Source organism: Mytilus galloprovincialis, chromosome 4 (genome assembly GCF_965363235.1).
Source record: "Mytilus galloprovincialis chromosome 4, xbMytGall1.hap1.1, whole genome shotgun sequence".
In the NCBI taxonomy this organism is placed as follows: Eukaryota; Metazoa; Mollusca; class Bivalvia; order Mytilida; family Mytilidae; genus Mytilus; species Mytilus galloprovincialis.
This window is the reverse complement of record NC_134841.1, coordinates 2,748,456-2,892,634: the sequence shown is the minus strand read 5'-3', so window position 1 is coordinate 2,892,634 and position 144,179 is coordinate 2,748,456. Positions and strand designations below refer to the sequence as shown.

At 32.1% G+C, this 144,179-nt stretch overlaps 5 protein-coding genes and 1 long non-coding RNA gene across 14 annotated transcripts in view; 3 read left to right on the top strand and 3 right to left on the bottom strand.

Moving 5' to 3' along the window:
- The window catches only part of LOC143071126 (uncharacterized), a 6,669-nt gene extending 1,200 nt beyond the window's left edge, over nucleotides 1–5,469 (top strand). Inside the window, exons 2-3 of the long non-coding RNA XR_012976800.1 lie at nucleotides 4,510–4,572; nucleotides 5,305–5,469. This is a non-coding gene — a long non-coding RNA (uncharacterized LOC143071126). The remainder of the gene's footprint in view (nucleotides 1–4,509; nucleotides 4,573–5,304) is intronic.
- The window catches only part of LOC143071133 (phosphatidylinositol 3-kinase catalytic subunit type 3-like), a 64,048-nt gene extending 55,071 nt beyond the window's left edge, over nucleotides 1–8,977 (bottom strand). Inside the window, exon 1 of the mRNA XM_076245263.1 lies at nucleotides 8,866–8,977. Coding sequence (XP_076101378.1) covers nucleotides 8,866–8,936 — 71 coding nt within the window. The 5' untranslated portion in view covers nucleotides 8,937–8,977. The remainder of the gene's footprint in view (nucleotides 1–8,865) is intronic.
- A 214-nt stretch (nucleotides 8,978–9,191) lies between these two features.
- Nucleotides 9,192–22,371, top strand: LOC143071134 (F-box/WD repeat-containing protein 5-like). Its single transcript, XM_076245264.1, has 8 exons — nucleotides 9,192–9,348; nucleotides 11,762–11,894; nucleotides 12,745–12,990; nucleotides 13,997–14,180; nucleotides 15,057–15,196; nucleotides 16,237–16,904; nucleotides 19,084–19,296; nucleotides 20,159–22,371. The coding sequence occupies exons 1-8, from the start codon at nucleotides 9,320–9,322 to the stop codon at nucleotides 20,355–20,357; spliced, it is 1,812 nt and encodes a 603-aa protein (XP_076101379.1). The 5' UTR covers nucleotides 9,192–9,319; the 3' UTR covers nucleotides 20,358–22,371.
- A 2,313-nt stretch (nucleotides 22,372–24,684) lies between these two features.
- On the bottom strand, nucleotides 24,685–84,711 carry LOC143071131 (leucine-rich repeat serine/threonine-protein kinase 1-like). Of its 7 annotated transcripts, none has more exons than XM_076245260.1 (31): nucleotides 84,423–84,711; nucleotides 71,176–71,420; nucleotides 66,413–66,620; nucleotides 62,880–62,909; nucleotides 58,819–58,995; nucleotides 57,959–58,113; nucleotides 56,054–56,271; nucleotides 54,312–54,472; nucleotides 53,494–53,660; nucleotides 52,621–52,756; nucleotides 51,762–51,891; nucleotides 49,889–49,921; nucleotides 43,078–43,257; nucleotides 42,563–42,678; nucleotides 42,044–42,144; nucleotides 41,533–41,658; nucleotides 40,451–40,624; nucleotides 39,849–40,047; nucleotides 38,901–39,149; nucleotides 38,495–38,622; nucleotides 38,085–38,239; nucleotides 37,111–37,362; nucleotides 36,326–36,549; nucleotides 35,296–35,792; nucleotides 34,550–34,807; nucleotides 33,701–33,925; nucleotides 32,520–32,648; nucleotides 31,793–31,999; nucleotides 31,226–31,405; nucleotides 28,964–29,086; nucleotides 24,685–28,380 (listed from the first exon to the last, which is right to left on the bottom strand). In XM_076245260.1, the coding sequence occupies exons 2-31, from the start codon at nucleotides 71,416–71,418 to the stop codon at nucleotides 27,073–27,075; spliced, it is 6,489 nt and encodes a 2,162-aa protein (XP_076101375.1). In that variant the 5' UTR covers nucleotides 71,419–71,420; nucleotides 84,423–84,711; the 3' UTR covers nucleotides 24,685–27,072. The 7 variants fall into 7 exon arrangements, with proteins under 7 accessions (XP_076101375.1, XP_076101370.1, XP_076101371.1 ...); XM_076245255.1 differs by lacking the exon at nucleotides 84,423–84,711 and adding an exon at nucleotides 73,577–74,540; XM_076245256.1 differs by lacking the exon at nucleotides 84,423–84,711 and adding an exon at nucleotides 73,577–74,540 and having other exon boundaries at nucleotides 66,440–66,620.
- An 8,452-nt stretch (nucleotides 84,712–93,163) lies between these two features.
- LOC143071124 (U3 small nucleolar ribonucleoprotein MPP10-like) lies at nucleotides 93,164–107,592 on the bottom strand. Its single transcript, XM_076245247.1, has 11 exons — nucleotides 107,444–107,592; nucleotides 103,495–104,224; nucleotides 103,120–103,205; nucleotides 102,090–102,285; nucleotides 101,477–101,618; nucleotides 99,797–99,864; nucleotides 99,211–99,348; nucleotides 98,203–98,313; nucleotides 95,584–95,691; nucleotides 94,640–94,870; nucleotides 93,164–93,330 (listed from the first exon to the last, which is right to left on the bottom strand). The coding sequence occupies exons 1-11, from the start codon at nucleotides 107,515–107,517 to the stop codon at nucleotides 93,172–93,174; spliced, it is 2,043 nt and encodes a 680-aa protein (XP_076101362.1). The 5' UTR covers nucleotides 107,518–107,592; the 3' UTR covers nucleotides 93,164–93,171.
- Nucleotides 107,593–107,599: 7 nt separating this feature from the next.
- Nucleotides 107,600–126,350, top strand: LOC143071125 (glucose dehydrogenase [FAD, quinone]-like). 3 transcript variants are annotated; one of them, XM_076245248.1, is made up of 12 exons: nucleotides 107,600–107,636; nucleotides 108,816–108,983; nucleotides 109,999–110,207; nucleotides 113,734–113,923; nucleotides 115,501–115,629; nucleotides 115,979–116,100; nucleotides 117,184–117,351; nucleotides 118,780–118,930; nucleotides 119,799–119,953; nucleotides 121,751–121,925; nucleotides 122,838–123,066; nucleotides 124,205–126,350. In XM_076245248.1, the coding sequence occupies exons 2-12, from the start codon at nucleotides 108,857–108,859 to the stop codon at nucleotides 124,368–124,370; spliced, it is 1,821 nt and encodes a 606-aa protein (XP_076101363.1). In that variant the 5' UTR covers nucleotides 107,600–107,636; nucleotides 108,816–108,856; the 3' UTR covers nucleotides 124,371–126,350. The 3 variants fall into 3 exon arrangements, with proteins under 3 accessions (XP_076101363.1, XP_076101364.1, XP_076101365.1); XM_076245249.1 differs by lacking the exon at nucleotides 107,600–107,636 and having other exon boundaries at nucleotides 108,752–108,983; XM_076245250.1 differs by lacking the exons at nucleotides 107,600–107,636; nucleotides 108,816–108,983; nucleotides 109,999–110,207 and adding an exon at nucleotides 111,286–111,312.
- Nucleotides 126,351–144,179: the final 17,829 nt, after the last annotated feature.

Sequence of the window (144,179 nt, the reverse complement as noted above, 5' to 3'; positions counted from 1 at the left end):
ATTGGTATTGCTTTTTTTAACATATATATTTGCCTTATCCAATTTTGCTTGTATTTTAGTTTCTTTAAAATGGTTGTTTCAGTGATATTGCCCTGTTCATCAATTACATCATTTATATTGATAATGTCACTTTTTATCCAATCATCAAAGTTTAAACATTTTCCATTAAACCGGATATTATCATTTCCCCACAAAACTTGTTTTCTAATTTCAAGAAAATTTTTAGGATATTTTGTATTACCTCCCTTTACACTTATCCAATCTTTAAGTAGTTGTTTATAGAATTCCGGTAAATACTGTAACTTACTTTTATCAATGTCGTTTATATTCTTTAAATTCATTTTAAATACAAGAAGATTTTTTCCTAATTTGTTGAAGTAAAATTTGGGAATTATTGTCCAGTTGTCATTTTTATTTTCACTTAATTTAAGAATCCAGTTGATATGTAATGATTTTATATAAGCATCAATGTCTGTCATTTTAAGTCCACCTTCTAAAAAATCGTTTGAAAGTGTTGATCTTTTTATTCTATCTCTTTTGCCTTTCCAAATAAAATTGTATATTAAAGTTTTAAAGTCTTGCAACATTTCCTTAGGAATAATAGTGTTTGATGCAACATATGTTAGGTTTGGTAAAACTAAAGATTTGATGACAACTATTTTTCCTATGATAGTAAGGTTTCTTTTATTCCAATCAGATATTATTTTTTTACTTTTTAACAGTTGTTTTTCAAAGTTAAGTTTTTGACATTCTTGTTTATTGTAACCAAAGTAAATTCCGAGGCTTTTGATTGGTGCAGTACACCAATTTATATTTTCAAATTTTTCCCGACTGTGTTTTAATTGACCAAGCCATATTCCTTCAGTTTTTGTTTTATTTAATTTCAAACCGGAGAGAGTACCAAATGTTTCTATTAGATTAATTGCTAGAGATACATCTTTTTTTGATTGAAGAAATAGAGTAGTGTCGTCAGCTAATTGGCAGATTTTCAGTGTGTTACTCTTACCATCTAATTTTATTTCTATGCCTTTTAAGTTTTTATTTTCCCTTATCTTTATCGCCATAACTTCTACAGCTAGAACAAATAGTAACGATGATAACGGACATCCTTGTCGGATCCCGCGAGATGCCCTAAAGCGGGAGGAAACCCATCCATTATTAATAATGCATCCTTTAATATCAGAGTACATTGTCTGAACCCACCTAATAAAATTATCTTTAAATCCAAATTTTTTTAAAGTCTCAAACATGAAGTCCCATTCTAATGAGTCGAATGCTTTTGTAAAATCCAGAAATAAAATTGCCCCATCTATACTATTAAACGAGAAGACCTCATTTTGGGTGTCGCTTCTCCTCCTTCCACAATAAATTAATCATCATGCCTCTGTGTCCTATAGGTAACATATATAGTCGCATTTGTCATCCATTCTTATGATCATTCAGTTGGGGTTATTCTGGGATAAAAACGAAAAAGAATGCGTCCGGATATTTTCCCGTCATTGGACAAAACTTTAAGTCAGATTAGACTTCCGGTTTGTGTTTTTTCTGTACTTTGAACATACAAAGACTATGAATAAAGTATATAAATTTTATTTCTGCTGTCATTTTGAGTTCTAGCATGTATCATCCTTGCTTAACGTGTTTCAGTTTGGGTTATTTTGGGAGGAAAACGAAAATGAATAATATTTGCTATTTACTATCAATTAGTTTACAGTGGATCCAGAACTTTTCATAAGGGAGGGGGCACTGACTGACCTAAAAGGGGGGGGGGGGCGTTCCTCTCATGCTTCAGTGATTCCCCATATATATAATCAACAAATTTTTTTCAACGAAATGGGGGCAGGGCCTCCAGCTAACCCCCCCCCCCACCCCCCCCTGGGATCCGCCTATGGTTTATAATCAACGGCGGTCACTGCGGATATATTTCTGTACATACTTACATGTATACATTTACTATGAATAACTGTATTTGTTATAATTTACTATAAATTCCCTTTCTGTACCTTGAACATACAAAGACTATGAATAAAGTATATAAATTTGCTATCTGCTATCATTTTGAGTTAGCATTCATCATACTTGCTTAACGTGTTTCATTTTTGGTTATTTTGGGAGGAAAACGAAAATGAATAATATTGGCTATTTACTATCAATTAGTTTACAGTGGCGGATCCAGAACTTTTCATTAGGAGGGGGGGACTGACTTACCTAAACGGGGGGGGGGGGGGGGGGGGGGCGTTCCTCTCATGCTCCAGTGATTCCCCATATAATCAACAACATTTTTATTATTCATGGCGTTCACTGATGTATATATATATATATATATATATATATATATATATATATATATATGTATATATATATGTAAGTACCTTTGACTTTGATACCCTTCCTGAAATTCTCTGTATAGTAATTTAATTAAAGTATATATGCATGTTCATAGAGTACAGAAAAACAGAAGGTATAAAAATCGGTATTTGGAAAATAGGGGGAGGGCAATAAATGGGCCCAGTCCCTAAGTACCTTTGACTTTTGACACCTCTCCTGAGATTCTCTGTATAGTAATTAAAGTATATATGCATGTTCATAGAGTACAGAAAAACAGAAGGTATAAAAATCGGTATTTGGAAAATAGGGGGAGGGCAAAAAATGTGCCCAGTCCCTAAGTACCTTTGACTTTTGATATCGCTCCTGAAATTCTCCAGTCAGTTTATTTTTTTTTACAGTTTACATACGCTCTATTTCCCCGCGATTTCGCGGGTGTGTTCTAGTCAATTTTGAAAGTTTCAGAATAGTCTATGACATCTTGTATTTGTCTAATGTTGAAACCAATATATCTATTTTTGACATATCCTTTTTGATCAGTATTTATTATCTTTGGTAGCAGGGGTTTTAATCTTTGTGCTAAGGCATAAGCAAGTAATTTAGCATCATAGTTTAAAAGAGTAATAGGTCTATAATTGTCAAGTGAAAAGGGGTCATTCTTTTTATAAATTAGAGATATTAAGCCAACTTTCTGAGTGTTAGATAGTTCTCTTTTTTCGTAGCAGTAATTGAAAGTGGAGACTATAAAAGATTTAAGTTCATCCCAGAATGTTCTATAAAATTCCACATTAAGTCCGTCAAGCCCAGGCGCTTTATTAAGTTTCATTTTAAAAATTGCATCAGTACATTCATCAACAGTTATTTCCCCTTCGCAAGAATTACTTTCACAATCATTTAATTTTTTATATTCCTTGAGAGAATCTAAATACTTTTTAGTTGCTTCTATTTCAGGGTTTTTTGTAGAATATAAATTTTTATAATAATTTGCTTCTAATTGTAATATTTTGTCTTGATCTCTTGTAATTTGACCTTTATCATCATATAATTGGGTTATTGTTTTTCTACTCTGTCTTGATTTTTCCATCCCTAGAAAATATGCGGAATTTTGTTCTCCTTCTTCAACCCATTTTACCCTTGCTCTTATTTGATTCCCTTTTATTTTTTCATTATAGAGTTTTCCTATTTCATTTTCTATACTATCTATTTCTTTTAATATATTATTATTGTTTTTATTGTTACATGTATCAATAATATCATTTAATTCTGTTAAATTTTTTTCCAATTTGCTAATTAGGTTTTTTTTATTCTTAGCTTTTGTTTTGCAATAGCTTATTGTCTGGTCTCTAACTTTTATTTTGAAATTGTCCCACAGCATGTCAAGATCTGTTCTTGTTTTAGCTTTGTTTTTAAATTTTTTAATTAATTTCCTAATTATTTCAGTAAAGTCTTCATTTTGAAGTACACTGCTGTTTAATTTCCAGTATCCTTTTCCTTTTTGGCCTCTGTTAAGATTTATTTTTAAAGAAACACAGTTGTGGTCTGTGTATTGTAATACTATTGGTCTAATGTCACATGAAACACAGTTTTTGAATACTTCTGGAGTTATTAAAAAATAATCTATTCTTGTTGACTCTGACCTATCTTTTCTGCTCCATGTAAATTGAACTTTATTTGGATTTTTTGTTCTCCACACATCATTGAGTTTTAATGACTTTATAAGTTTATTTAAATTGTGAACTTTTTTCCTATTTTTTTGTTGTTTAGTTTTACTTTTTGAATCAATTTGTGATAAAATTTCATTATGATCTCCTCCTAGAATAAGTTGACCTAAACTTTTTTCTTCTATTAATGTATGGACAGTTTTGAAAAAAGTATTTCTGCTTTTTGGATTGTTTGGTGCATAAATATTAACTATTGTTATTATAGTATCATTTATTTCAATATTAACAAGTAAAAGTCTTCCTTCATTATCTTTAAAGTCATCAATTATTTTAAAGTTTAAATTTTTATTCAGCCATATGGCAATACCTCTTGAATTGCTAGAACCATTACTCAGTAAAAGTTTACCTTCAAATTCAGTATTTAAATTATTTATTAAATTATCTGTAAAGTGTGTTTCTTGCATTAGAAGAATGTCACATTTTTGGGATTTAGACCATTCAATTAATCTTTTTCTTTTATCAGATTGTTGCAGACCTTTACAATTAACTGTACAGATATGAAGATGTTTGTTAAATACCATGGTTGGTGAGTAGTTAATTTTATTTGTAGTCTCTTACGGTGTTATGTGTATTTTAAAAATTAACATAGGTAAATTCCCGTTTAGTGATACAATTGGGTCACTCTGAAGTTGACTTTCACAGAGCACGAGACTATAAATAGACATCTTTTCAGTTGTTTTATTTTTATCACTTTTGTCTGTTCTAGGACGTTTATCTACGATTTGTCTTATGAATAAGCATAAGCTACTGTTTTTTCTTCTACATTTGAAACTTAAATTGTTTATTTTAAAGTTTATACAATTTTTACTTTTGACAATGTTATGATTGTCATGATTGTTATCTTTGTAAATAATGTTTATAAATAGGGTAAAATTTTTACCTGTATTTGTCTTTACAATCCTTTTGCAAAAAGGAAGAAAAGCGTATTTCATTTGAATGTTTTTACATGTATTCACAAGTAAAGTATTAACACAATTTGTTTCTATTAAAAACATACAACAAGTTACATTCGTAAATAAATACAATCTATTGTTTTCTTTTACGTTTACCCCATGGGTCATTATTTGGGTCATCCATGTGACTTCAAAAACAGACATTGACATGTGCCTCTTAATTTTAGCACACTCAATGTTTGTTAAACAAATACGAGTGCAATTATTTATGTGTTTCATATTGAAATACATATGCAAATCAATTTTAAAAAAAAGAACAATTTTTATATACATACATGGTAAAAAATATTTATTTTTATTTGTAGGATAAGAAGACCTCTCTGACTGAATTTGAATGAAGAAACATGAACAGATTAATAAAAATTGGATTTTTTCCAATGTAGCATTACTGGAAACATTTAACAGTGTGTTTGATAATAATGATTGTAAAAAATAAGTAGTTTGATACCAATTAAATATTTTGTATTTTACAGTTTCTTTACTTTTTAATCTGTGGTAGGTATCACTTGCCAAAATCAGAAAATTAGAATACAGCGGACTACATTCTAAATATATACCAATAATGAGAAAAGAGAAAGTGAAAAGTGTTATATACAGTGACATTTTTTTATATTTTTTTTTTATATGATAAAAATTACATATATCAACTAAATTGAAATAGATTAAGTGTTAATTTCAATGTTCAATATAATGATAACTCTAGGTTTTTGTTGTTTTCGATTTTTTACTTTTGTTGTTACTGGCACCATCATGTAGTTTCTCTGTGGGCGTCACTGGAGACTTCTCTAAACCACTTCTGTTTGAAGTTTTGACCGGGGTATCTTGATGTTGGTTTCTACGTGTAGACTGGTTTGGACCGTTAATAAAACTGGTGATTTGTGATTGACCACGGGAATTTCTGCTGGTAGCCTCACTGGATGTATGTGAGGGTTTGTTCGTTTCCCTTCTACCTGGTTTTATTTTCGGTCTTGCTGACGGAGGTTGATTTTGTTGATCACATATAGGACTAGAGATCTGGTCATCAGAGAAGGTTGATTGTGATCTTATAAAATCATCGTGAGTGTTTGTATCTGAGGCAGAATCATTTTCTGCATGAGCTTCATGTTCAGTTGGTTGCATATCATCAATGTTTTCATTGTTGTTTGTTGGTTGTTGTGTGTTCACGTCACTAGGGTCATAATGATTTTCATGATGTGCGCTCGTTGCACCTTTTTGCTCTTGCTCAGAAGGCATTTCACTGGTGCATTCATTTTGCCTGTGGCCTGATTCACCACAGATTCTACACTTCCAATCATTTTCACAATTTTTGGTTGTGTGTCCGAGCTCCATGCACTTGTTGCATTTAATGTTGTCATTTTGTTGACCTCTGTATATAACCGTTGCTCTATATTTCCCAATTGGAATAGACTTTGGAATAGCAGAGATTAATGGACCTTCACATGAATAAACTATTCTGTCACCAGTTTTACAGTTTGTTATCATATCATTGTAACGTAACCTTTCTCTTAAGTGCTTCAAAATTACACAATTGTACCCCTCTAAGGCTCTCAAAATCTGTCCATCGTCAGCCGAGAGTGGTACATCTTTAATGCGAATTTTCACATCTGTTGAATTTTCTTGTATGCGAACTCTAGGATTGATAGAGTATATAGAGATAGATTTGCCTCGAATTTCAAGACCTTCTGAAAGGAGAAATTCTTTTCCTTTTAATGTGTCGAGATATATCCTCCACAGACCTTTAATTCTCTGAAGGCCCATAACTGATCTGTCTGGCACGACTGCACCTACAGCCTTGTACATTTCAGATATGGTTAAAAATAAGCCTCTAGTGGCTTCTTTGGGGATATGACTAAAGACGTCTGATTCTTCCACAAACACTGGTTTAACAGAGGACAGAGAGTCAGTTGTTTCTGATTTAGGACCTCTTTTAAATGCTTCGGCATACGACCCCATATTGGATTCTTCTTGCGTGTTTGATTTGGTCATGTTCACTGAAATATCTTGGTAGTTTTAAATTGCAAATGCAATTTTAAAAGTGAATGTTTATCATTACTTGTATTCTTTACGATTTTAAATAATCTGCATTCGATATTCACCGAGAATTGATACTAAAAGTCTATTTTTTGCAGAGCTACTCACAGACCCGTTACCTTAGTCAGGGGCCGCAAATCATAACATTCTTCCCTAATTTCTAAACAGTGTGAGCCATAACCCCCAACAGACAATCCTAACCATCCCTTTGTGATATGGAAACTTGTATAATTCCAGAGAGATCCATACACTGTTCCACAAGCATGACAAGTTATACAACTTATCGCTATTTGGAAATCTGTCCAGGCTGACCCTAGAATCTGTCCCACTTGAACTATTGATATCATACAACAATCACTATTCCATAGCGGCATCCCATATTTTGTATTATGACGTCAAAATTTTATAGGAACCTGTGTGAAGTCCAGTAATGGCGAACAAATAGCAATAAGGTGTATAGTCTGGATACTTAAGAAAAATGCTTATAAGGGCCCTTTTTTGGCCCCTCATTTCTCAACTGTTTGGACCATAACCTCAAAAACAATCCTAATCTTCCTTTTGTGGTTATAAACCTTGTGTTTAAATTCCATAGATTTCTTTTTACTTTCAAAATGTCTTATATATATGACTATGTTATTGTCCAGAAACCAAATGTCAGATGACGCTGGCGCTGATGATGACGACATGATATGGGGACGAAGTCCCCAATTACGGTAGAAAAATCAATAAAAAAAAAAAAAAAAAAAATCGGGAAAATTTCCCGAATTTTTCATTCTACTAATGAACTCAAAATCGTTAACTTTTTTTTTCAGATCTACTTCCTGTTCCGGTTTTCCCCTCTTTTACGCAGATATCTGTCTTGTTTGCATGAGACTTTGAAAAAATTTATATTTATCAGTCTAGTAAAATATATGATTGGATCTCAATACAAATTCAATTTTAATAATTGTTTGATTTGAAAAAACATTACCTGATGAAAGCGTTTCTTTTGTTTACATCGAATATGACGTCATAACTTAAAGAACGCCCTAACAACAGAATCAAAATCGGGAACGTTACGTACGGTATTTCGGTTTCTTTTATCAACGTGATTGAATTAAAAAAATAACATGGGGACGAAGTCCCCAATTACAGTAGAAAAATCAATAAAAAAAAAAAAAAAAAAAAAAAAATCGGGAAAATTTCCCGAATTTTTCATTCTACTAATGAACTCAAAATCGTTAACTTTTTTTTTCAGATCTAGTTCCTGTTCCGGTTTTCCTCGCATTTGCGCAGAAATCTGTCTTGTTTGCATGAGACTTTGAAAAGAAAATTATATGTATCAGTCTAGTAAAATATAAGATTGGAACTCAATACAATTTCATTTTTAATAATTGTTTGATTTGAAAAAAACGTTACCTGATGGAAGCGTTTCTTTTGTTTACATTATGACGTCATAACTTAAACAACGTCACAGCTAAATCCCTAACCACAGAACCGAAATCGGGAACGTTACGGTATTTCCGTTTCCTTTATTAACATGTTAGAGGTAAAAAAAAAAAATAATACATACAGACTTCGTCCCCATTTCACAGGTTATGCCTGCCTCATATTACATACAGACTTCGTCCCCATTCATAGGTTATGCCTGCCTCATAGTAACATGTTAAGACTGCAGAATTTTTTGCAGTCATATAAAATACTGAATGTAGTTCCTGCACCCCATGTATTCTGTATAATGAATGTTAACCAAAACAACCCAAACAAACCTTCACTTCAGAGAAACCCTTGAAATATAAGATTTCCTTAATAATTGTGTGATTTTTTGTTAAAATAAAGTATGAGTTATATTATACATTTTGATTTGAACGTTGACATCAAGATCACAACTGTAAACATAATTAAATCTGTCTGTTAGCTCTGTCATCCCACTTTCTGTCAAATGCAGGGGAAGTAATTTACTGATTAAAGCGGTGATGGCACAGACATCTAAAAAATCTTACATTTGTAATCAAAGGGATAATCAAGCTAAAAAGGCAAATGAATGAAAAGTATAGAGGATAAACAAGTTAAAAAGTTTAGTGAATGAAAATTATCAATTTTCCCACACAAATAAACAGATTTATTGATTTTGTAAATAGAGTTTTTTAAATGTAAAAAGTTTCCCTGACACCGTTTTTGACTTTAAGCGTTTCAATGACCCAGACCATTTTAAGTTCATAATGAAAAATCAACATGTTCTCAAACATTTTAAGGATTTCATGTTTGTCAACTATGGGAGAGCTGTCTGAGAATTTTTGACATCAAATTATGCCTCTTCACTGTGTTGAAGATAGAAGGTACTTTGAACTTATTCATACTGTCAATGAATATGTTTACCACAGCTTAATATGAGGCAGGTGTTACCTGTGAAGGAGGACAAAATCCGTATAAAATTATACAACATAATACACAAGTTGGCACAAGCAGAGACAGTTGACATCAATACACCTTATCGCTATTTGTCCGCCATTGCTGGAAATCACACAGGTTCCCGTAAAATTTTGACGTCATAAAACAAAATATCTGACGCCACAATGGAAAAGTGATTGTTGTTGACGTCAAAAGTTCAAGCGGCCGGGTCAGCCGGGATTAGCGATAAGGTGTATAATTTGACAGCTAGTGCCCCTTTATTTAAGGAACATGTACACACACCAAAATATACGATCATTCACATTGCGAATAAGTGAACACCTGTTGAAACTAAATCATTGTTGAATTGTGTCTTAATTGATTTAGGTAGTGTACCATGTCAGCACGTTCCTGCATGCGGGTAGTCCAAATAATTATGACGTCTTGAAAGGCTATTATAATTTTTTTCTTTGACACCTTACATCGACGTCATAATGCTGAAGCCGCCATTTTCGGTTGGACTTTGAGAGCGTATTTTGCTCTCAATTTTGAGACCCAATTTAGCCATCAAATTTTCAAAGAAGGCTAAAACAAAATGCATATATAAAAATTCTTACCTTTTATGTGCTTGTTTTACGAAAATATTTCCAATTAATCCCTACAGAAATAATAATTTAAGTAAAAATTCCATCCGAGGCGGGAACATGTCGACTGCATTTTTTAAAACGTTTGTCGGATTTCTTTTTAGGAGATTATAAAATCATTTTTACACCAAACTCGGTAAAACCCGAATTTCCGGAACCATTGTTTTACATTATCCGGAAATTCAGGTTGGTCAAAATGTACCGAGTTTGGTTCAAAAATATATTTTATACACCTTAAATGAAGCATCTTGAGGAGAAATCAGCTAAACGTTTTTATAAAGTAGTAAATTCCCTATCAAAGTCCAACTGAATATATGAGTTTGGCGTTATGACGTTGATGTAAGGCGTCAAAGAAAAAAATTGTAATAGCCTTTCAAGACGTCATAATTATTTGGACTAGCATGCGGGGAAAAGTGGCTTTTGACTTTGTAGGCTACGCATACATGTACCTGTATCAGATTTTATAATAAACTGTCATATAATCGGGAATGAAACAAAAAAGATACACAAAAATTATCAGTTATTTCCTGATTTTGTTAAGGTTCATCATAACAAACGGACACATATGGCTGCATTTACATGCCAAAAATTACTCTGAGTACAGACTTACCTGTGAAGTTGGAAAAGTTTTAATGCCTGGCATCCACTAGATATAATAAAGTTACATGCATTTTGTGTTTCAGAAAGATAAAATCTCTTTTGGATTTTGATGGGCATTTTTTTTCCTTCATGCAAAAGGTGTGAAAATTAACTAAGTTGTGGTACAACTATGAGATGCTCCCTCAGGTAAAAAAACCGGTTTGTATTGTTTTAATTGTCCTTAATTGACATGGACAAGAGTTATCTTCACAACTATAGGTGAGTTAAAGAGTTTATCTGAGTCAGTGAGTGGACAGTATCAAAGTAATTCAGGTGTTTGTTTATTTTTACACCTTCTGCAGAAAGGAAAAAAAATGCCCATCAAAAACTAAAAAAGATTTTATCTTTCTTAAACACAAAATGAATTTAACTTTTATATATTTAGTGGATGCTAGGCATTAAAACTTTCCAAACAGCACAGGCAAGTCTGTACACAGAGTAGTATTTGGGGTGAAAATACGGCCATATTTGTCCATTTGTTATGATGAACCTTAATCTGGGAACAGTCAATATGTTCCTGTGTGAATTCAGTGTAGAGAATGGTGAATAATGTTTTTTAATTTGTATTTAATGTTTATTAGTTAGAAAAACTTGAAATTAATTGTAAAGCACATTAAAAGAATAAAATTATACTGAATTTGAAAAAAAATATTTGTTACTAAAACTTGAGTGTGAAAGTTATTTTCTAATAAAATTTGAAACAGAAACAAAAGTTTTAAAATATCGAAAATTAAAGTTTGAGTATTATACACAATTTAAGTAATAAGATAAAATTCCTTATGTCTAAAACAAGATGCATCTGATAATTATATATCCATTCAGAACTCCAGATTTATCATTTGCTACTTCTACAGCTGTTGCACCTGAAATATGATCATGTATGATAAAATATGAAATTAATAAATATGAACTTATGATTCAGTTTTGTTTACATCTCTTTTTTTTTAAAATAATTGTATATCACGTAATCATGATAATATGTCATTATTTTTAAAACCTACTTAATTGAAGAGACAGTGACATATCCTAGGCCAGTATTTCATACTAAAGGAAATATTTATTATTTTTGTTTTTACAGAAGTCCTACAGAAATTGAAGAGGATGAGGATTCCTGTCCAAGTATTTGGCAACAATGTCCTGATTCTATTCTGCTTCATATATTCTCATTCTTAGAAGCAAAACATTTGACAGCCTCATCACAAACCTGCAAGGTAAAATATGACCATTGGTTCATGATAAGTAAGAGCATTGTATGTACCAATTTTATTCTCATCAACTAATGACATAGTTATAGAGACAATAAGTATATACATTTCAACAATATAATATACAGTGCATGTGTGAAACAATGATATACATTAACATGGATGTATGAGAAGAAACCAATATTGACTCAGCTGTCACATATTTTACTTTTTCTTGTCAGTTTATATTTTGACTAACTAGTGTTGAAATATGAACACCAGCTTTGATGACAAATGATTGTAAAAAATGATTATCCAAATAAAGTTATGAAGTTGTCATACATGTACATTGTAGAAAACATTCATAATTTGTTAACATTTGAACATGTTTTACATGAAAAGATATGAAATAACCAAAATAAAATTATGGGTTGTCTTATACATTATTAAGACATTTTTTTTGGTATAACTCAACAAAACATTAACATAATTTCACAAAAAAGACATAAAAAAAAGGAGATGAGGTATGATTGCCAATTAGACAACTATCTACCAAAGGTCACCATAAGATTTTCTATCATACATTGTAGATAGGTTTTTAAAATATGAAGAAAAAAAAAATTTTACAGGATGTAAATCAAGAGTGCATGGTGTTCAAACTATTGTACTACTTACTTCAAATATTATCAATATCCTTTGTTTATAACCTTTATTGTTCTTGATGCAGAGACAATTACATTGTATTACAGATAACTTTTGATCAATGGTTTTTGCGTGCAATATAAATTTAGCATGCATTTGCCTGTCTTTCAATCATGTTATATTTAATATCCTTCATACCATATTGTGTCATTAAAACATTTTCTACTTGATATAGGATTGGAACAGAGTTACCAATGATGAAAGTTTATGGAAATATCTGTTAGATGTTAAATGGGGAGTTAAAAATCAAAAGTTGCCCCCCTCAAAAGAAAGCTGGAGGAGTGAATACAAACGTTTGGATTTTCACACACCCATCCATCTGAGTGAGACGTTGACAGACCATGATGACGAAGTACTTCATGTCAGCTTTTCTCATGACGGCAAGTTATTCTGTACCACATCAAAAGATGCTACTATCAAAGTTAGTATTCTCATCAGAGTGCTAGATTTTTTGCTACATTGATTGAAGACATATTGATGGCTTTAGGCTGTTTTCTGTTTTAGTTCAGATTGTTATTTCTTTGACACATTCTCTGTTTCCATTACTGTAAATTCAGAAATTATTGCGTGTATTTATTATTGCCATTTTGTCAGTTTGTACTTAAATGTGATTTTAATTTCTGCGATATTGTAAAAATCCTATTTAATTCATATAAAATAATTCAAAATCATTTAAAATGTGAGTTTAAATTATTGTGATTATAACATTAATATAAAAAAGAAGATGTGGTATGATTGCCAATGAGACAATTCTCCACAACAGACCAAATGACACAAAAATTAACAACAATAGGTCAAAGCACAGCCTTCAACATGAGCAAAGCCTGTCACATTTTTCGCAATAATATCTGAATTTACAGTATATTTTCTATTGTTTTCCTGTTAATGAAATATGCATATAAAGGTACCACTGAAAGAATATCAGTATAATCATGTTTGAAAAAAGAAATGGTAACACTTTGGTATTTTGAAAAAGCAATTTGCAAAGAGATAAAAAAAAAAGTTAAGTTAAAGGAGTCATTAAATGAATACTTACAATTAAGGTGTTTATACAGTACAATCACTACAATGTACCTCAAGATTTGTCAAAACCCTGTTTCACTGTGTTTGTGCTGCAGCAGTGAATATTACTATTAAAGTTAAGACACCAGAAATCTGTATAAACCACTTTTTATCAATTGTTAAAAATTTCATAACTTCTGGACGATCTATTGAAAGATTTATTTTAATATTATTTTATTAGATCCAAATATCCATAATATTTGTAAGGATAATTTTGTTAATGCAGTTATATAACAACCTTGGAGTGCATAGAAATCTATTTCATGGCCTTTTTCTACAATGTTCTACACATTTTGTACATGCAGAGTAAATTGTACAGGAAAAGGGTATTTATGTTGAGCTTTTTTATTTTTGCTTCTTTATAGGTTTGGAATGTCAGTGATCCAACAACTATCAAACACACTAAAAATTTCCGTGATTTGTTGTCGTGGGACTTCACACAGTTTTCCTGTTTTAATCAGATTGACACATTATTGCTTGTTTCCAGTGTAAAAACAACAGATTTTATGGACAGGAGAGGATATGTGGCTATTATTTCTCTTCCACATGGTAGGTAAACATATCTTTTATATTTCGTCTAATTTTAAACTTTTTAACCATATTATGTTTTAAAGTCCTAAGGTGAATTTAAAACATAAATGGCCATGCACATTCGTTTAAGTGTGTTTAATTTCATACTTTTATCTAATCATTACACCAAAATGAAAAGATATAGTACATTTAGACCCTGTATTACTGAAACTGGCTGCATTTCTGACAGTGGAATAAAAAAATTGTTAAATTTTGGATAAACCTATAAATTATCAAACATGAATAAAAGGATATCTTGTCAAAGAAACAGCAGAGATGTTGAAAAATAATAAAATACTGGAGCAAATGTTTGTTGGGCCTAGTAGAAAGTATATTTGTCCAACCTAGATGAATATTTTTCAAGTTATTTACCCTCTTGGCTTTGGCCAAACACAACTTGGAACGAAGTTAAAAAAAAATGATGTGGTACGATTGACAATGAGGCAACCCTCCTTTTACAGAACAGAAGATTTAGAAATGAACAACTATAGGTCACCTTACAGCTTTCAACAATGAGCAAAACCCATACTACATAGTAAGCTATAAAAGCCCCCAAAATGAAAAATGCCAAAAACTAACAGCCTGATTTACGTTCAAACAATATGCAATAAAACAAAAATGATTAACAGCAACAAACAATCAACACTGAATTACATATTCCTAACTGTGGACTGGCACATACATTATGTAGGGGAGTGGGGATGTGAACATGTATGCTGACACCAAACTGAGACAGTGGTGTAACAGTACAACATAAGAACAAATATTCTGAAACGAAGCGAAATTTTTAATTATTTATTTTCTTTTAAATTATTATATTTGTAATCTTATATTATTTCAACATTTCCCTATTAGATTTCCGTATTATCCGTGTTGTATCAATGGACCCGTCACAGTTATTTGGATCTTGGTTGGACAATAGCACATTCCTTGGAGGCTGTTTGGAGATCAGTCTAGATAGATTTACTACTACTGTACAGATTGAATCATTTGATGTAAGTCTGCACTACTTGAGTTTGAATAGATGGCTAAATGTCTAGATAGGATGACTTGTTTCCATATAGACTGTTACCATGTGAGTCATGTGAGTTAAAGGGTTCATTTTTCGCCTCATCATCTAAGTCAAATATGACATGTACATAGCAGGTTTCATGTTTATATCTCATTAAGATGTTATCTGTCTGAATATGTATGTAAAATTACTACAAGACGTTAAGCATCCATACATCATTCATTTAAAGTCAATGTGATTTCTTACCAAAATCCTTATATGATCCTTTAAAACCAAAAAATGTTTGTCTATGTTTATCAGTAGACAGAACATTGGGATTACTTACCAAATGGTTATATGAATAAAACATCAAAAACTTACCTGTGAACAACTAATTAAAAGTGAAAGCCAGTCTTCACCATTAACCACAAGTTTTATACCCCAGACTACTAAAATTCTATTCAGACTGGTAAGTAATTGAAAAACTCTGTTTGGACACGAAAGAAAAAAGTTGAAATATTGGTGTTCAGACCAGAAGCTGGAAATTTAAAAGATTTTGTTGTAGAAGAGTTCCTTCAAACAAACAAAAACATACAAGCAATAGTCTATTCAAATCATGGTTTTATAGATATAAGAAAATGTGGTATGAGTGCCAATGAGACAATTTTCCATCCAAGTCACAATTTGTAAAAGAAAAACCATGCTACATGTTATAGGTCAAAGTATGGTCTTCAACACGGAGCCTTTGCACACACCGAACAGCAAGCAAAAAGGGCACCAAAAAAAGACTAGTGTAAAACCATTCTAATATGAAACAAACTAATCTATATAAAAAAGGAAAAACACTTATGAACCACCTCAACAAATAACTACTGAATATCAGGTTACTGACTTAGGACAGGTGCCAACAATTGCAGCCGGTTTAAAACATTTTAATAGTTACCAACCTTCACCCTTACCTAACAATAGTGTAACATCTCAACATAGAAATACACACTATAAAACATCAATTGTAATGGTTTTAAGTATAATTTCTTGTCTAAGGTTCCAGATGGTTCTGTGGAGATAAAAGGTGAAGAAAGTGAAAATCTCCCTGAAGTGGAAGAAGGAACAGGGAGAAATCTGTTTACATTTTGTAGTGAAACTGCTAGTTTAATTAAATTTTTGACAGTAGCTCATATTCCTGTTAATGGTGACAAGGGGCCACAACTCTACTGTGATAAATGTGCTAGTCAAGAAAGAGACTCAAATCCAAGAAAAATTCCTAAACGAGACCAAACACTCTTTACTTCAGACATAGAAACTCATTCTGTTCAATCACCAAGTGTTTTAGATGGGAATGAATGGGATAAAAACGAGAGTGCTTCATGTTCATACAGTTCAGGTAGTGCTTTAAAGGAGAACAATTCCCTGTATCATATATCATTGTGTAAAGATTGTCAAAATGGAAATGTTAATCGGAACTTAATTTTTGTAACGGGAGAATTCGCTGTGGCTTTACATCAATTAGGATTTAAGAATGTTTCTCCTGCAGTATTAGATCTACCCATGAGTCCGTCAGATGAATCAGTACAGGAAGGTGAAAGTCACATGGTGGTTAATTTTAGTAACAATGATATAACACTACGGCCTATTAGAATATCAGACAAACCAGACAACTTATTAGATTTATTTGGACATGTTACAGGTCTTACTTTGTCAAATGATCACAGGTATTATTAATTTGGACATTGCATTGTGAAACTTATTGTTTGAGCAATTTCACATTATTCATGTTATTTGGCTTATATCTCGAAAAACAAAAACAGGTCTATATAGAGCATATCTCACACAATAAAAATTATCAGTAGATCCAGGTCTATTTACATGAAATTTTAAGAAAAATGAGCAAGTGTAGAGTTATTGCCCCTGAAATGCAAATCTTTAGCAAATTAGTAAGTTTTTCATGGTTATAGCATTTTTAAAACAAAACTAGAATATAAGGGAGAAGTTTTTTAAAACAGGTAAAAATGACCAGAACCATATGATCTGTTTGGACATTATGACTGAAATGATAAATTGTATTACAATTACAGTCCCTGGACTCGAATTCCAAGAATTCTTATTTTGACAGAATCCTGCACTATCTAAATATGCAATGTTAATAAACATGTATATACATGTACTGAAATGAATTTTTCAAGACATTTGCATGTTCATGTTTAATGCAAAACACAAAATTTCAAAAACTTTAACTTTCAAACAGAAACAGAAATTTTCACCCGTTTATTTTTAGCAACGTGTTACTGAATTTATAGGCCGTTAACTACATGTAAAGTATCTGAAATGAAGACACAATGTATTTTAATTTTTATGAAATCATACAGTTACCTTGTTAACCAGAGACAATTTTCTTGCCAATACAAGATAAAATTGAGAATGGAAATGGGGAATGTGCCAAAGAGACAACAACCCGACCATACAAAAAAAAACCAGCAGAAGGTCACCAACAGGTCTTCAATGTAGCGAGAAATTCCCGCACCCGGAGGCGTCCTTCAACTGGCCCCTAAACAAATATATACTAGTTCAGTGATAATGAACGCCATACTAATTTCCAAATTGTACACAAGAAACTAAAATTAAAATAATACAAGACTAACAAAGGCCAGAGGCTCCTGACTTGGGACACACGCAAAAATGCGGCGGGGTTAAACATGTTTGTGAGATCTCAACCCTCCCCCTATACCTCTAGCCAATGTAGAAAAGTAAACGCATAACAATACGCACATTTAAGATTCAGTTCAAGAGAAGTCCGAGTCCGATGTCAGAAGATGTAACCAAAGAAAATAAACAAAATGACAATAATACATAAATAACAACAGACTACTAGCAGTTAACTGACATGCCAGCTCCAGACTTCAATTAAACTGACTGAAAGATTATGATTTCATCATATGAACATCAGGCACAATCCTATGTATATAATAGATAATCTGTTTATTGCTATTTTACCTATGACGACGTCAATTTCATGTCAATTTCGTTAGCAACGCCACATGTCTGCTTAGTTTCTACCGATAATTTTCCATCTCAAGCGAGTAGCATGATATGAAAAATTATCACAAAAAAAGATCAAAGGAAAAATGCACAAAATAGCGATATGTGATAGCGCTGCCAGTAAACAGGTATTTGCAACCATCAAATCACCAATTGATGCATTTAGTTTAATTGAGGTCTGGAGCTGGCATGTCAGTTAACTGCTAGTAGTCTGTTGTTATTTATGTCTTATTGTCATTTTATTTATTTTCTTTTGTTACATCTTCTGACATCGGACTCGGACTTCTCTTGAACTGAATTTTAATGTGTGTATTGTTATGCGCTTACTTTTCTACATTGGCTAGAGGTATAGGGGGAGGGTTGAGATCTCATAACCATGTTTAACCCTGCCGCAATTTTGTGCCTGTCCCAAGTCAGGAGCCTCTGGCTTTTGTAAGTCTTGTATGACTTTTAATTTTAGTTTCTTGTGTATAATTTGGAGTTTAGTATGACGTACATTATCACTGTACTAGTATACATATTTTTTAAGGGGCCAGCTGAAGGACGCCTACAGGTGCGGGAGTTTCTTGCTACATTGAAGACCCATTGGTGGCCTTCAGCTATTGTCTGCTCTATGGTTGGGTTGTTGTCGCTTTCCTTTCTCAATTTTATTCAGAGCTTAAAATAAATTTGTTATCCCCATTCTAATGAAACAGACAAAAAAACAACTTCAAATCAAACAATTAGAATATGTCATATGTCACTGGTCAGCGAATTGATGTGATGAAAATTAGTGACATTATCCAATTAAAATGAGGGTACTATATACATGTATTATGTTGCATTAGAATGTTCAATTTACTTCTTTTGTTGTAGGTATTTGTTCCTGAATTGTAGACCATGGATTGGTAAGGTTGATAGAACTGACCCCTGGGCAACCCCTGACCTGTCACCTTCAATAGAAATCAGAGTTATTGACCTTTGTACACTGCAGGACACTGGCAGACGATATCAAGGTCATAAAGGATTCTCCCCATCAACAATGTGCTGTTTTGTTTTTCTTGACGTTAGTCCAGATTATGTTGGAAGGTAGGTCTTCTTCTTTTAAATGTCTGGTTTCTAAAGCTTGCTTGGACTAGGATTTATTCAGTATCTACATGAACTTATATGTGGTGTTTTTTGAAAGTAGTAACCCAAAAGGTTTAAATATTCTTTCTTTTTTTCTTTTCTTTTTTTTTGGGGGGGGGGGGGGGTATGTTACTTCAGTGTCTAGCTGGCTGCTTGTTTTTATTTTGATTATTTGTAAAATCTTTGCATTGAATATGATAAAGGAGAGGAGATGCCAAAACAACCAAGAGACGTAGAAGGCAATATTCAGTTCTTCACAAATGTCAAATATCTATCAGTACAATAGTTTGTAGGTACATATTTGGATTCTTTTATGCAAGTAGGATATAAATTTTTGATAGATTTAGAGAGTAAGGGGAGACAAATTTGAATTTCAAATGTTTAGTTACTTTATTAGGAGCAAATTATGATACCACAAAATTATTTACCATTAAAATATAATATTTTTTTATTCAACCACAAAAACTGATACTCATGAAATAAATTGGAGCTAAATTCCAAATGCTTGTAGAGTAAGACTTTAGTTGGCTTGCTTGCTTTGTTTGTATAAACGTATAGCTCAAGCATTGTAATTCAGATTGACATCTGCAAACAATATCAATATCGCAAAAATAAAAATCGCATTTTAGCCCAAAATTACAAAATCGCAATAATTTCTGAATTTACAGCATCTAAATTTGAATTAATGTTATCCCAATTATTATTTTACAATATACAAAAAAAGCAAGCAAGCTGCCCAAAGTCTTACTCTACATGCAGTAGGAAATTAGCTTTAATTGATAGTAGTAATTAGAAATTGAACATACTATTTTGTATTTTTCAGTGGAAGTGAGGATGCTAAAGGATACTTATGGGACAAACATTATTGTGTAAATCTTGCTACATTTGAACATTCATTTGGTGTTGTCAATGCTGTAGGCTTTAACCCTGCAAACCAAGAATATCTAGTAACTGTAAGTGATGATTGTACTATCAAAATCTGGAGGTCCAAAGCTTTGATGAAAGACTTTGGGCGAGTCTGAAAAATGGATATAAAGCTTGAAAGATATTGATCGATTTGAGAAATGAAGTACAAAGCCCTGTCAGATAAAAAGTGTGCTGAGTCTGATTAAATTAAACAATATTCTAGCTTTAAAGAAAGACCCTGTTTTACTGTTATAGTGCTACAAATCAGTGTAAGAAGTCAGTTTTAAAATGACAAGAAAATTGCAAACATGTGAATGTATAGAAGAGTAACAACAAAACAAGGTCAGCAACAATATCAGCCCTGAGACTAAATGTGACCAAGAAACATACTTGAGTTTGAAAGACCATTGATAATCTGTTTACATGTTTTTAATATAATTTTTTTTTTACCCTTAAATACATAATGATGCCATAAAAACAAAAGTAAAATCATGCTGAAAAAATTATTTAAGGTGGTACCTTTGAGATAACTGTGTAAAAATCAGCTAAACTTTTTGATCACGTTGTTTTGTTAAGAAATATTAAGCTTTTCAATGATCAAAATTAGTGTTTGTCAAACTGCTGTATAACCAACGAAATTTTTCTGATAAAGTGGTTTGTTCAAATTATTTGAAATATTTATATTTTTGTCAAAGGGTCAAAGTGAACATTTTGTCAAAATTTTATAAAAAATTAAACGAGCCAAATTGATATTAGTCAAGGTGTTTGGTACCACATTAAATGCTTGTTTTGTATGAAATTGATGGCCTGAATATTGTCACCATTATCCTTAATCTTAAAATACAATCAAGACTTTTGATGAAGGGATCAAAATCTAAAAGATTAAATCTGCTTCATTTTTAATTAAATCCGAAATAACTATACTGTTTCATTTAGAGATAACTTGTTTTTCATTCTTCTAAACCCTCATAAGCAAGTTTTTTTTCTGAACACCTTACAATTGTAGATGTAAAATGACAAGAATTTTTCAAAGAATTTTTCAAAGAATTTTTCTTTGTGCCAGGTTTATACACCTTTTCGCTATTTGTCCGCCATTACTGGATATCACACAGGTTCCCGTAAAATTTTGACGTCATAAAGCAAAATATCTGACGCCACAATGGAAAAGTGATTGTTGTTGACGTCAAAAGTTCAAGCAGCCGGGTCAGCCAGGATTATCGATAAGGTTTATTCAAATAGGGGGATTCTGAAGTTAGAAACATATTAACAATGCAACTACTTGTACAGACAGTTAGGTTGGTATTAAAGGCTCTTGATTTCTGTGTTGACTTATAAATAACTTTTATTAATATTTGAAAATTATTTTTTGATGATTGTTATGAGATATAAATAGACCATGCATACGTAGGTTACTGTTATTTAAATGGCAATGTACATGTTTTAATTGTTAAACTTAAAGAATCATGTATGGGAAAACAAATACATTTTGTTTTGTTTGTATTGACAAAGTATATTGTAAAAACTTGTAATGAAAACATACTGCATGTTATATTTAAATTGTTTATATACAAATTAAACTGTGATAATGAAATGTTATTTTGCATTTTAAATGCAATCAATTGTTACATGTAAATTTCAATCCAATCAAAATACAGATCATGTGTCTCTTGGCTTACAAGGATCATACAACACTCTGATGTACTATTAATAAACATTCACAATTTTAGCTTTTGACTAAATGATACACACTTTCAAAAATTTGAATTTCATTGTAATTATTATCAATGCAGAAAGTAGATCACTGTGGTATCAGATCTTTGTTGGCAAATCTTGTACACAGCAGTCTTCATGCTTTAATAACTACAGGCCTATATATTAGGCTTGTAAAATTGCTTTTGAGCTTGTAAAAATCTTTACAGGTTATATTTTTAAGATATTATTAATATATGTCTGTTAAGTCCAATAGTTAAGTTAAGTATAAGATTGATGACTTCTAAGACGCCTTAATTAAAATGTGTTTTTAAAAGTGTACGTATCATTATTATAAAATGATATTTGTCTGAGTTAGTATGGATTATGAATCTACAATTGTACCAAAGTAATAAATGGAATAAATTAAAAAAAAATGAATTGTATTGTATTGTTATCATTATTACAAATTTACCAGAAAACGGTCTTTATAGGAAGGACCATAGACATTCATTTAAAATGTTTATAGGTCACTGAATGTAATAAAAATAACACATAGCTGAGAGGGTGATCGATCAAATTGTTACCCTGAGAAAACATTGTAAACCGTTGCCAAGCCAAGTCTCCATCTGTTGTATGTCATTTGTACTTGACCCGTTTTCATGGTTCAATGACTACTTGAAGGAAAAGTTGATATTTTTTTAATCTTAATTCCTCTTATTATGAGTAATAGCCTAAATATATTTAGTATGCACTCATGCCCTTCAGAGGGTTTATATCCGACCTCAACCTCATTTCATGGATCAGTGAACAAGGTTAAGTTTTCATTATCAAGTCCATATATCAGACACTAAAAGTAATAGGTCAACTACATTTGTTTGATGAATGGAATGATTGCAAGATGTACATGTTCAACTGGCTGGTGTCATCTGACCTGGACCTCATTTTCATGGTTTAATAGTTAAAGTTAGGTTTTTGTGTTTTTGTGTTTTTTTCTAAAACTATATATGCATTAGGTCAATTATATTTAGTGTACAGAAATATTTTACAATGTACAAAAAACCAATGAAACCGAGTTACAATCATCTTTTTATAAAAACAAGTCAAAGTTACGATCATCTATGGACAAAGTTATGATCATCATCTTGATTTTTTTTATCTCGATTTTCGTTCTTCTGGTTGTTTTTCTATAATTTATGAAAAACACATTCAATGGCAATGCTTATAAAGATTTTTCTTGATATAAAACAAATCTGAAAATAAGCTGTTAAAGTGGAGAAATCAGCCTTCTAAAATATCTTTATATTTGTGTCCGCCATATTGGGATTATCGTAATTGCAGTTACGATCATCACGTTGACGCCAGTGGTACATGTACATGTCAGTATGGCAAGTTTTATATTAAGGTTCATTGCTCAGTGTTATCTTTTTGTTGAGCCTGTGACCTTTTGTTGCAGAAAGCTCAACATATGGATAGTGATCTGATGGTGGCGGCAGGTGTATATTACACTGATTAGATCTGGATGCTTCATACTTTGTATATAGATGCCTCATGTTACGAAGTTTCAGTCTGTCACTTGTCCATGGTCCCTGACCTCATTTTCACTGTTCAGCGACAACTTGGAAAAAAAGGTAGATTTTTCTTATGTTAATTTCTCTCTTATTATGAGTAAAAGGATAACTATATTTGGTATGTGCGTACCTTGCAAGGTCCTTATGCCTGTCAGACAGTTTTCACTTGACCTCAACCTCATTTCATGGATCAGTGGACAAGGTTAAGTCCATATCTCAGATACTATAAGCAATAGGTCTAGTATAATCGGTGTATGGAAGGACTGTAAGGTATACATGTCCAACTGGCAGGTTTCATCTTACATTGATCTCATTTTAATGGTTCACTGGTTATAGTTCAGTTTTTTAGTTTTTTGTCTGTTTTTCTTTAACTGTGTGCAATAGATCTATTTGTTCTATATTTGGTGTATGGAATGAATGTAAAGTGTAAATGTCTAGCTGGCTGGTGTTATCTGACTGTGACCTCATTTTCATGGTTCAGTGGTCAAAGTTTATTTTTTGAGTTTTGGTCTTTTTTTCTAATACTATATTCAATAGGTCAACTATATTTTTTTTGGTGTATAGAAATATTTGATGATGTGCATGTCAGTCTTGCAAGGTCTATTTGACCTTAACCTCATTTTCAGTGGGTTTTTTTGCTCAGTGTTAAGTTTTGTGTTTTGGTCTGTTTTTCTTATACTATAAGCAATCGGTCAAATATATGTGTTGTATGGAAGAATTGTAAGCTGTACATGTCTGCCTGGCATGGTTCTTCTGACCTTGACCTTATTTTCATGGTTCATTGGTCAAAGTTTAGGTTTAATGGTTAAGTCTAGATGTTTCTTAGAAACTATAAGCAATAGGTCAACTATATTTAGTGTATTGAATGATTGTGAGGTGTACATGTATTTCTTGTTTGGTTTATATGACCTGATGATATGCAAGCAGGGGCATCACATGTGTCCTATGGATACATCCCCCCTTTATTTTCTCAATACCATGTGTCATGCAGAAGAAGCAGCAAATGCCAATTTTAAAGTCTAAGGTTTGACCTGAACATGTTCAGTATCTACCACCTCAATTAATCATAGTTCATTGGAACATACTTGCTAGAACATATTTCTTCTTCATATTCTACAATATATGTCGCAATCTTTGCAAACATTTGATGATTTTCTAGCTGATAGTCTCTGTAACACTTAAGTTTGATCTAACAATGTTTATTTTAAACAAATAACAGTTTATTATTACATAAATGATAATAACAGTGCAATACATTAATTGTCAACAATATCTGGATTGGTAACTAATAAATATTTAATCAAACTATATTTTATAACAAACAATCAAAATGTTTTATAAGAAATAAGAATATAAAAATTGTTAGCACCGAATGATTTCAGCAAGCTGCATATGAAAAGTGTCATTATGATTTCAATTGATAAAAAATATGTATTTTTACTATACATGTATGAAAGAGTCATAGAAATATATGTTTTTTTAATATTATCTAGACTGGTTTATGAAATTGCAACAATGAATAGAATTCTAAAGAATATGGGGAGGGACAATGGATTTTGAAATACATTCCAATTACTCTAGGAATAAAAATCATTTCACTAAACAGAGGGACTCACTCAGAGGAGTACATGACTTTCTTAACTTCAGTGATTGTCATTTGTTGCTGTGTTATAACGTAAGTTTATGATAAAAAAGAAGTTAGGGCAATGAAAACAATATGACATGTACTCCTATAGAACTGGACACATGAAATATATACAAGATATACACGACATATAGTTATAATTAATGGTGCTATTTATGAAAATTAAAAAAATGAATGCTATAAAAAAAGCTATGTGAACAGATGAACATACAAAAATGTAGCTATAAATAAATAAAAAGCTCACAATCTAATTGCTTTTAATTTACAGCATGGATTTCAAGTGATTATAAATAATTACAACAATAATATAGATTTTAATTCCGTAGTTTTGGTATTTTATCTAAATTTACTAAATATAATGTGCAATCAAACTTCTTAAACTATATAAATCTTGATTAAAAAATATTGATATGATTATATGATTACTTTAAAATGAGACAACTATCCATTATAAATATAAAGGAAAAAGATGTGATTAATAACAGGTCAATTTCAGGCCTTCAATATTGAACAAGACAAATAGCAAGCTCTAATTATGTAGTGGAAGTTGGATGTCGAAAAAAATTTACGCAAAAAAGCATTCATTTTAACTGAGAGTGACATAAAAAGAAAGAAAAAGAAGCTTTTCTGTAGGATGTATAAAGTGTAGAGGTTAGTCAGTGCACTCTTTCATTTGACAGTTGGAGAGAGTCAATTGTCCCCCTTGTACCCCAACCAAATCTCACCAAGCTTCAATGTCAGCCACATCTTTGCAATCGGAAACCCGAAAAAGAACAAAAGAATCGAAGTTCTTTGTTAGAGAAGGCGAGAAATGTTTACTGTAATGTTTACTATAGTGACAAAAATTAAAAAGTTAATAGAAACAAACAAAATTACAATTTTCTTCTCAATTACTAAGTGTTTTATTCTAAGAACACTATTTGCATAAGTTTTCAATTTATTTAGTACATAGTTAACAATTAGATATCAAGATGACGAAATTGTTATCTTTCAAGTTGGATGTAGAAAATGCATAACCTCCGATTTAAAAAAATAAAATACCAAGGACGGAAAACATATCAATCCATTAGTTCAATAATTTTCGTGTCTGCCCTTCCATTTTGTGATTCAAGAAAAAATAAAAAAAATGGGTAACAATTGTATCGAAAAGATAAAATCGAGTGCACCTTTTTATGTTAGGGCGTGTTTGAGTTGAATATTTTGTTTTGATATCATACAAAGCAAGAATATTTCATACATCATCTCACTTCAGATTCTATCATTTTTATATATCAAAGCTACAGGTTGACTTTATAACATAAAAAATTCACAGTACTAAAAGATGAAATATATGGGTCAAGTGAAATACCTATCTAATGAATCACAAAAACAAAGGAGGTGTGTTCGAATAGCTATTTTTTTCCTGAAAGTACTTGACGACAGTCTTTCAAGTTGGTTGATGAAAATGATCTTCGAAAAATTATAATTTTTTGTGTGTGATAACTAGGGTTTATAATCTTCAACCACTAAAAAAATCTAGTCTGTGGATAAATTTATCGGTTTCCAAGAGCAAAATCCAATGGCTTCCATTTCTACCATTGTGAAAATGAACTGGCGTAATGGGGAGATAATTTTGACGAAGTAGAATCTTGACTGTTTGTAACTAGTCAGAACAATTTTTGATGATATAGTGAAGGTTTCCCCACTCAAAAATTCTACATGATAGTTTCTATCAACACTTTCTGCAGTGAATGTTAATAAGATCTAGGTCTAATTTATAAACAAATTTAAAAAAAAGGGATTTCAAATTGCTACCTTTTTACCCCATTTTTCAAAAAGAGGAGACCCTTAACACACTACATTTCTGCTAGGCCTCAAAAATTTCTAATCTCAAGTTTTATTTTTGAAAAGAGAATAACTTAAAAACATATACTTTTTTGCATGACCTTAAAATTTTCCAATGTCTTTAATTTCAGTTTCTTGTGATACATCTTTAGAATTCCTTTTCATCGACCAATAGTTTTGAATTCTTTTGATGTCGGTGCTGTTATATGGTTCCCAGGAAATGACTTCTCCCTTTTTGCTGTCACCAATTTTACTTAATGATATCACAGAACTTCCGGTAGATAACAATACCTCAACGTCATTTCCCATGTGAGCTGAAGGCGTCACTTTTAAAACTGTGATCACCTCACCATACTGATATGAGTTTCTCTGACCTATATTTACAATTAAGATATCACCATAGTTACGACCAACCCACAAAGTGTCACCAACGTTTACAATAGAGCATACTTTTATGGACTCTTCTTTCTGACTACCACCAGACACAGAAGACGATACTCTAATCTTAGGTCTGACATCAGTCTTTGGCAAACTACTACAGCTTGATGATCGAGACCCTGGTCTTGGACTTCGTGGTGGGATGATAGGTGGTTTACGATGTGGTCGCAGTGGCACTGGTGGAGGTGTTTCACCCAGTTTAACAGGGGCAGTTTTGATTGTTGGCGTTCTTTTTGGTACTGGTGGTGGTTCACTTTTGTCTGCTTTATCGTCAGATACAATCCATGTGCACTCATTAAGGTCACTATCATTTTCAAAGTCTCCTGATTCCATGACTTGATCACTATTATCTTCATCCTGAACATCATTAAAGTTTGCATTTATATTGAAGTAGCCTGCATTAGGTCTCTTACTTCCACAAATATCTACTGACTTTAATACTGATGATACCATATCTATAGACTCAGAACTACCTGACAAGCTTATGCCAGATATATATTCAGAAACTACAAATCCAGTAGGTGAATAATCGTCCATTACCAAAATGTATGTTGGTAATCTCAAGTCTACGTCAAATTCAATTACAATAGCACTATCGTTTATTAAGCACCATACTCTATCATCATAATAGACAAGTGATTTAACCATTCTGGTCGTATGTAATTCTGTATTTTTAACCAGTCTTTGGACAGGCACATGGTCCTCCACCATACAAGTGGAATTACTAACAACACATATACTGCCACCACAACCAATCCATATTTCATTTCTGGACTGTCCACTTGGTGGAATGTTAGCCATACATGTAGCTGGAGAATTACCAATTGTCAATGTTTTTGTTGTTCTCCATCCACACAGAGCCTCACTTGTGTGTGTTTGTCCACGAAGATTTCGTATTGTAACAGTCTTATTAACTGGTTCAAATACCATTACTTTTCCTGTATCAAGGGTCACATATACTTTTCTGTCCTCCTGAAAAAAATATTTAATAATGTTTACACCTCTAAAAGCTACTACAGACTTCAAGAGTATCCTTAACTACTGTTTTTTTGCTTGTATTTTTATTATGGATTTATTCAATCTGATTAATTAACCACTGTCCCTAAATTGTAGACCAAAGTGAAAATAATGTTTCAATATCCACATAAATCCAATTATTTCTTTTATTTGTTTTTGATCACCTTGTTTTTTTATTTGCCTTTGTTTATATACATAAGGTATCTGTAATATTGTGTATGCTTGGTTTGACTTGTATGATGATGAAAATGTTTGTATATAAAAGCAGACAACTTCATAAGTTGGTAAAAATTGTGTCTGATTTTACATTGTCTCTCTGAGTAATGAAATAGTAAACTAAAATATTACTTCATTGATTCAACTTCCATTGTAAGAACACCATAAACCAACAATTTGCATTGGTGTACAATTTTAAGCTTCATGTCTGGAATACAAAAGATTCTGAAATGGCAAATTTAGTGTAACAGTTGGACTAATTATACTAGAACTGTAATTTTGATGTCATGGCAACAAAATGGAGAATCAAATATAAAGTCACCTGTGATTCTTGTTTTATAAACTGAATACTTGTTGCTATGGCATAAGGTGTTGCAAAAGTACATAAAGGTTTCTTCTCCTTCTTGACAAAGCACTGATGACTGTATGTCTCAATCTTATAGCCCTGAATAATAAGCCAAAATATGCATAATATAGATAAGAGTTAAACACTCAAGATTGTAGTTAACTCCTGCCTCCAACAATATACATTTCAACAATAAAGATTTACAATAAAGTTTTCTTATGTGTTTTCCAAAATTGCTTCCATCCTAAATTTCCAACTCTCAATTCAGATGGGGTATGAGATATGTAGTAAACAAGCATTTTCATCTATATCAAGGGAATATTGAATGAATATAAATTGCATTATCTCTTTGAAATATTAGCCTTCCTTAGCAACAATGTGGCAATTAAGCCATTAAATGGAAATAAAAAAAAAACATAAAAAGATTAGCTATCGCTCACACACCATCTGCAGCAATTAAATATAAAAGATCATAATAGTGTAATATGTGTACCAAATTACAGATTCCTGTAACGTAAAAACTTTCACCTAATGTGAGGGGGGGCGGAGGGGTTCTGATCCAGAAATCCAGCGCTTAAAAACATGAAATGCAGAGGTCCCGAAAATAAGAAACAAGAGTGCACACGCTGAAATGTCTCGCCTTCTATACTAATCATTGATATTATGTTGATAGTCCTAAGTATAAAGCTTTATTACAACTGTCTCATAAACTTAACATTAACCAAGATAACTAAACAAAGACCAATGAACCATGAAAATGAGGTCAAGGTCAGATGAACCATGCCAGGCAGACATGTACAGCTAACAATGCTTCTATACAACATATATAGTTGACCTATTACTTATAGTTTAAGAAAAATAGACCAAAACACAAAAACTTAACACTGTACAATGAACCGTGAAAATGAGGTCACGGTCAAAAGAAACCTGCGCTACTGACATAAAGATCATAAAATATTTCCATACACCAAATATAGTTGACCTATGGCATATAGTATTAGATAAAAAGACCAAAACTCAAAAACTTAACTTTGACCACTGAACCATGAAAATGAGGTCAAGGTCAGATGACATCTGCCCGCTAGACATGTACACCTTACAATCATTCCATACAACAAATATAGTAGACCTATTGCATATAGTATGAAAAAACCAGACCAAAACACAAAAATTTAACTATAACCACTGAACCATGAAAATGAGGTCAAGGTCACATGACATCTGCCCGCTTGACATGTACACCTTACAATCATTCCATACAACAAATATAGTAGACCTATTGCAAATAGTATGAAAAAAACAGACCAAAACACAAAAATTTAACTATAACCACTGAACCATGAAAATGAGGTCAAGGTCAGATGACACCTGCCAGTTGGACATGTACACCTTACAGTCCTTCCATACACCGAATATACTAGCCCTATTGCTTACAGTATCTGAAATATGGACTTGACCACCAAAACTTAACCTTGTTCACTGATCCATGAAATGAGGTTGAGGTCAAGTGAAAACTGTCTGACAGACATGAGGACCTTGCAAGGTACGCACATACCAAATATAGTTATCCTATTACTTATAATAAGAGAGAATTCAACATTACAAAAAATCTGAACTTTTTTTTCAAGTGGTCACTGAACCATGAAAATGAGGTCAAGGACATTGGACATGTGACTGAAGGAAACTTCGTAACATGAGGCATCTATATACAAAGTATGAAGCATCCAGGTCTTCCACCTTCTAAAATATAAAGCTTTTAAGAAGTTAGCTAATGCCGCCGCCGCCAGATCACTATCCCTATGTCAAGTTTCTGCAACAACAGTTGCAGGCTCGACAAAAATTAAGTTCTGACATCCTGAAATTTGAGAAAAAAAATCCCAGATCCCAAAAAGGATCAATCCCTAAATCCCAAGCTTAAAAACACCCGATGACTTCCCTTAAAGGTCCTGCCCCCACTCTAAAGTGGAAAGAACAAACAGACCTAAAAACACAAAGCCTCAATCCCACTTTAATATCAGATTCACAAAGTGAGGTACAACCAAATTTCAGCCTACTGGGAATTATCTTATTGAGGACATTGACCTTTGATCTCTAAAATTGAATTTCAGTATCATTTTTTTCATACATATAAACCATGTTAACTTTATACCTTTATATCCAACCAGATAACTCTTTCTCTAACTGCCAGATTAATTGTCAACAGGCAGATCACATGATCTTGTTACCTTAGATACCTACCTCAGTACCTATCCAGATATCTTTGTCCACCTGACACATACAGGTCACCCTGCTGCCAGGTAAAGTATCACCAGATGGAACACAACCATTATTATCTTTAGTAGTATATTTATCAAGTGTAGTATACTTTCTACCATCTTCAGATCCTTCCCACAACCATATAGTTTCTGCTTTTCTAGACTGTAATTTTAAAAAGTTTATAAATTATAGAAGATATATTAGAATTTCCAAAATTCATCCATGAAATTAAGTTCTTTAAATTAGTTTCAATATTTTTTGAGATTTCTCAATCAAAACTTAAGTAAAGGTTCATGTTATTTTGTTCCTACAGAATTATAAAATAGTATGTGCATATTTGAGAAACAGTAAGTACTTTTTACGTCTACATTTGACCCTGAGCTTGAAAATAACCCATAGGAAATCTAAGCAATACCTATAAACGTTAACTTTTTACATTGTGGCTTAGATGGAGAGTTGTACCATTGGCACTCATACCACATCTTCTTATTCATATAAGCATGCTTCCACAATATAACTCAGATATTTTGTCAGAGGAATTATACATACATCAGAAGTGAATGATATACAGTCAATTGGTCCATCTTTCAATAAACATGGTAACTTAAAAGTCTTCTTTAATGATATAAACTGAATTGATCTCATCCACAAATCTGAAACAATATCTTCAGCAGACGGCCTCTTGTCAGCTGACCTGGCCCAACAATCCCTCATTAACTGTTCTACAGAGGGGAATCCTGGGTCAACGTTGTAATCCTGTAGAAAAAAGATATAAGAGGTTGAGAAAATATGATATCATATACTGTTACATTAATTAAACATACTGCTTTGAATTCACCTTATTGTCATTTGTCCGCCATTACTGGATATCAAACGTGATCCCGTAAAATTTTTACGAAATAATACAAAATATCTGACACCACAAAGGAAAAGTTATTGTTGTATGCACCAATAGTTCAAGCTGGACAGATTCTCTTGCCAGCCGGGAATAGCCATAAGGAGTACAAGTGTCCTGGTAGATTTAACTGCACTAAAATAAACACATAAATTCAGCCAAAATTTTATCAAAACTAGCCTATTTTTGCTTAAAATCTGCAAAATAATGATTTGATACCATTTTCATTTTCCTATTATTTACAGGACCTAACAAGACCTTCTGCTTTTTTTTTTAATGACCTGACATTAAGTACATTCTATTCTTAATCTTATCTTAATTTGAAATCAGTTTTTCTATTATTTGAAAGTGTAATTGTTTGCATTTGTGTACCAAATTTACCTGTAGACATGGTCTTTTTGACTGAGTTTTCATTGCTGTAGAAATTTGTGCAAAATTTTTATATTCTTCAAAAGGTCTCCTTCCCGACAGCACCTCATAAATCACCATGGAGAAGGAAAATATGTCCACCTGTTAATGACAAATAAAATAAATAGTTTGTCTGCTGATAACTGATTGATTAATGGCTGTTTAACATCAATAAAAAATTACAAGATACCTGATACATGTTCTGGATGACACTATATTAATGCCACATGTTTTACAAGAGGTAGCCATTAAAAGTAAGATAAACAGTGCTGGCTCACAAGGTAACATTACATTATACTGGGGATTCAGTTATTTTCGTGGGGACCAATTTTCGTGGATTAAGGAAAACTTACATGTTGGTGAATATCTTATTTCATGGTTTTGCCATAGTGTGTATACAAGTGGAAAGGAAATTTGTAATTCATTGAATATTTAAGTACTTGGTTTGTCTGTACCCACAAAATCCATGAAAAATTGGTATCCAACGAATAATAATGAATTGTACAGTACAGTAAGATTTATCCCCATGATCACCCACACAAGTTTGGCATATCACCTTTCCCAGACACATTATAATGACAGGGAGTCTTGGCTCTTATTCATATATAAAACATCCTTGCTGAATATATTTAATGCAGCCAATATTAATTTCAAGTCCTTAGTTTGATCCATACCAGGACAAATCATATGATCTCACACACTTGAGGGGAACATGTTATTGTGAGTTCATTGAAGTGATTCACTTTCATAGTAAAGTAGATGAAAATTAATGCCCCTTATAGAAGTGAAATATTTTTTTTAATTGAGGACATAGCTGTATTTCCTCCTAATCATAATTTCCATAAACATATATACATTGTATTACAAATGTATTATAAATATGGAAAAATATCAGATTTCTTTTTCCCCTTTATATTTATTGAATGAATTGATAAAGACATTAAAGGCATTAAAGATACACTACAGGACTACATTTTTAAAACAATCTTCCAGAAAAAAACTGCTTTAGATTAAAAGAAAAATAAAACCAGTAAAGTAAAACTTCATTGCCTAGCATAGATAAAGATATTTCATTAATATCTTGATTCTATACTTAATGTTTTATTAATTTAGTCATAGCCCTGGCCTTATGTACTTTAAAAAGTTGTATGTACCTTTTCATCATAAGATTGCCCCTCAATTATTTCTGGTGCCTGATACCCTGGTGTTCCTACTAGTCCAACTGTACCTCCAGAAGAACAAAATCTAGATATACCATAGTCAGACAGTTTGACATTGACAGGAGAATTCAATTCAAGGGAGAAAACTAATATATTGTCTGATTTTAAATCTCTGTATATAATTCCATTTTTGTGAAGATAACCAAGGCCACTTGCAATCTGAAATGAGAGTAAATGAGGTATGTTAATATCGCAAAAAGCATTTTTCATGTAGAGGTTATAAAAAAATAACTATCAAAACAAGTGAAACTGTGAGCTACTGTTCATGGTTATACCCCTGCCCAAATACTTGACCGTAAACAGGAAGTTGTTGAGTGATGAATCTTAAAACACATCATAAGGTACAGCTGACTTATATAAACCCTAAAACCAAATTTCAGAAATCCTTGTAATGTAGTTCATGAGAAAATTGCGACAAAAAATATTCATGGTACGGACGGATGTACAGATGTATGGATGGATGGACAGAGGGAAAACAGTATACCTCCACTTTTTGGAAGAGGGGGTATAACAATTACTCACAATAAAATGATGCATCCTTTTGTTTTGTCTCTATATTCACTGGTTAGTCTATCATTTGTTTTTTGTTGTTTTTTTTTTCTCCCCTCAAATATGACATTAACACAAACTTTGATAGTTTGAAATTTATTAACTACTTTCAAGATTCCTCAGTTAAAGTATGCTATTGCCTTTTAGTTAATTCCATAAATCATTCCACAGTCCATTTGTGCATCGGTATTAAAGTTAAGACACAAAGTCAATTTATATCATTGAGAAATATACCTGAAACAACATTTTATAAGTAACTTCTTTCTCAAACACAGCAGGGAAGATTTTATCCTTGTCTCTGTATTTGTTGAATGGTTCCCTGTTTACTATAGCCTTATCAATACTGGTCCTAAAGTTCCCAAGGGGAGCAAACTCTAGACACATCAACAGGCTTGGTCTGATTGATATACCAAGGAAGGAAACAATGTAGGGATAGTTTAGTTTACTGGTTACCAGGACTTCTTGTCTCATCTCCATAAAAGCTCTCCATGCCTGAAAATAGTAATTATTGTAAATTAAGAAAAATGCAAATTCAGGAAAATCTTAATACAGATATATTCATATCATGTCAGAATGTACATTCTTATTATTGTGATACTAAACTCAGCATTATTTCCAGTAATAAAAATCTCACAGTAATTTCAGATTAAGAGTTTAATATTCTTGATGTAAACAATCCTGCATGTATGGTTCCTAATACTCATGTTTGCCTTCACAGTAAGTAAGAAAAGATTCCATTTAATGTGTACCAATGCAGCAGAGTGAACATGCTGTTGAAGCCTTTACCTATAGTTCACATCTTAGTGATTTGTTTCCTGTGAAAAGTTGTTGCAATCCTATCACATCTTTTAATTTTCATAACCTAGATATGCAGTTATTCTAATTTTTCCACCCTGTTAGATGTTCTTGATGTAACAAATAATTGTTAACCAAATCACAGTCATATATATGTTATTCCCATGCATATTTAGTTGACTTACTTTGATACTATTAGTTTCATCAACATCAATGGTATAAGCGGAGTAGTTTTTGTAAATATCATCTTGTTCTTCGTTATCTTCAGCTTTTTCTCCCCCTGTGTGGTAACTACTGTCTAGACTACTCAGTTGGAAGCCAGCATACGGTGCTCCGTGATATAACTTCACAGCCACATCAATGTCACCATAATGTCCTTTAAGAACTTTACCTGCGACACCAACACCTAGCAGATTGTCCTCTTCAACCGACAGTTTTGTAATGTCTATAATAAACTTTTTAGGAATTTCATGCATGAGTAATTCTGGGACTAATTGCACCAGAGGTATTTTTAGATTTTTTGGACATGTGATGGTATCAGATGACATGATGAGCCTAGCACAGTGCTCTACTGAGAAATGGTCAAGACCCTTAGGTAATGAATGGATCGTGTCATAACAATCTGGACACATGGCATATCTCTGGACTCTAGGCTGACCATATTCATCCCACTCCATTAAACCTAACAAAAATATAAGTTATAACTCTATCAATACTAAAATAAACTGTAATTTCCCTGAAGATGAACATTTTTTTTTAATTAATAGATAAAATAAATAAATATCCTTCAAATCTGTGACTAGAACACACATATATATATATATATATATATATATATGATAACAAAAAAAATTGAAAATATTAACTATAATGACCCCTTTCAAGGATCCTTGTCATATAACTCATTGAACGTTTCTCTTCTTTATATTGTGTGGATAATGTGGAAAGTTTCAAATATTTGAGGGGAACACCCCTTTTTGAGTTTATTTAGTGATAGCATAACTATTCTCATATATCTACTACTTCATTTTTCCTCTTAATCTGAGGATCTGTGAATAAACTACACAGAGAACAATAGCTTTTGTATATATACAATGCGACAAGTAAACTAACAGAAGTTGAAATACCTTGACCAAGAGATTGTGATTCTGTGGAAGGTTTCATTACTTTTGCAATAAATGGTATAAATTAATGTTTATCAAGTGTTATACAAACCTGGGTAATGATCATTGAGCAAGTCATCGATCTCATCTACAACAATCCCCATGATGGAGTAATCTCCCTTTGTTGATTGTACTGTTATCAAAACACCTCTGTGTGGAGCCATGCCATGACCTTGTGGAACAATGGTGGCCTCCACAAGTAAACACCCAGAGTCATGTCCTAGATACAAACCATCTTCCCAATAAATCATATCTTTCTTTACGATTTGTAATCCACTGTGAAATAAAATAATACAAATCAATAAAAGTAAAGCTACAATTAAATAAAATCATCTTTAACTGTAGGGAAAAACTCTCCTTGCTATAAATTTATAGAGACCTTTGGTGAAGGTGACAGAGTTTGTTGTTTTTCTTTATGAACAACAAATGTCATGAAAATATTTATTTGGTACTTGCATTTTTTTTTTGTATACATTTTAATGTTTTTAATGTTTGTGTGTTGTTGGTCTTTTTTGTTTAGTTTTAAGATTTTAAGATTCATCCATTGATGTTTGTTGTAATGTAACACTGACTTGTTATATGATCTATAAGTAATGTTGCTCATCTTGAATTTTAAAGTTTCTAAAATTGTTCTTTTTGAAGGTGAACTTATTTAAAAGAAAAACAGTTTTTTTTTTATATCAATGCCTTCTGTCTTTGTGAAAAAATTAATAATTTGATTAATTCTCGGCTTGTTTTTTTTTTTTGACCTTTCAATACAAATGTATGGAACACAATAATTTACTTTCTACATGCACAACACATTTTATGTAAATATTTAAAGAATCAAATACATACCTGGATGCTGAGCTCTGTCTTTCCAACATTTTATGGAACTTTGCAGGTGTTACAGATGAAGTCAGCGATTTACTTAGAATCCAGTCTGATGTTAGTAGTTCTATTCTATACATCAACCGTGACAAAAGACGACTCCAGAATCCAGAGGGAATGAATGCCATCTTGTAAAGTCGGATAACCTTTAACCCTAATTCATCAGATCGGTTCAGATCAATGGCTGGGTACTTGGATAACTGGGAGGGTATAAATAATCTAAAAAAAGAACCATTTGCCGATGAATGATTAATAAAAATTCAATGGAATAATTACTCTGAATTTAAAAAAAAACAAGAATGTGTCCAAAGTACACGGATGCCCCACTCGCACTATCATTTTCCATGTTCAATGGACCGTGAAAATGGATTAAAAATATAATTAGGCATTAAAATTAGAAAGATCATATCATAGGGAACATTTGTACTAAGTTTCAAGTTGATTGGACTTCAACTTCATCAAAAACTACCTTGACCAAAAACTAACCTGAAACTCGCACTTTCATTTTCTATGTTCAGTGGGCCGTGAAATTGGGGTCAAAAGTTTAATTTGTCTTTAAAATTAGAAAGATCATATCATAAGGAACATATGTACTAAGTTTCAAGTTGATTGGACTTCAGCTTCATCAAAAACTACCTTGACCAAAAACTTTAACCTGAAGAGGGACAGACGGACGAACGAACGGACGAACGGACGTACAGACCAGAAAACATAACGCCCCTCTACTATCATAGGTGGGGCATAAAAATATGTATAACTCAGCTGAAAAAGAGTGAGTTTCTCTTTTAGTCTTGTTATTTTATCACTCAATGAAGGTCATAACATGCTTTTCCACTTTTGGAGGTTGACATGTATGATGTACTGAACAGGAAACAGTTTTCTAAGTAATGGAAAAATAATTCTTCATTAATTCAATAACATATTATTTCTTTAAAACTTACTTCCCACCAAAATCCACACTAAGAGCAATTTCAAATCGTTCCATTAACTGTATATACTGGTCTACGTAATCATCGGGGAATCGTGTATCCTCACTGAATATCCTCCTTACTTCAACCTTACTTATTTTCCCTCCTCTCACATTAGGATCATGTACCTATATAATAGCAAAAGATAAAGTCATATTAGCAGGTGATTTTAAAATAATAAAATTGACTCACAATTTTTCTTCAGGATGTTAAGAATCCAAAATCTGGAATATTTCATTTTATTTCAATAAAAGTAATCAACTCTATTCATTTAGATTTGAAAGTGGGTCATTTTATTCTGAGATTCTTTCAACATCTGACAGTAATGTATAATTAATTCATGCAAACTTTGATCCATGTAAAATAATTTTTAAATTACTTACTACATGTAGGAGGACTTTGGACAGGACATCACACAGCCATGTTGGATCCAGAAAGTACAAATTATTTAATCCTTTCAGTTGATCATTAAAATGCAGGATTGTCCCATTCTCTGTTAAAAACTTTGTTACTGGAATAAATAAATAAAAAAATTATCTAAATAACACATAATATATCTATTTTTTTCGGTTAATAGTGTGTGTATTGTTCATAGATTTTCTATTAACAGAAAATTTCAATAAAAGCTGAAGTTGCAGATATAAAATGAGTTGCCTCATCATCATTTTTCAAACTTTTTCTTATATTCAACATAATATACGTTACCAGTTACACATATAAAAAATTTGCCAGTATCAGAAATACATCACTTTCTTTACACATAAATCTTAATCTCTAAGGTAAACCCACCTTGACGAATTTCTTCAGCTGAATCGAGATCATTGTTTGGTACTTTGTTTATAATCTCAAGGAACTCATCATGTTCTAAAAATGGTTGTCTTTTTTCATCCAATTTATTTTTCAAACTTTCCTGCATGGCCGTCTCTAAATGAAGGTAACTCTTTGGAATACTCCTACCCAGTAGTTTGTTTGGTCTGTTGTTAGGATCTGGTACCCTTGTGGCAAGGTCATACAACTTTTCTTTAAGTTCCGATATACCTGGGAGAGAAACAAAAATCAAAAATATTCTATTTTCAAATGTATTCACAATTATTTTATACTGGAAAATGTTCTTAAAGACCTACAATAAAATTGAGAATGAAAATGGGTTTCTATGGATTCATTTATTTTCGTGGGTACTAATTTTCGTTGGTTGAGGAAAACTTGCATACTCATGAAAATTCAATTCCGAGGTTTTGACAAAATCAGCATACATATTCCTGTAGACAATTTGTAATTCATTGAACATTTATATTTGTGGTTCCCCTGAACCCATGAAATCCAGGAAAATTAGTATCCAATGAATATTAATGAATCCACAGTATATATCACGGAGAAAACCACCTGACCAAAGAGCAGATAGCAGCCAAAGGCCACCAAGTCTTTTGATTTGTTTTGGTAGTACTAGTTACATTGCTGTCTCATTAAGTTATTGCCCAGATCTCCTTTTATCTATAAAACAATTTTTCAAACATATTTGACATTTTTTTTCTTCAATAAGCTATATAGCAGATATTCCTGTCAACTTTTAGAATTAAGTTGAAAATAAACAAGTAAAAAGACAGATCCATTAGACACATTGCAGCTCATTAATTTGAAAACATACTGATGAACAGACAGCTGAACAAACAGATGGATGGAAAAAGTAATTGCAATAAACCCCAAATTTAAGAGAGGGGTATAACAAAAGAAACATACCTTCTTTTGTTGTACAAGACACTGGTATAAAACTGTCAGTATCTAGTCTAGATGATAAACCACTGGCCCGGTCTCCTTCTGGTCCATAACGGTCCAGTAATAACTGTTTTATCCTCAAGACATCTTGTTGTTTGGTTGGTAAGGTGTTTCTGTCTAAGAATGTGGCAACTAACAAGATACTGGCATTGGGCATTCTTGCCTAATAATACAATAAAGAAACAAGTGAAAGGAAATATATTTTATCTAATAAATAAGTACAAAATGGATGATATTTTTACTGTTAAGTCTTAAAATCACCATGACAACTCCACTCATTACAAATAATAAGTGCTGTCCAAATGACTGAATGCTGGAATTTTAAAACCGTCACTGCTTCTTACATCAGGCATATTAGGTTTGGATAATAGCAGAATGCATACATATCTATGTCATCTCTAGATCTTATACATGCAAGTGTTTCTTATATCTGAATACTTTAATGTCTTTACATGTATTAACATAAACACAATCTTCTAAGTTAGTCACTCTTGGACAGTTGTCTCATTGGCAATCAAACCACATCTTATTTTCTTTTCTCAATGAAATTTCACACCATTAATTACCTGAATACTGTAAAGATACTGGCCGATTTTGTCCAGTTCCTTCTCTAAGGACCATAAATCCCACACTAACATGTAAAGTGAGTTTGGTGTGTAGAAACAATGATGGGTAGCTGCCACTGTAGGATCACCGCTCATATCCCAGAGAGAAAACTTTATGGTTGGATAGTCCTGGTGCTATAAATAAACAACATTATTTACTTTTCCTTTGCCTTGTTATGTATATACCGATAAACTGTATTGTTTAAGGTAAATAAAGAATAGAATGTTTTAAAACAATAGGGAAGAATAAAGACAATTGAATTAAATTACCAAACACACTTAAAAGATTAGCTCTAAGTTTCTTAAGATCTAATTGATTGAATATGATTTTTTGGCATATTAATTATCTTCTTTTTGAAAATTAAAAAGAAATAGTTATTCATACATTTTCTTTCAGTTGCAACTTTTTGAAAATCAATTGTTCAGTATTGATTAAATAGTCCACCTCTTAGCAGACAAACATCCCATCTTTCATTTTGTTTTTAGGGGTAAATTGTGATTATTGACTCATGACGCAACAGAAAAAGTGAATGTTACTAAAACTTTGTAAAATAACATAGAAGCTTTTTAATTATGAAGATCGAGCCACCTTCCAATTGGCTAAAATAAACAAAAACATAATTATGAAAACAGAGTCTATGGGAAAATGGTAAATCCTTGGTACTTTCATGAATTAAACAATATATTTTGACTGGTCATTTACTGTAATCTGATTTATTGACTTTAAACTAAAACTGCCATGCCTCAAGCAAATTTCCTTATACCGGTACATTTTTTTGGCATTCCAAACCTTGGTTCTTGAGCATACCTGATGAAGATTATTGCAGAAACAGGTATAGTGATTAAGGAAATCATATCATATGTTATTTTTTTATCTGATAATTTTAGAGTAAAAGTATTTTGAGAAAAATATTTTTGATAGCATACAGATGACAGCTGTATTTCATTTTATTTCATTTTATAATTTTTCTTAACACACTAAGTTGTGTTGGTGAGAAATAGGAAATAAACAATATTTATTTCAAGCCTAGTATATATGCTACCTTGAAGAGTTTTAATAGAGTTCCCTTTGGTGGAAGTTCAATGTCATGTCTTTGTACACCTAGTAAATGGTGACTACCCAATGGCTGTCCTTTCAACAATCCAGCAAGAGTTGTCTTTCCTTTGTCCTTAAAAAATAGATAAGATTGTAATACGTTTGTTAAGAGCTTTTCTTTCAAAACATGCATGGTATACAGGAAAGGCAATTTCATTTTTTCTGAACCAGACCACCACCAATAGTTTCAAATTGCATTCCCATGGTTCTCTGTTATTAAATGATATATGAAAATTGAAGGATAAATTACATAATTTATTTGTATCTTTGTTAAACATAAAATGTTTTGCCTTTTTATTATTTGTTTCTGTGTGAATAATTCTCTCACAGTGATCATTTAAAAAAAAAGTAAAACCTTTCTTTCATTTCATGTAGTAAGGGTACTCACTTGGTTATCAAACTAGCCAAAACTACAGAAACTGTCAACCTAAAATTATACTATTTTCATTATTTTTTACCTTTTTTCCCAGAATGACAAGCTTCATTTTATAATACTTCTCAGATTGCCTCAGATCGTTCCTCAAACTTAATATTATTTGTTTTGATCTCTGTTGCTGATCTGTAAAATAAAAATAAAATAAGTGTCACAAATCTAAATTGTATGAAAAGAGTGGGATAATAGAAACCTAGCAGCAACCCCATCAATTAAGTATTGAAATGCCCCACCCTTTCCCCCACCCTCGGGTTTTTGGGGCCCTATATAGCTTGCTATTCTGTGTGAGCCAAGGCTCTGTGTTGAAGACCATACTTTGACCTATAAAAACTAATTGTTTTTCCTTTACAAATTGAGACTTGGATGGAGAATTGCCTCATTGGAACTCATATCACATGTTTTTAAATCTATATAACATTCTTATTAGACAGTATTCCTGGATTGAATAGAACCATGTTTGACTGAGGTCATGACCTTATTTTTGTACTTGGATCGTTTTAGAGACTGCATGGTCTGTAATGATATGCATGACTTAAAATCTTACCACAATCCATGTCAATCAGTTTCTTCATATCAGTAATGTTGACACCATCCATTTTAATTATACAGGTGACCTTCAATTTACCCAATTCCTTTGGTAATGACTTAATGGCAGGATTACTGTAAATAACATTATTGTAAAGTGTTCAGAAATAAATGGAGAATGTGTACATGAGAAAATGATAATGTGTATGCATATAACGTTATAAAGGGACATAACTAGAGATCCGTACAAGTGACACAACCCAAACTCGACCTTGATCTGTGTTCTATGTTAATAAGCTGTTTCTAGACCCCTTTAACATAAAATTGTCCATATTTTGAGTTACAGCTAATATAGTTTTCTCTAATTTTGATATAATTTGTCCAAAAAGAAGTATACCACACTGTTAAAATACTATCGAGAAAGCGCCAGTGCAATTTTTTTAATTTCCTTTATTGTCTAAAACAATGCACTATAAAATGACTATGTTCTCTGACTGTATAAATCACTTTCTTCACATTCATTAATCTACTTACTGTGATATGTCTAAATGATGTAATGATACTAGATGTGAAACACTCGAATGAACTTGATTCAGGTTGTTATGGCTAAGGTCAAGGTCATGTAAACAATTTCCTAAGAAGGGTGGAAAAGAATAGTGATCTTCCTCTATATGTCTATCTTCTTTCTTTTTGTTTAATACCGCTGAAATTCTTCTACAAATATAATAAGCATATTTTGAGTCAAAATTTATAAGTTTTAAATTTCCATATAGAATGCCATTGCAGGAGAATATGTGATTTAAAAATGTCCTAGGCCTACAATCTCCTCAGTGCAATTTATTCAGAAAGTCAACTTTAGTAGACATGACTTCTGCTGGTTACACTTTTAACCATTTCAACACGAAAACAATTCTGTCATTGGTGGCACTTGATATTTTTATGAACATGAATTGATAACACGTTTGAGTGCCAAAGTATAACTCATCTTAGCACAATATATCTATACCGTTTAAAGAAAAAATAATACTGTAACTGTCAAGTATAGCCACATTAAGTAATCCATATTTTCATTCTTAAAAACACACAAATACATGTATTAACTAATAATTTTTAATATCAATTACACACAATATAAAAATGCCACATCAAGATCCCTTGCATAACTAGTGAAATTATTAAGCTATATAGCTCACATACAGTTTCTTTCATGAAATTGTAAATAAGCAATGCTTAAAAAAAAGTCTCAAAGTGGATTTAATGAATCAATTTTAAAAATACGATATCAGATACATTGTTTAAAGCTTGAAATGCATTTTACTTTTGATTTTTTCCTATTTTGCATGAGGAAGATAAAACATTCCTTTCTTTTCATAGCAATAACTTATATTGTCCACATCACCAATTTGTCTATAAAATTGAAGTCTATGTATGAGAGCTTTTCAAGGAGATGTAAATTTGTTGATTAAAGACATTTTGAGTATGACACAATTCTGTAACTCATGCAAAAATTTTAATATACAACAATGAAAACACAAACAACAGTACCCTGTTAACTTAAACAAATAATTTCTAGAGGAAACAAATTCTCCAACAATTTGGGTTTATATACATCCTTGACTTTCAGATTTGAGCGTTCATAATAAAGGTGAATCCGAAAGAAGTGCTATGGACCTGGGTAATTTAGATTTGAGCGTTCCAAATAAAGGTGAATCCCAAAGAAGTGCTATGGACCTGGGTAATTCAGATTTGAGCATTCCAAATAAAGGTGAATCCCAAAGAAGTGCTCTGGACCTGGGTAATTCAGATTTGAGCGTTCCAAATAAAGGTGAATCCCAAAGAAGTGCTCTGGACCTGGGTAATTCAGATTTGAGCGTTCCAAATAAAGGTGAATCCCAAAGAAGTGCTCTGGACCTGGGTAATTCAGATTTGAGCGTTCCAAATAAAGGTGAATCCCAAAGAAGTGCTCTGGACCTGGGTAATTCAGATTTGAGCGTCCAAATAAAGGTGAATCCCAAAGAAGTGCTCTGGACCTGGGTAATTCAGATTTGAGCGTTCCAAATAAAGGTGAATCCCAAAGAAGTGCTCTGGACCTGGGTAATTCAGATTTGAGCGTTCTAAATAAAGGTGAATCCCAAAGAAGTGCTCTGGACCTGGGTAATTCAGATTTGAGCGCTCTAAATAAAGGTGAATCCCAAAGAAGTGCTCTGGACCTGGGTAATTCAGATTTGAGCGTTCTAAATAAAGGTGAATCCCAAAGAAGTGCTCTGGACCTGGGTAATTCAGATTTGAGCGTTCAAAATAAAGGTGAATCCCAAAGAAGTGCTCTGGACCTGGGTAATTCAGATTTGAGCGTTCCAAATAAAGGTGAATCCCGAAGAAGTGCTCTGGACCTGGGTAATTCAGATTTGAGCGTTCCAAATAAAGGTGAATCCCAAAGAAGTGCTCTGGACCTGGGTAATTCAGATTTGAGCGTTCCAAATAAAGGTGAATCCCAAAGAAGTGCTCTGGACCTGGGTAATTCAGATTTGAGCGCTCTAAATAAAGGTGAATCCCAAAGAAGTGCTCTGGACCTGGGTAATTCAGATTTGAGCGTTCCAAATAAAGGTGAATCCCAAAGAAGTGCTCTGGACCTGGGTAATTCAGATTTGAGCGTTCCAAATAAAGGTGAATCCCAAAGAAGTGCTCTGGACCTGGGTAATTCAGATTTGAGCGTTCCAAATAAAGGTGAATCCCAAAGAAGTGCTCTGGACCTGGGTAATTCAGATTTGAGCGTTCCAAATAAAGGTGAATCCCAAAGAAGTGCTCTGGACCTGGGTAATTCAGATTTGAGCGTTCCAAATAAAGGTGAATCCCAAAGAAGTGCTCTGGACCTGGGTAATTCAGATTTGAGCGTTCCAAATAAAGGTGAATCCCAAAGAAGTGCTCTGGACCAGGGTAATTCAGATTTGAGCGCTCTAAATAAAGGTGAATCCCAAAGAAGTGCTCTTGACCTGGGTAATTCAGATTTGAGCGTTCTAAATAAAGGTGAATCCCAAAGAAGTGCTCTGGACCTGGGTAATTCAGATTTGAGCGTTCCAAATAAAGGTGAATCCCAAAGAAGTGCTCTGGACCTGGGTAATTCAGATTTGAGCGTTCCAAATAAAGGTGAATCCCAAAGAAGTGCTCTGGACCTGGGTAATTCAGATTTGAGCGTTCCAAATAAAGGTGAATCCCAAAGAAGTGCTCTGGACCTGGGTAATTCAGATTTGAGCGTTCTAAATAAAGGTGAATCCCAAAGAAGTGCTCTGGACCTGGGTAATTCAGATTTGAGCGCTCTAAATAAAGGTGAATCCCAAAGAAGTGCTCTGGACCTGGGTAATTCAGATTTGAGCGTTCGAAATAAAGGTGAATCCCAAAGAAGTGCTCTGGACCTGGGTAATTCAGATTTGAGCGTTCCAAATAAAGGTGAATCCCAAAGAAGTGCTCTGGACCTGGGTAATTCAGATTTGAGCGTTCCAAATAAAGGTGAATCCCAAAGAAGTGCTCTGGACCTGGGTAATTCAGATTTGAGCGTTCCAAATAAAGGTGAATCCCAAAGAAGTGCTCTGGACCTGGGTAATTCAGATTTGAGCGTTCCAAATAAAGGTGAATCCCAAAGAAGTGCTCTGGACCTGGGTAATTCAGATTTGAGCGTTCCAAATAAAGGTGAATCCCAAAGAAGTGCTCTGGACCTGGGTAATTCAGATTTGAGCGTTCCAAATAAAGGTGAATCCCAAAGAAGTGCTCTGGACCAGGGTAATTCAGATTTGAGCGCTCTAAATAAAGGTGAATCCCAAAGAAGTGCTCTTGACCTGGGTAATTCAGATTTGAGCGTTCTAAATAAAGGTGAATCCCAAAGAAGTGCTCTGGACCTGGGTAATTCAGATTTGAGCGTTCCAAATAAAGGTGAATCCCAAAGAAGTGCTCTGGACCTGGGTAATTCAGATTTGAGCGTTCCAAATAAAGGTGAATCCCAAAGAAGTGCTCTGGACCTGGGTAATTCAGATTTGAGCGTTCCAAATAAAGGTGAATCCCAAAGAAGTGCTCTGGACCTGGGTAATTCAGATTTGAGCGTTCCAAATAAAGGTAAATCCCAAAGAAGTGCTCTGGACCTGGGTAATTCAGATTAGAGCGTTCCAAATAAAGGTAAATCCCAAAGAAGTGCTCTGGACCTGGGTAATTCAGATTTGAGCGTTCCAAATAAAGGTGTATACCAAAGAAAGTGCTCTGGACCTGGGTAATTCAGATTAGAGCGTTCCAAATAAAGGTAAATCCCAAAGAAGTGCTCTGGACCTGGGTAATTCAGATTTGAGCGTTCCAAATAAAGGTGTATACCAAAGAAAGTGCTCTGGACCTGGGTAATTCAGATTTGAGCGTTCCAAATAAAGGTGAATCCCAAAGAAGTGCTCTGGACCTGGGTAATTCAGATTTGAGCGTTCCAAATAAAGGTGAATCCCAAAGAAGTGCTCTGGACCTGGGTAATTCAGATTTGAGCGTTCCAAAGAAAGGTGAATCCCAAAGAAGTGCTCTGGACTTGGGTAATTCAGATTTGAGCGTTCCAAATAAAGGTGAATCCCAAAGAAGTGCTCTGGACCTGGGAAATTCAGATTTGAGCGTTCTAAATAAAGGTGAATCCCAAAGAAGTGCTCTGGACCTGGGTAATTCAGATTTGAGCGTTCTAAATAAAGGTGAATCCCAAAGAAGTGCTCTGGACCTGGGTAATTCAGATTTGAGCGTTCTAAATAAAGGTGAATCCCAAAGAAGTGCTCTGGACCTGGGTAATTCAGATTTGAGCGTTCCAAATAAAGGTTAATCCCAAAGAAGTGCTCTGGACCTGGGTAATTCAGATTTGAGCGTTCTAAATAAAGGTGAATCCCAAAGAAGTGCTCTGGACCTGGGAAATTCAGATTTGAGCGTTCCAAATAAAGGTTGATCCCAAAGAAGTGCTCTAGACCTGGGCAAATTCAGATTTGAGCGTTCCAAATAAAGGTGAATCCCAAAGAAGTGCTCTAGACCTGGGCAAATTCAGATTTGAGTGTTCTAAATAAAGGTGAATCCCAAAGAAGTGCTCTAGACCTGGGTAATTCAGATTTGAGCGTTCTAAATAAAGGTGAACCCCAAAGAAGTGCTCTGGACCTGGGTAATTTATAAAGTGTTGTATTCATTTGTATGCAAGGAAATGAAGATGCAGTTCAAGTGAAATTTTACTACACTACCTGTCCCCAAACTTTTAAAGGAATGATTAAGCTCTCAAATGGTTTCAAAAGTTCTGGTTTATCAACCCTAGTTTAAAATAATTTGTGTTATTTTATCCTAGAATTGGTAATTATTATCAGCATGCTTGGTTACAAAACATGCTTTTACCAACTATTAGCATAAACAAAAAGAATGTTTGTCATTTATGATTGAATTTACATTAAGTCATGCAAAATTTTATACAAAAACTAATTCAATTAAAAAAAAATACCAACTAATGCTCTCTCTTTTAAAGTGATAGAAAAAGAAAGACTTGTTTCAATTTATAATGTTTCAATCAACAAAAATTAAAAAAACAATAAAATGTAACCATAGAAACAGAAATGAAAACCATGCTTATGAACACTAACACAAAAATTGTTATTTGCACTTTCTGTTGTTATCAATCCAAGTATACCTGATACCCAAAGTTTGGTTTATAAAAATAAATAAGAAACAACATTTTTTGTACTAGCCTTTTCAATCACTTCCAATTTTTGAACCTTGTAATAAAATTCAGATATAATATAAAATTATATGTTAAAATGTCACATGGAAATTTGATTTAGCTTTTACTACTTGTTTTTAAAATTCCAATAGGGAACATACTTTACATTATTGTATACAATAAACCAATTTTTGAGACGTTTCAGCCATTTTCTTCACAACAACATGGCTGACATAATTTGCTTTTAAGCTTTAACTTTCAACTTGGCAAAACAAAAATGGGAAAAATATGATTACCAGTAAAATAATTTTTTCGTTTGTAGATTTTTAAGAAGAAAAGGTTTAAATTTCAATCTAACAGAGCTTAAACTAAAAATAAGGTAAAACAGAAAGTCAATCAATAAAATCATGCAAGTCAATGTTAATGTTCTCAGGTCATTTTTTCCAAAGACATATAAGCTGCACAAATTGTATGCTCTTACAGCTAATTTCCTTATGCTTGCAGAGTAAAACTTTTGCTGGCTTGCTTGCTTTGTTTGTATAAACATTAGCTCAAGCATTGTAATTAATATGGACATCTGCAAACAATATAAACAGGCATTATTAAACAAGTATATATTATATTTGAATTTGATTGAAAGTTATAACAATTACAATTGTCAATATACAAACAAAGCAAGCTAACCAAAGTTGGGCTGATAATGGTTCTACTGTTTTACCTTAAACATCATTCAATTAAAGTTGGGTTGATAATGGTTCTACTGTTTTACCTTAAAGATCATTCAATTAAAGTTGGGTTGAAATTGGTTTAGTGGATTGATGTGGAGAAGTTTTTTGTAGAAGTTTACAATGATGCAAGTCAACAAAACCAACACCTATTGATGGCAATAAGGCCTAAAATAAAATATTGTTTGTTTCCCCAATCCCGACCTACCCTGCCAAAACGGTGCTACTCATAAAATTTTATTGTCACAGCTAAGTCAAATATTATTTTATTCATTTCCAATTTTTCATGTTTGCCAGATCAACAGTTTAGTGTTACAACTTTTTGGAAAAAATAAAAATATTTCCCTACCTACCTACCCACACCTGGCTTGGCAGGGTCGGGATTGGGGAAACAAACAATATATTAATTTAGGCCTGACTCAGATGAGATAGGAGGCAAAATCAAATATTATTATCACTGAAAGCAAGATGTCTTAAGATATCTGTCCTACAAGAAGAATGTGTCCATAAGAAATGAAGCCCCACTCACACTATCCTTTTCTATTTCAGTGGACCATGAAATTGGGGTGAAAACTTAATTCATCAAAATCTATCTTGACCATACTCTAATCAAAAACTTTAACCTGAAGCAGGACAGACGGATGGATGGACAGACGTATGGATGGACAGACAGATGAACAAACCAAAGGAAGAAAGAACAGACACACAGACCGAAAAACATAATACCCCTATGTGTAGCATAAAAACATAAAACCATGTAAAGTTTCATAAGTTACAGAAAAAAATATTTTTTTACGATAGATTTACAACTGAAGAAATGTATAGCTTGACTACTGGGTTATGATATTAAGCACATAATGCATTATTTTGACCTGAGAACTTTTGTTTTAAATAATAAAAATAGAAAGGTGTGACTTACTCATTATTAAACAGAAAGTGTTTCAAAGTCAAACTGCAATATAACATACTTACTCATAAAACATACTAGAAAACAAATGCTTTTAAAATACATAGCTTCTATGAAAATATGGACTGAATTAATACCCATATCCAAAAAGGCATGCATTGCTTGTGAAATAATTCTATAATGAACACAATGCCTTGTTTCACTACCAACATTCAATGGCCATCTAAATTTAGCCTTGTAAATGAATATGATAAAATTAAATGGTCCAATTAATTATAACAATGAAAATGACTGAAGTCAAGATGAGACAATGAGACTGGTCAATAAGTGAGGTATAAAAAAGACCTGGACTATAAAAAACAAGGTCCAGTGTATAAACAACTCTAATCTGATATAAATTTTATGGGCAATAACAAATTACAAAATTATTTACAAATGTTCATAGATTTTGTACCATTGAAAGTATGCCATGAGATTCGTTAAAAATTATACAGTGAAACCTGGGTAAACCGAACCCTGATAAAACCGAATTTCAGTTTAAACCGAACAATTTTCAAAGTCCCACAAAATTTCCCTATCAATTAACGTTAATCTAACCTGAAAAAACCGAACCCTGTCAACACCGAAGTCCGAACGCTTTTTGAAGGCTCGTTAGTAAATTTGTATCTAAAAATTACCTGTCAAAATCGATCAATACCAATCAAAACAATAAAACGTAATTAATTATTTGCATGATTTAATTAAACAAACACAGGATGGCAGAGTATCCCCGAAGGTATTTTAGGTTTAATGAACTTGTGAGTTGTTATTACAAACTAATTAGCATGTCTGTGTCCATGTATAAAGTGATTTTTTTGTAAAGAAACGTTAAACTGGTCAGTTACCTCCCATCACCGATAATGACAAGAAAGGAACTTTCCCTCAGATCAATTAAATGCACCTTACTCAAATAATTACGGCCACAAAATCGAAACTGCCATTCTGTAGCTAAACTGTTTAATTAAATAATAGTTTTAAAGCCTTTCACCGGATTAAGAAGTCGTGCAACACAACAAGGTCAATGGAATTTTCGATTGCTGGATTCCCTTTAGAGGCCCTATATATTTGATTTGAATGCTCCCGAAGACTTCCGTTAGCTATTTAGCAACGATAAAGTCTGAGAATAAACTGGACCCCTGCTGTTGTTTTACTGTTATCGTGTGCCGAAGTATCAATCAGCGGGTGACCAGTTTAGTCCGAGAACTCGTGTGTACAATGACATTCCCGATTCAACTACGGAATCGTCATATGACAGTGACTCTGAATCTGAATTGGTCAATGAATTAACGGATGAGAAAATAATTATAAAAAGCACAATCGCTCCACGTCGGACATCTCCCAACGACGAGTGTGATTGACGGAGTGGCGTTTGAGTTATAAACAAAAATGTAGCAAAACGTCTATCTTTTATCTTCTTTTATTTTTACATTTACATCTAAATCAACACAAACATAAACTGTCGGCTGTTGTGTCACCTATTATTCCTGCCAAAATTATTTTGTTGTCGACTTCCGTCTACCTCTACAATCCGAACACCTGTGAAAACCGAACAAAACGCAAAGTCCCGTGGGTGTTCGGTTTGGACAGGTTTCACTGTATACATGTAATTAAAAAAGAGATAGTTTCAATCTAATTAAAATTAGTTCTACCCACTTTCTGATGGTTGGTTATATGTCACACCCACAAAGCAACATATAAACATTATAACGCAATATATGGGGAGAAGGTGTGGAAAACTAATTTATGATTTGGATACTTTTTACAATGTTCAGCTATTGTTTCTAAATAATTGTGATAAATCCAGTAAAATAGACAAATTTAAAAAATACCATGGAATAGTAATTACCTATTAGTAGGTTTTGGACCTAAACAATTATGTGCTAATTCCATTAAATATAGTTGTGAGCACTCCCAATGGTCTGGATCTGGTAGTCTGGATATCTTATTGTAGCTAGCATAAAGCTCAACTAAACAACCTGTAAAAATAAACAATACCTTCAGAAATTAGAGCCGCTCTCTCTAAAATCATTTGTTCTGTCTTTTCTATTAAACACTTATTAAACAAATACCATGTTAGGTTTTTTTATCTAAACATTTTTAAAGGCTATAAAATTGTTCAAGTGACAGTCTGAGCTAGAATTTCAAATATTTGTCAAAATGGCTGGTGTGGCTAAATGTTCTATTTTTTTAAACTTCTGCAAAAGATTTCTGAGTTAAATAGCAAACAATTTAGATCTTTTTTTTTTTCTTTAAAATATATCGAAATTAAGAAAATCACAAATTGGTTAAAATTAAGTGATTCTTATACTTCTGAAATATCAAAGGAAAATTGGGGGTCTTTGACCTTATTTTCAGGAAAAATCTCCAAACCACAAATTGTCCTATTAAATTCAGAATAATTATCTCCCCTTGATTCTAAATATATAATTTACACTTAGTGACACTTAGTTTTTTCATAGTTAATTTTAAAGTTTTAGATGATTGGATGAAATTATTGGATGATACATGGAAAACTATTTTTTCGCCATAAAAACTATTTTTACAACATGTTCAGAAAAGATTTTTATAAAACGACACCCTTCTTTGATGGATCTATGATTACAAAGGTTTACTTAGATTTACAAATTCATTGCCTTGACAATCTGTTGACGGAGTTATATATTTTTCACATTTTAATACATTCTGTAACATATAATTAGCATTACCTAATTTGACAACACTTTCGTTAATTTCCTCGAGTTTGTTATTATTCAAGCGTAACGTTCTCAATGTGCCACACCAATACTGTTCCAAACTGACAGGACATCTATCTAACTCATTATGGGAAAGATTTAACATAGCCTGTAAATCAATTGAATTACACATTAATATTATTTTGTAAACTCAGTTACATATGTACAGACACTTATTTAACAAGAATGTGTCCCAAGTACACAGATGCCCCATCCGCACTATCATTGTCTATGTTCAGTGGACCGTGAGAATGGGATAAAAACTTGGCATTTAAATTAGAAAGATCATATCATAGGGAACATATTTACTAAGTTTCAAATTGATTGGACTTCAACTTCATCAAAAACTACCTTGACCAAAAACTTTAACCTGAAGTGGGACAGATGAACGAACGAACGAACGAACTGACAGACAAACAAACAGAGGAACGAACGAACGAACGATAGGACTGATGAACGGACGAACAGACCAGAAAACATATTGCCCATCAATGTGGCATAAAAATATAAAGAAATAATTTTTTTTTTTTTTTCTTTAATTCTTTGTGTATAATGTCTCTTATACTTTTTTTAATATGACAATTATTTTTTTTCCTAGAAAAAATATCAAACATAATGTCTGAATTTTAAGCCATTAACATCATAATTAAGAAGTGTGTTGGTTCAGATTTTTGTTTTTGTGTATATCTTTGTTGACCTCAGTAGAGGAAAGATACTTTCACATTTTTAGGTTGATTCCTTCTATAAAATTTCAGTATGCCTTTTGGAAAATTCAAATATTATGTCCAACTTTTTAAATAACATGGGGGTACCAGTCTACTGTGTTTTATACTAGTTTTGACTTACCATATTACAGTCCCAAGCATTAGGAAAGGATACCAGTCTATTATGACTCACATCAAGGGTAGATAATCCAGAACATTTCCTGATATACTCGTGTGGTAACATTTCTAACTTGTTCTGGGATACATTCAGGTAGTGTAAATTTGGACACTGAACAAAACTTGAACCATCTAAAGTGAGAAAAAAAAACATATTTATAAGTCTAATATTCATATAAAAAGCAAATATATAGATATATTCTGCATATATATCGTCCTGAATATGCATGAAATATCTGCCACTGGACGTTAAGCAACCATAAATCAATCAATCTGCAAGTAATTATTAGCCGATGAATACCTTGTCAACTTTGAGGTCTTCATTTTTTGTTTGGGTTCTGGAATCTTCTCATCCATGGTCATTTTCTGTGTGACCAAAAAGAATTTCACACTATATTGTGGATATCTTTTTTTTCATAGGTACCTGTAAATTACGTAGATTGAAGGAAAATCATAATTTCGTGGAACATTGTTTTCATGGATTTGGCAAATTTTCCATAGAAGTGTACGGAAATCTATACCTTGTTGAACAATCCAATTTCAAATATGTGATATGAGACTCTATGTCTTTTGTCAGGTAATAATGATAGTAAACAAACATTTTCCAATGTTAAGTTTTCTTCACTATATATCTAAAGTTTTAATGAGAGATGTGCTACATGTGCCTTTTAGGAATAAAGTTTTTAAATTTGCAAATATTTTAGTCTGGAGCATTACTAAATAGACATTTATTGTTGAAATGCAAATCTGGTGCATTAAAATGTGTACTGTTAATGTTATTACCTGTAGTCTGTGAGGTTACAACTGGGTACTGTGAATGAAGAGTCTTTAGTAGATATTTCAGATTATTATTAGAAAGATTTAAAGTGACTAGAGATTGCAGCTGAAATACTTCATGGCAAATGTCTTCTAACTTGTTATCTCCAAGCTGGATTTCTGATAAACTGAAAATATAACCTGATAAGTAATGGAAACTGAAAATACAGAAAGTATAGAGAATTAGCATAGAGAACCAAGCACATTGTCTTTTTTACTAGGAAATCACTGAACTCACATTACTCTGTTGGAAGTTTTACAAGGCAGGTATCCTAGTCCCAGTCAGGTTGTTCATAGCCAACATTGCTATCTTAGGAAAAATTAAATTAGAGGCATGTGGCATTGTCAATGAAACTGACATGAAATTGATAATGTCCTCATAGGTAAAATAGCGATAAACAGATTTTCATTGGTCATCTCAACTCATTTGCTTTTCTCATTTTCGCTGTACGAGCTGAAGCAAGTAAATCAGACTGTTGAGATGATCAACGATAATCTATAAATGTTGCTGATACATACAGTGTAAGAAGTTTGAATGGAATGAGACTAGTCCAGAATTAGGATACATACAGTGTAAGAAGTTTGGATGGAATGAGACTAGTTCAGAATTAGGATACAAACAGTGTAAGAAGTTTGAATGGAATGAGACTAGTCCAGATTTAGCATTTTCTTCATAATTCTGTAACATTGCTATCTCAAAGATTAAATGAAGGCACATTTTTTCTATACTTTTTTCATACTGCTTATCTAATCAGTGTAAGAAGTTCTGACACATAATGAGATAAGTACAGAACTATGGTTTCCACATAATTTTCTAACATTAAAGGCATTATAAGTGCTACCAAAAATAAAAGATAAATTTGTTGAGTATGTTTTCCTTGTTTTTACTATATCCAACACAGATTTTAAACAAATGTGATGATAAATTGAGTTCACACAACATATACAGGTAACAACTGACCGGGGGAAATTTGTGTCAATAAACTAAACCAGATGTAAACTTTGAAATGACAATAGTAATGTCAAGAGGGGTAAAGTTATTTTTTTAAATTCAAGTGGATAAATTTCCTCTTCAAATAAGGAACTGATAAATGTAGGAGTTATAAAAAAAACATGCAACATGAATTGGACTTGCACAAGGTCAAACATTTCCCAGTCTGCTTATGATTTTATTTACACTCAATTCATTACTGATTAGAGGTGGACTGATTGATTTTAAATTCTTTGAAAACATGGTTTATCCATTAGTTGAAAATGGGCCTCTTTCATACCATTATCTCAATTCAGTGACTGGAAAAATGATTAACCACACAATAACATGATCAGGTACCCAAATTGCATCTATTTTGACAGCTTTTTCACCTACATTTTTTTATGATCCAGACAAAAGAATATCTACGTAGAGTGTACCTCGCAGAAGCAGCAATCAAACAACAGGAGACAAGACCAACAGATGACACCCTTTCATTATTGGTAAATAAAAAGCTGAGATTTTTCATATTTTACACCTTCTTTTTTTAAATTCTATGTATAACAATAAGAAGATAAGAAGATGCGGTATGATTAGTTGAGACAAATACTCTCCACAAGAGACCAAATAACACAAAATTAAATACTCTACGTCACCGCACTGCCTTCAACAATGAGTAAAACCCATACAGTATAGTCTGGTATAAAAAGTATGTCTATAAACTTCTATATAAACCTACCTATCACATTGTACCTGACCCTCAGGGGAAGATAATTTGACTAGTTTGTTATGGGCAAGATTCAGATGAACTAAGTTAGGCAAGCACCATGGTATTTCTGGAGGTAATGTTGACAAATTGTTCTCATTAAGGTCCAGCTCAACAATTGTATTATGTACACCAGCCACCCAATCATAATTAAAACCACCTAGACTTAAGTGTCTATATTTGGCAATGTGCTGAAACAAATAAAACAGGATCATTATAAACATGTGCATATAACATTTGTTTCTTGAAAATGTTTCGTATGAAAAAGAAAATTATGCACAATAAAAAGAAACTAGAATTCCTATTTTGCTAGGAAGTTTAATGCATATAGATAACATATCATGTAAATAAAACAAAGACACAAAAAAATGTTACACCAGTATTTATAAAGACTTGCATCTTCATTTTGATATTATAAATTCTCAGAATATTTTCTTGTAATGTGTGGGACTGTTTTCCAGGATAGGACTTTAATTCTAATGTGGTTCATGTATTTGCCTTAAAGTCCTGTAAATTGGTAATAACTAATTTTGTGATATTCAAATTTTATAATTTCTAGTTTTCTCCATACTGTTTTTTTTTCTTCCCGATTATAGTCCACTTATTTAAAAAAAAAACTAAATTTCTTCATCTCTAAGTTAGAAAAAATAGAAGAAATATAAAAAATTGTAAAATGATATTCATGCTGATTATGTTTTCAACTTAAAATGACTTTATACAGTTAAAAACTACATATCATTTTACGCACTTATACGATTTTGAAAACCGAGTTTTTATTTTTTTATCACAAATTACATAATATTGAAGATAAAAAATAAGTACATAGTACATTTGGTTTGACATTGACCTTGTTGACACAAATAAATTAAATCTACATTATTTTTATCAAAAAGGAAGTCTTGTGATTAAAATATGAAAATTCAATTTTATAACATTTTCTTTTACTTGCAACTAGTGTGGGTAAACAATCAGTTTATTCCCATACAATATTATCTAAATGGAAAAAAATATTTACAAAAAACAAATTTGAATAGAATTAGCTTAAATTACTTTATACATTATCATATACAATTGTATACTTATAGATTATCGTTGATCCTCTCAACAAGATTGATTTACTTGCTTGAGCCAGTACGGTGAAAGCGAGAAAAGCATTCGAGTTGAGATGACCAATAATAATCTATTTATGGCTATTCTACCTATGACGACGTTGTCAATTTCATGTCAATTTCATTAGCAACGGCACATGCTTCCTTAGTTTCTAGCAAAAATTTTCCATCTCAAGCGAGTAGCATGATATGAAAAATTATCACAAAAAAAGATCAAAGGCAAAATGCACAAAACAGCGATAATATGTAGTATCAACTATATTATAAACTTTCAAGAAATCCAATCCTTATATATACTATGTATCTCTAAAAAAATAAAAAGTAAAAATATTTCCAAAAATTTTGACAGAATTAACTTTACTTTACATATATTTTAATGAAATCATAGTATATTTTTTTCAAGAAACCATCCCATCTGCTTTCATTATGTACTTTACTTGGATGGATAGTTGACTCATTGGCACTCATATCACATCTTCCTATATCTATGTTCAGGACAACTATGTGGTAGGACATTCTGGTACTTGGTCAGGAGAGAGCAACTAAAATTTGTGCAATTAGGGGGGAAATTAACTTTTTTATGTTTTCAATTCACAACAATATAATCAGAAAACAGTTATTTTGCATTTAAATTGCACCATTTGTAAGCATGATTTTACTATTTTTAGTTGCTCTTAATTGACCAAATATCATACCATAGAAAAATAATGTAATCCAGCGTCAAAAGTTGGTAACATATAAACAGTCTATTATAATGACTTGATCATACCCCTGCCTCCTGATCTTCGTCACAGAAGTCTTCGTCCCTGAAACTGATACAACACTCCAGAATCCCACCAGCTATCTTGGGGAATTCTCTACATATTTTGTCGGTCAAGCTTGCTCCCATGTCATAGAGAAATTTGGCCACTTCAAAATGACCACCTAAAAAATATACTACATAAACTTAGTCACCATATAATGACCACCAAAAGTTAAAGATACATTTCAAGCTTTATATAAACGTTCAGAAGAAAGGATTAAAAATAATAAACTGTTGACATAGAGATATGCCTTGCCTGTAGGCATAAAATTAAGAAAAAAAATCTAATGGACAGGAACATTGCTTATTAATTCAATTGCTGGATCAAGTGGGCCGAGCATGAAAATAGTTAACAAACTGAGATGTACAGACAGTAATGTAACTTTATATAAAGTATTTCTATCTATTGTATATCAATCTTACTTAAGCAGAAAATTTAACATTTAGAATTGATAATCAATTCAAATTCACAAGAATATGGCCTAGGGAGCAGGGCCTCAAAATAGACTTCAAACTTATATTTACTGATAGTAATGCAACTTCATACAAATTATCATTGAGCTATCACTAGTAGATCCTACCAAACTAACTTCAGAAGAAACTTAACATTGAAAATTGCTTATTAATTCAAAGTCACTAGACCGTGTTCTAAGAGGTAGGACCTCAAAATAGTGTTAAACTGGTATGTGCTAATAATTATGCAACTCTCTTATTATCATTAATTTATCACACATACTTCTTATCGAATTAATAGTTTGTCTTTGGTGCAGAGTTGTCTCATTGGCAATCATACAACTTGTATTTCTTATATATTATAGATAACCAACCTGAACATGCAGCATACAGGGGTGTACCATTTTCACAATCTTCTAGTGAACTAACAAATAGCTTTGGATGGTTGATATCCATGGAAGGACTCAGCCACATTTTTACAATCTCCAGATTACCTCCCCTACAAGCCGCAAACAACAAGCAACTCCTTACACCATCATCTTTCACCATTTCTGAAAGTTAAAATATAATATTTGCATATATTTGCATATGTAAATGTTTACTTGCTTCACTATATGAAGCTTTATTTCAGTAAATTATTATTCTGATGAATTTAGTATTGAATTTCATATGACGATCTTAGAATGTCATTTAAAAAACATTACACTCATTTTCAAAATACAATGATTTAGCTATACAATTTTCCATTCCTCAGCATAGCATCTGACAAAAAATTGCATCCCAGACACTGCTAAGTTTGGACCAATATGTTTCATTATATATAAAAATTGTATAATTGATCTCTCTATTCCCAGAATGTTTAACAGCTAGGAAGACATATGTATATTTTTTTTTATCAGAAACAAGTCTATCATTTAATAGTTAGAAAAACATATATCTAAAAACATGAATGTGTCCCAAGTACACGGATGCCCACTCCGCACTATCATTTTCTATGTTCAGTGGACCGTGAAAATGGGATAAAATCTCTAATTTGGCATTAAATTAGAAAGATCATATCATAGGGAACATGTTTACTAAGTTTCAAGTTGATTGGACTTCAACTTCATCAAAAACTACCTCGACAAAAAACTTAAACCTGAATCGGGACAGACAGACGGACGAACGAACGAACAAACAGATGCACAGACCAGAAAACATAATGCCCATAAATAGGGCATAAAAAAAAATATCAGAAACTATCATTTAAGACGATGTTAGCAACAAAGTCTACACAAACTGAGGACAAGTTACTGTCAATAAGAATTTATTGTTATGCGGAGTGCTCACAGTGCAGTAACAGATATGCTGCCATATAAGGTAATCAAGCTGTTCAGAAATAGTGTTACAAACCCTTTTCTAGGTTTGACTTGTTCTGTTCATGCTCCTTTTTGGTTTTATCAGCTATATAACTTTTATATTAGGTTTTAGATATAGGAAGATGTGGTGTGAGTGCCAATGAGACAACTCTCCATCCAAATAACAATTTAAAAAAAGTAAACCATTATAGGTCAATGTACGGCCTTCAACACAGAGCCTTGGCTCACACCGAACAACAAGCTATAAAGGGCCCCAAAATTACTGGTGTTAAACCATTCAAAGGGAATATTAGGTTTTGCACATTCAAATATTTTGGCCTCAATTTAGCGTCACTTTACAGAAATAAGTATAAATGCACATACTGGTGCAGTAAAATTGGTTCCCTTCATGTTATTACTTATTTCAAAATAAAATATTTACTAATCCTCAAATATAATATGTAGTGTTGAGTTCAAGTGGCGTAAAGTCTTGATTTCAGATTAAGAGAAGGGAGAAGAGCCACTGAATTTACAATGAGAATTGTGGGGGGGGGGAGGGGGGGGGCTCAGTGGCAGAGTGGTCTAAGAAGTTACTACTGTAACCACTAGCCATCTCAAAAATGAAGTTTTCAGTTCAAACCCACACATGTGGGTGCACTGGACTCAAATCTAATTAAGTAGGATTTCAAAGGTCAGTGGTTTCTCCGGCCACCACAGATTCCTCCACCAATAAAAACTGGCCACCACAAAATAGACCAAAAGTGACATTAAAAGATTAAAAGTCAATAAAATACTATCAGAATGTTAATGAATTCAGTTTATTTGTAATATCTTTATTTGGTAAAATTAAGTGAAAGTCTTTTACATTTGACAAATCATTTGATGAAAAGATTTGTAAGTGTTTTACCCATAAAATATTCCACTAGTGACAGACCATTTTTCCTGCTTACTGAGAGCCTGACTGTTAAAACAAATTTGTGTTAACTCCCAGTTTTTGGTGTGGTTTTGTGTTGTTCAGTCTTTCATTTTCTATGTTTTGTGTACCAATGTTTGTATGTTGGTCTTTTTCTTTTTGAGCCATGGCTTTGTCAGTTTATTTTTCGACTTATCAGTTTGAAATTCCCTTTTGTATCATTCGCCTCTCTTTAAAAAGAACTTTTTCAAATGGAGTCATTCAAAAGACATTTGAGAAAACTGAATTTTTGACGAAAATTAATAATATACGAGAGATAGTATGAAGAAATTATATATTAGAAAGTTAATAATGTGTTACATATGGTATATTTCTTGTACAGCTAACTATAAGGCAAGAAACAGGTAATAAAAGTAGCCAAAGAATTTTTCAACTTTAGTTTCATGCAAAAACGTTTTTATTTTATTGAAATCATTAAAAAAAAAGTTTGTAAATAGTACATATCTCAGTAACGGCGTTCAATTATTTGTTTTTATCTTTAATTTAACACAAAGAAAATAAATTATATCATCAGCAATTATATTTTATTTTAGCTTAAAGGAAACTAGCAAATTTGCATGTTTTGAACTAGAAAACATTATTTTAGTATTATTTAATCACTAATAATATTTGAAGCTTTAATATCTGTAATTTTAGAAAAACTCAGTGATGTTATATTGCAAGCTGACAGTGCCAATTTAAAATATATATGTACAATAGAGTTCCCAAGCTAGTAGTCAAATATGACTTTATCTTGAGTCAGATCATACTCAGATACTATTCTGCCATATAAATCAAATCAAAAGTAGTAACAAATATTGATATCCTTACATATAAAATAAAAAAATAAATAAAACTGAAAATTAATTACACTTAAAATTTAGATTTTTTCCATTTTTTTACTCCCGTTTTAAAAGTAACAACTTCAAATCTTATATAAACCCTACAAATTTTGTATAAAATATCCCAGTACCCAGTTCTTCTGACTTTATCTCTTGGTTAAACATAACATGTGTTCGTTATAAACCTTTGTAAAATCTTTTACCAGAGGTTAACATAACCAAGGGCTAAAATTCTGCTGTTCAACGTCTTTTAATCCCTAGGTAACTATCTCACGATTAAAAAATTTCAATGACTGTTAATTTTTATCAAAAAAGGAATTATCCGCAATTTTCGTAGGTTCTAGAAAAACTGTTTGGTCAATAAAATATGATTACTTGTTAAAAACAATAAGCTTTCATTGCTCAAGTTCATTAAATAGTACAAAAACAACAACAACGTGACAGAGAGCACCTTTTGTTTGAAAAAAAGCTTTATACATAATCATTGAATTATACTTGATGAAATGAGCATGATCAGATAACCAAATTATTTAAGTTATTTTTAATTTTGATGCGTAAATTTGATTGTTGACATTACAGATAAAGGATAAAAAATTCATCTATTTTATTATCTCTCTTAGGTAAAAATATGAACATAAACCTTGATGCAAAAAGTGGGACAGTCTGTAAAACTAAATAATCTCTTTTTTAATACTAATTGTCATAGAAAATGATGAGTATGTTTTATCTAACTTTTAGTTAAATTTTAAGTACAATTTTATCCAAGAAATGAATGACCAGGTCCATGTGAGAAATTTGTTGACAAAGCATTGCATTTTTCCTCTATGTGTTATTCTTGATTCTTAAAACAAAAATTTCACATGGATAGTGAGCATATTTTAATTAATTTCCTTAAATTTTAATTTCTTGTTTACTGTGGATTCATTTATTTTCAGATACCATTTGTTCTGGATTGAGGAAAACATGTATTTTCACAGTTATCTGATTTCTTAGTTTTGGATTTGTCAAAGTCTGCATATAAATACTATGGAAAATTTCTGCTATATTCATTTTATTCCTATACTAACAAAATACATAAAAATTTGTATCCCTACAATAACATAGGCTTCAGTTCAAATTAGAACAAGGATTTAGATAAAAATTCTAAACTGACTGACAGACATACTAATAACATCTATTTATTAGGTATTAACCAGAAATACAAGATTTTGTTTCCTTGCTTCATTTCAATAGAAACTGTGAAACTGAAAAAAGTACTTGGAAAATAGAAGTTAATTGAACCATATCATTGACAAAAAATTTACCTTGTATAGTTTCCTTACCTTTATAATAACCTAAAATTTCAAATAATATAGTTAACTTTTAAATTCTTTAAAAGACAAAAATACCATCCATGAAGATTAGTATAGCGCAGAACACACTAAAGTGTTATATATATGTGCAAAGCTAAAATTGTTCAATGCTGTTTTCAATACATGTACAGCTAGTGGACAAAAGTGAGTTTCCACTTAAAAAAGTCCTATCATTTCAACTAAAATTGATATTTTTCAAAAAAAATATTACCAAGTAACTAACTACATGACCAATTTTTATCAAATAAATACCATAGGATGTAAAAATGTCTTTTTGTCTATTTGGCCATAATTTTCGAGAGGACCCTTTCCATTGTCTGATGGCTTGAACACAAATGCTAATTTTTACTATTTTATTTTGATTAGAACACATAGCAAACTTTTCCAGAAATACCAATTTTTATCAAATAAATACCATAAGATGTAAAAATGTCTGAAGTTTTGTTGTTTATTTGGCCATAATTTTAGTGAGGACCCTTTCCATTTTCTGATGGTTTGAACATAAATGCTAATTTTTACTATTTTATTTTGATTAGAACGCATAGCAAACTATTGTTTTTTTGTTCACCTCATCAGAAAATAATAGTGAGCTTGATCAATATCATGGACACGTCAAAAAATAAATTCTAAACATTTCTACATCTAATTTTATTCATTTTATAAAAATCGCTCATAAAGTTACTTGGTAATATTTTTTTGAAAAATATAAACTTTAGTTGAATTGATAGGATATTTTTTGAGTGGGAACTCACTAGCTGTACGTTTGTTCTACATATGATTAAGGAACCTTGTGTCTTACCTGCTATGTCTGCTGTAAGTGTAAAAGTGTAAGGTTTAATGTAGACTGTCAAAAACTCAATACATTTATCAGTAAAATACAGAAATTTATTTTGCTCAGCATGTTTTTTATCTCCTGATTTTCAGAACTTCAGAAGCTATAAACTGTTAAAGTTTTGTAAAATTTTGTGGAGCTATCCATATTCAATTCTTGTTTAGATCATTGTAGCAATAAATCATTTTTTTTTTTTTCAGAAGTTTTCTGCCATTGATAATTTTTTTGTTATCCTAATGTAACCTAAAGTTTCATGATATTACACATGTCACTAACACAATCATTTAGAGGAACATCCTTAAAGCAATATGACCCCTCTCCATAGAGCAGGAGTATAAATATCTACAAAGATCACATATACACCACTGGAAAATGTAGTCTTTATTCATAGTTCCATGAGCAGGCACAAAAAGTAACAAAAATAATTGTTTATATACAGGTTCATAGAAAATGCACCATGAACATGATAAAGCATGAACCCCCTAAGCAGTGATGTAACAATTTCTATCAGTAAAAGAGTCTCTAGAAGTGTGCTGCAATTAAGCAAAGAAAGATCAAGATACTTTTACATAAATTATCCATCTTTTCAAATATACGGGAAAACTATTCTTGATAGCTAATAAGAGTGAACATTTAAATGTCTTATGTAGATATAAGAAGATGTGGTATGAGTGCCAATGAGACAACTCTCCATCCAAGTCACAATTAGTAAAAGTAAACCTGCCTGCTTCAATAACCACAATTGATTTTATATTAGTTTTATTATGAGTATCATATATACTAAACATTACCAATGGGGGTCTGTTAAACCTTGCCAGACAGATATTTTTTACCTTATAATCATTCCAAACATCAAGTATAGTTTATATATTTCTTATATTATCTTAGTAACAGACTGAACCAGGAAAACTTATCAGTGACCAATGTACCAAGAAAATTAGGTCAAGGTCAGAAGAACAATACCAGACAGACATGTTAACCTTACATTAATTCTATACACCAAATATAGATTTTATATTGCACATATTTCATATTATGTATTATATTTTCTTTCATGCACACCTCAATATTTATATATGTTATGTAACTCTTTTAAAAATTCTTATATTGGTGCATGTAAAATTATTATTAGTATGTGAATGTATCCTATAAGCTGTATTGCTTTTAGAGTAAAGTATTATTTTATAGTATTTTAGTAACATACAGTAGTATTGTTGTTTATGTCTGTGTCATTTGGTCTCTTGTGGAGAGTTGTCTCATTGGCAATCATACCACATCTTCTTTGTCATATGAGCCAGGAAAACTTAGCATTGACCAATGAACCAAGAAAATTATATAAGGGCAATACCTTTTTGTGTTAACCTGTTTTGGCCTTTTTCAAGGTGTTGTTTACTATTATCCGAGATCAATTTAAACTGTTAACTGTTTTTAACCAACTTCGTTAACTGTTATCAGCATTTTTGCATTTATGTTAACTGTTTTTGCCAAAATTGAAGTGTTGTTAACATGTTAACCGACCCCCTATTGCGCCCCCTCATAAATGAGGTAAGATTAAACCGGCCAAACTGAAATGTTCACGTAACAATCAGACAGTACACCACATATAGTTGACCTACTGCTTTGCTGAGTAGCTGAGAATCCCTTATCACATAACTTAAACCTCAATCCATGGCCCATGAGGGTCAAGGTCATGTGAACCCTTGTTTAAGCATGGACCTCCAAGACAATAGTATAGTGGTAAGGTTTTTGTTGGTAACCTCTTCCATGGAAAGGAAATTTGTGTTGGATTCTAATTGGAATAATACTAAACATTAGTTGCATCGTATTGTGAACCAACACCTGGACTGTTTGAAATGGATGACAAACCTACGTGGGATGTTGTTCTGTTCATGCTTGGCACAGTCAGACAATGTCTGATCAATTTAAATTAGTTCAGCAAATATGACCGTTTTGGAAGCCTTAACCTGGAGGTGTGATTATGTGCCGTAAGGAAAGAAACAATTGGATACATATCGGTATTCAAAGTTGTCTTTAAAAAAGTAAGAAACAAACTTTTAGAGTAACACTCGTATGATATTTCTGAAATGGCTGAAAGCAAACAGTATGTTAGATGTTAATTCATGCAAAAGATATTATATAAAAACTTATGAAAACATTCAGTGACTTTGAAAAAGCCGTAATTTATTACAATAATTAATCATCTACAAAGTCACTGTGGATTCATAACTATTGTGGAGTATCATTTTTTTGTGGATTTTGTTGGTATAAGTAAATTTAAAGAATCAAGGAAATTCAAATTTCCTATAGGCGTGATACTTTGAGAGGCTTGTGCATGCAAAAATGGTCGAAACCACAAAATATAATTTTCCTCAATTCATTAAAATATTGGTACCCATGAAAATGAATGAATCCAAGTAACTTCATATATTTCAATTTGAACAATTGTTGTGGATTATTTTTTGTCCAGATGTATACATAAATAAAAAGTGAAAAATTCAAACATTTTTTATTTATAATTCTGAAATACATCTGGCTGCAAATAAAGGTCAAAATAATACTACAAATAACTAGTGTTTTTTTTTAAATTTTGTTTTGTCAGTGAATATTGTCCATAAGATGTATTTGGAGTTAAAAAGGTTAGTTTTATGCTCACCCTGAGAGAAATTAAAAGTTGACGTACTTGGCTGATAGCTCAACAATCTTCTAACAACATCAGTATGTCCATACAGTGACGCCAGGTAAAAGGGGGAGTTCTCAGAGAATATCGGATCATCTTCCGTCTCCAGGATAGCTCCATTCTCTAACAGAATATTTATCAACTGGTAATTACCATTTCTAGAAATAATTTGTAAGGGAGTGCCCTGGAACATAAAACATTTCTTAGTATTTTTGTAATGATTAGACTATAAATTCAGAAAGTAAAATATAAGTCTTATATCTACACTGTGACAGACAGAAATAGCAGTTATAAAAATTTGCATTGCAATTTTCAACCAGTAATATTCTAATACAATAAAAAAGAGTTAGGAATAACATAAGTTTCTCTCAAAACTTCTTTTTTTGTACAGATTCTGAATAACAAACTGCATGCTTTTATTTTGTTTAGTATCATGCCATTTGTGATCTTCATTCAATAACTATAAACTGTCATCAAAGAATATTGATTTTAACAGTTACTCATTAGAATTTGATAAAGTACTACATATGGATCTGACTTGATGTTTTGGCGTATCACAAGCTTAAACGTCAAGACTGCATGACTACCATGAAATACTATTATTAGACTTGATATTTAGATGTATCATAAGCCAAAGATCAAAACTACATGACTACTAGGAAGTACTATTTCAAGACTTGATATTTTGATGTATATCAAGACTTAATGATTACCATGTACTTCTTAAATTATTAAAACACCCTTTATACACAATGCTAAAGCCCAAATATGGTTATATCCTCAGGTCACATGTTTACCGTATAATGTCAAAATGTTTACCGTAACATGTCAAAAAGTTTACTGTAACATGTACATTAGCTAAATATAGATAACTGTAACCATGGAAAATCCCACTGGGATTTTTCACTGAAAGGATAATTGAACCTGTTTAGCTATCAACCAGATACATATTCATCCACTCAACTGCCGGTTTACTCAACCGCCAGTTAACTCAACTGCCGGTTTACTCAACCGCCGGTTACCATATATAGGTAAAAATAGGGTGCAAACATTAATCCACCATTCTGCCTCTGATGAAGGTCCGGTCAGACTATGAAACATCACCAGGCGCTGTTAATTATGTGTATTGGTATATATACTATATTCATATACTACATATGGATCTGCTTAGCCTTTCCAAAATGTCCAAAGCACCTGAGATCCTCCCTAGTTTTTGGTGGGTTTCGTGTTGCTCAGATTATAGTTTTGTATTTAGTGTTTTGTGTACTATGGTTTGTCTAATTATTGCTAATGGTCTCATTCTTTTTTAGCCATGGCATTGCTGCTTATTTTTCGATTTGTGAGTTTGAATGTCACTTTGGTATATTTTGAATTAAGTGAATGCAAACTCTCACTGAGTCCAGCTTAAGTTTTACTCTATTGGTATTATCTCCCTTTGAAAAAGAGTTCCTTAACAAAATTATCAAATCTTTCCTTAGTTTCAGGGTTTGATATAAATATTTCATTTTCCAAATTATTCCTTTAAAAGTTTGTTTATTTGTCAATCAAATCATAAAAATATTTCAAAAAATCTACATTTTAAATAAGGAAATATTTATTTCATCACGTTTATGTACTATAATCTCAAGTTTGAGGTCAAAAAGAATGATGAGTTATTTCCTCTTGTTACAATTACATCCTAATAACGTCATCTGTGATATAAATAGCTACTATAAATATATATTTTCTGTAAAACAGATAAATGTATAGGGTTTTGAAAGTTTATATACAAGAATAGACCTGTGTATTTAAATGTTGTGTATGTATAACATCAATTTGTAGGTCAATAAACCCAGAAACTAAGACCAATTTTAGATACCCATGTACTGTATGTACTCCTTTTGCAATTAAACATTTAAGTACAAAATATTGTTGACATTATGTTTATAGCATAAATAAGACAGTATATTTGACATCAAGGGATGTTGATTTATTGGTGATCATTTTTGCTGATTACAGTTTCTCTCTATATAATAGTTTCAAGAAAATTCCGTAAAATCCCAGAAAAGGTCCAAGTTATTAACATTTAAAAGGGGATATATCAGGATAAACAAGGGCAATTACTCCTATGGGAAGTCAATAGACAATTTATTAAGATCATAACTTTGTTTCCTCTATCATAGTGATTTGGTGTACCGGTACATTAAATATAAAAATTTGTAAGGGTTCCGCGGATTCCAATGTCTCGCCTACTTTTGCTGTAAATTGCAGGATCAACAAAAATGAGGGAAAAAATCAATAAAAATATTCCGCTTGATACCATGTTTGGATTGTAGGAAGCTTCTGTCCAAGTTTGGTAAAAAATCCTGGATAGTTTATGAATCTAATAAATGTTTTAAAAACTTTAACTGCAGACTGGATGTAATGTTAACTGGAAGAAAAACTCAGTCTATCTATAAGTAAAATACAGATACACATGTACAAAATATTAACTAAATTTCCTTCTCGATACTAGCTTTTGATCATAAACAAGCTTCTGTCTTAGTTTGGTACAAATAAAAAATAGTATAAGAAAGTTATCAAAATTTTTAAAAATTTAACCACAGAGTGAATGTGTTGTTTTCTGGCAAAAAAAAAGTCCATTTAAAGTAAAATATGGAAAAAATGGATTTGCCATTTTACAAAATTTACTTCTGGATACTATCTTATGATCATAAACAAGTTTTGATATAATTTACTGTTTGCAATAGCATTAATTGTTCTAAATAATTATGATGTTCTTATCCCAAACATACAAACTTAGCCGTATTTGACACAACCTTTTTCAACTTTTGTTCTTCAGTGCTGTACAACTTTGTACCCTTTTTTTTCGCTTTCGATCTTTTATATCTGGGCGTCACTGGTGAGTCTTGTGTGGACGAGGCGCGTTTTTGGCGTATTAAATTTTAAACCTGATGCTTTTTGTTATTCATTAATCATGTGTTTCTTTGTCTAATACGTTTTCCTATTTATTTGTATTGTAGTCCTGTAATATTATGTTGTCATTTCTATGTTATATTTAACATTGCCATTAAAGTGCGAGGTTTGGCATGCCACAAAACCAGGTTCAACCCACCATTTTTTCCTTTAAAAATGTCCTGTACCAAGTCAGGAATATGGCCATTGTTATATTATAGTTCGTTTCTGTGTGTGTTACAATTAACGTTGCGTCGTTTGTTTTCTCTTATTTTTGAGTGTAAATTGACATTGCGATAAGACGTGTCACGGTACTTGTCTATCCCAAATTCATGTATTTGGTTTTGATGTTATATTTGTTATTCTCGTGGGATTTTGTCTGATGCTTGGTCCGTTTCTGTGTGTGTTAGTTACATTGTAGTGTTGTGTCGTTGTTCTCCTCTTATATTTATGCGTTTCTGTCAGTTTTAGTTTGTTACCCCGATTTTGTTTTTTGTCCATGGATTTATGAGTTTGAACAGCGGTATACTACTGTTGCCTTTATTTTTCTGTCCAAGTTTGGTACAAACCAAGGATAGTTTAAGAAAGTTATTAAAATTTTTAAAACTACAACCACAGAGTGATGTAATGTTTTCCAGCAGAAAAACTAAGTGCATTTATAAGTAAAATACGCAAAAAATGGAATTTTATTTTCACAAAAGGAGTAGGTCCGGTAAGGACCGATTTCAGCCTCAAATTTCAGGTTCATCTTACGAAAGATTTTGACAACTTTTTAAACACTTAAGTGTCTATTTCATTTGAATCAATTAGTGTATGTGAAAGATTTTAACTTCTTTAGTCATTAAAAACGACCCGATTCAAGCTAAAATATGAAAAATCTACCAAATATGCCGAAAAATGTCACTTTTCAGTTGGTTTTTGTCAAAAATGAAAGTGGCCGCATCCGTGTTCATCCTCAGCCTTTATATATGTTTCATTTTTGACAAAAATCATCTGAAAAGTGACGATTTTTGGCATATTTGATAGATTGTTCCTATTTAAGCTTGAATCGGGGCGTTTTAAATGACTTATTAAGTTAATATCTTCCCCATTAACTAATTGAATCAATTGAAATAGACACTTAAGTGTTTAGAAAGTGTCTAAAATCTTTCGTTAGATGAACTTGAAAATTGAGGCTGAAATCGGCCCTTACCGGACCTACTCCTTTCATAGAGATCCATTCACTGAAACTTAAGTTATTGTCTGGAAACCAAATGTCTTCGGAAGAGACGTTGCTGGCACAGACGACAACGTGATACCATAATACAACTTTAAAAATTAATTGGGGTCATATATAAAGGACACATGCCATGCAGGATATTCATGAGCATATAATTAATAGAAAAATGAGAGATTTAATTTAATTATTATATAATTCTTTTGAAAACCAGTTATAACTGATTCGTTAGGAAGTGAATCTAAGTACTTCTTCTTTTGTTTCAGGTCAAACATTCTGATACCAAACTAATCAAAACCAGTCTGATTTGATCAAACTCTGCCTAATTAGTCATCAGATGCCAAGATTTCTTTTTTCAGAAGAATATATACTGTTAATAAAGATGTTGACATTGCAACCATTAGCTTTTAAACAAATTATCTTAATTACCTAAACCAAAATGTTTACTTACTTTAAATAAAAACTTAAACCCCATACAGGACAGATCGATTAAGGGAGGGACAACAGGAAGAGAGATGGAAAGAACTATAGTCAAGAACACATAAATGCCCCTCTACTATGGTGGGAGGGGCATAATAAAATACATTACCTCTATAGAAGGCAAGTTTACATCACAACCATTAGATATAAGCACAATCACAATATCAACACAAATATCTTCCACTGTACAAGCATAATTCAGTAATGGTAAATCCTCAAATAACGGTACTGTTAGGATATCACGGTCATCTCCACTATCCTCCCATTCGTCCAGTACACTGACCAGTCCATTTTCCAAGGTTTCAGCATTGCCAGAGTTGATCAACCTTATAATATTTGTTACATTCACCATATCTATAAATGAAATGTTTGTTCTATTACTTTTGATAATTGATGATATATAATTTATTAAAATTAACAAACTAATAAATACTGTGGCTTTATTATACTCCGTTTAATACAAATCTCTTGTAGAGTTTTGGGTATACAGGTGAACCAAAATTGAATTTAAATGTTCAATGAATTAAGGTTGTTAACAGACTTTGGAAAACAACGAAAGTAAATATCCATGAAAACACAATTTTTCGTCAAAAAGAGATACTCATGAAAACAAACGAATCTACTGTAGCTCGTCAAAAAGAGATACTCATGAAAACAAACGAATCTACTGTAGCTCGTCAAAAAGAGATACTCATGAAAACAAACGAAAACTATAGTAGATCTATGTGTTATTACATACACTAAAAGTGTTTCAGCACAGAACCATAGAGATTAATATCAAGTATGAAACAATAACCATAATAGTTTTCACATAGCATTCTATCACCAACTTTATTTGAGATTCACAATTCATCATTTCAGAATCTAATGTGTTCTGTAAAATATTCTAACCTCTTTTGATTCCTTAACCTCATACCAAAAGACTTGACTTTCAGGAAATGCATTCTGACCTTGACCAATATCTAATCATGCTAATGTATGGTGTGGTTATTTTAAATATGATTATTTGAAGTGGCCATACTAAAAGATTTGACTTTCAGGAAATGCATTCTGACCTTGACCAATATCTAATCATGCTAATGTGTGGTACTGTGGTTATTTAAAATATGATTATTAGAAGTGCATGGTCATACTAAAAGATTTGACTTTGACTAATATCTAATGTGTGGTGTGGTTATAATTTTACAAATGATTATTTGAAGTGGCCAGTACGTGTCCTTTAACTGATTACAAATGAAAGCCAGGAACAAGTATCTAAGATAATATGCCAGGCTCTTTGAATCATATGTATGACCTTTCCTCAAAATTTTCAACTGGATTTACATAAATATTATGTTGTAAAAACATTCAAACCTGAGACTCAAACAGAAAATTATGCTAAAGTTTGATTCTTTAAATGTCCATTCACTCGGAGGCTAAATTTGTATAGTTGTTTAAAAGTTGATTATATCATGGATGAAAAATCTTTCTTTCTTTATTTCCATATGATTTTAAAGGGGAAGTAAAGTATGATCATAGAATTCATCTATGGTATGATGTACTTAACCAAAAATATAAATTTATTACTTAATCATGTTAATTATAGGGAAAATAATTCTCATATTTCGAAAACACTTAAAATAATGCATCTAGTGTCATTCAGGTTATAAGTAGGACTGTGGTGCAATTTACTCATATTTTATAAGTTTTCTCAGGATAAAAAAACATAAATATGTAAAAATGAAAATAAGAAAAAGAAAAGAGGATGACAGAATTTAAAATTTTTATTATATATATATATATGAAGTATCTTTAACACTAAATTATAACTTTCAGGAAATGAAAATGTCAATTCAAATGAGGTCATTATTGTGGTTTTCTAAGATTCATAACAAATCGAATCAATTTACATTTTACTTAAAAAATGAATCAAAACTTACTAACACACCTGACATAGTTTAAACATCTTAAATTTACAGAAAATTAAAATATCAACATTTCAATGGCAAAATCATGTGTTGCTTATTTCTTTTCAAATCATTCCTGTTATAAAAAATACAAATTAACCAAGAGGACATTCAAATGCATAAGTCAAAGAGAAAATGATGAAATCAGGGGGGAGGGGGAAGTCAAGAAAAAACAACAAAACACTAGATAGAAAACTGCAGACTGCATGCAACATGAACCCTATCGAAAACTGTGGTAACATACCATGTAAACTTATTTGCTTAATGCGTACTCAATATATTAAGCATGGTTTGTGTTGCATTATAAATCTGGTTATAATCTACATTTTATAGATCAATACAGGTTAACCCCAATGTCATTGTGTATATTTACTTTCATACTTCTTAAATTTTTTAAGAGTACATCAAAGGTTTCCAAAACAGTTTGATGTCTTCAAAAGAAAGTCAAATTGTTTTATAGTATATATTATATATAGACATCATAGTAGTTAAGACAATGTTTTTTGTTATCTATTTTAAAAACAAACAAAGTATATACCACTCTCAGATAATAACTGAACATACCATAGATCCACTGACTTGCTCTTTTAGTAAATTCTGAATATCTGGCCATTTTCCTTTGGGTAATTCAGTTAGAATATTCATAAAAATTTACAACTTTAGAGAATTTTCTGACTTCAACTAAAGTTTTGATAATGGTACATCTGAGAAAGTTTATAATTGACTTCATGCAATTAATAATCTATATTAATGAGTATATTCCTGCATGCCAATGTTATTCAAACCTGTAAGTTATTAAAGATGAATCTACTTTCCTTTTAACACACCACCCAATGGCAGATCACATTTTATGTCTTGTTAACATTTTATCAAATATCAAATATCATAAAATATTATCGTTGATGTTTATGTCAACTGATTATACACATATATATCCCAGTCATATCTTAAGACAAATTAAAAGTTCACATTGTCAGTCCAAGTCTTTGTAGATAAGGTCAAACTTTGACACTTCATTAGTAATTGTGGTACTATGTATAAAACGGAGAAGAAGTCTTTCAATACAACATCTTTCTGCTTTAATACACATGTATCTATCACATTTCATTATAATCTTTATAACTATAATTTCCAATTGTCTGTACCAGTATATATAACTTGATCAATAAAAAAACTTCTTCTCAAACAATATAAAACTGCTTATATAATTCCTTGATTGCTTTTAAATTCCAAAGTCTGAACAGAGCTGTTAATTTGAGATACTATCCTAAAGAAACTAAATCCATGCATCTGCAATCAAAACTTGAAAACTGAGTCTATATAAATAAACACATGTTCCTACTTCCTAGATGTTAATATGATGTTGATTCACATGTATAAAAATATGTAGTCCTCTGCAATTAAGTGTAAAAAGTATACAGCAATACATACGGCTGTCATTTATAATTCTTTATATGTAATATTGTAACAACCACATTGCATGCACAGGTTTCAAAGTTTAAAAATTTATAACCTAAGCATTAACACAAATATCTGTCATTTGTGTGTACACATTATAGGAAGACAGATATACTTCCTGAATGAGTTAAATACACATATATCTAACAGTTGAAGTACTTTATTCAAAGATTGAGATTTAAATCCATTCACCCACATTAAACGGGGGTTTTAGTTTGTAAAGACTCAAGTTTCACAGGAAAAAAATGCATTGTGCATGTCCCAATTATTCAAACCCATAATGAGTTTACTAATTATTTTATGTGCCAGATATTTAGGCATCAGTTAAATCAAGCTAAAAGTGTACTATTTTTTTTTTTTTTCAATTCAGTAAATTTAGTTTTAATGGTTTTTATACGACCGCAAAAATTTTAATTTTTTCGTTTTCGTAGTAAAAGTGAAGAAATCTATGAAATTTGAACACAAGGTTTATGACCACAAAAGGAAGGTTGGGATTGATTTTGGGAGTTTTGATCCCAACATTTTAGGAATTAGTGGCCAAAAAGGGCCCAAATAAGCATTTTCTTGGTTTTCGCACAATAACTTAAGTTTAAGTAAATAGAAATCTATGAAATTTTGACACAAGGTTTATGACCACAAAGGAAGGTTGGGGTTGATTTTGGGAGTTTTGGTTCTAACAGTTTAGGAATTAGGGGCCAAAAAAGGGCCCAAATAAGCATTATTCTTGGTTTTCGCACAAAAACTTTAGTTTAAGTAAATAGAAATCAATGAAATTTAAACACAAGGTTTATGACCACAAAAGGAAGGTTGGTATTGATTTTGGGAGTTGAGGTCTGAACAGTTTAGGAATTAGGGGCCAAAAAGGGGCCCAAGTAAGCATTATTCTTGGTTTTTGCACCATAACTTTAGTTTAAGTAAATAGAAATCTATGAAATTTAAACACAAGGTTTATGACCACTAAAGGAATGTTGGGTTTGATTTTGGGTGTTTTGGTCCTAACAGTTTAGGAATAAGGGGCCCAAAGGGTCCAACATTGAACTTAGTTTGATTTCATCAAAAATTGAATAATTGGGGTTCTTTGATATGCCGAATCTAACTGTGTATGAAGATTCTTAATTTTTGGTCCCGTTTTCAAATTGGTCTACATTAAGGTCCAAAGGGTCCAAAATTAAAATTAGTTTGATTTTGACAAAAATTGAATCCTTGAGGTTCTTTGATATGCTGGATCTAAAAATGTACTTAGATTTTTTATTATTGGCCCAGTTTTCAAGTTGGTCCATTAAATCGGATCCAAATTAAACTTCGTTTGATTTCATCAAAAATTGAATAATTGGGGTTCTTTGATATGCCAAATCTTACTGTGTATGTAGATTCTTAACTTTTAGTCCCGTTTTCAAATTGGTCTACATTAAAGTCCAAAGGGTCCAAAATTAAAGTAAGTTTGATTTTAACAAAAATTGAATTCTTGAGCTTTTTTGATATGCTGAATCTAAACATATACTTAGATTTTTTATTATGGGCCCAGTTTTCAAGTTGGTTCAAATCAGGATCCAAAATTATTATATTAAGTATTGTGCAATAGCAAGAAATCTTCAATTGCATAGTATTGTGCAATAGCAAATATTTTCAATTGCACAGTATTGCGCAATAGCAAGAAATATCTATTTGCACAATATTATGCAATAGCAAGAAATTTTCAATTGATTGGAGTTATCTTTCTTTGTCCAGAATAGTAGTTGAATAAACTTAAATCATTGTTTTATACAATATACAATGTAATTCACTTTTACTACCAACTGATAAATTAAAACAATCTTTACCATTCAGTGATAACAAGCACCTTTTGTTACATTTTAATATTTTATGATGTATTTAAATGAGTAGTTATTGTTGCAAACTCCATAAGAAATTTGAATTGAGATCAGTTTTGGAAAAAGGGAAAGGGGGATGTGAAAAAAAAATGGGGGGGGGGGTAAATTTTTCTCATTTCAGATTTCATAAATAAAAAGAAAATTTCTTCAAACATTTTTTTGAGAGGATTAATATTCAACAGCATAGTGAATTGCTCAAAGGAAAAAAAAAGTATTTTAAGTTCATTAGACCACATTCATTCTGTGTCAGAAACCTATGCTGTGTCAACTATTTAATCACAATCCAAATTTAGAGCTGAATCCAGATTGAATGTTGTGTCCATACTTGCCCCAACCGTTCAGGGTTCAACCTCTGCGGTCGTATAAAGCTGCACCCTGTGGAGCATCTGGTTTTTATCATTAAACTAGTATACTCTCCTGTATAATTATAGTGTGGTCCTAACATTTTCCACAAACATGTGGAAAACCAAGATATATCAATAAATATATATCAAATGTCTACAAATTATATAAAAATTATTCTAATGTAAGAAACTATTAATCCTTTGTTAATTATTATGAGCTAGAATAATATATAACAGCTCTATATAATATAATATTGTGAAGCACTCTGAAATATTTTTAACCTATTTGCCACAACTGCATGCAATAAAATAATATATATAAATCAAAGAGCTGATAGCTCTGAGGTGGAAGAAGGTGAATAAAAGGTAACTTGAATTACCATAAAAGCAGCCCCACTAACCCAGCCTGCTTTGGATTTTTTTCTTCAAACAAGAATGTGTCATAAGTACATGGATTTCCCAACTGTACAATCGTTTTCTATGTTCAGTGGACTGTGAAAATTCAGTAAAATCATTAATTTGGCAGCAAAATTAGAGAGATCATATCATAAGGAACACATGTCTTCTAAGTTTCAAGTTGATTGGATTTCAACTTCATCAAAAACTACCTCGGCAATAAACCTTAACCTGAAGCAGGACAGACGGACAGACCAAAACATAATGCCCATAAATGGGGCATAAAAATAGTAAGACTTGTTACATGCCTGCCAACTTTTGAAAGTTCCCATCAGGGTTTTTAGTGCGCGACAACAATTTTAAAGGTTACAATTTTTAGCTAGGTATTTTGCACGATCTGGATTGTCTAGAAAAAGTGTCATATTTGTATGATGAACTTACATGCCTTTTTCTTAAGTCTGTTTGCATGATTCTAGTTATTAAATCGTTAGAAAAGATGAACATGTAGCCAGCAGACCAGGGTTTATTTTCTTGTGTAAGAATATTAGATGCTTGTTGAAATTTCCAATTTTGAATTATGCACAAAGATGGAACTTTAACAGGTTGGGAACAACACTCCAAATGAGGGGTAACCCTCATTGGAAGTACATTACAACCCACTGTAAAAAATGAGCACCTTTATATTCATATTATTTGATGAAACTTTTCCCTAAGAACTATGCATCTATCAAGTATTAAATGGTCAAAACATGTCAAAAGAATTTTGTGATGTTTCTATAAACTTACATCCTTTTTATTAATTTGAACCCTCATTTCGAAAAGTTGTTCCAAATACAATGAATTTTCCCACTTTTGAGTTAAAAATCTTAAAAATGTTCTTTCTTATTTTTTTCAACAGTAAAACGGCACCTTGTTTTAGGGACAGTCCCTCATTTAAAGGACACCACTCATAATGGGGGGGGGGGGGCTGTCCCAACCTGTTTGTTTGTCTTCGTGAAAAAAAAATAGTATATTGTCCTTTAAATGATTTAATTGAATACAAAAATAAAATATGTTACAACAAGTATTATGTCAAAAAATTAGTGTAAAAAATACTATTTATCATCTTTATGGTAGTAATGCATCATTGAATTTTGTCAATCAGCCATGCTTTTATCCTTCAGCTGTGTAAGAACCTGCTTGCAGATGAAAATTCACATGCAATTTTCACGATTTTACAAATAGATGAAAACTAAACTCCATACAGCGTTATCGTTCGGGTCATACTTCCCTTTCTCTACAAACAATGTAAAGAAGCTTAGTTAGATGTCACCACTGTTTCGGAGTTTGGATGAAATCAAAACAACACAAGTTCAAAATCTAGCATGTGAGAATAATCTTCAGAGAAAACGTTTTTGATTGGCTTATTAATTGATCGTGAGTAATTGATCGTGAGTAACACAGAACTTGATTGGCTGAACACGATTGTCTTACAAGGAACACGTTTTTTAGAGTTTTTTTTAACGATACCCTTAATATTAATATTTTTTAATAGATGTAACGAATTATTATAAACGTCCTTGATAAGAGTAAAGAGAATGAACACAGGGCTGTACGGGCGAAAGAACTCAGGACGAACAGACCAAGGGCAAACATGTAAACAGGGCGAGTTGTCCCCGATACCCGATTCACGCATGTGTACTACAAATATCTACAGTAAAAACATCCGGTTACAAGTAAACAAATGATGTTCATGTAGATGGGATGAAATCTTAATAATTTACATAAATAAAAGGGTACATATTTATGATAGTGATTGTCTTTCAATCCTAATTTACAAATTAAATGATTCAGATGCTTAATTATGTTAAATCGGTGTCAGGAACCGAAAGTTGTCATGAAATTGTAATATACAGAAACGAATGCGGCATACGGAGAATCAATGATTTTAAGTCGGCACCATTGGCCTTCAGAAGACTTAGTCTTCTTCCACCAAAAATATTCCGGTAAAGCATGTTTGTTGAATTGAAAAAATTTTAACTTATATATGTGTAAAAAATATTTTCCTGCATCAGTTTTTTGTAGTGTCATATTTTGAAATACAACTTAGTATACATTTTTTGTTCTTAAGGGGGCACTAGCTGTCAAATTTGTGTTTACTGATTTGACTCAAATTCTCATATTTGATTTAAAATCATGTGAAAAGGCTAAAATAAACAACTTACAGGGCATGGACTCAATTATATGTAGCTTTGTTTATGTGTATTTTAGTCTATAAGCCATATAATTAACTATCTAGTTGACCTCCGATAAGCGATATACACATGAATATAGTTATAAATAGATATCGAAATCATGCAATTGGATTTTACTTAGTCTGTTTAATTTAATTTTATAGATTAAAAATTAATGTTAATCATTGTCTTTATCTGTACGAATGATTTTTTATGGATCGAATCAGTCAATCAAATAATTTAACTTTGTTTCACTTTCAATGTTGACATTCTTTTCCTTTAACTTACTTTACATGCACAGTTCATTTTTATCCATTTCTATCTAAAGGGGTTAAATTGAAGTGATATGAATAAAGATTCAATGAAATTGAATTGTTCACTTGCAAGTGAATAATTCATCATCAATATTTCTTAGCTTATTTTGACAAAATTAAACCAGACTTGCTGCTTAAAGCGAATTATAATTTCACTTTTTCACTTTCCTTAATGATTGAACAAAAAAAAATCATATTTTAAATTTTATATATATCTGGTAGCTAGTACCGTTTTAATCATAATTCCTATACATGTATAAATGATTAATTCCACGAGAGTTAATTCTTTGTTGGAAAATTATTTTTTTGTAAGAAAGTAATCGATGTTCTTAATAAATTATTTTTCATTGAGATTTTAGTTTGCTTTTACAATATTTATTTTAAGAGGTCACAATATACAGAGCAGTTGAAAAGCTATGAATCTGAAGAAGCACCAAACAATAGAAAGTCCCTACTGAAAGCCTGATACCAAGTTTCAGGAATCTTTGTTTTCAAGTTCCTGAGATAAAAGTGACAAAATTGAACTGGACCTATATGTTTTAAGTAAACCCATAAAACATTCCAAAATTATAGACGATTTGGTGAAAATTAGATTCTAAAATACAATTTCAAGCAATTTTCTGTTTTATCAAGGGGCATAATTCTCAAAAGAAAAAAGTAAACTCAGTCAAATTCAAAAAGATTCTGTGGTTGACAAATTTCAATAGATTTGGTAAATTAAAGCTTACTTTAAGTTTCATACTTAAATAAATACTTCATAAACAAAAAAAAGGTTATTTCCCATTTTATCAACTATGATTTCTCTGAAATTCTCTGAAATCATAAAAAGTGAATGAATATAAACTGGATCTACATTATGAACCAAAAATAATCTTTGTCCTGCTAGTTCAATTAAGGGGAATACCTAATGAAAATCAAATGTGAAATTGGTCAAATTCAAAAACAAAATTTCAAATGTGAAATGTGAAATGATATAGTAGATGCCGTCTTAAGTTTATGTCTGGAAACCAATAAAATATGGTAAGCTATTTTCTGTTTTATAAAGGGACATAATTCTGAAACTAGAGGCTCTCAAGAGCCTGTGTTGCTCACCTGTTACTGTATTTACTGATGTCGGCCATCTTGGTTGGTAGGCGGGGGTCATTAGACACTTTTTTAAAATAGATACCCTAGTAATGATTGTGGCCAAGTTTGGTTAAATTTGGCCCATAGTTTTAGAAAAGAAAATTTTTGTACAAGTTACAAAAATGACGAAAAGTTGTTCAATATTGACTATAAAGGACAATAACTCCTTAAGGGGTTCTTTGACAATGTTGGGCATGTTGACTTATTTGTAGATCTTACTTTGCTGAACATTATTGCTGTTTACAGTTTATCTCTATCTATAATAGTATTCAAGATAATAACCAAAAACTGCAAAATTTACTTAAAATTACCAATTTTAGGGCAGCAACCCAACAATGGGTTGTAGGATTCATCTGAAATTTGTGAGGGGATAGATCTTATTCTGATGGACATTTAAATCTTGAAAGATTTGCCCTAAATGTCTTAGTTTCAAAGATATATAGCAAAAACTGCATTTTACCACTATGTTCTAATTTTAGCCATGTCAGCCATTTTGTTTGGTAGCTGGGGTCATCGGACACATTTTTTTAAACTATATACCACAATTATGATTGTGGCCAAGTAAGTTTAAATTTGGCCCAGTAGTTTCAGAGAAGAAGATTTTTGTACAAGTTACAAAAAATGACGAAAAAGTTGTTAAAATGGACTATAAAGGGCAATAACTCCTTAAGGGGTTGACTGATAATTTTAGTCATGTTGACTTATTTGTAGGTCTTATTTGCTGAACATTAATGCTGTTTACAGTTTATCTCTATCTATAATAGTTTTCAAGATAACCAAAAACTGCAAAATTTCCTTAAAATAACCAATTCATGGGCAGCAACCCAACAACAGGTTGTCCGATTCGTCTGAAAATTTTAGGGCAGATAGATTTTGACCTAATCAACAATTTTACGCCATGTCAGATTTGCTCTAAATGCTTTGGTGTTAGATATAAGCCAAAATATACATTTTAACCCTGTGTTATATTTTTAGCCATGGCGGCCATCTTGGTTTGATGGCCACGTCATCAGACACATTTTTTAAACTATATACCTCAAGGATGATTGTGGCCAAGTTTGGTTAAATTTGGCCGATTAGTTTCAGAGGAGAAGATTTTTGTAAAAGTTTACGGACGACGGATGCCAGACGACAGACGCCAAGTGATGAGAAAAGCTCACTTGACCTTTCAGGTCAGGTGAGCTAAAAATGAAATACCTTCAAATTTAAATTAGGTCTCTGCTTTGAATACTTATAATATTTACTATTTACAGTAGATTTGATGGAGGCTTGTTACTGGAAACCAAAATACTTTCAAATTGATATTTCTATAATCAAGGGGCATAACTCTGGAAAAATATTTAATAAATTTTGTTAGCTAAATTAAAACTGGATCTGATATAAAATGAAGAAACCAAATGGATGTTTCGGATATAATTTGGTGGACAAAATCATCTGGCCCACAGTGCAATTAAATATAAACGCCTAAAGATCAATTCAGTTCAGTTTCGTTTGTTTTCCTCAATAAATACTTTGCGGTAATTAACTCACATGATATGGAAACTGAGACTATAATGTATACTTGTTTCAATAAAAAAAACACCCACCAAATGCATGCCAACAGAAAGTGCCTAAATAAACATTTAGTTCAAGGAAAAAGATTGGAAAACTTCCCATAGGTAATAATTGGAGTGAACTATATTTATTGGCATGGACAATACTAGATCCCCGACAATAATTGGAGATTTAAACTGGGTCACTGAGTCAGTGGACAATTATCAAGTGAAACTCAACTGTTTGTTAAATTTGTCATCTACTGCTGAGACTAAAAGTGCACAGCAAAATCCAGTTTAGTTACATAAAATACACAGGTTTTGTCTGTACTAGATTAAATTTTGAGTTATAAAAAACGACATTTTAGTTAAAGGGTTCAAATGAGATCACATGGACCTATAAGCTAGCTCTTACAAAAAAAATCTATTTATCTCTTAGATGTAAAGCTTGAGTTACTTCTGAAGGAAATAAGTATTTTGTGTTTTAGTCCAAACTATGCATTTATGTAACAAAAATTGTGTGAATATTGTGATGTCTGGAAAATGAAAGTTAATGTAGAAAAAACAAAAATTGTAATTTTTAGTAATGGAAGACAACCCAAAAATCTCAGTTTTACATATGATAACTCTGTTATAGATATCGTTCAAGAATTCAACTATCTTGGGATCTATTTTTCACGAAATGGGACATTTAAACACTGTAGAAAACACTTAGCAGAAAAAGCTACAAAGGCAATGTATGAGGTAATCAAAAAGGGGAGAAAACAGGGGTTATCTATTAGTTGTCAATTAGATTTATTTGACAAGTTAGTGAAACCGGTCTTATTGTACGGTTGTGAAATTTGGGGGTTTGGGAAAAACGACATTTTGGAGAAAGTTCAATTAAAATTCTGTAAGCTTCTTCTGCACCTAAAGTCTTCTACCCCAAATTGCGTAATATATGGTGAACTTGCCATCAATTTAGATATTAAAGTCCGTATGGTATCATTTTGGGTGAAATTAGTATGTGGTAAACCGACTAAATTATCAGCGACCATTTATAAACTACTGTATAAGCTGTCAAATGAAAATGATGTAAATTTTAGATGGTTAAACCATGTTGAATCTATTTTTAATGAAACGGGATTATCTTTTGTGTGGTTGTCTCAAACATGTATTAGTGACATTTGGCTAAGAATACAATCAGAACATCACTCCAAGATCAGTTTCAACAAACATGGTTTTCAAATGTGCAAGCATGCTCGAAGACATTAAATTATCGAATTTTTAAGGATACTTTTGGGTTTGAGAACTATTTTGATATTTTAGAAATACGTGATATTTATACGTTATGCAAATTTAGAACCATCAACCATAAATTACCCATCGAGATAGGGAAATGGACAAATATTCAGAGAGATAGACAAATTTGTAAATTATGTAACTCTAAAGATCTTGGAGATGAGTATCATTATATTATGATGTGCACAGAGATGTCAGTAAAAAGAAACGAATGTATTGATAAAAAATATGTAAATCGTCCAAATATAATTATGTTTAAGAAAATTATGAATTTAAATATAAAATCTAAATTGAGAAAGCTGTGTACTTTCATTAGATTTATAAATTCCCATGTGTGCCCTCCTAGCTAAATACTATCAGTATAATTGTAAATAGTGTACATATTTTGCTCCGTGTAATCATGTATTTATGTCTGTATTATTGATGTCATGTAGTGTCTGTATACCATTGTAATTGCAAAGGTTTGACAGAATAAAGATATATATATATAACAAATTTCATAAATATTAATTAACAATGTTTTGATAATGATAGATTAGTGCTTTCTGAGACATAATAATAGAATTATATAATACAAAGGAATTGTACATTTAAATATACAATTCCTTTATAATTCACATATATATTTAAAGTCTCTTTAAATACACTAAAATGAATTAAAACACATGTTTAATGTTTTAAAGTAGATGACTGGATTTCAATTAAAATTATGTTGATTGATTGTTGGTTATTTAATGTCCAGTGGCAAATATTTCATGTCGCTGTTCAGGACGAAATTAAAATTATAAAGTGTATACAACTGTACAAAAAGTATAAACAATATAAACAACCTATTCAATATATATAATATAATATAAAGTCTGATAAAAATCCTACCAGTTTCAATGTTCACTTTAGAACAAACGACTCCAAGTATTAGAAAACCATCAACTTCATGATAACCGATGAGTTATCAAGGCATTTAATAAAACTGATATCTTTATCTAGTTCGATCTACTGGCTAATACTGTGTTTACATTGTTATAAAAACAAGACCCGGAAGAACTCAGTTTCAGTTTATCCACGAGATTTAATTTACACAGACTGAGAGGGGGTTTCCCTCAAGTCTAAATTTTAACCAAATTATTCATAGTGGTTGGTTTTCCTGAGAGGGTGTTTCTTTTGTCAGTCTGGTGGGAATTCAGCATGGTAAATTTAGAAGAAATAATGTCATTTCCCGCCATTTGTTTCTATCTCTATACCACAAATTTAACTATTTATAGTAACGCACCAAAATGTACAAAGTGGACACCGTATATATTTCTGATAAATTTGTTAATTTGCTATTATTTTGTATACAAAGATGGTGTTTATAAGGCCCATAAATAATTTTTGATACGATACATGTAAAGTAATGAATACATTTATTCTTATATATAGATGTCATCAGTATAAACAGAGACATGGGCGTTTTTCAATAGAAACATATGGTGGCCGGATGCGGCCATTTCGCCTTTTCGCGTTTTCACGTTTTCTCCTTTCACTTTCACGCGAAATCGAGAAATCGAGAAATCGGGAAATCAGGAAATCGAGAAATCGAGAAATCGAGAAATCGAGAAATCGGGAAATCGAGAAATCGAGAAAGCGAAAACGCGAAATCGAGAAAGCAAGAAAGCAAAAACGCGAAAGCGAAAACGCGAAAACGGGAAATGAAATAGATTTCTCGATTTCGCTTTCTCGATTTCTCGATTTCGCGTTTTCGCTTTCTCGATTTCTCGATTTCGCGTTTTCGCTTTCTCGATTTCTCGATTTCCCGATTTCACGATTTCACGATTTCTCGATTTCGCGTGAATGTGAAAGGAGAAAACGCGAAAAGGCGAAATGGCCGCATCCGGCCACCATAGAAACATGAATTCTTGTCCCAGCCACTTTAAAAAAAAAATGTGTTTTATCTTTGCAAGTATTTTTTTGTGCAGTCAGTACATTGAATTAGATTTAACATTTTTAATGAAGAAACAGTTTATTTTTAGAGAATCATATATATACAGTTATGAGAACTTATTTTCTCTTATTCTATTGCAATTTAACCCTTTCCGAACCCATTGTCATAAAATTAATCAATTTGTGGTTGCCAGTGATCTCAGAAGGATGAGTTTAAAAGTGTATAACCTTTATCATATCATTAGATGAATCAAAATATGCTATTTATGAAATTGACAACTTTGTGGAATGTGGAAGACACTCGAAGGAGATTTTCGTTTAACATAAAATGGACTTATTTAATTTTTAAATTTAGAGAAACAAATTCTTACAAAGTTACTCGGGGATTATGGCATTTATCCAATCTAGATAGTTAAATGATAAATTTTAAAGTCATCGCCGAGAATCGGACTTTAAGATTGATAATAACACTATATATCTTCCCCTATGGATGATCTTCAACACCAAAAATAAACAAAACAATGAAAGTTTACAATCTTAACATAACAACATTATAAAAACTATTCACATCAGGAACTTCAAAGTTTGTATGACTATCTTGATTGGATTAATCCGATACTGCTCACATATTTTGATATGCGTTTCTCAGACTGTTCATGAAGTCTTTACACTAAATCCGTTGGATGCGTACTGAATAATAACTTATTCTGGGAGAACATGATTTATTTATTAGTTGTAATTGGCCGTTTGAACTAACTTTCAATAACTGCGAGTACTGTTATTTGGGAGCTTTATTTCTATGTTTTTGTTTTTTTTTTGCCTCGTATCCATCTTATAAGTTAAGCCAATTACTACTGACTATTCAGTGCTGTTGGTTCCGTTTTGTTTTACTGTAACACCTCGGTCTCAGATTAGGATTAGGAGAGGACTAAGCGCCTCGGCACAAACACATATATATCAACGTGAAGACATCTTATACGTGCATGTATTTCACATTCAATTTTGTGTTGGTAGTATTTTATACAGAGCACAAATAGGTCGTCATTCGCCTCAAAAGCTAACAAAACCCTTGAACAAACTTATTCAGAGGGGATATAGTTACGATACTGTTGTCAGATTATTAAAGATGGCATTTTCTGGAATCGGTATTGATTCACTCATAGGGTATTCTCATCAGAAATAAACACCTTTTATTCCAAAATCAGTTGTTTGCATGATATGGGTTTTATTCTTCTGGTATATTTTATGATGGTATGATTATGCCCTTAACGGCAGGAATTGTGCTTGATTTTCATATGACGAAGACATACTATTTCAATCCGTTAAATTGAGGTCTGTAGACGGCATGTCAGTGACTGCTAGTAGTCCTTTGTTTATTTATGTTATCTGAATTATCATTGTCATTTTTCCTAAGTTTCTTATGTTACCTGTTCTAACATCGGACTCGGACTTCTTTTATACTGAGTTTTACTGTGCGTAATATTGGTGTATGTTTGATTATTCTACATTGGCTAGAGGCCGTGTAGGGAAGGGTTGAATTATTTTCGTTTCGGGGCTAACTGAAGCCAGCCTCCAGTTTTGGGTTTTTGTCCCTATATTGAAGACCAATTTGTGGCCTTGGGCTGATTTCTGTTCTTTAGTCGATTACAGTATAACGAAATCAGAGATATTTTAATTAGATTGTTAAATAACAGGACAAAAACATATATATTATATTTATATATACGAGTTCGTCCCGTTTCTAAAGCTTGTACAAATAAATTTTATATTTCCCAATAATGTACATATTTTGTCTTGCTGTTTCTATAATATAAAAAAAGAAGATGTGGTATGATTGCAAATGAGACAACTCTCCACAAGAGACCAAAATGACCCACACAGTAACAACTATAGGTCACCATACGGCCTTCAACAATGAACAAAGCCCATACCTTATAGTCAGCTATAAAAGGCCCCGAAATGGCGGTAAAACAATTCAAACGAGAAAACTAACGGCCTAATTTATGTCGTTTGTGTTATGTTTTTATCGTGGGTTACACATGTTACAGTGATGGCTATTTCATTAGAGTATACATGTTTATTAAAGTACAATCTACACACACTGACTATGATTACATTTGCAATACATCAGTTTATATAAAACAAAGAGTAGTGTAATGACATGGGAAAGTTACGCCCATAAAACCTCACAGAATACTGCAGCTGTGAACTAAGAGAAGAGGTGAGATGAGATAATAATCTATTGACAGAAACATCCGCTAATCTGATGATTATAAATTCCTAACTGTCAGTATTAATTATAAGCCAATTAAACTATTAAAGTGATAATGTATCATGTAAACATAACAGTCTGTTTCATTTTGTCACTGGCGTCGATTACAGATCTGTTTGGTACGTTACTGTTTAAAAATTCACAACCTTTTAAACTAGACTAGCTAAAAAACAACCGAGTTTAGAGCCAACTGGTGCAAAATTGTGACATATATATATGCAGATACTTCTCTATTGTAAGCCTTGTAATCAGATCCGATTTTGATTTACTAATAGTATATATTAAATGAAAATACAAATTACTTGCCAGTTTCCATAGTTTTTGTCGAGTCTGCGACTTCTGTCACATAATGCTAGACAAAGGGATATTGATCTGGCGGCGTTAAACTTCTTTTAAAAAAAGCTTCATATTTTAGAAGGTGGAAGACTGGGTTTTTCATACTTTGTATATATATGCCTTATATTATATAGAGTTGCTATATGTCATAATGTATTCGTGCCTGTAAAGACTGTTTTCATCTGATCACCACCTCATTTAATGATCCGCGAACAAGGGTTTTAAAGTCCATATCTCAGATACCATAAGCAATATGTCTTTTATGTTTGGTGTATGAAATGATTGTATGGTGTACATGTCCAGCCGGCATGTGTCATCTGACCATGCCCTTATTTTAATGGTTCAGTGGTTAAATTAAAAAAAATTGTGTTTTGGTATTTTTCTTATTCTATATGCAAGGTCAGCTATATTTGGTGTATGGAAATATTTTACGACCTACATGTCAGTCCAGCAGGTTTTATTTTATCTTGGCCTCATTTTTGTCGACCCTGCGACTTTTTTTTCGCAGAAAGGTCGACATAGGGATATTGATCCGGTGGCGGCGGTGTTAACTAACTTCTTAAAAAGCTTTATGTTTTAGAAGGTGGAAGACCTGGATGCTTTATACTTTGTACATAGATGCCTCATGTTATGAAGTTTCTGTTTTTCATATGTCCATTGTCATTGACCTCGTTTTCATGGTTCAGTGACTATTATGAGTAATAGGATAACTATATTTAGTATGTGTATACGTTGCAAGGTTCTCGTGCCTGTCAGACAGTTTTCACTTGACCTCGACCTAATTTCATGGATCAGTGAACAAGAATAAGTTTTGATGGTCAAGTCCATATCTCAGATACTATAAGCAATAGGTCAAGTATATTTGGTGTATGGAAGGAAGGATTGTAAGGTGTACATGTCCAACTGACAGATGTCATCTGACATTGACTTCATTTTCATGTTCTGTGATCGAAGTAAAGTTTTTGTGTTTTGTCGTTTAATACTAAATGCAATAGGTCAACTATAGTTGGTGTATGGAAATGTTTTATGATGTACATGTCAGTCTCGCAGGTTTTATTTTACCTCGACCTTATTTTCATGGTTCATTGCTCAGTGTTAAGTTTATGTATTTTGGTCTGTTCTCTAACACTACGATAAGCCATAGGTCAACTATATTTGTTGTATGGAAGGATTAAAATTTATACATGTCTGACTGGCATGGTTCATCTGACCTTGACCTCTTTTTCATAGTTCATTGGTCAATGTTTAGTTTTCTTGGTTAAGTCTGTTTCTTAGAAACTATCAGCAATTATAGGTCAACTATATTTAGTGTATTGAATGATTGTAACCTGTACATTTATTTTTCGTTTGGTTTATATGACCTTGACCTCATTTTCTTGGATCATGTTAAGATTTTGTGATAGTTGATATTTAGGACTTTTAACATAATATGAATGGTAAGTCAAGAAGGCAAGACATTTAGTTTGTTACAGTTCATTGCTCAGTGTTAAGTTTTTATGTTTTTGTTCAGTGGTTCAAGTTAATGTGTTTTGTGTTTTTCTTAAACTATAAACAATAGGTCAACTATATTTGATGTATGGCATGGATAACGTGTATTTGTCTGTCTGGCATTGTCATTTGACCTTGACCTCATTTTTATGGTTGATTGGTTAATATTTAGTTTTCATGGTTAAGTTCATTTCTAAGAAACTTTTATCCAATAAGTCAACTATTTTTGGTGTATGGAATAATTGTAAGGTGCTTATGTATTTCTGGTTTGGTTTATTTGGCCTCGACCTCATTTACTTGGAACATTTTATGTTTATGTGATACTTGTAGTAAAGCTTTATATCTAGAACTAATATAAAATCAATGGTCAGTCAGGTGAGTCATTTCAGTGTGTATATTCTTTGGTTACTTTTAATTTCAGTGAGCTCAAATGGCTGCAAATACGTATACACAGTCAATTGTTTGAAATATTTTTCCCCTTTATACTGATTTTTTTTTCGGAGACAGGGACCAATGCCCAAATAACATGTAACACATATTACAATTTTTTTTCACCAGCATTATTAAGATTAATCTGTTTACACTGGATCAACTGTGTAGTGTGAAGCTGCATATTATTTTAATATGCTTTGAAAATTTGTAACCTTGCACAAGATTTACTCCTAATTTTTTTAGTGGAATCGTTGCAAGATTTATAAAAATATTTGTTTATGCCCCACCTAAGATAGTAGAGGGGCATTATGTTTTCTGATCTGTGCATCCGTCTGTTCGTTCGTTCGTCTGTCTTGCTGCAGGTTAAAGTTTTTGGTCAAGGTAGTTTTTGATGAAGTTGCAGTCCAATCAACTTGAAACCTAGTACACATGTTCCTTATGATATGATCTTTCTCATTTTAAAGCCAAAATAGACTTTTGACCCCAATCTCACGGTCCACTGAACATAAAAAATGGAAGTGCCAGTTTCAGGTTAAAGTTTTTGGTCAAGGTAGTTTTTGATGAAGTTGAAGTCCAATCAACTTGAAACATTGAACACATGTTCCCTATGGTATGATCTTTATAATTTTAATGCCAAATTAGATTTTTTATCCAATTTCACGGTCCATTGAACATGGAAAATGATAGTGCAAGTGGGGCATCCGTGTACTTTGGACATTCTTGTTTCATTATATGTCTGGCTGAATGCTCACCCTAAAAATATTTGGTTTTCCTGTATTATTTTTATCAGCAACAGGTTCCAAAAGGGATATCAATGCATGTGGGCTGTAGTTATGTATGCCATTCCAGGCAGTCTTTTTATACAGTCACATAATCAAAATCCTCTTTCCACTGACAGAGCTACTGATTTCCTTTTTGAAATCAGAAGGAAACATTGGTCAATATTGGCACAAATACCATGCGACATAATTATCTTGGAACCTCTAGCTTTATGTAGTACTACTGTCTTAGACTTTTATTCATAAATTATATACTGGAATCATTATGAACATGTGAACTAGGCTTCCAGTTATTGTGACCTTAACCTCTGGTAAGCTACCCCTAATTAAAGACTTTAACATGATCCAGGACAAATGAACAGAACAACAGATGGAATCATACCAGAAAACATAAGATCTCCTGCTAATGTAGACAGTAAACATGAAGAAAGCAATGTGCAGTACTTGGTGTAGGATCCTTCAGAAGTTATGTATCAACAAACATAAGTTCCAAAACTATTTTTTTTTTAAAACTGTTGAATAGTTGTCTCATTGGCAATCGTACCACATCTTCATATTATTTTTTTTAGAGAAAATATCAGCCTATTCAACACTATGAAATGACATAATTCTACCAGCAAAGTCATATACAGTTGATACATGTACATGTATTTAGGGACTTCTATCCGCCTTTTCTCATCATATCTATATTTGTATGCATTTGGAAACACAGTTTGGTTTCCTGGTTGTAACTACAATCCACTTCCCTTTTCACCACGAATATGACCTACCGAATTAAACTATTTACCAAGTTTGTTATAACATGAGCAACACGACTGGTGCCATATGTGGGGCAGGATCTGCTTACCCTTCCAGAGCATCTGAGATCACCCCCAGTTTTTGGTGGGGTTTCGTGCATTGCTTCTTTAGTTTTCTATGTTGTGTCATGTGTACTATTGTTTGTCCGTTTGTCTTTTTATTTCTAGGCCATGGAGTTTTCAGATTATTTTCAATCTATGAGTTTGACTGTCCTCTGGTATCTTTCACGCCTCTTTTTTGGACTTACATTTAATCATAAATATGTCATTATGATGTATACAATGGTTGAAATCATTGCAACAGATTGTACAAACAATTGTAGTGTCAACCGTGTTACAGCTCATTTTGCTTAAATGAGAATAGCTTTTTGTGTCATACTGATATGTTTTCTTCTTGAGTATGGTTAAAAGATCATTATGGAACATAGCTCATTCACTGTTTCAGAACCTTATGCATCTTGGGTAATATTTGCTAAAGCAAATATCTTTGCATCGGAACTAAACACATTTATTCTAAAAACAGTTGTTGGCATGACACGGGTTATGTTCTTCTCATATATGTTATGATGGTATGATACTAAACCCCTAACGGGAAGGATTGTGCCTGATGTTCATATGATGAAATCATAATCTTTCAGTCAGTTCAGTTGAAGTCTGGAGCCGGCATGTCAGTTAACTGCTAGTAGTCTGTTGTTATTTATGTATTATTGTCATTTTGTTTATTTTCTTTGGTTACATCTTCTGACATCAGACTCGGATTTCTCTTGAACTGAATTTTAATGTGCGTATTGTTATGCGTTTACTTTACTACATTGGTTAGAGGTATAGGGGGAGGGTTGAGATCTCACAAACATGTTTAACCCCGCCGCATTTTTGCGCCTGTCCCAAGTCAGGAGCCTCTGGCCTTTGTTAGTCTTGTATTATTTTAATTTTAGTTTCTTGTGTACAATTTGGAAATTAGTATGGCGTTCATTATCACTGGACTAGTATATATTTGTTTAGGGGCCAGCTGAAGGACGCCTCCGGGTGAGGGAATTTCTCGCTACATTGAAGACCTGTTGGTGACCCTCTGCTGTTGTTTTTTATTTGGGCGGGTTGTTGTCTCTTTGACACATTCCCCATTTCCATTCTCAATTTTATTTACAACAAGAATGTGTCCCCAGTACATGGATGCCCCACTCGTACTATCATTTTCTATGTTCAGTGGACCGTGAAACTGGGGTAAAATCTCCAATCTAGCATTAAAATTAGAAAGATCATATCATAGAGAACATGTGTACTAAGTTTCAAGTTAATTGGACTTCAACTTCTTCAAAAACTACCTTGACCAAAAACTTTAACCTGAAGTGGGACAGAAGGACGAACAAACTGACGCACAGACCAGAAAACATAATGGCCCTCTACTATCGTAGGTGGGGCATAAAAACATTATGATTGGTTGATAACATTCTAAACAAACAATATTCAACAAATGACATAACTCTATTTTCATATTGTTGAATGAACATTGAAATTACCCACAATGCATTAGATTTTGATACAGCTAATTACCCATTTTTTTACTATCAAATAAGAAAAAGAGACACCCTGATATAAAATGTCTACAATTTTAATTTTTTAGATGCTATAGTGCCAGAATTTTCATTCCTTCTCTTTTCTGCCTTTTTAGATTTAATCTGTGTAGTAACTTCCTCCTGTAGTTGGGTAAAGAAAGACTTGGATGAGGTCAGTGATGACTTCTTTTTACCTTTATCATGGTTCTGAAAGAAGAATTAATAACATTTTAATTTTTTTCAGTTTTTAATTAGTTTGGTATATTTACGATACAAAATGACATTATTTGTCATACAATTAATTTGAGGTTAAGGATAAATTGTAATCTTTTTTAGTCAACAATAATAATGCTGTTAGTTTTTTGAGTTTGAACTGTTTTACATTTGTGATCTCAGGGCCTTCTATAGCTAACTATACAGTATGGGCTTTGCTCATTGTTGAAGGATGTATATTGACCTATAGCTAACTATACAGTATGGGATTTGCTCATTGTTGAAGGATGTATAGTGACCTATAGCTGACTATACAGTATGGGCTTTGCTCATTGTTGAAGGATGTATAGTGACCTATAGATGACTATAGTTGTCTTATTGGCAATCATACAGCATCTTCTTTTTATATTGTTAAAAAAGAAACTAAAATCCATCATGAAACATATCAAGAGGAACATTTTTGAATGATGTTAATCATGCTAATAGACTTCGACTCCTGATTTTAACTAATAAATGGCAATAATTTATTTTGAATTTATTGAACCATAAAATTAATTTTTGACTCTTCACATTTTACATTATCCGGGGAATAAATAATTGCCATTCATTATAAATAAATTTCTATCAATAATAAGGCTCAAAGAACTTTTTATATTATTTCTATTAACAATAACAGTACACACATGTTGGCTTATGAATACACAACGTCAGAGTGGGTGTGTCGCCATAAAAATTGACAACATTGAAATTAAAGTAATACTTTTAACCAATCAAAAGACAGTACTGAGTAACTACACTAAATTTATTTAATTCTTAATAAAAATAAAAACCTTTTTTCATATATTTTTATCCTTTCAATTAAAGGATTATCACTTTCATTCACAAATGCAATTTTGTTTTTTCATTCTTTAAGGCATACGATACATTTACAGGGAAGGTAATGACGTTGTTAACATTAAAAAGTTATTTACACGACATCAAACAGTGACATAATGGGAAAAGATGTATTTTTCAACTGTTTTTTTATGATTTAAACTGATTTAATATATTTTAAATTAGGGCTATTCCAGAAAAAAAATGTATGGGGTGGTTGGAAGGCAGTTTTTATCAGCACCCACCACCCAGACAATTGTAATTGAGAATTATAGTGCATTATAGTGTGAAAAGTTGCTCTGATACCCATCACCCATGTATTATCAATATAATGTGCCTTCCAACCCCCCCCCCCCCCCCCCCTACATTTTTTTCTGGAATAGCCCTTAAAGGAATTATCTGAAAATTAATATAACAAACATTAACTTACCTTAATCATAGTAACACCTTTCCCAGATTTGCTTTGTTTTTCCAATTCTTTCTGAGCTTTTTCTTTGCTATATTTATTTCCAAGACCTGGATTTAGTTTCTCTATCAGTTTTTCCCTTTGATTTCTCTCTTTTCGTTTCTTTTTTTTCATGTTTTTCTTTGTCCTTCTTTCTCTCTTTTTGTCTGTATCTGATTTTTCTGTTGTAGCTTTCAATTCTCCCTTCATCTTTTCCTTAAATTATTATGCAAATATAATTATACTTTAAAAATCCTTTAATTTCATTGCGCCCATTAATCTATGTAGCTAGAATTTGGTAAACATATTGATCAAAGGTAACCATAGTTATTATACTAGACTTCTCAATTCAACATGTACGTTGGTCAAAAGAGGTTGTAAACAGAAAGAGAACCATTTTTTCAATATTGTTTGGTAAAACTGTATAAGGGGTTATTTTGGTAAGTGTAAAATTTCCCTATTTCATTGAAGAGGGTATGCAAAATATTTTGGTGTTAATTATTTTGGTGGATTCAAAATTTTTCTACAATACCATAGCAATTGCACTTCTAAATAAATGAAAATTTACACCCTGGGTAAAAAACAACTATAAGTTATTTGATTGAATCCTTTTTGTTGTCACACAGATAATCTTCTATTAACAATATATATATATATGAGATGTGACGGATAGAAATCGACCTTATGCAAGTTCACCTATACATGTACATGTAGAGGACTTTCATTGATTTTAGAAAATTCCAACACGATATTAAAGATGAATTTGGTCTGATTTGTAGGGTTCTTATAGCAACATCAATTTTCAAATACTAATCAATTTTGCATAGATATTTTTTTAATCCGAGAATGGTTTACAGATTTGTTGATAAGGATGATTTCTATCAGATGCAGCTTATCTGTAAATGTTATCTCATGTAGGAGTTATCTACCTTGATTTCCTCTGGAGCTAATATAACATTCTCGCTGACACTAACTGGAGCGACCTCTTCCATAGAAATGGTCGGCATATTGGATACTATCTTTATTTCAGGTGCTGCCTACAATAACATTGGAAAGAATAGTAGAATGAGGTTATAAATAAATTTATCATGGATATCAGGAGAAAAAAATTATATTTGCGCCAGACGCACATTTCGTCTACAAAAAGACTCATCAGTGACGCTCGAATCAAAAAAGTTAAAAAGGTCAAATAAGTACGAGATGAAGAGCATTGTGGACCAAAAATTGCTTTATTCTGCTATCAGAATTTTCATTATGCCTCATATTACTAACTGTTAAAATCTCTAGTTTATAAGCTTGTTAGTATAAATTTGGTTCAATATTTGCAATTGACAACAACAATAAATTTCATCAAACTGTTTTAAATTTTTTTAAATCTTTTACCAAATAAAGGTAAAGAAACTACTTAGGTCTTACAAAATGAAAATATATTTTCTTGTAGGATCATCCATGCTAGTGTTCTCCCCAGGATTTTTGGATAGCGCTGTGGTAATCGCGTAATTTTCGACAATGCTCAGTAACTTTATCGTGGCGCACGGTTTGTTTGTAATTGTTTGTAATTGTTTTGTTATATATTTTTCTTATATTATGCTGTTGATGTTTCCTCTTGTTATGATGTCCTCATCATGCTCATGGAAGTTACAGTGTACCCCTTAATGAGGCTTTGTTTGTAAATGTTATTGTCTGGATAAAGAAGAAGAGTATTTTTAATTTTAATTTTAGTTTCTTGTGTACAATTTGGAAATTAGTATGGCGTTCATTATCACTGGACTAGTATATATTTGTTTAGGGGCCAGCTGAAGGACGCCTCCGGGTGCGGGTATTTCTCGCTACATTGAAGACCTGTTGGTGACCCTCTGCTGTTGTTTTTTATTTGGTCGGGTTGTTGTCTCTTTGACACATTCCCCATTTCCATTCTCAATTTTATTTTTTTCTCCATTGTAAATTCATATATTAAATCCTCATACTATCTATGTATAAAACAGGAGGAGAAGTCTTTTTCCATGATGGGTCTACACCAGACATGCCTGTGTGAAGATTTCTTAGCACTAGCAGGTAATGTTGCAGAACATGTAAGGACCAACAATAAAGTCATTGTCAGCTTCTGTTTCAGTGTTTGGTTTTGTAACCAACTGTAGCAGTGTACTGTTAACCTTACGACGTTTGACAGGAATTAACATTTTTTTGCAATAAGATTTTTTATTTTTATGACCTTTTTTTATAATATTTAAATGGCCTCATCCAAGCTGAACACCGAGACAGTAAAATTTCTCAAGTCGTATCAGCTTGGGTTTGTTTTCTAATCATATGCTATCAAATTGCTATCAAATGGTAGAATTTCTGACTAAACAATTATAAGTTCGAATAGGGGATAATGAATACTTAAAAGACTTGCGCATTTTCGGGGTTCGTATGGATAGTAAACCCGGCAAATAATTTGTAACAGACTCCTGTGTTTGATCGTTTTTAATATCGTTTGTTCAAAGTTCGTAAAACAAGTTTGTGAGTGACGTCGGGAAATGCGGTCAATTCATTTCATCTCATTTCATTCATATATGCCTCTATATATTCTTTAAATTAAAAAAATAGATGTCAATGTTGAAATCTTTGTTTATTTTGATCTTTCAAAAAACGCCATTTTGTAAAATTTATTAGACTGGTTCTGGGGAGTTACTTTAATACAACGGAAATAATTCTTTCAAAAATCGTAAACCAGTCGATCACGTGATCCGAAGTGAAAAATAAGCGGGAAATTTGAAAAAAATAGCGACGCGTTTGCGTGGGATAGCGCTGCGGTCAGTGCAATAGGACAGCGGGGAATTGGAATAGCGCTGTGCTAAAACAGCCTGGGGAGAACACTGCATGTGACTATACCTAATAACATTTTTGACTTGATTTTAAGATTACAAAAGAATGAATTTCAATGAAACGCATTTAGTTAATTTTTACAAATAATATGTATTACATTAATACCAAAGTTTAAAAGGAAATCACAATTGATACAAATACTTATTTTCTAAACAAGTTATCAAATGACAGCAACTTAGGATTTTGAACTTAAACTAGACAACAGTTTCGTGTATAATTTTTACAAAAATAAATGATTTAGAGACTTACCTAAGGAGTCTTATCACTGCTATGTAAAAAGACATTATAATTTGATGCATACATTTGAGATAACCATGATAACAAGTCAGAATTTATAAAAGTTGTCCATTTGAACAACTATGATAATTTCCCTCTTATGCATAAAGTATAATGTAAGATAAATGTCAAGTTCCAGACTAGATCAAGCCTCATTATCTACTACTGTGGATGCATTATTATTCGTTAGATACCAATTTTTTAGGGTTTTGTGGGTTACCGTTGAACCATGAATTTAACATGAACCATGAATTCAAATGTTGAACGAATAACTATTTTTTTAGAGGGTTTGCATGGAAAGACTGACAAAACCATGTAATCAAATATCCATGAAAAAGTAAGATTCCTTAATCCATGAAAATTGATACCACAGAAAATAAATGAATCCTCAGTATTATACATACAGGTTTAGGTGTGTAGTGGAAGTTTGACAAGGCATCCAGTTTGATAAATAAAGACTGCATCATCTTTTTTATTTCCTCATGATCCTTGTCTGTTTTTTCTTCTTCTTCTTTCTATTATATAACATTAAGCAGATGAAAAGATTAATCATTTATTTTTTGTTCATAAAAAATGTCTTGTTTCTTATGACATTAAACAATTGCTTACACCGAAAAATCAGATTATTTTGTTTATTTTGTATTATAATGCTAATCCTTTGTACATGTGTAAAAAATTATTTTATCTTGCTTCTGAATGAAATTCAACTAATCACACCAAAAATCATAAATGTTTGAAGACATGGAATGTTCCTCCTCTTGTCCACATTCAAAATGTTCTTCCTCTTGTCTACATTCAAAATGTTCTTCATTGTTTTGTTAATTCATACTGTTAAAACTCAGTAGTTTAATCATTTTCAGTTTTGATTTACCAAGTTAAGTTACAAGTAGTGGTTTTTAACTTGTCTTGTTTGCTTCTGCTCCCATCAGTTTAAAACTATTCTGTTTAATACAGATTTGATGAATTGTTCTCTTTGCTACCACTTTGTTGAGGTTATAATCTAGTACTTGATGACCAAAAAGACCATTTAGCATTCTGTTTGTGGCATTGTGTAAAGTTTGTATCTAAAATTTCTGGTTTCAATTTGATGTTTGTCGTTTTAATTCTTTATGACATTTAATTAATTAATTGTTCCATCTGATTAAAATACAGAACCTATGTCAAATCTTTGCCTACAAAGATCTGAAAACACTTCATTTTACTTTCTATTCTGATCAATATTGCATCAGCCAATAAAATTTCAGCTTTCAAACTTTCAAGGTGTGAACTGTATTACTATGACAAAACCAGAGGATCCCAAAAGTTCTTTCAAACAGAAAGTAGAAAGGATGTTTTCTGGATCCTTGTAAGCCTACTGGACACAGGAACTGTTTTTCAATGATTGTTTTCATTATTGTTGTTTGCCTTATTACCTGTTGTTGCTTTAGATATTCCTGTTCATAAATCTCTCCCAGACTTTGTTTACTTTTTTCTTGGTCCAATGTTATCCTTTTCTTGTATTCAAATGGATTCTCTTTAGGTTTTATTTTCCTTTCAACATCATCCCATGCCTATATCATATTCATAAAAAAAGTAAGTTATTTGTAAAGGATAATAATATGCATAGTACAAATAGTTGATAACTTATTTATTTAGAAAAGAATAAACCTTCCTTGTATTTCTGCCAGAATCCTTAATCAAAAATAAGAAAAATTATAGATCAGAATTAAAATTAAAATAATGAAGTGCTCAAAACAAGCGTATCCCTTTGTTGGTTATCCTGAAAACAAGCACAACCCTTTGTTGGTTATCCTGAAAAAAATCTTTTGAGATGAACAACAAAATATATCTTTTCTGAATTCATGGTTTCATTTGTCATGTTTATACATGTCTCTCTAAAACATTCATTAAAATGACATATATTTGCCCATGAATGATAAAAATACAGTAATTCTGATATCTTGATTCTCCGATATAGCTGGTCTAAATACTTTTTAAAACATAGAATTATAATCTAACCTTGTCCTTTATTCTCCTTTTTATCAAACTTTCCAATGTTTCTGTAATTTCTTCTGTGATTACTTTAGCTGAAATTAAAACACATATAAATGAATAGATTTAATGACTATTGCTTGCTAAGTGATCTGTGTCTTTCTAACAGGACACATACAGTTATTTACCATCAGATAGGTTCTTGATGTTTGGATGCCAATGGAGAGTGATGTTTTGGGACGAGGGTCACACAGGTACCAATCTGTTATTGCAAGAGTTCTTTTATGTGAAGGGAATGTTGTAACTGTCCATCTCAAAGTATTGGATTTAACATCCCCTTTCTGACGAAAAGTGAATGCTAACTATATATAATGCGTCTTACTGTCCAAGTTACCTCATTTCAATGCCACAGTCAACTTTTTAGGGAAATTTCAGGAGATTCACTCATCATGCTGATAACACTACTTTTCAATTGTATCAGATATACATGTACTGTGTAAAATATGTAGAAAGCATTAACATTTGGTGCACACACATCAAAGTCTTTAATTTTTGAAAGATCTTAAATAAATGGGGAATGTATGTGTCCATTGGACACAGAGGATGCACCTGCTTGCATGTAACATTATAAAGGAACTCAATAACTGTAAAAGTGATGCTACCGTCCCAAATTTGTACTTGATCTGAGTTTTGGTAATAAACATTGTGTATAGGTTTCATAACATTAGGTTTAGGCAACCTAAAGTAAGAGGACAGAACGAAAAATTCAGCAATTCCATTTATTAAGGGGCGTAACTTTTGAACAGTAAAAGTGACACCACCAAAATTCAAGCTTGATTCATGTTTTGTGGTAATTAGTATTGTGTATAAGTTTCATGACATCTGGTTGAGTCAAACTAAAATTAAAGAACAGAAGAAAAAAAATCAGCAATTTTTCCTTTTATAAAGGGGCATAACTTTAGAACGGTAAAAATGGCACCACCAAAATTCAAATTTGATTCATATTTTGTGGTAATAGGCATTGTGTATAAGTTTTATAACATTTCATTGAGGCAAACTAAAGTTAGAGAACAGAAACCAATTTTGTACGTACAGATAGACAAGACTAAAACTTATTATTTCTTATGCAGCAAAAATACTGCAATCTGATTGGTTGACTACCCCGGTGTAAATAACACCCCACCCTTGTTCAACCGGTTATAAATAAAATTTTGGCAAAATTTAAAAAAAAATGAAATTTTGCCCAAATTTTTTGAAAAATAAAATTTAAAAAAAAAAAATAAGAAGAAAATTTAAAAACTTATAAATTTTTTGTTGTTTTTTGTTTTTTAAACTCAAAAGAACACAACCATTTTCTTAATTTATGCTGGAAATTTTTCATTACCACTTTTACAATTTTACATCCTGGTTTCAAAATGAGTAAAGGAATTGTTCATAAGAAATAAATTTGTTATCTTGGTGTAATCAGGAGTGTACGGAATTTTACACCGTTGTTGAAAATTCATACACCCATTCGGCTGCGTCTCAGGGTGTATGAATTTTCAACAACGGTGTAAAATTCTGTACACCCCTGATTACTAATAATGCCCCCTCTGGCACAGCAGGGGCATAAAAAGCAAAGAATAATTTATCTATTACCATATTAAAATATTTAGACAATTCACTTTTGTTTCTAAGATTCCTTATTAAATGTCAGAGACAACTTACGTATTTTTGCTATATGATCAAACATCAAGTGTTCCTCTAACAGACTGTTTTCTGGTCGTGCAGTACCAGTAGTCTCCCCTTTCAGCTGCCATGTTTTATCTCCTAAACTGGCTTCCTCCATCTTCTTTATCTTTTCCTTCAGCTGGAAGAACATTGTTATTAAATAACATTTTTCACTTCAACAAATACATAACACAAAGATATGGGAAAAATGGAAATATTGCTTACACCAACTCTGAGTGGTTTATCAGTCAAAAGCAAAAGTACTGTCCTCTAACATGTCTAAATCAAAGGAATCATACGAAATGCATTGAATCAACAAATAAAAAATTCTCATTAGCAACCCTAGCAGCAGAACTTATGAACAATGGCTCCTTTTTCTTGATTCTGAATATCAATATTTAACACAGGTCTACAATTTAATCTAAAAGTAGTAATTGTCCTATAACATGTATAATCTGATAATATTTATCTTTTCCTAGGTTCCTGATATTAGTCAAAATGGTATGGTTTTTCTACTTCCAGTGTAAGGAGAAAGAATACTAATTGTTCTCAATCCATGAAAATTGGTATGAATCCCCAGTATAACATTTTTTCTATAAATAATACCGACCTTTTCTTGTCGTTTCTCGTAAGATGATTTATCTTGTGGTTTGGCTCTACCTAACACATCATTGACATCCTCCCCTTCACTATCACTGTCAAACAATCCAAATTTATGTGTCGTCTGCTCACCATCCTCATCACTGTTTTCATCACTTTCTTCTTCTTCTTCATCTCCCTCATCATTTTCATCGTCTGGATTTTTGCTATAACAGAAAGTATACTAAGTTAGTAGGAACCTTACAATGGCACAATACATGTTATATTTTTATTAGAAACTAAGCTTGATTGAATCATATATAAGTCATCATCTATGTAACGCTAAATAGAGAAATAATTTTTATTAGATAAACATACAAACATGATAAAGGTATGAAAGGTGTATTCAAATCAGTCAACAAATCCATTTGTCTTCTTATAAATTAGAAGGGGAAACAATATTTATCTAAATTTCTTAATTCTATCCTTGGAGCCGTTTGACCTTCCTACAAAAAAATAAAACCAAATGTCAACCTGCAATTATTCTGTTTTGTATATTTGGCATGGTAACTACAAATAGACCAAGGTTTCTTCTTTCTCTAGTTATTCCCTACATGTATATCAATCTCCTTCAAAGGTCAAAAGCAGGCAATTTAAACATGTTCAAACCATTTTGTATGCAAGTTTTGTAAAGAATAAATATCTGCAAACTTTTCTTGTAGTCTAGTTGTAAATATTCTGATAAATCCATCTGTCTATCCTTCAAGTACCCTACCTTTTAATGTTCTTGACTCTCTATCCTTCAAGTACCCCTACCTTTTAATGTTCTTGACTCTCTATCCTTAAGTACCCCTACCTTTTAATGTTCTTGACTCTCTATCCTTCAAGTACCCCTACCTTTTGATGTTCTTGACTCTCTATCCTTCAAGTACCCCTACCTTTTGATGTTCTTGACTCTCTATCCTTCAAGTACCCCTACCTTTTAATGTTCTTGACTCTCTATCCTTCAAGTACCCCTACCTTTTAATGTTCTTGACTCTCTATCCTTCAAGTACCCCTACCTTTTAATGTTCTGGAATTTGACCTTTTTCTCTGATTTTACACCATCTGGTGGATCAAAAAAGTCCTTGTATTTAACTTCTTCCTCCTGAAAAATGTAATAATAGAAATACCTTAGCAAATGTAAAATGTCATTTGGGTCTTTATTGTGTTGTAGGGTTGATGTGTCATTCTCTAGATCTCCATTTATTGTCGTTCAACTTAATCATAACTACATATCTGCAGTATTTTAAAAAAATATAGAGCTCAAGTCTATAATAAACAATAAGTAATGTTGAATTATAACAAGGGTTTGAGCCTATAGTTTTAAAGGTTATATCTCACCTGATTGAATTATAACAAGGGTTTGAGTCTATAGTTTTAAGTTTATATCTCACCTGATCATCTGAAGATAGATTGGCAAACATGTCAATGTCTTCATCTTCTGATGAATTGTCCTCGTCCTTATCATCTCCCTTTTCCTCTCTTTTCTGTCGTCTAATTTCCTTTGCATCTTCTTGTTCCAGGAACTCCTCCATTTCTGCCAACTTGAAAAATTGATCATCGACAATACTCCCTTTACCAGATTTTTTACCAAAACTTTTCTTTTTCTTCTTTTTATCGCTATCAGAGTCTGTGTCAATATGTGTATCTTTTTCATCAACACTTTCATCATCTTCATCATTTTGAAGAGGGTTAATGGCATCAAAATCAAAATCCTCATCTGATTCATCGCCCTCATCTACTTCATCGTCAGAATCTTCTAATCTGGATTTTATTTTACCGATTTCTTCATCTGTATCATCAGCCTCATCTTCATCAACATCATTCACTAAACTTTTGTCTTTTTTTTTAGTCTTTTCATTTTCTTTTCTGACTTCATTATCTTTTGTCAGAAAGTTGACTGACTGTGTCCCTGTCAAAAGTCCAGCTACACTACCTAACAGATTGTCAACTAAGGAACTATTCTGTAACTCAAGCTCTTGCCAAATCTGTTCATTGTCAAAATGTTTGATAATCAATTCTGGTAAAGCTAAGTCTTGTAAACGATTATTTTCACAATTCTTACAAAAATCATAGATAAGTTTTGTTGAAGTCTTAAATCTGTCATGACTCTTATTATTGCAACTGAAAAAAAAATGTACAATTTAAATGTGTAAACTAGTTTGTGCATGCTTTCATCAAATATGGAAAGCGAAATCAATATATTGTAAATATATAACAAGGGTAAAAGAGATTAACAAGAACATACATGTAGGATAACGTAGAAACTGTGATTGTAGACTCCTTGAGTGTACACATCTATTGATCATGCACAGTCACCTGATGCACTGTCCCTTTCTACTTATCTGTATAATTAGGAAGTGACTACAAGACCAGTCAACATTTTATTGAAACTCAAATAGGTACATGTAGTCAGAGATTGCTCTGACGTTCAATGGCTGTTTTACCAGACAAGCCCAGCATGTCTGGCAAAACAGCTGTTGGACGTCAGTGTTCTCCCCAGGATTTTTTTAAGGCGCAAAATTCAAGGGCACATAACTCTTTTTTTTAGAGTGAACTTTTGTGATCTGAAGCAATCAGTCATTAATCCATGACATGCAATATGAATTATAATGCAGAGTATTTAATAATGAATTACAAGAATATATATATATATATGAAATAAATTGATTGAGTTATTTATAAGTCAAAATACAAATATTCATCTCTGTACTCTCTGCTACTTCTAGGGATAATGTTTCAAGATAGTGTTATTTTGTTGGACAGTCTGTTCCTCAATTTTGTCTTTATCCTCTTTAGTGTTGAAAACCCCCTCTCACAATAACTTTTGCTTATACCCCCTTTAACATTTGTAAGCCATGAAAACTCAGTCAGCCACTTGTCATTGAAACCAGAAACATGGTGCTTGCTGTTATCACTTGCTAAAACTTTAGCTAGGTTGAGATTAGGAGAAGCAATGACATCTGCTTATACTGACAGTGAAGAGGAAGGTGTATTCCCCTTTTCATTAGAAGTCATTGGGCTAAAAAAAAAAACAACTTCTACTTCCATCATCTGCCTTTTGCTAGAAGTCACCCTTTTGTTATTTGCAGAGAACATGTTCATTCAGAATTAATAAAATCGAATTTGATCATATTTGGTATACAACTTTTTAAAACAAAAACATGTTAATGAACAGCTGACAAGTTTCCGTAGTTTTACATTACGCTTCCGTGTGTATTATTGTTAAAACCTATCTCTGGCAGGTAGATATAAACTGAGATATAAACGAAACTTTGCAAGTTTTTTAAAGTTAAGACCATTGAAATTATCAACTAGTGACATAATATAGAAGCTGCAGCAATTCCGCACCCGTGTTGATTGTCACATATTTCCCGACGAACGGAATTTTACGATCGATGTTCAATGATCATTTTATTTCTAAAAACACGACAGTTTGAGACAATTTACCTTGCAAGTAACATTTTTTCACTTTATATTAAAATAAATCACTTCTCTTTATCTTCAATCAAAGTTTATTTTTATTTTTTTCAATTACAAATACTCTCATTCATAATTTTCATCGTAAATATCTTTAGCAATGTGTATTCAAATTTATCACGTGTATTCATCACGTTCATTGGTCGTGTTAAAATAGATTCTTCTTCTCGACCAATGAAAAAATTCGTTATTTAAATGGTCAAGTGATCACACACACAATGCGTAAATACAATGTATTTGTGATCTATTTCTTCAATTTCTGCACTGAAGTTTTTATTTTCTTCTACAAATATCTATCTTCTTGATGATCATGTACGCTTTTACATGATAACATAGTCCGATAAGGCTGAGATAAGCGTGGCTCAGGTAAAACTAATTATCAGTTATTGCGTAACACTGACCGACCTCTCAGCAGTGATCAGCAACTTGACAATTTTAACAAACATTTATAATGAAAATGTGAAAATTAACACGCTGCGGGATCAAGTATTAAGGGACAGCGGACAATTAAGACGCTGCGGGATCTTCGAAAATATTATGAAGGCGCTGCGGTACCGCAGCATCATATAGGCCTGGGGAGAAGACTGCGTCAGAGCAATATAAATTATCAAATACGACTCTAAAAAAAATTTTATCAGACCTAACAGATTTGAATTGGTTACTGAATATCATGAATATAGGACCTGACATGATAGCCATTTCACTTGGACCTCACAATTTTTGGTTTTCGGCAGTTTCGGGTCCGACGATTTTATACAGCTTTGAAAATAGATATCTGATAATATTTTTATTGGGTTGAGTTTAAAAAACTGTACGTTGATCAAATAATGTCAATAAACATTCCCCTGTTAGTTTAAACAATATTCATTCAGATAAGTCAACATTAAACGATATTGTACAATGAAATAATAGTAAGGATTCAGAAACAAGCAAGTTGCTTTTACAAATCTGTCTGCTCTTTGGTCAGGTTGTTGCCTCTTTGACACATTCCCCATTTACATTCTCAATTTTATGATGTAGTCAATCCTTAAAGTCATAATATAGCATTTATTTATAATTTTAAATACACATAATGGTTGTCAGATTGGTGTTTTTAAAAGGCAATTTCAACAAAATCATGACTTGTGCTATTTCTTCAATCTTGGTGGTTGGTTTTTTAATATCAGTGGAGGTAGACGCCCAGAGAGAAGGACTAACCTGCCGTACATTAGGGAAAACTGACAATTAAATAGTCAATAAAGATTTGAGTCAAGTGCACCTGCCACTGAAAGGATTTTATCTCACAAAGTCAAGAGTTGACACATTGACAGGCAAAAAATGGATTCTAGTCAAATCGGCAGCTGAAATAGTCAAACAGGCTGCTAGTCAAATAGGCACCTGGTTAAATCGTAACTGATGAAGTCATTTTGACACCCATGGTAAATGTGCTGAATATACATGTATATATATGTATTTTTCCACATTTTCAATAGTGTATTCAAGGTATTACTATTTGTTTCATATGCTTTTTTTAAGCAGTTGAGTACTTTGCAAGATTGTGGATTTAATGCTGTTAAAAGTTTAACTTGGGAAATTTCTCAAGATTAAACAACAGCTTGGGTAATTGACATCAGAGTAGTTTGGACTACTAAATCATGTAGTCCAAATAATTATGACGTCTTGAAAGGCTATTATATTTTTTTTTCTTTGACGTAAGACGTCAAAGAAAAAAAAATATGATAGCCTTTCAAGACGTCATAATAATTTATTTGGACTACTAAATCATGGTGTTTTCATTTTCATTTCGTCCTCTTTCACAGGTCGCACATGCCCCATGTTAATTTAACAGAATAATTTAAATATTGAAGAACCCGAGAATATTACCTTAAAAAGTCCTCGGGTTTTGAAGTCAATGATGAAAACTCTTTCAATGCAGTGGTCAAACTTCTGTGATCCATGCTGCCTTTGCATTCGGAACTCGATACTTCCGAATGTACACAAATTATCTCCCCTTTTGCGAAAAAACCGAGGTCAAAATCTAGACCGAAGCCGAAGCCTTGATCAAAGGTTGTAAATTGTACGTTAATAAGGTACCGATTTTCCATTTTCTAAGTTCACCTGGTCCATAAAACTGTGTAAGACATTGACATAACTTGGCGTCCGTCGTCTTTTGGTGTTGCCAGTGTTGGTTAACACAACATTTTCATTTTATGGTAGAGCTGTTTAAGGTTCATCATAAGGAATTGAAAAATATGGCCGTGTTTACACCTCCAAAATTACTATGAGTAGAGACAAACTGGTACATCCAGGAAAGTTTTAAGGCATGGCAGGAACTAGATATATAAAAGTTATATGAAGTCTACGTTTCAGAAAACAGTTACACAGTTTAAACCTGTTAAATCACCTATTGTTTACAGGTGTCTATTGTCCATCTATTGTCCATTTAAATCAATACTACTCACAACATTGATTATATGAGGGGAGCTTGTCAATCGTTTTCACTACTTAGTTAATTTTTGCACCTTCTGCAGGAACGAAAAAAAATGGATAGCAAAATCTAGAAAAGTTTATAATTTTCTGAAACATAAAATGCATTTAAAATTTATATATCTAGTTCCTGCCATCCCTTAAAACTGTTGCAGGTGTATAGGTTAGTCTGTACTCAGAGTAAAATTTGGGGTGTAAATACGGCCATTTTAGCCAAAAGGTTATGATGAACCTTAAATTTATGACAGAATTAGCAATAACATGAAACACTGGCTCCGGTTACATGAAAATGTAACAATAAAAAAAAAAAATATAGTACGTTAGAGACTAATTGCTGGAATATAGGGTTTGGTAAGGATCCGATCAATTACGAATTTTAACAATAATATTTGTGTCTACGGTTACATTATGTTATACACCTTATCGCTAATCCCGGCTGACCTGGCCGCTTGAACTTTTTTTTTTGCCAATGCAGTATATAAAAAAATTATACAGTCAAGCAAAAACTCCATATACCTGATTATAATCAAATTCCTGAGGGCAGGATGGAAACAAAGAACATCGATAGAATTAAACAATTATATCATGCTTACAAGGGGAATTTGCCAAAATAGCAATGGCTACATCAATCAGAAAATATTGCACATCTTTATAACTTTTTTATTCTTAATTGTAGGAACAAAACATAACCTTTGCCAGGTTATTGAACCTTAAATGCTACCATTGCAACTGCCAATGAACATGATGAAACACTTCTCTTCTATTGTAGATATATCCACCTAAGTGTATTTCAGAGAGGCAGTGCTCAACATGTGTTTTTCATGGATGCCTATAGCTGTGTTGGCTATAGCTGTCATTGCCGGTTATTTCTACTTCAACAAGCCATCAGATATCTACCTCAGTCGACCTCTCAACTCAACATATGACTATATTGTTGGTGAGTTCTTTTATCATACATATAAGAAGATGTGGTATGAGTGCCAATGAGACAACTCCCCATCACAGTCATAATTTATAAAAGTAAACCATTATAGGTCAAAGAAAAGTCATCAACACAGGCCTTAGATCACACCGAACAGCAAACTATAAGGGCCCTTAAAAATTACTAGTGTAAAACCATTCAAGCAGGAAAACCAACGGTATATTCTATATAAAACCAACGGTCTATTCTATATGAAACCAACGGTCTATTCTATATGAAACCAACGGTCTATTCTATATAAAACCAACGGTCTATTCTATATGAAACCAACGGTCTATTCTATATAAAACCAACGGTCTATTCTATATGAAACCAACGGTCTATTCTATATAAAACCAACGGTCTATTCTATATGAAACCAACGGTCTATTCTATATAAAACCAAAGGTCTATTCTATATGAAAAAAATATGAAATGGGGAACACTTATGAACCACATAATTGTATAGCAAAACAAAAGCAAACAAACTAAATGTGTATATAGGTTAATTAACTTATTTCTGTGGTCTACTCCTTAATTATCGAGATGGGTTGACATTGCCTTTTTTCTTATTGTTCATGTACCCCAGTAAAAATAAACCAGTTCTAACCAGTTGGCTAAATATTTGTTAAATCACAGGTTTACATAATTTGTATGTTTTATTTCTTGTAGCTTAATTGTCTGTTTGGAATATTTTTTCTAGGATATTTTCATAAAATATTTTGAAAAACAGATTCTACCACTTGACCTTATTATTTGAGTAAATTTTACCCTCTCCAATAACTTGAACAATCATGAATAAATACACATTATCAACAAGAAATTGTTCCAATAAAATCTAGAATTGTTTAGATAAGTGTATGAGCTTACTCGTCTTATATAATGTACATTGTTTAGGAGTATGATTTGGTATGGATAGGAGAGGGCAAGATTGTGACCCTTTGCCAGTGATTGTTGTGTTTTCCTTAATTTCATGATCATTTTGTTTCAGTTGGAGCAGGTTCTGCAGGAGCAGTGGTAGCCAATCGCCTGTCAGAAGACAAAGATAAATCGGTTCTAATAATAGAAGCAGGTGGTTCTGAATTAGGAATTCTAGAGTTTGAAATCCCAGCAGGATTTGTTGCTCTCCAGAGGAGTGATCATGATTGGGAGTATTATACAGAACCTCAAAAATATGCTTCACAGAGCATGATAGAAAAGGTAACTTGACTTGGAGTATGATAACTTAAAGACAAAAATATGCTTCACAGAGCATGAGAGAAAAGGTAACTTGACTTGGAGTATTATAACTTAAAGACAAAAATATGCTTCACAGAACATGATAGAAAAGGTAACTTGACTTGGAGTATGATAACTTAAAGACAAAAGTATGCTTCACAGAACATGAGAGGAAAGATAACTTGTATTGGAGTATGATAACTTAAAGACAGAAATAAGCTTCACAGAACATGAGAGGAAAGATAACTTGACTTGGAGTATGATAACTTAAAGACAAAAATATGCTTCACAGAGCATGAGAGAAAAGGTAACTTGACTTGGAGTATTATAACTTAAAGACAAAAATATGCTTCACAGAACATGATAGAAAAGGTAACTTGACTTGGAGTATGATAACTTAAAGACAAAAGTATGCTTCACAGAACATGAGAGGAAAGATAACTTGTATTGGAGTATGATAACTTAAAGACAGAAATAAGCTTCACAGAGCATGAGAGAAAAGGTAACTTGTATTGGAGTATGATAACTTAAAGACAAAAATATGCTTCACAGAGCATGAGAGAAAAGGTAACTATACTTGGAGTATGATAACTTAAAGACAGAAATATGCTTCACAGAGCATGAGAGAAAAGGTAACTTGACTTGGAGTATGATAACTTAAAGACAAAAGTATGCTTCACAGAGCATGAGAGAAAAGGTAACTTGACTTGGAGTATGATAACTTAAAGACAAAAATATGCTTCACAGAGCATGAGAGAAAAGGTAACTAGACTTGGAGTATGATAACTTAGAGACAAAACTATGCTTCACAGAGCATGAGAGAAAAGGTAACTTGACTTTGAGTATGATAACTTAAAGACAAAAATATGCTTCACAGAGCATGATAGAAAAGGTAACTATACTTGAAGTATGATAACTAAAAGACAAAAATAAGCTTCACAGAGCATGAGAGAAAAGGTAACTATACTTGGAGTATGATAACTTAAAGACAAAAATATGCTTCACAGAGCATGAGAGAAAAGGTAACTATACTTGGAGTATGATAACTTAAAGACAAAAATATGCTTCACAGAGCATGATAGAAAAGGTAACTTGACTTGGAGTATGATAACTTAAAGACAAAAATATGCTTCACAGAGCATGAGAGAAAAGGTAACTTGACTTGGAGTATTATAACTTAAAGACAAAAATATGCTTCACAGAACATGATAGAAAAGGTAACTTGACTTGGAGTATGATAACTTAAAGACAAAAATATGCTTCACAGAGCATGAGAGAAAAGGTAACTATACTTGGAGTATGATAACTTAAAGACAAAAATATGCTTCACAGAGCATGAGAGAAAAGGTAACTTGACTTGGAGTATGATAACTTAAAGACAAAAATAAGCTTCACAGAGCATGAGAGAAAAGGTAACTATACTTGGAGTATGATAACTTAAAGACAAAAATATGCTTCACAGAGCATGAGAGAAAAGGTAACTATACTTGGAGTATGATAACTTAAAGACAAAAATATGCTTCACAGAGCATGAGAGAAAAGGTAACTTGACTTGGAGTATGATAACTTAAAGACAAAAATAAGCTTCACAGAGCATGAGAGAAAAAGGTAACTATACTTGGAGTATGATAACTTAAAGACAAAAATAAGCTTCACAGAGCATGAGAGAAAAGGTAACTTGACTTGGAGTATGATAACTTAAAGACAAAAATAAGCTTCACAGAGCATGAGAGAAAAGGTAACTATACTTTGAGTATGATAACTTAAAGACAAAAATAAGCTTCACAGAGCATGAGAGAAAAGGTAACTTGACTTGGAGTATGATAACTTAAAGACAAAAATATGCTTCACAGAGCATGAGAGAAAAGGTAACTTGACTTAGAGTATGATAACTTAAAGACAAAAATATGCTTCACAGAGCATGAGAGAAAAGGTAACTTGACTTGGAGTATTATAACTTAAAGACAAAAATATGCATCACAGAGCATGAGAGAAAAGGTAACTTGACTTTGAGTATGATAACTTAAAGACAAAAATATGCTTCACAGAGCATGAGAGAAAAGGTAACTTGACTTGGAGTATTATAACTTAAAGACAAAAATAAGCTTCACAGAGCATGAGAGAAAAGGTAATTTGACTTGGAGTATTATAACTTAAAGACAAAAATATGCATCACAGAGCATGAGAGAAAAGGTAACTTGACTTTGAGTATGATAACTTAAAGACAAAAATATGCTTCACAGAGCATGAGAGAAAAGGTAACTTGACTTGGAGTATTATAACTTAAAGACAAAAATATGCTTCACAAACTAAGCATAAGCACATCAATAACCAAAAAAAAATACATAATAATATTAAATCCATTTAAAAAAAATTATGTAAAAATCAAAATAAAAAAAATACAGAACTCCAAGGAAAACTCAAAACTGAAATATTACTGCCACTGGAAGAAATATTACAATATTTGCTCAGAATGAAAAAAGGTCATAAAATATTTTTGCTAAACAGAACTTTTATTGTTGATTCATCATTATTTGTTGGATCCCAATGTTCGTGGTTTTTTTGGGTTACAGGTGAACCATGAATTCAAATGTTCAATGAATTACTCATTTTCTATAGGCTTTGTATGCAGAGATTGGGAAAACCATGAACTCAAATAACCATGAAAATGCTGGTTTTCCTTAATCCACGAAAATTGATACCCACAAAAATAAAAGAATCCCCAGTATTATAGTATTGTTCTTAATATAATATTTCTGGAGGAAATTCTTCGGGAATCATACTTATAAGCACAAAGAGATGTAGCACAGGGCATGCAAACACTTAGATAAACCAAAAGAAGGCAAGATATGAGCAAAACTGACTTGACAAGTAGCAATGGTAAAAATACAAAAAGTTCTTCACAAAAATGGTTAAATTGATTGACAAGAAGATTTATACCAACAGTGTTCTCACTAAAAACAAGTCAATCCTGAACTCATATGAATGTCTTGACTCAAAATATTACCACTCAGGTCAGTCCAAAGATGCATAAAGATTTATTCAGTCCACCTGATATAAGAAAAAGAAGATGTAATATGATCACCTATAAGACAACTCTCTACCAGAGAGACGAAAGTTCGCTTCTTATCTAACCTAAAAACTTTGCTCTAAAACCAAAATCTAAATATCATATATATTGAATTGGTGAAGGGAATTAAATCTGATACTGGATTTTATTCTAAATCATCAAAATTATTCCCCTAGCACCTTAATAGTAGCAGCATTATGATAAGTTCCAAATAATACTTAGACTAAGGAAATTAGTGAAAGACAATATAATCTTACATGAAATGTGGAATTGGTGGAAGGGCCAATTTATCAGTGGCTGCTAGAAATTAAGATTTTCATACCATTCAAAGTTTAATTCAGTATGAATAAATTAACATAATGATTAATATATAATGTCAAAAGGTCATACTGGCCAAGAGTATGAATAATTAACATAATTTTTAATATATAATGTTAGAGGTCATACTGGCCAAGAGGGAAAGTACTTGGAGGAACTAGTAACCTTAACAACATGGTCTATGTCAGAGGTAGTCGCCATGACTTTGATCAGTGGGAAACAGAAGGGTGTACTGGATGGAGTTATAAAGATGTTTTACCATACTTTATAAAAGCAGAGGACTTCCAAATAGAGGAATATGCTGATTCAGGTGAATAAAACAAAATGAATTTGTGGGAATTCTGTTCCACTAATTATGGTTTCTCAATAATTTTGTAGGATTGGTCCAAGGAATAAAATCACAAATTCATAGTCTCATTATGCCTTCTATATAAATTATGCAATTTCAAGGATTTATATAGATATTATAAGTTATATGGTTCGCTACTGACCCCGTACGGATCCATAGGGGGTCAGTAGTTAATCGTATAACGAATTTATCGGACGCTGGACTTTTTCTGAGGCGTTTTGTTGAAAAATAAACAATGAAACACAACAACATTAATAGATGACGTCGCCATTAACGCGTCATGAACCCCAAATGAAACTTACTAACCCCATATGGTCTCATAGGGGGTCACCACGTGACGGCATTTAACCAATCACAACGTGATAATTCATCTGTGGTCCAATAAGGGAAGATGTGGTATGAGTGCCAATGAGACAAATCTCCATCCAAATAACAATTTATAAAAGTAAACAATTATAGGTCAAGGTATGGCCTTCAACAAGGAGCTGTCAAGTTCATAGAATGTTGAAGTAATTTCATACCAAAACTATACCTTATCCGGACTTTTGCTGAAATATTCAGAATATCTTTAATTGTTTGTAAGAGCACACTTGTTTCGTAGTTGGGAAGTATAATAATAAGTACATTTACTTCTGATCTGAGCAACAGTGCAAATTTGCCCTATCATTATGTCATTTAATTATTTACTGTAAATTCAGAAATTATTGCGTGCATTTATTTTTGCGATTTTGTCATCTTAGACTTAATTGTGATTTTAAATTTTACGATTTTGAGAAAAATCCTGTTTAATTCATATAAAACATTTCAAAAGGCGAGTTTAAATTATTGTGTTTACAACTCTGTCGCAAATTTTGCAATAATAAAAACCTCGCAATAATTTCTAAATTTACAGTAACCATTTAAGAGAAACTTTCATCTAGGGTTCTTCAATGATCCCAAGTCCTTGAGCTTTCATTTGATACAAAAAATACTTAAAACATTCCTGGCATATAAAGTTGATACATAAGTTTATAGTTCATTAAAGAGAAAGCACATTAAGCTATTTTAAACTTAAACACCCTTCAAAAAGTGTTATATAATAGAACAAAGAGAGGAGTGTGGGATAAAGTAGAATATCCAAAATTAAACAATAAGTTAAAGTTTTTTTCTGAATTACCAATGGGTTATGGTAGGTACCTAAATAGATAGGAATGTTATATGACAGGTCAATATAGATATAGGAAGATGTGGTATGAGTGCCAATGAGACATTTCTTCATTCATGTCACAATTTGTAAAAAGTAAACCATTATAGGTCAAAGTACAGCCTTCCACACAAAGCCTTGGCTCACACCAAACAGCAAGCTATAAAGAGCCCCAAAATGTGTAGTGTAAAACCATTCAAACGGGAAACCAACAGTCAAATCTATTTAAAAGAAACAAGAAACAAGAAAACTTATGAACCACATCAACAAACGACAACATCAGATGGACATGTTATGTGACAGGTCTACAACTGTATCAATGAGTAGTATGATAATGAAAATGATGTGTTCACAGGTTACCATGGTAAAGGAGGCTACCAAACTGTATCAGAAAGTCATGTGACAGAGTTAAGAGACATTTACATGGCAGCATCAGAAGAAGCAGGCTATAAAACTGTGGATTGTAATGGCAAAGATATGATTGGTAATAATTAATAAAATTTTTAAATATAAAACTTTAGAATCTTATTTCAGCAAATACAGTTAAACCATTCTAAACTAAATTATATATAACCCTGTGAATATTTTAGATTTGTTAGACACATGACTCTACAGTTGAACCTCGTTTCAAACTCAGTTGTATGGAAAAATGGTCACTGAAAATTAAGATAAGATTTAAACTGATAGTCTTTTGTTTAAAGATTTTGGCAATTTTGAAATGGGGCAGAATTATGGACCTTGAGGCATCAGATGTATCTAACCTTTGACCATTTAGTTTATGAAAAGTCATTTTTTTTTATAATTATTTATTCTAAAATATAATTCTTTTTTAGGATTTTGTAAGATGCAGTCATCCATTAAGAATGGCCAGAGGTGGAGTACTGCTAAGGCCTATCTCAGACCGGTCATGGAGAGAGAGAATTTACATATTAGTGTTAATTCTATCGTTACTAAGGTAAAATGTGTGGTGTGATTTAGAGGACAAAAACTAGAGTTAAGGGGAGGTACCTAAATTTTTCTTTGGTCAATTAGGTTAGCAGAAGAAATCTAGTACAAGCTGACATAAGCAATGTTGTCTTGATGATCCTCACTTTGATTAATAAACAGTTATTTAGTTGAATCTTTTGACCAAAACACTTACTTATAATACACATAAAAAGATATCATATCTGCCAACTGTCACTATTTGAGGGGGATTTCCCCCATGAAAGCTCCCAAATGGAAATTTCGAAAGAGCAATTTTGTCCATAATTTTAAACAAAACAGTTAATTTTACAATGTTATAGGCTTTCAAAAGTATGAAGAAGCGAAAAAAAACCAACATAAAAATACATTTGAAGGCCTTCTTTAAGGTTTGGTAGGACTATAGGAGCCATCTTGCAGGTAAAACCCTCATGGGTATTTTGAAAAGTTGGCAGGTATGAGATATAAAGATTTCATAATATGGGGACGAAGTCCCCTATTACAGTAGAAAATTCAACAACAAAAAAATCGGGAAAATTTCCTGAATTTTCCATTGTACTAATGAACTCAAATTCGTTCAATTTTTTTTGGTCGTGTTTTTTAATTTCGGGATCTGCCCAGAACACATAACTCTACTTCCTTCTTCCGGTCTTGTTGTCGTGAGACTTTGATTAGTCTAGTAAAATATAGGAACTCAAGGAACACAATACCAATATTTCATTTTTAATCATTCTTTGTCTTTGGTATGAATAAACGTTAGGCCTACCTGATGCATTGCGTTTCTTTGTTTACATTGAACATGACGTCATAACTTAAATAACGTCACAAGTAAAATCCCTAACAACAGAACCAAAATCGGAAACGTTACGGTATTTCCGTATCTTTTTTTTAACAAATATTTAAAATACAAAAAAAATAATTTAAACAAACTTCGTCCCCATTCACAGGTAATGCCTGCCTCATATTAAGTTTAAAGACAAAATGACATTGATATTACAGATAATAAGTTTGAAGACAAAATGACATTGATATTACAGATAATAAGTTTAAAGACAAAATGACATTGATATTACAGATAATAATAGAGAATAAAAAGGCTGTTGGTATTGAAATGATAAAAGATGGCAGGAAGAAAAAAATTATGGTGAAAAGTGAAGTTATTGTCTCTGCAGGAAGTGTCAATTCTCCTCAGTTACTGATGCTTTCTGGGATAGGTCCTAAACAACACTTACAACAGTTTAAGGTGAGATGTAATTGAATTTTGAAAAATGTTTTTAATTGTGTATGCATTTAATGAACATGAGGTAAAAGTGTCTCATATGTCTTTTAAGGCAGGAATCTAATATGTTTTTATGCTGTATTTATCTGATGTATAATATATTATGTATAATGTTAGATTGTGACACTGTAATAAACTAATTACTTACTACTTACTTACTGTGATCCAGTTGGCTTCCAATTATAATAATGCTTTCTGGAATTTTAATACATTATTATATATAATTATAAATGGGAGGGTTTGCAGGTATGTGACTATCATGTTAAATATATAGTTTTTGATATTCTGATGATTTCAAATTTTCCACTTGAAACAATTTGATTTTATTTTAAAAAAAATATATGCCCTAGACCATTCACTAAATGTATGATTTTGATAAATATCAAGTATGCTTCTTTATTTAATTTAATAATTTGTGGTTTTGCTTGTTTCTGGATGAAAATGACAGTCCCCCTTGACAAATCTCTTTCAATTGAAACACAATGTGTTTGATCATAATATACAGGTTCAGTTTGAATTTTAGTGTGGACATAAACTGTTTTATGGTATTGCCAGTAGTATCTGTGATCACATGGTCATCTATATTAGTGTATTTAGCTTTTTAAACACATATATCTTACAGATCCCAGTGCTTGCTGACCTTCCTGTAGGTTCTAACTTACAAGATCACATGTTTGTTGGTGTACCTATATATGTTAATGTATCTTATGGTATAGACATTATATCTTACAGATCCCAGTGCATGCTGACCTTCCTGTAGGTTCTAACTTACAAGATCACATGTTTGTTGGTGTACCTATATATGCGAATGTATCTTATGGTATAGACATTGTATCTTACAGATCCCAGTGCTTGCTGACCTTCCTGTAGGTTCTAACTTACAAGATCACATGTTTGTTGGTGTACCTATATATGTTAATGTATCTTATGGTATAGACATTATATCTTACAGATCCCAGTGCATGCTGACCTTCCTGTAGGTTCTAACTTACAAGATCACATGTTTGTTGGTGTACCTATATATGTTAATGTATCTTATGGTATAGACATTATATCTTACAGATCCCAGTGCATGCTGACCTTCCTGTAGGTTCTAACTTACAAGATCACATGTTTGTTGGTGTACCTATATATGCGAATGTATCTTATGGTATAGACATTGTATCTTACAGATCCCAGTGCTTGCTGACCTTCCTGTAGGTTCTAACTTACAAGATCACATGTTTGTTGGTGTACCTATATATGTTAATGTATCTTATGGTATAGACATTATATCTTACAGATCCCAGTGCATGCTGACCTTCCTGTAGGTTCTAACTTACAAGATCACATGTTTGTTGGTGTACCTATATATGCGAATGTATCTTATGGTATAGACATTGTATCTTACAGATCCCAGTGCTTGCTGACCTTCCTGTAGGTTCTAACTTACAAGATCACATGTTCGTTGGTGTACCTATATATGCGAATGTATCTTATGGTATAGACATTGACAAAGCTACCAGCATCAAAACACTCCTACAATATTTTCTTTTTGGAAAAGGTGTGTATAAATAGGGAAAAGTGTATAACTATAATTTTATCTTAAGCATCATTGAATTTGTCAGTGCAATCCCCCATTTGTAGACTATCAGACAATAATATCTAAATGTTATTGCCTGTTTGATTTAAAATAATGTAAGCCTAAACTGTAGATTCATTAATTATTATTCGTTGGATACCAATTTTCCTGTCTTTCGTAGGTACAGGTTAACAATGAAATAAAATGTTCAAGGAATACAACATTTTCTATAGCCTTGTATACAGACTTTTACAAAACCAGGATATTAAATATTCACAAATATGTAAGTTTTCCATAATCCACGAAAATTGATACCCACTAAAAAATAAATGAATCTACAGTTATTAATTACATGGCTTTTAAAGAAGTACAAGAAGAAAGGCAAGTTTTTTCTATTATCTAAAAACGCTTTATATAGAAAAATTCTGACTTGTATAGAACACAGTAATGCCTATTAGCTTGAAAGGCATAATAGATAAAACTTTAAAAGCAAAAACCATCAGCATGTCAAGATCTACAAATAAACCAACATGAGTGAATGTGTCTAAATTTAAAGAGTTGTGACTATTTTATGATAATTTTTACCTAAAAGTGGCCATTTTTGAAGATGGAGGTACTCAACACAGGTTTTTTAGACCCTCTAGTTTAAATTAAGACCATGTAGCTTTGTTGCTTAAAATCCCTGAATTAAACATAGAAAGCAATGGAACAATGAATTAGTGATTTTATTCCTTTTAAGAAAGATTAATTCAGTTATTTTGAAAGGTAAAAATGCTGTCATAGACTTTAAGAGAAAACTTTCATAATATTTTATTTAAAGTTTGGAACATTTTTTTCCCCTCCAAAATAGGTTATTTGACTTCCTCAGCATTAGAAGCCACTTTGTATACACATTCATCCAAGGGAGATAAATCTTTCTATCCAGACATACAGCTGCATTTTCTCAGTATAAACTTTGATCCAGTTATGGCAAAAAAATTTAATCCAAACAACATGGATGAGGAGGTAAGTTCAAAGGATTGTTTATTTCAAAAGGGAGATAATCTAAAACATTATCAATGTTAACGTCTTCAGATGCAAGTTTATTTCAAAAGGGAGATAATCTAAAACATTATCAAAGTTAAAAACGACAGATTCAAGTTGATTTCACAAGGGAGATAATATAAACCATTATAAATGTTAAAGCCGTCAGATGCAAGTTCATTTCACAAGGGAGATAATCTGATACATTATCAATGTTAAATTTGCCAGATGCAAGTTTATTTCAAAAGGGAGATAATCTTAAACATTATCAATGTTAAAGTCCACAGATGCAAGTTTATTTCACAAGGGAGATAATCTAAAATATTATCATTGTTAAAGTCAACAGATGCAAGTTTTTTTTTCACAAGAGAGATAATCTAAAACATTATTAATGTTAAATTTGCAGATGCAAGTTTATTTCACAAGGGAGATAATCTAAAACATTATCAATGTTAAAGTCGACAGATTCAAGTTGATTTCACAAGGGAGATAATCTGATACATTATCAATGTTAAATTTGCCAGATGCAAGTTTATTTCAAAAGGGAGATAATCTTAAACATTATCAATGTTAAAGTCCACAGATGCAAGTTTATTTCACAAGGGAGATAATCTGATACATAATCAATGTTAAATTTGCTAGATGCAAGTTTATTTCACAAAGGAGATAATCTGATACATTATCAATGTTAAATTTGCCAGATGCAAGTTTATTTCACAAGGGAGATAATCTAAAACATTATCAATGTTTAAGTCCACAGATGCAAGTTTATTTCACAAGGGAGATAATCTAAAACATTATCAATGTTTAAGTCGACAGATGCAGGTTCATTTCACAAGGGAGATAATCTAATACATTACCAATGCACGTCAGTGCAAGTCATGCATTAAGTCAAAAAGCCTGTCTTTCAGTGCAAGTGGTTGTTAATACATGCTGAATATCATATTTTTTTTCATGCATTGTTTAGAACATAAATCAGGCCATAACTTTTCTTGTTTGAATTGTTTTTCATTCAAATAATGTAGATTCACAATAAATTCTTAAACTGATCCCAAATACTTTTAACCCTGATTAAAAAAAAAAAAAACATATCAACATTCATTTAAATTAAAACAAAAGAATAACCATAGTTTTGATTCATCTATCAAAAGATATTTATAGCAAACATTATCTGCTTATCAGCAAGGCACAGACATTCAGTGTTATCCAGAAAGCTCTCCCCTAAATGAACAGTCCTTGCAGGGGAGGTAATGAGCAGCACATCTATTTTGACTTTATGTTTGAGTGAGATACATGTGACATTGAAAATGAATTGTCTTTCATAGTGACAAAAAATGTGGCAATAATTTTCTAAGATTATAAACAGAATATTAAAGTGAGTAAGTTTATACCAATTTTTGGCACCCTCATACTCTTTGAATAACTTTAATATATCTGGCTTATATCAATTTTGTTGAATTCCTATCTAGATAAAATCGTTATTAAAATTTCTGAATTAAAAAAAAACATGTACAGTCTCCTTCAAATCTATCTAAAAAACATGAAATGCTGATACATATTATTCACCCATAGCATTGTAAATTGGTTATTTTAGACTTTTCATAATTTTAATGTATGTTTTGGTATGTTATAAATAGAATATAAGAATTTAATCAAATACATGAAAATGAATTCGACAGCTAATGCCCCTTTATATTCATGATAAAATAATCTTATTATATGCATATATTCATGATAAAACAATCTTATTATATGCATATACATGTATTATTATTTCAGTCAATTGAAAATATGATTAATGCTAACATTGTTGCATCAATGGTGATAATGCCCACATTGATTCATCCGAAAAGTCGTGGAGAAATTCGTCTCAAAAGTACAGACCCATTTGATCACCCTGAAATAGACCCTCATTACCTAGAACAGAAGGACGATGTAAATGTTTTGATAGAAGGTTTGTGTCGTTAAGTTTGGTTACTTAGTGTTAAGCAGGTCATTTTGTACTTGATTATTATTTAGGAATCAATTCTTTTGAAATATCTTGAAATGTATTGGGTTATTAAATTTCTCTAATTCCCACACGATTTTTCCTTTTTCTGACTTGCTGATTATTTTTATTAAATCAACCTGTATTTTCTTTTTACATAAAACAGGCTATTATTTAAACTTGGAATTATTATCAATTATGGAATTTACATAATTTCTTAGTTTGAATTTTTTTTTAATAAATTCCATGTTTATTCTATACTTTAATGTTCTGTGCTGTGCTTACCACTTTCTATTACAAAGAAGATAGTACATTATCAATAGAACACTATCTATACAAAATACATTTTATGGAAAGTGTTATGAACTGGTCAAAACATTATAATACCAAATAAACATGGAATCTATTAAAAATTTCAAGCACAAGAAATTATGCAAATTCCATAATTAAAAATAATTCGAAGTTCAAATAATAGCCTGTTATAAGTTCTTCATTGGTCGAAACATCAAATTTTCTTGCTTTTCTCAGAATTTTCAATTGTGATGTCATGAAAAAATGCACCATGCCTGATGACATTACATAAGAAATAACATGTTTTTGTCCCCTTTTCCCTTCTTAATTTTTTGATTTGAATGTCACTTAGAATGAGTCTTTTGTAGACAAAATGTGCATCTGGTATAAGAAATTTCAGTCCTTGTATGTACAATGAGTTTACTTTCAGATTGTAAAGGCACAACTTGAAAAATAATAGGATTTAGAAGTCTTGTTTAAAACATCTCTTATTTAATTCCTTATAAAATTGAGATTTGATATTTAAAATAATATTTAGACTTATGGGATGCTGCTTTACTTTTTCTGAGGTTTTGATTATTTTTACAGGTATCAGGGTTGCACAAAAATTAGTCAAAACAAAGGTACTTCAGAAATTTGGAGCAAAAGAAGCAAATCTTATTGCCCTAAATTCTAAATGTTCACATATAGAATATGATTCTGATGCATTCTGGGAGTGTGGTATACGTAATGGAGGTCAAACAGTTTATCACCCCACAAGTACATGTCGTATGGGTGCTGACAATGATCCTACTGCAGTTGTTGACTCTCAACTGAGGTATTTATTACTGTAGATTCATTATTTTGTGGGATAACATTTTTTTTTAATTGTTAGTAAAGCTATACACAAACGTAAATGTTCAACAAAATTCAATTTTTCCCTTGGCTTGTATGCAGATTTTGGTAAATTCACCAAATCATATTCACGATTAAGGTGGTACCCAACACCTTCACTAAATTTAATTTGGCTTGTTTAATTTTCATAAAATTTTGACAAAGTAGTTACTTTGACCCTTTGACAAAAACATAAAAAAAATTTTAAAAATTGAACCAACCGTTTTATAAAAAAAAATACATAGCAGTTTGACCAACACTTATTTTGAACATTGAGTAGCTTAATATTCCCTTAAAACACAACATGATTAAAATGTTGAGCTGATTTCACAGAGTTATCTCCTTGTAGTGTTAGGTACCACCTTAGATAATTGTTCTCCTCATCCACAAACATTTTGACATAAATCACACGGGTATATATGGAAGGGTAAAATGAAACATATATTTCCTACTTAAATTGTTGAGTCTGTTTTCATTATGACCTATATCTTTGAGTTTTGTCCAGCTTTTAATATTTATGTCACGAAACAAAACATATCAGACCTAGATTTTTATATTGGTATCACGTTGTTCTTGTCATCCGGTGTAGTTGCCGTCCTCAGCTTAGTCCGAAGACACTTAGTTTCCAAACAATAACTTTAGTTTAAGTGAATGGATCTCTATGAAATTTAAACACAAGGTTTATTCCACAAAAGAAAGGTTGGGATTGCTTTTGGGGGTTATGATCTCAATAGTCAAGGAGCAATGGGGCCAACATGGGTCAAAATAAGTATTTTCTAGTTTCCAGACAATAACTTGTGTGTATGTGTATGGATCTTTCTAAAATTGTACCTTAAGGTTCCATACCAAAAAAGGAAGGTTGAGATTGATTATGGGGTTTTTTCAAGCTGCGCCTTGTGGAGGATTTCATTTGCAATTGACTATGTCAATGTTTAGGTTAGGTCTGCCGTTAAAATTTTTAAGACATCAATAACTTTGTCAAACTGTGTCATTGACATATAACCAACATTTCCTGATATAATAATAGGCTAATTTTTTTTCTTTTTGTACAACTGAATTTGATATATTATGAACATTTGCAGGGTGAAAGGAATAGCGGGCCTGAGAGTGGTAGATGCATCTGTCATGAGGAATATTCCATCAGGCAATACCAATGCTCCATCCATTATGATTGGGGAAAAGGCGTCAGATATGATAAGAGGGAAGGATACAGTGGCAGATATTAGAGCAAAGACAAAGAATTTATGATAGATATTTTGTTTTAATTACTTTTGATATTAAAACAGCTGTAAAGATCAAAGGTCTCGGTCAAAAAGGTTTTGGCAGTACTTAAAAACATAAAATTTGTACTGGAATTAACAAATCCAGTATTTTGATTGATTGATTTCTGAGCCTGAGTATCATACTCGAAGGTTTTATGATCACAAGGTCATGACTAAAAATTTATAGAATATATGAGAAAACCACACAAATCACATTAGATTATACATTATACCATAGAGTTGTGTTTGCACTGTTTTAATAGTCCAGAGGGATATCAGGTTAATGATCTGTTGTTCCTTTCCCATAGTCACTTCCTCACATAATACAACAATGATCAGTTCAGACCGTTTACTACAAGACTTTTGAGGAACTACAATTTTGATTATAAAATTAGATTTTTTTTTATTCATCAAAGTAGAAAAAAAGTGAAATGTGATGTTATTTACAAGACAAAAAAATACGCATATGTGCATGAGTCCCCCATTTTTAACCACTATTATATTATATTTCATTGTAAACAACAATTTTACACAGATGAAATTAGAAGAAAAAAAAACAATTATTTACTGTCACTAGATGGTCAGAAGAAACTCTGTATCATAATTGCAGATTTATTCATAATTTATATAATCAGGTAATTTTTTATAATTTGTATTTACTTTATTAATTGAATTTTATAATTTTACATGTTTGTTTATGATGCTTGTCCTGATGGAATCAGATTTGATTGTGCATCAATGATGCTTTAATTTTTTTACTGTTGTATTTTGGTTGTATAAAGCACATTGTTGCCATGTAATGTTTGTTTTTTCTAGAGAATATTTAAATGTTGTCTGTTAATTTTTTACGATGTTTTATATAACCAGGATGATTTGTTTATTCTTTGGGAGAAGAATTTTTAATATTTAGAGGAACTATGTGAAGTAAAATTTGGATTTTTTTGTTCATTTTTTCATTTTTTACTGATAAATGGGCTTAATTTTGTTATTTTTGTATAAACCTTAAAGATGTAGTTTAAGGTTAAAGTTTCAATTCTGTTTTCTAACTTAAGTTTGCCTCCACCAAACATAATGAAACTTAAACACAGTACCATACTCGGCCGTGTATAGTCCGCACCCCTTGTACAAACTACATATTTAAGGGGAAAATACGGACTATACATGCCCAAGTACGTTACTTATTACCACAATATTCAGATCAAGTACAAATTTGGGTACAAAATTAGTGTCACTTTTACGTTCTTCACTGATTTCTCTTTAGAACTTCATATGATATTCAAGCAGGGGCGTCGTCTGTGTCCCATGCATACATTCCCCATTTATTTATATGTTATGTTTGTATCATAATTTATTTGTCTACCTTCACTCAGGATTATTAAAATAATCTTTTCTTTTATTTTCTCAGGATAATTTATTTTGTTCAATGATTATTCAGTGGAAAAATTTATTCCATGCACAAGAATTTGTAAAAGTTTCAATTTATGGTTAATTAACCTAGTCATGAGGTGTGAAAACCTCTTATTGGTATATTTAATATTGTTTTCTTTTTCTTATTTTTGTTCTCTGCCAGAACTTAGCTATTGCTTTGAATGTGTTTCATTATCTGCTTTTAATGAATATGAAATCCCTTTTATATATATATATAGATAAAGAGTGTATTTAAAGATGATTTTTTTTCTCTCACTATTGTAGATAATACATTGTTTCTGCTTGAATATATTTATGATTAGAGCATGCAACCAAATCATTTAGTGTTGTGATTATGATTAAGTAAACAAAATGACTATAATCTATAAAAAGAGACATAGACATTGTTGTTCTAGCTAACCTAATGTGATATCCTTAATTATAGGCTTAGTATAGAATACAAGTACATTTTATGTTCAATGCCATTGTTAAGAATCAGTCGTCTCTGATCATATCAAAATTACTGTCTGTTACACAGGCTACTGAAAATAATAAATTTTTCCCTGGTGCATTATGTACATTAATTTCAATCACACTATCAAACCTCAACCAAATTCACCATTGTACCTCCGAGTATTTAAAAGAGAATGATGCTCATAAGCCTGATTTTACCTCATTACTTGTTTCACATTCTGTTAACAATATCATGTGGAAATATGTGACAAAGAGAACGGTACCTAACAAGTTAATATCAATACATAGTACCACTCCACAGAGCTTTAGGTGGAGTGTTATTTTGTGTGTACACGTCCTATGACAGAAGTGATCAATGATTTGTATGTGTAAAGATACTATAGGTGTACTTGTAACTGTTTTGTGTTTAAAATGAAAAAGAGCTTTTATGTAGTTCTCTAGCTTTGTTACATATTTATTGAAAACCATTTCCAAATTTGTTTATAAGTAAAGCTATCTTATTTGTTACATATTTATTGAAAACCATTTCCAAATTTGTGATCAATGTTTTGTAACAGATTTCCATGTGTAAAGATACTATAGGTGTACTTGTATATGTTTTGTGTTTAAAATGAAAAAAGAGCTTTTATGTAGATATCTAGCTTTGTTACATATTTATTAAAAACCATTTCCAAATTTGTTTATAAGTAAAGCTATCTTTATATGAAAATAAAGTCTTAAAAAGTATTTTCTGTCTGCTTTCTATGTAGATTTTGCTAATCACTGATTCAGTCATAAAAAGGGATGGTTGGTGTCTTAAATATAGGCCAAGAGACTTTAGAACTTTATGTTATGTAATTTCGCACATACTTTTGTAATATATTACAAAGTTAATAAACTTCAAGATAGTTTCCCCATATTAAGGTTTAAAGTGAGCACTACAAGCTTATTTATCTCCCCAGTGAGTGCTACAAGCTTATTTATCTCCCCATATTAAGGTGTAAAGTGAGTGCTACAAGCTTATTTATCTCCCCATATTAAGGTTTAAAGTGAGTGCTACTAGCTTATTTATCTCCCCATATTAAGGTTTAAAGTGAGTGCTACAAGCTTATTTATCTCCCCATATTAAGGTTTGTAGTGAGTGCTACAAGCTTATTTATCTCCCCATATTAAGGTGTAAAGTGAGTGCTACAAGCTTATTTATCTCCCCAGTGAGTGCTACAAGCTTATTTATCTCCCCATATTAAGGTGTTAAGTGAGTGCTACAAGCTTATTTATCTCCCCATATTAAGGTTTAAAGTGAGTGCTACTAGCTTATTTATCTCCCCATATTAAGGTTTAAAGTGAGTGCTACAAGCTTATTTATCTCCCCATATTAAGGTTTAAAGTGAGTGCTACAAGCTTATTTATCTCCCCATATTAAGGTTTAAAGTGAGTGCTACAAGCTTATTTATCTCCCCATATTATTAAAGGTTTAAAGTGAGTGCTACAAGCTTATTTATCTCTTATGAATACATTTGGTACTGTAAATTCAAAAATTATTGCGTGCATTTATAATTGCAATTGTGTCATTTTAATATTTAAGACTAAAATGCGATTTTTATTTTTGCAATATTGAGAAAAATCCTGTTTAAGGTGGTACCTAACACTTCAGGGAGATAACTCTGTAAAATCAGATAAACGTTTTAATTATGTTGTGTTCTTAAGGGCATATTGAGCTTTCCAATGATCAAAATTAGTGTTTGTCAAACTGCTATATAACCAGGGTAATTTTTCTGATAAAATGGTTGGTTCAATTTTTTACTTTTTTTTATATTTTTGTCAAAGGGCCAATGAAGATAAAAAAAAATTATAAAAACTAAACGAGCTTAATTAATTTTAGTGAAGGTGTTGGGTACCACCTTATCTCAAAAAGAAAATCTCACAATGCGAGTTTAACTTCTTGAGATTAAAACCCTGTCAGGTGTTTCACAATATTAAAAAAAAATGCTAAATTTCTGCATTTACAGTAGTTGTTTTGATGCCTTTACTGTGATCTTTAAATTGTATCTTTTAAGTCAACATAAATATAAATTGATGGTCTTTTTTTGGCTCTCTACAGACACTACAAATTTGCATTATCTTTTCTTGTGTTGGCAAAAAGTTTAAACTGTGGAAGACCTTAAACATTATCTGTTATTGTTAATAACAACCATTTAATGTCAAAACTAGTTTGCCTCGACTCATATCCCATGAATATCTAAATGCATTTAAAGACATTAAGACTGATTCTTTTAGTCAAGTTATCACTAGCATTTCAAAGATTTTTAAGGGTCTACCAGTATTAAAATCTATTTCACACAGTCTTGTCCCATTATATCTCACATGATTCCTAAATAAAGATATACTGTTAAAGGGGCACTAGCTGTCAAATTCATGTTCAACGATTCCAATCAAATTCTCTTATTTGATTTATAACAATATAAAACATTTATCCAAAGTTTTAAAAGTCTAAATAAAACAATAAACAAGGCACAGGCATGCAAATAGGTAGCTTCGTTTCGTGTGTATTTGAGTCTAGACGCCATCTAATAATTTATCGAGTTGAACTCTGTAGTCATCTGATGACCCTATAAGCGATGTTAACATAAATATAGATATAAATAGATTAAGCAAACACGTGATGTTGAATTATTCTAGGTCTATTTAATTTCATATTATCATAGTGCACACACTAGTGAGGTTGCTGGAAAATGTTCTTGTAAGGGTGGGATTTACGCACACTAGAAATGTTACTGGTACAATGTCTTGTTGGTGAAAGTTTACACACACCAGTAAGATAATTGGGACAATGTCTTGTTAGAGAGAGGTTTGCACGTGCTAGTAGGGTTGTTAGGACAATGTCTTGTTAGTGTGAGGTTTGCACACACTAGTAGGGTTGCTGGGAAATGTTCTTGTAAGGGTGGGATTTACGCACACTAGAAATGTTACTGGTACAATGTCTTGTTGGTGAAAAGTTTGCACACACTAGTAAGATAATTGGGACAATGTCTTGTTAGAGAGAGGTTTGGACGCGCTAGTAGGGTTGTTAGGACAATGTCTTGTTAGTGTGATGTTTGCACAAACTAGTAGATTTATTATTACAATGTATTGTTAGTATGAGGATTGTACACACTAAGAGGGTATTTGGGACAATGTCATGTTGTGTAAAGTTTGCATACACTAGTAGGGTTGTTAGGACAATGGGCTGTTAGTGGGAGGGTTGCACATACTATTAGAATTATTATTACAATGTCTTGTAAGTATGAGGGTTCCCACACTAAGAGGGTATTTTAGACAATGTCGTGTTGTGTAAAGTTTGCAAGTTCTAGTAGGGTTGTTAGGACAATGGCTTGTTAGTGTGATGTTTGCACACACTATTAGAGGGTTGGTATGACAATGTCTTGGTAATGCAAAGTTTGTACACACTAGTAGGGTTTGTAGGACAATGTTTTGTTAGTTTGATGTTTGCAAACACTATGTTGGGACACACAGAATGACTTTTCCTGGTGCAAGCATTGAGCATGACCATCTGGTCCCTCAAAGATAATTTATCTCAGATTCTCCCAGTAAAAGCTTTTCAAACAAAACAAACACATTTGTGTATCTTGAGAAAAACTAAACATTGTATTCCTTCGGCTTTGATTCTGCTCTAAGTTCTTCAAACTTTTCAATTTGAATAATAAAACATCCCTTACCATACATGGTCAATTGACCACACTGACCGACGTTATACAGTTATACTTTGACTTGTACCAATAAGTTCAACCTTACTATGTTTTTGCAAACTTTCGTACAGTTTATAGGAAACAATAGATAAATTTGCTTTTTTTTCCACAAACAATTTACCAGATTGTGTGTTCAGAATTGCGTCTACATACATCCCATCATCAGACTCAACATGATGCTTGTGCATTCTTTTGGTTAGTATTCTTGTTGTACCACATTTCCTACTTTTTTGTGTTTTTCCACTTTGATGCGTCTTGCACTGCTGTTCCTTCGAGACGTATTTCTACATTCCGCTCGAAAGTTGTCTAATTTATCACACTGATCAAAACACTTTTTAACTCGTTTATTCTTTATTTTATTCCTCGCACTTTTTATTTCTGCTAATTCGCGTTGTAATTCTTTTATCATTCCTTCCATTAATTTCATTTACATCTCAAATTGCTCAATAGAATACAGGGCTATTTGAGAATCTGTTTCAATATTGTTACTGTTTCCACTATGATTGGTTGAACCCAATTGTCCACGGTTCACACTATTACTACAATTTTCAATTTGCCTAGTTGTAGGATTTAAAGGCAGAGTCTCTTTGTCAACAAAACTTTCCCTTTTGACAGACATATTATAGATATTAATATCCTTAGGTTTTATGTAAACTCTACAGAAGCCCTGGTTAATTCATTCTCATTCTTACTGATATCAGCAGCGAGTGTAACTCCATAATCTTTTTTTCACTTTGAAAAGCTGTGTTTTAAGTTGCATTCTATATTTTCTATTACACTTGTTAAAAGTCCAATTTATGAATCAAACAGATTTCTGCCATTTAAATATCGACTAACTGAATGTTCCTGCTTACTTAAAAACAATTGTACTCTACTTTGACAACTAAAAGAACAAACAAATAACGTTGAAAAATTCAACTGGTATAATCATACATGAATTTACAGTTACGAATTAAACAGATGAAATCCCACCGCTGCCACCTAATTTGTAACGTGTAACGGGCGATAAATGGATCCGTACCTGAATAAATCGGGATTTCAATTTTGTACCACAACAAGATGTCCTGTTTAAAATCAAGTAAATTCATTCACAATGCAAAATATATACACAAAACAATGCACATAAATCGGAATACAAGATGAAGTACCCCATTCACAATGTTTTATAACAGAATATATATACACAATATCATAAAGTAATCACTATACAACATGTATCAAACATAATTATTCATATATCACTAACAGATTACTATACAACATGTATCAAACATTTTAAATGACATATCACTAACAGATTACTATACAACATGCATCAAACATTTTTATTCACATATCACTAACAGATTACTATACAACATGTATCACACATTATTATTCACATATCACTAACAGATTACTATACAACATGTATCAAACATTTTTATTCACATATCACTAACAGATTACTATACAACATGTATCAAACATTATTATTCACATATCACTAACAGATTACTATACAACATGTATCAAACATTTTTATTCACATATCACTAACAGATTGCTATACAACATGTATCAAACATTTTTATTCACATATCACTAACAGATTACTATACAACATGTATCACACATTATTATTCACATATCACTAACAGATTACTATACAACATGTATCAAACATTTTTATTCACATATCACTAACAGATTACTATACAACATGTATCAAACATTATTATTCACATATCACTAACAGATTACTATACAACATGTATCAAACATTTTTATTCACATATCACTAACAGATTGCTATACAACATGTATCAAACATTTTTATTCACATATCACTAACAGATTACTATACAACATGTACCAAACATTATTTTTCACATATCACTAACAGATTACTATACAACATGTATTAAACATTATTATTCACATATCACTAACAGATTACTATACAACATGTATTAAACATTATTTTTCACATATCACTAACAGATTACTATACAACATGTATTAAACATTATTATTCACATATCACTAACAGATTACTATACAACATGCATCAAACATTATTATTCACATATCACTAACAGATTACTATACACAACATGTATCAAACATTTTTTTCACATATCACTAATAGATTACTATACAACATGCATCAAACATTTTTATTCACATATCACTAACAGATTACTATACAACATGCATCAAGTTAGTATCACATTGTTATCCATTCGTAAATTCTATACTGACCCCCTATGGATCCATAGAGGGTGAATAAAATTCATAGGGTACTCGGCCTCCGGCCTCACCCCCTATGGATTTTACTAACCCTCTATGGATCCGTATGGGGCCAGTAGCGAACCATATAACTTATAATATCTATTGAAACTTGAGCAAATGCACGAAGAGTACGCCTAATCTGTTGTCAAATCTCTTTTCGTCATCAATCAATACAAATAAAATATAAGTTACATAGTGTGCTAGTGACCTAATACGGTATATATGGGGTCAGTAAATTCCATATGGGGATCTTCGCTCTCACCCCATATGGAATTTACTGACCCCATATATACCGTATTAGGTCACTAGCACACTATGTAACGCTCTCACCCCATATGGAATTTACTGACCCCAAAAATACCGTATTAGGTCACACTATGTAACGAATTTATCTTACCGACTAGACACGTTAAGATTAACGTGTGAAATTTAGACTAGAGACCTATCAAAATGAGCAAGTCTTCACTGAATACTGTTTGCATTAAGAAACTACTTTCATTGATCCTACAAAGACAGATTCCAACAATAACAACTTGTTAGATTTAAATGTGTTTTATGCATTTATTTCAATCTTAATCATCAATTTCTTCGTCTGTTGAAACCTTTACGATTTTTTTCTCAGTGTCGTTTTGTTTTTATATAGGGACGTAACACCACTTCTAACCGTGCATGAAATAAGCCCGCCTCCCTACTACCTTATATGGTATATAAAGGACGTTACACCGCTACTAACCGTGTATGAGATAAGCCCCGCCTCCCTACTAACCTAGTAATATGAAATATACACGGTCTCCACGAGGGCGCTTTTAACCCATCATATTCCCAGAAATGTATAGGAGGTAAGATAAGTAGGATTATCCGGCATCCATGCAATGAAAGAAAAATTGATAACTATTGGATGGCTTGCCAACACTGTATGTGCAGAGACATCAGGGATCTCCATGGCCTGTTTAACGATGGCGCACCGCCATCGTTCAAATGTCTTGCGCCATCGTCAAATGACTCGCGCCATGGTTCAATGGTCTTCCGCCATCGTTCAAAACTGTGATCGTTTTTATAGCCTGACGCCATTTTGTTAGCAATTATAATTAAATGCATGTAATTGCATAACCCTCAGGCTTTGTTTTAATAGTATAATCCAATACAGTTCTAACGCCTGAGGGATATCCGGATTAAGATCGCTAATCACTTGTACCTGAGCTTGGATGAGCTTGTACAGGTAGATCAACAAACCAGACAGGAGAATAGATAGACGATTCATTTGTCGAATTATTTAACTAAGTTTCCGCAAATGCTTATGATAATAGATTAAATAAATAAATTAATAAACCAATTACAAAGTTTAACAAGTCGAACACGTGCTTTTATTTGACTTACGCAATCAGAATCACCCTTTTTAAGGAGTACAAAATAAGACGTAAAACAGTAATTATTATTTCATCGCAAATAACTCGAGTACTGCTGTATTGTAACGATAATATAGAATTACTTTAAAAGTTAAAAAGCAAAACTTTTAATATTTCCTGTAAAGAAATAGGGGCCGAGTTCACTTGAAACTCTTCAATCGACTTCAGAGTTAATAGATTATCACGTGAACACACTAGAGTTGATATTCGGAACAACTCTAAGTAACTCTAGGGTAAGGCCCTGACCAAGCATAAAAAATAAAATATTCTCATTGGTTTGACGTCATTCAAGAGTTTCTCGAGTTTAACCCTGGCTCGGTGAGGGTTTGAACCAGGGTACGAGGGGTTAACTCGAGTAGTTCCAGTAAAATCGTTTTGTTGAAACCCGAGTTAGTAAAGTTAACTCGAGAGTTTCAAGTGAACTCGGCCATCGTATCGTAATTCCGAATTCATTTCGTAGTTTACAATCAAATTGAATTGAGGTAATACATCCGCGTTTCCGGTTTCTATTCAGACTCGAAAGGTGCATGTTGCCACATTTCACCAATTTGCTAGATAAAGTCATTAAAAACCTTTTCATTTGACAACGTTTGCTTTACAAATCTTTTTAACCTTTTACACAACCCGTACGACTCGTTTTGTCGTTGCTGCAACCAGTCATACCGGTAATGGGTTCATGACTTCTGAATCTGACAGTGTCCGTGAAAAATCACAGGAATCGGAAGTTCTATCAATAAAATTCTGTAAATAATAAAGTCGACTATCAATAGAGCTTCTACGTGGAAAAATAAACTCCACATGATTTTTAACCCCCATAACAATTACCGAAAATAGCAAGAAAACTACATGGGTACCTTCGTGATAGCTATTGGTCAGTTCTCGACTAAGGGAAGGGAGGGGGCATTAGGGCTTGGCCTTTGAAGGGTTACAAACGACAATTATTGAAAATATATATACTTCTATCTGGGAACAGTATATCTAATATATATGTTCCTGCTTCTATATATATATATATTATTTATAATGAAAAATTCAAATAAATATAATTTAAATAAGCAATGAATTAGAATGTTCACCTATCCTTATGTGGAGGGATGAAATACTTTCTATCGCGCTACACTGTACGGCGTAGATACGGTTTATGATGGTGAAAGTTCCTCAATCGTTCAATTTTCATCCATGGAGATCCCTGGACATATAATGCATTGTATTGTTAGGGGGGTGTCTCTGGTACGTGTAATAAAAAAGGTAAGTCATGATGTGACTCATAACGTATTAAGTGAAATCATGAATTTAAACAAAATATTCAATGGCACATCTGTGTATCCTTGAGCCTTGTGGAAAGATCACTGATCAATATTATATACTAGTGTAACAGTCCCAAGTAATATGCCGGACATTTATGACCTCAGATTCAATACTTTCTATTTCTTATATCATCTATTTATTAACCGTATAATGCCGCAAGTTTCTGGACTAGTGTAACAAGAGAGCATTTGGAAAAATAACACAAGGTCACACAACAGTGCGGGAAATCACCCGTAAAATGAAACAGTTCGAATACATAGGCGATCAACTTTAAAAAAAAAAAAAAACGTGAAGAGGTAATGCCACGGCACGACAAACTATCCGCTCGCTAATTCGTTTACACGTGACCCCCTTTCACCGGGCCACCAAAATAAAGTATGAATATCTAGAATCTGAGACTACTATAAGGCTATAACACCATAGTGCGTCTGAATTCGCTTGTATAGTAAACAAAACTGTGTATTGACCTTTTATTTACAGAAAAATAACCTAGAGTTTAAATATATTAATATTCGTACTTGCGTCAACACTTTTAAACCAATGGCATTTTCGAACAGCTTTTATATTTTCTTAAAATATTTGTCGTAAAGCATCCCAACAACTGAATGTTTTAAAGCGCATTGGATGCTACCTTACTAAATTGAATAAATTGACCATTTTCCATACATTTATTTTATCTAATTTTAATTTTTGTCCTTTGGCATGGCATTTTTGCAACAAAAATAACACCACCAAATTGGAAAAAATTCAGGAAAGGGCTTTACGATTTATATATGAAGACTATGTTAGTTCATATGATGAACTACTTTTACGAGCAAAGGTTCCATCACTGAAAATAAGACGTATGCGTAACATGGCTATTGAGTGTTTTAAAATTTTATATAAATTGTCACAACCATGCTTACATGATTTAGTTGTATAGAAAGATTGTAAATATAATTTTAGATATTCTAATATTGTAGATATACCTAGGGTCCGAACATCAACCTATGGTAAGAACTCTTTTAAATACACAGCTGCTGTTTTATGGAATGATCTACCTGATGATTTTAGAAAAATTGCTAATTTTAGTCAGTTCAAAAATATTTTAAAGTCATGGAATGGAAATGACTGTAAGTTCACAGTTTGTGCAGACTTTTAGTTTATATATTATGCAAATTTATTTACCATCTAGATCATACCCCATTTTTCAAATTTTTATGCTATGCATTTTGCCAGCTTTTTATGCCTTGTTTACACTTATATGCTTTTAGCTTTAATACCTAGCTTATGCTTATATCCTGCTTTTAGTGCTTCATTTTTGTGCTGTGAAATTTATTGCATTTGTATTATATTATGTGTTGTATTGTTCTAAATGTTGTATTGTTAAAAAATGTCTCATATGTCGGTTAAAAGCTCATTAGAGCTTATGTTTGTCTATGTTTGTATACCTTGCCGACTCTAAATAAAGCTTATTTATTTATTTATTATCAGGGACGTAGCTTCCGTTAGACACTCTAGGCACGTGCCTACACATATTTTTTTCACAAATATTTTTTTACAAAAAAAATAATAAACAACGTCATCCGTTGATGCACGCCAGTGAAGTTGTCAAAACTCTTTAATTAACGAATTCCATGTGAACACTAGTCCCTGATCCTTAATGAATGGAATATTGGTTAGATTTGGATGTTATAATATTTTACCTTATATAGAAACTATAAACTAGAACTTTGGTATAAATCATGTCACTGCTATCAACAAATACTTGAATGAATCTCAACTTAGACACATAATGTTTTTTTTTATTTGTTGTTGTTATAGTTTTCAACAAGCTTTCCACTTGGTCTCAGTGTTTCGCCCGACCTACAATAAAACCCTTGCCAAAGTTGGGTGTCCGTTTTGCTGTGCAAGATGTATAAATACGCAGTCACGTCTGGTCAGATTGGGGACGTTAAATCCGATGACTAGTCGTAGAGAGAATGTCACTGACACTGACATTCTCTAGTGACATTCTCTCTATGACTAGGCATCGAATTTACTCACTGTTTGAGGGGTTCATAGGTGGTCTACTGAGAGGCAAAATTTCTGTTCCTATCCAATACATCCTTATGTTCCTATGCATGTCATTTTCAAATTTCCAGACCTGCATCATAAATACTAAGACGACCAATATTACAGGATCTAAGATACCTGTTATATGTATTTACGGTAGACATTTTTGTTTGTTCTGAACATGCATAAATATTTGACACTGGACGTTTAGTAATGATGAATCGACTAGCTTCCAGTAATTTCAAGTACTTTCAGATCTGCGTGTAATGATCACAATTATTCAGATTTCTAAGCAGGTTGGGATTTTACAGTAGAGAGTATAAAGAAATATGAATTTCTTGAATTTTGTTACGATAGTATGACAGAACAGAACCTCTGCATTAGGCATTGACTGTTTGTGTGTGCATGTTTTTGTGGGGCTGGGGTGAAGGTTTTAGAATGAAAAGATAGATGGTTGATGTCTAGCCAAAAGAATAATTTTATTATATAGTAAAATCTACAGAAGCGTATTAGCGCTTTTTTTTAATTTTTCTTCCTATGTTTGCGTTTAACACAAACCTTTGCGTTATAACGCAAACCTTTTGCGTTACAACGCAAACCTTTGCGTTGTAACGCAAACATTTGCGATATAACGCAAATATCTTGATTTCAATTATTCATTAAGTTTTGTATATATGTCCGTCTGTCATTTATTTCGGATGTGATTTACTAGTAGATAAAAAAAGAAACATACATACAAGGCCAAATCATTATAATAAATATGCATAGGAATAATGGAATAATTGAAGTGCAATTATACATAAATTAAGACTGATTTGTGCATCAGAAAAGTATATAATTTAACAAGAAAATAGATATAGTTTAGTATATAGTCATATTGAAATTGAAAGATCAAAAATAATGTCATACAATTGTGAAACCAACCTCCAAGTCAAATAGACAAAATGATCTTTCTGCTTAAAAATGAATTATTAATAAGGAAACATTTTTTTTAAATCTCAGAATATGATCAAGATTCTTTGATAGAAAGTTATTGAATTTTCATTTCAATATAATGAAGTATTTTTAAGATGCTTGGGTAGCAATTTCAATAGAGAGAACATAATTTTATTAATAAAACATCTTCATTCTATACATTTATTGCCAAAGGGTAGCTTGTTTGAATCTAACCTACTTTACACAGTTCTCAAACGAGAGCTTACTTTGGAAGTATATTTATATTCGGTTATAGCTATATTACCAGGGTTGATTTTTTTCTTAGATATAACCTCAATTTACTCAATCGTCTTTGTAATATATATACTAGTAGAAACATGGATATCGTTTTTGGGGACCTTTATAGTTTGTTGTTCAATGCTCCGTGTTGAAGACCGTAATTCGGCCTATGATGGTTTACTTTTACGAATAGTGACTTAGATGGAGAGTTTTCTTATTGGCACTCATACCACATCTTCTTATATTATTCTGCTCATTATTAGTCATTAATATGATCTAATTATTCAAGCATTTTACTTTGCAATTACTACAAAGGTGATAAATTTTAATATATACAGCCTCCTCCATTAATAACTACGGTTTCCTTTGGATCTTGAATAAGAAATAAGATAAAACAAATGTTTGCGTTATAACGCAAAGGTTTGCGTTTAACTTATATCGCAAAGGTTTGCGTTATAACGCAAACATAGGAAGAAGAAAAAAAATGTGTGGCGCTAATACGCTTCCGTAAAAATCAGTGTTTACGTTGCTTATTTTTTTGAATGAAGGATCGTCAATTATATTTGTAGGACTCTAAAGTGCGATGGGGACGCTAAAGTACGATGGTCACGCTAAAGTGCGATGGTCTACGCTAAAGTGCGATGCTCCCATACGCTAAACACTGCTTCTCCGGTAAAGCGCCCAGATGAAGGAGCTCATATGTCTCAGATCTTTGAACTCTTATAACGTGATATTTCAATGACTATAAGCATTTGTTTTTTTTGTATAATAGCCCTCGATATTTACCACAAAAAAAATCTTATATTTGTGTCAATAAATGCGCCTGTGCAGGTCTCAATTATGGTTGAAAGTCTAAATATGGACATTCCTACAGTAGCAGGACGAAACTCACGACTTCGTGTTATTTAGTTGTGCCTTTGTATACTCCTAGATGAGGTTTTTATATTTGTTTTCCATCTATATTTTTTTATTTTTATAAAGTTAGGTACATATTTAACAACGATAGTGGTTATACAGCCGTATTAATGTGTCCCTCGAAAACGTGTAATTCCGTTAACAAGTAAAATACTCACTCATGACAAAATATTCAGCAGTATAAATGGCATCAAATGAGTTAAATTTGTTTTAAGGGTCAATACAACTATTTGTGCATATATCAAAGGTCATTTTGTTCGATTCATATAAGTCTAGAAAACAGAACAAACTTGAAACCTGTAGAGATTTGTTAAGCATGTAATCTCCGTGGAATGGTGTTTTATAAATTTACGGCAGTTTTGAATATAAACTGCACATCCAAAAGATATGAATCGGTGTCCATATTAATATCTATTACAACTTTTCCCTACAAAAACGCTCATTATTTAGATAAACGGCGAAATCCTAGAAATGTAATCTCCGTGGAAAGTAATATCCGTTGACACTTAAAAAACGTCGGGAATTTTCACGCGTTTCCATGGTATTTTGACGTTTCCGGGAATGGAAGACATTCAGCGTCCTGTGAAGATATATAGAAACAGATGAGTAAAGAGAGACAACTCCAACACTGGACAGTAGCAATCCTTAAATTTGTGAAATAATGAATGGTAATTTGTAGTAATAGCTATTCTAACAATTATGACGCCTTGACATGCTATATTAAGTAGCTGCAATACATTCCATAAAATTGTATAAATTTGTTCCCACACAGAATCCTATTTTTATTATATATTTTTTTTTATGTTGAAGAACGTGAAAATTTATACATTCAAAGGGATGTTTCTATACAGACAATACTTCATAAATTAAAATTATTAAAAAAAAAAACACTCTCGTACATCGTGTTTAGACTGTGTATGTTAACATATATATCAACCATAATATTAGGGAATCCGGTTCTATTCTATAAAAAAAAATGTAGTCTAGTATATAAGTAGTTTAGAAAATGTCCATTCAGTGTAATCCCTGTCACCCTATTTTGTATTTTTTGTACCATATCACCATAAGAAATCAAATGCCCAAAGATAGTTAAAATATAGGTGGGGGGGGGGGGGGGGGGGCATATAAACTTACTGTTATGTCGATCTTTATAGATTCTTTATAATGTTGTAATCATATTTCGTACTTTGATTTCCATGCCGCCCCTTACTGAGTCTAACATTACACGATCTTACATCTTTTAAAGAAAATATAGTTTACAAGACTCTACCGATTATCCAGGAGACGAACATCGAGATTAAAAAAATAGCAAAATGATTGAACGATACAAATATTTATCACAAGACTGACAAGTGCATTTACGGGATTCAGGTTTAACTACAAAGATTTTTTATTTGTCATGTAATAGCGTTCCAAAATAGCACAACTTTTTACGCCCTTTAGTTCTGACGAACAGTGCTTTCTTTCACGTCCGCATTTCTATAAAGTATGGCATGCCGAGTTTACACTATTAATAATCATTACGGATGTAAAATAAGTATCGAAATGTCCGTTTATTTTATCAATATGAACCATGAAAACGTATTTTTGTGCAAATACTCCCTTAAGTTCTGGCAAACAGTGTTTTCTTTCACGTCTGCGTTTCTATATAGATAAAGTATGGCATGCCGAGTTTACACTATTAACATTTATTACGGATAGTAAAATAAGTATGGAATGGTGGTTTTAATTTGTCAACATTGTACCATGAATACCTATTATTTGTGCAAAATAATACATTAACACAAATTAACAAAAAAAATCTACTCAGAAATACATTTTACCATAGAATGGGCTAATTAAAATACTATATCCAGAGTAAGCCGACTACAGACAAGAATTATTTTTATTTAGTTTCTGGTTGATGGTTTCTCCTAGAAATGAAGGAGATGATGCTGCCAATCAAGATGGCTTATAACTAGTACTACATGTACGCACACAATATCTAATCTTTTTTGTGGTGGATTCAGTACTCACTTGGTATTTTTTTTTTTTAAATATGTTGATATTGTTGTTTACAAAAAAAATCAAGAAGATGTTGTATGTTTACTAAAAAGACAACTCTCTATCAAAAACCAAGTTACGTACAAGTAGACAACTGATATTTGCCACCGTACGGACTTCAACCATGAGAAAAATGATAGTATACAAATATACACACACACATACATGTATCATGTATATATAGTTAGCTATAAAAGGCCACGAAATGACAAATGTAAAACGAGAAAACTAAAAGGCTTGTTTGGTGTATAAAACAATAAGCGAAAAATAAATATGATATACACCAACAAACGACAACCACAGATTTATAGGATCCTAACTTGCTTGTCTTTCTGTCACCTTTTGTCTCTTTTTCATTTTTTGACATCTCTATCTTTATTTCAACAAATATTTATTTGAAAACATTCCCTGTAATGGTGCACTTCATTATTAATGGGCATGAAATATTTGCCACTAGACATAAATCAAACAATTATCCACCAATTGTTACTATCTTAAATAACAGAGCCATTTCGGTTGTCTCGATAATGGTAGATTCGAGCATTGAAGGGTTTGGGTTCTAACTCTTAGTTCTACTTAAAATATCGTTAAAAATCCGGTTCATTGTGTCTATCAGTACACATATGACCATTAGGTCTTGCAATTAAGTTATTTCATATTTTTCAAGTAAGTGTTCGCTTTTATAGCTGAATATACGTCATGGGATTTTCTCATTGTTTAAGGTCATACGGTTGACATTTATTGGTTCCAACCTGATTGTTTTAACTTTGCTGGCTACTTGACTGTTTCCCATTGGACGATCAACAGTCATGTGTCCATCTAAAATACCAGCTACATGTAGTACTAAATGTACATTGACTTTAACATGATTAAATAATTATTAAAAGTTTCTGTTTGTGTTTATGTCAGCTTCAGCAATATCTCCAATTTGTAAATTTCAGAAACAAAGAAAAAAACGAAAGCAGAATATCAGAAGGAATATCGCGAAAGAAAAAGGTTACAAAATGTAGAAGAATACCTACAAAAAGAAAATGAGTGTAAGAGGAATTCATATGTAAAAAGTACCGAGTTGTCAAAAAGAGATTTAGAACGGAAACGTAGAATCAACAGAGAAAATGTGAAGCTATATCGACAAAGAAAAAAACAAGAAAAGCAATTAGTTAAACAAAATGATGTTTCAAATAAACGCACGTCGTCCAGAAAAAGAATTAGTAGAGCTATTTCTAGAGCTAATAGGAAAATACACAAACTAGAAAAAGAATTGAAAACCTTAAACAGAAAAGTATGGAAACTTAAAAAGAGAATCAGTAGATTGAAAATAGTAAAAAATGAATCAAAATCAAACAAAAATCAACAAAATAAGGAAAACATCACACCTTTGACTTCCGCGGATGACGAAATGAGATATGTCGGTCTTGAGCCGTCCAAATATAAAACAATTAGACGTAAACTACAATTTCACAATGTACTTGTGGAAGAAATTAAGGCTGTTGATCCCTGCTTTACCAAAAACATAGTAAATGGGAAGGTAACAAAAAAATTCAAAATGAAATCTATTACAAGTCATGTTTTCGGTATCCGTAGGAGATCTCTCATGTCAACGTCTAAGAAAATGAAAAAAGTTTTACGTAAGAGACTTCCAGAAATACAAGAAGAAATTAAAACAGCAGTTTTAACCTTTTTAAACCGAGGGGACAACTCGTCTATAATGCCAGGGAAAGCTGATTATAAAACTGTTAGCGGTCAGCAAAAACAAAAGCACATTTTATCAGATCACATGAACAATCTGTTTCTCAAGTTTAGGTCAGAAAATTTAGATATAAAACTTTCGTATTCAAGATTTTGTAAATATCGTCCGATAAATTTCTCATTAGTTTCCTATGCTACCCGTAACACATGCTTATGTATCAAGCACCAAAACATGGCTCTAAAATTACGCTGTCTTCATAAAATTGGTATAATTAATTGCGACAGTCCTGATGCTTTTGTGAAAGATGTTACAGACCACTTTGACGTAGACGCTTTATTTCCGGCTGACAGTGGTCCATTTCAATATGATGAATGGTCGCGGGTAAATACAGACGCTGGACAAAGAATGAATATTGTTTCAAAATCATGTGATAGAGCCAGTTTCATAAAACTTTTTAAACCTCAACTTTTTGAGTTTAAAGAACATGTCAATAGAGTCAGAAACCAGTACCATGCATTACAAGATCTTAAGGCTAATCTTCCTAGGAATCATATGATTGTACAGATGGATTTTGCCGAAAACTTCAATTGCAAGACAGCTGATGAGGTGCAGTCGTCTTATTTCAACAAATGCTATGTTAGCTTGCACCCTGTGGTAGTTTATTACAAAGTTAATGACACATTGCATCATAAAAGTTTTATATTTATTTCCAATGACTTAAGCCATAACGCAACTTTCGTTTTTTCTGTAATCAAAAGGCTAGTTCCAATTCTCGAAACTATTAATTTAGATTTAAAATGTGTTCATTATTGGACAGATAGCCCAACATCACAGTACCGAAATAAGCATATTTTCTCTATAATTAAAAAGCACAATGACCATTTCGGTGTTGATTGCACATGGGATTACTTTGAGGCAGGTCACGGGAAAGGTCCATGTGATGGAATAGGCGGAACTGTTAAACGGTGCGCTGACCTGGCTATCAAGCAAAGGAAATGTACAATACAAAGTGCGGATGACTTCTACACGTGGGCATCGAGTAGCAACATATCTGTAGCCTTTAAATATATATCAAAAGAGGACATAAGCAGATATTCCATCATTTTAAATGAAAACATTGCAAAAAACTGCAAACCTGTCAAAGGAACATTAAAGCTGCACTCAGTTCGGAGGAACGGCAGCTCCATTTGCATCAGAAACACATCGTGTTACTGTATGAGTTGTTTATCTTATGAGTTCTGTGCTGGTTGGACAAATGTATAATCAAGAATATGCTGGTCAGAAAAATGTGCATGTTACTTATG

Coding starts and splice junctions, on each gene's coding strand:
- LOC143071134 (XM_076245264.1), top strand. CDS start 9,320: ATGCCTCTTCACTGTGTTGAAGATAGAAG. Junction 12,991..13,996: donor CAAAAGATGCTACTATCAAA/GTTAGTATTCTC, acceptor GCTTCTTTATAG/GTTTGGAATGTCAGTGATCC. Junction 19,297..20,158: donor AGTCCAGATTATGTTGGAAG/GTAGGTCTTCTT, acceptor TGTATTTTTCAG/TGGAAGTGAGGATGCTAAAG.
- LOC143071131 (XM_076245255.1), bottom strand. CDS start 73,625: ATGGCCAGATATTCAGAATTTACTAAAAGAGCAAGTCAGTGGATCTAT. Junction 66,621..71,175: donor TAAACTTGCCTTCTATAGAG/GTAATGTATTTT, acceptor TTTATGTTCCAG/GGCACTCCCTTACAAATTAT. Junction 54,473..56,053: donor GGTCAGGTACAATGTGATAG/GTAGGTTTATAT, acceptor TTATATTTTCAG/TTTATCAGAAATCCAGCTTG.
- LOC143071124 (XM_076245247.1), bottom strand. CDS start 107,517: ATGGATCACAGAAGTTTGACCACTGCATTGAAAGAGTTTTCATCATTG. Junction 101,619..102,089: donor ACGAGAAACGACAAGAAAAG/GTCGGTATTATT, acceptor ATGTTCTTCCAG/CTGAAGGAAAAGATAAAGAA. Junction 93,331..94,639: donor AAGGTGTTACTATGATTAAG/GTAAGTTAATGT, acceptor TTCTTCTTTCAG/AACCATGATAAAGGTAAAAA.
- LOC143071125 (XM_076245248.1), top strand. CDS start 108,857: ATGTGTTTTTCATGGATGCCTATAGCTGTGTTGGCTATAGCTGTCATT. Junction 113,924..115,500: donor AGAGGAATATGCTGATTCAG/GTGAATAAAACA, acceptor ATGTGTTCACAG/GTTACCATGGTAAAGGAGGC. Junction 117,352..118,779: donor AACACTTACAACAGTTTAAG/GTGAGATGTAAT, acceptor TGTATCTTACAG/ATCCCAGTGCTTGCTGACCT.